The sequence below is a fragment of the Hemitrygon akajei genome, chromosome 16, assembly GCF_048418815.1.
Source record: "Hemitrygon akajei chromosome 16, sHemAka1.3, whole genome shotgun sequence".
NCBI classification, from domain to species: Eukaryota; Metazoa; Chordata; class Chondrichthyes; order Myliobatiformes; family Dasyatidae; genus Hemitrygon; species Hemitrygon akajei.
The window spans coordinates 78,997,104-79,141,282 of NC_133139.1; positions in this window are offsets into that span (position 1 = coordinate 78,997,104).

Sequence of the window (144,179 nt, forward strand, 5' to 3'; positions counted from 1 at the left end):
CAGGAAAGCAGCATCCATCATCAGGGTCCCACACCACTGGGATCATGCTCTCTGCCTTCAGGAAGAAGGTACAGGACTCTCAGAGCTCACACCACCAGGTTCAGAAGTAGTTATAACTTCACTGAACCTTACTTGCCCCATCACTGACCTGTTCCCACAACCCATGGACTCGCTTTCAAGGACTCCTTATCTCATGTTCTTGATATTTATTTCTTATTTCTTATTACTATCTCTTTATTCCCTTTCTTTTTGGATTTATACAGCTCGTTGTCTTTTATATGCTGGTTTTCCATCCTGTTAGTACGGTCCTTCATTGGTTCTATTATGGTTATTAGATTTATTGAGTGTACCTACAAGAAAATGAATCTCAGGGCACATATGGAGACATATGTGTACTTCGATAATAAATTTACTTTGAACTTTGAAGTATCAGCCCTTTGATCAAAGCCATTTCTAACGAAGACCCACAAGCAATGGGGATTGTATACAATCCAACACTTGCCGGAGATGCGTTCATATCCACCTCAAAGATAAGATCTGACTTAATGCAGCCCCACGAATAGGTAGAATCAAGAAGGTTTAAATGTTTAGTAGGACAAGATCTTTTGAGAAACTGGTTATATAGAACTAACAAGCTGGAGAGTGTGAGAATCCAGCTCAAATGATTGGAGATAATATTAGAAGCATTTAAAAGAGGAGGCTTGACGTGAGAGAGCTATATTAGCATCAGTTGAGATATAGTCAGTAAGTCTGAGCCTGACACACCAGTCATGTGTGTAACCAGGTAGAAAGAGAAATTCTAATTTTCCGCAATATAAATACCTCAGAACACTGTTCAATTTCCAGTGGCGATAGAGAACCAGGCCTGAGGCAAAGGAAACATTAGCTCATTAACTATGCTTGCAAGAAAAATAAGAAGATTTGTGGTATGTGCTAACTTACTAAAATGGACTGTAGGTGTGTAATTGGTACAATGTGCTTGTGTTTGGAATATATTGGGAAATTATAAGGAGAGAAACAAACGTGTCTTGGAAAATGGATCAACTTTCAACCATCTATCATGCATAAACTGGGCATAGAAGCCATTTTGGGTACTTCACCATAGTACTAGACTTCATTTCCAAAGGTGTTAGCAACCATTTGGGAAATTGGTCTCAGGACTTCCCTTTCTCCTATTGTCCACTCTCCTCTCCTATCAGATTCTTTCTTCTCCAGCCCCTGACCTTTTCCATCCACCTGGCTTCACCTATCGCCTTCCAGCTAGCCTCCTCCCCCCCCACCCCCGCCACCATTTCATTCAGGCATCTCCGCCCTTCCCTCTCGGTCTTGAAGAAGGGTCTTTTGACCAGCTGACCTCCTCCAGCATCTTGTGCGTTGCTTAGGATTTCCAGCGTCCACAGATTCTCTTACTGCCTGCTTTAGCTGCCCTCCATTTCTCGATCACTCAGCCTGTTTCAGACAGCATTGCGGAAACTCCCATTACGTGTGGCACCTTTCCTCAGCAATGTACTGCAAAGGTCCATCCAGCATTGGCCACCAGCAGGGAGATCCTGGCATGGAGGTCACATGACCTCCATATGGTTATATGACAAAGGACTGGATCATGGGGCAGGTGGACGGAGCTGACTCAACTCATTCTCCCTCATCCTCACCACCGCTGCAGACTTCGTTGAAGCTGTTCTGCGGCCACCTCTGAGCCTAGTTCTTTTGACCCGTTTGTGCCTTCTCACAGTTGACATTGTTCATCGAAAACAATGCAGTTAAACTCTTTGTGCACGAGTAAAAGTGATAGTCACACTTGTGGTTTTGTTAATCTGTTTCCCTGAGCTCACAATTTATACGCATCCTAAATGATCGGATTGTTTTCACAACTTGCAGCACAGGTAATTAAAGTTGAACTCCAGTTTAGAGGCAAAGGTTTATCAACAGAAAGGGGAATAACTGTAATCAGTCAATATAATTGCTTTGCAATAGGAGGATTTAATTAAATAAATGTAAACACTGACCCTGAGGTAAGGTTTGTTTGTTATATGCCATGTTGTATCATTTTGGTGTCATGGTCTATCCATGACCATGGTTGTCCTTGGCAAATTTTGCCATTGCCTTCTTTTACTTTACTAAAGGCAGGTGAACCAAACAATTACCAATACACTTCAGAGGTTGCCTGCTTGCCTTCCGTGTTCACATAACAGGACTTGTGATATGCACCAGCTGTTCATACGACCATCCACCACCTGTTCCCATGGCTTCACATGACCCCGATCGGGGGGCTGAGCAGGTGCTACACCTTTCCCAGGGGTGACCTGCAGGCTAGTGGAGGGAAGGAGTGCCTTACATCTCCTTTGCTAGAGATGTATCTCCACCCCACTGCCCTATGCTGACCATTGGAATCCTTTACCAAAGCAGAAGTAGGGAGATGCTTTAGCTAGCTAGGTACCTAGAACCAGGAATAAGTCTCAGAGTAAAGGGCCAGCTATTCAGAACACAGATGAGAAGAAGTTTCTTTGTCCAGAGGATTTTGGTTTATTATTCGCACATGTACCAAGATACAATGAAAAGTTAGTCTTGCATACTGTTCATACAGATCAAATCATTACACAGTACATTGACGTGGGGCAAGGGAAAACGATAACAATGTAAACACTACAGACAAAGTGCAGTGCAGGTAAATAATGAAGCGCAAAATCATAATCAGGTGGACCGTGAGGTCAGAGTCCAACATCATTTTTATTTATTTATTAATGCAGAATAGGGCCTTCTGGATCTTTGAGCCATACAGCCCAACAATCCCACAATTTAATCCTAGTCTTAACATGGACAATTTACAATGACCAATTAACCTATCTTTGGCTGTGGGAGGAAACTGGAGCACCAGGAGGAAACCCAAGTGGTCACGGGAAGAACGTACAAACTCCTTACAAGCAACGGTGAGCATTGAACCTGGGTCGCTGGTACTGTAAAGCATTGTGCTAACCACTATGCTACTGTAAACACAAAGTACACTGCAGATGCTGTGGTCAAATCAACATGTACAAACAAGCTGGAGGAACTCAGCAGGTCGGACAGCATCTGTGGAAACGTTGACTGCTCATTTCCACGGATGCTGTCCGACCTGCTGAGTTCCACTATGCTACTGTGCTGTCCCAAACACAAGAGGTCCATTCAAGAGCCTGATAACAGTAGGATGGAAGCTGCCCTTGAGACTGGTGGCATGAGCTTTCAGACTTCTGTATCTTCTGTCCGATGGGAGAAGACAGGAGTTCTATAGTGGGTCGGGTCTTTGAACACACAGGTTGCTTAGGAGGGGAGTCTGGATCCTGCGATGTGCTGAGCTGTGTTTCAGCTATCAGCATTTTCTTGTGGTCATGAGTGGAATACGGTAATGAAATTCTCTGCCCGAGTGTGTTCGTTATTTAAGGCAGGAACTACCAGATCATTAGATGTTAAGGATCTGGGGTTAAGTGCAGCAAAATAACTCTGGGGTAAAAGATGGCAGAGCAGGTAGGAGGGGCTGCTTCCTTTTCTAATACTTTGATGTTATTGTATCCAGTCTGCTTGAGGCTACTGCAGTCAAGACAACACCCTTGGATCTGCCTGAGGAGACCTTGCATGATTATAATGCTCTGCCTCTCATACACTGCATGAGAGGGATTTTATTTTATCATCTCATTGAATCATCTTAACTAAATGTTTCTTCACTGTATCTGGACCTCAACTCTCAGAGTAAAGAAAATGAGGCAATATCATATCATCACTCCACAAGGGCAAAAAAGATTATAAGCCTAACGTGACAAATTGAGTAAGGCACGTCTGTGAATACAAATGTCTGCAGTAACACAGAGTGGGTAGTTTTGACGAGGGGGTGGGGGTTGCACTGAAAACCTGTAGTGATACAAGCATAAAACAGGATGCTTCAATAAGTAATTTCTCCAAGACAATAAAATGTTCGCAGGCAACAATTAGCAATTAAGGCCTGTGCTAGCCGCTGTTGATGTGGATTTCGGAAAGCTCGAACAAAGAAATACATTTTGATGGCCATAATTTTAAGATGAAAGTTAGATGGAGAAGTGTAAAAGTTCTGGAAGGGAATTTTTCAGCTTTGGGATTTTGTTTTTCTTACCGAGGACACAGAGATCTTCTGAAACTTTAGAACTGGAAATATTTACAGGGTTAGGGAAGTGCGTCTGTTAGAGACATTACTCAATGGAAGAGAGGAGAAAGATAGAGATACAGTTAGCAGCACAGGCTGCGTGAGAATGGTAATTAAGTCCCACTGGCTGGTAATCGTGGTTGAGATAGGGGGATGTTTGTTGAGCTTCCAATCTTACAGTATTGGCCAGCTTATGTCTGGGGTCAAAAGTGACTGAGTAGGAATTCAAAAGCATTACTTGACATCAGTGGTCTCAGACAGCTGATGGATGTTCTGGGCTGCTTATCGATTTAATGTAGACTCACAGCTTCCTGGGGAACAGAAAGTATTCAAGCAATGAGCAGACCACTTGTGCAGCCACTATTTATTTCAGTGCGAGGATGGTTCACACTCCACAGAGTGCCAGCAATATTGGTTAATAAAGTCTCGTTCACACTTCTGTGGTCACTGGCCATGTTCCCAGCAGTGGCTGATATTTCAATTGCCCTGACGGATAGTGATGTACACTGTCAGCTGTGTTCCTCTCTGGTACATCAAACTAACAGGCACAATGAGCAGTTAATAAACGGGTCTTTTCATTCACGCAAAGTCTTAGCGCAGTGCTCAGTCTAGGATGCATACAGAACAAAGGAAAAATACATCTAACTCGGCAAGGTGGTTAAAATCGGAGAGAGGGGGAAGGAGGGAATGATAAGGATAACAGAATTATGCAGGAACTATCAAAGACAGGACTCCAGGAGGGAAATAAGAGATTAAAAATGGCGTCAGTGGTTTTTGCAGACTCAGGCAACTTCTTGCAGTTTGTCAACCAAACAGCTTATTCTTCTTCTCTAATGTCTTTCCTTTCTTTTCAAGGTGGTTGGGGTTCTGTTGGAGACCGTGATCTACAGTTCAAACTGTAGTTCTTTGCATGCGTGGGTTTTCTGCCTGGCTATGTGGCTTAGCGCTTCGCTGTCTCCAGGAATGGCCTCGAAGAGGTGCGCCATCGGGGAGTGGTCCCGGGGCAGACCCAGTTCCTCACTGATCACTGAAGCATTGCGGGAGACAGAGATATTGAGATGACAGGCGGTGTGTTTGCTCATCGCTGGCCGCTGCGGGAAGCTGGTCCCTGTACTCGCGCGATCCCTTTCCCTCGCTCTCTTTTGATGGAGACTGAGGGCCTATTGGTTCTCAGGACAGAGAAGCTAAGTGGAAGATTTCAACATCGGAACAACGAGTTGCTGTTTTCTGCTTTCGTTGTTGCAGGAGCTACCTCGCTCTTCCTCGATGAAAAGAGAGAGCCTCTCTGAGATACCGAAGTGCTGGTTTGTGGACTGTCATTCTGATGGACTCTAGATTGGGGTATCTTTGGAGGGCTTTTTCTCCTGCTCATGCAAAGGGAGAGGGGAAGGGTCTTGGGGTTTTGATGTTTCTATCATTCATTCTATGGAGTTCTTGTTTTGGGGATTTCTGTGAAGAGTAAGAATTTCAGGTTGTACACTGTATAGATTCTCTGATACGAAAATGAATCTTTGAACCTTTTTAAGGAAAGACTTTTGTTTCCATTTGTGTTCCACAGCCTGAGGAAATCCCAAACATTTTGTAGCAATGAAATGTAGGCACTCACTCAAGACATTCTGCAGATGCTGGAAATCTTGATCAACACTCACAAAATGTTGGAGGAACTCTACAGATCAGGCAGCACCTATGGAGGGAAATGAATAGTCAATATTTCAGGCCTCCATCAGGGCTTAGATTAGGACCTGTCTGCTTGTGTAGCCATTGCTGTAAGTTGTAGGTTGTGAGTCTAACTTGATGCATTCTTTTAATAAGTTATCTGCATAAATTTTATTGTTCTGGATATTTAATGTCCAAGCCATCAGAGTGAATTGAACAAAAACAGAAAATGCTAGAAACATTCAGCAAGTCAGGCAACATTCTTCTGAGAAAGTAAACTTCATTTTTCAGACTGATACTCTTTCATCTGCTTAACCTGAGGTCTCTAGTGTTTATTGTTTAATGTCAGGTTTTCACCCCCAAGATGACCACAACCTTGTCATTGAGTTGGAGACTTGTATGCCTCAATGATCCAGAGAACTATATTAGCTGGAGTTAGAGCTTGTGCTTTGGCTCTTGGTAGGGTCACCCATGCCAAACAGGTCAAAGGGTAGAGGACAGACTAACCTTCTTCCAGTTGACATCAGAATCTCTCACATGCCTTCTGGCAAATTCTAGGAGAGATTTCATGTTTTTCTTTCCACAGTAGCTTTTTCTTTATTGCTCTCACATAAAGCTATCACTGGTGAAGCACCTGGGCAACAGTTGTTGTATGTGCATTCTCTCCCATCTCAGTTACTGAAGCTTGTAACTCTTCCAGAGTTGTCATAGGTCCCTTACTGGTCTCTTTGTGGTCTTTCTCACTAGTCCCCTTCTTGCATGGTCACTCATTTTTTGAGGATGGCCTGCTCTTGGCAGATTTACAGCCATGCCATATTCTTTCTCCAAGGGATATTCAGTGACCTGGAAATTTTCTTGTATCCACCTCCGGACTTGTGCTTTTCAATAACCTTTTGCAGAGTTGCTTGGAGTGTTCTTTTATCTTCATGGTGTAGTTTTTGCCAGGATACTGACTCACCAGCAGTCGAACCTTTCAGATACAGGTGTATTTTTACTACAATTAATTGAACTGCCTTGACTGCACACAGGCCTCCAAAAACAGATCTCCGTTTAACTAATTATGTGACTTCTAAAACCAATTGGCTGCACCAGTTGGTGTGTCATATTGGGGGGGGGGGGGTGAATACTTATGCTCTCAATTATTTTGTGTTTTATATTTGTAATTAATTTGGATCACTTTGTAGAGATTTGTTTCCACCATGACATGAAAGTCTTTATCTGTTGATCTGTGTTAAATCCACCCAAATTAAATCCACTGTGATTCAATGCCGTAAAACAATAAAACAGTGAAAATTCCAAGGGGGTGGGGGCGAATACATTTTTAAAGGCACTGTATGCGTTACCATCTACCACCATGAGTTTAATTTTCTTGTGAGAATTTACAGGAAAAAAGAAATAGCACAGAATTTTATGAAAAACTATATATAAACAAACTCTGGCTAGCAACCAATGTGCAAAAGTAGACAAACTGTAAATAAGGCAACACTGAGAATATGAGTTTTCAAGAGTCTTTGAAAGTGTGCCTGTCAGTCCTGGTGTAGGGGAGTGTCATGGGTGGCAGATGACCCATATTGTTCATAACAGAAACTGTTCCACATAATTCACAAACACCGGCATTGAGGTGTTGCGTTCACTTTAAGAGACGGTGTCTGACGTAATGACGTCAGTGTAAGGCGACTGTTTCTGGTTTGGGCGCAATGGATGTAAAGGGCTGTGACTTTTTTTTAAGCACATAAAACAATTCTCACATGTTTTATTCATAGAAAATCCATCAATAGAATTAGTTCAGTGTAGTGGTGAATGAAGTTATCCGCAACATTTAGAACCCGGAAGGCTGTAGAGAGAGAAAATTGTCCTCTTTTCTTCAACATAGGTTGCTCGTGTCCATAAGAAGAGGAAAGGGACTTTGCAGTGTGTCACCTGCAGGACCTCACCGTCAGCAGTGCTGGACACCATTGGTGTTCCTCTGGGGAACATGGTCCCCGATGACGGGATCTATCTCCACAGCAGGTCTGAATTGAGGTATGTGTTCCCTGAGAACCAGGTCTCAATCCAAAATTAGCAGAGCCTACTGGAAATACAACCCAACAATTAGAGGGAAGAGTGTGCAGGAGAGGTTTCAAATGCAGAGTCCTATTGTAACATTTAAGAGCAGTTTGGTAGGTGCACGTTTGGGAGGGAGTTGGAGGGATAAGGTCTAGGTGCAGTTAGATGGGACTAGGCAGAAGATCAGGTTGGCATGGACTAGATGGGCTGGAGGGCTTGGTTCTATGCTGTAGTACTCCATGACTCTATGATCCCTGAGTTGAATAATCACTGGTTATACTCACCGGTGAAGTAGATGACTCGAGTCATGCCCAGTATGGACTTGATGTGACACCGATTCAATCACATAAATAAGACTGTAAGACTATAAGATATAAGAGTAGAATTTGACCATCTGGCCATGAAGTCTGCTTCACCTTCTCATCACGGCTGATCAATTTTCCCTCCCACCCACAATCTCCTGCCTTCTCCTTGTATCTTTCCATGCCCTGACTAATCAAGAATTTATCAGCCTCTGCCATGATATAGATGCAATCACTTGGCCTCCAGAGCCGCCTGCGGATTTGAATTCCACAGATTCACAATTCTCTGGCTAAAGAAATTCCTCCTCATCTCGTTCTAAAAAGTTGCCCCTCTATTTTGAGGCTGTGTCCTTTGCTTTTAGATTCCTCCACATCCACAACTATCGGGGCCTTTCAACATTCAATGGGTTTCATTGAGGTCACCTCCCATTCTTCTGAATTCCAGCAAGTGGAGGCCCTCAGCCATTATACGCTCACCATGTGACAAACCTTTCCATCCAGGATCCATTTTCGTGAATCTCCTTTGAACACTCTCCTATGTCAACCCATCCTTTCTTAGTTAAGGGGCACAAAACTGCTCATAATAAGAGGAATCTTTATATTCCCCTCAAAGCCCAAATGTCCTTCCTCCCCTGTCTTTGAGCCCTCGACCAAGCGGTGAATACATTTACCCTGCCATCTGTACCGCTGATGGTCTGGTCATTGTTCTGTGACAAATTGCTGTGCACCTGTTTGATGTTGCATCAAGAACCATATTTCAGCACTTCTTCACAGGTGTAAGACACCTCTGGAAGCCTGAAGACCATCAGAGGCTACAGATCTGTGAGAAACGAATTAACCCCAGCTTGCTTCCCATTGGAGCATTTTGATCACATAAAATGGGGATCTGTACCTGTTTTAATACTCATTCCAAATGTATTCCATTGCTTTCTGATGCAATGAGAGATTGACCGGAACAAAACCAAATTGTCAAGCGAAACACAAGCAAGTCGCAACCCAAGCAGACAGTTTGGACGTTGAGCAGCAAGCCAATGATCTGGACTGTGCACTGAATTAACTCAACCCATCACACTGATGTTGTACTGTCAGAGTGCACAAGAGAACTGCCAGACAATGGTGACGAATCACTGCCCACGACAACCTGGTGCAGTCTTACTCTTAAAGTTCATCACTGGGCAGACGTGTTCAGTGCACAAGAAAGGGGGCAGAGTCATTTGTCTCTGTCTAGTGTGCGTGGGTGGTGAATTGTCGGAATTATTCATCATCCTCCAAGACTTATAGAGTTACTCCAGGGTGTCACTGCTGCAGTACTGAGGCTACTATGTCCAACCCTCAGGGGAACAGTTACGAGACAAATGAGAGGTGATCTCATTGAAACATACAAATTTCTTGCAGTGTAGGTGTAGGAGGATGTTTTCACAGACTGAAGAGTTGGGAATGCAGTTTACTGTCCCAGAATAAAAGATAACTCACTCAGGAATGAACTGAGGGAAATTTCTTCACTTAGAGGGTGATGGATGTTTAGAACAGTGCACTGTAGAGGGCTGCGGAGGATCAGCCATAGATCAACGGAGAGATTCGACACACAGTTTCTATCCTGGATCCATACAGGATCTATCTTGGACTCAATACATTGATGCAATCATGAAGAAGGTACACCAGTGGCTATACTTCACTCGGATTGTGGAAATATATCTGTAATCCTGAAGTCTTTATGAATTTGTAACTTTTATAAAATGTAATGTGACAAAATGGAGGCTAAGAAATCTCAAGGTACTTTACTGATTTGCAGGGTAAACTTATACAAGTCTATGTGTTTTATAGGAGTAAGTTGTTTTTTTTTATGACATGCGATCTGTTTTATGGCCAGAAGAAGATGTTTTGACAACAGGAGGAAACAGGATGGAGTTTCAAAAGATCATATGTCAGAACAAGATACAATAAAGATAATGGTAGAATGTAATGGAGCAACCTACAGTAATTACTGTTCTCTTGTAAAAAAAAACATATAAAAGTACTTTGGTTGAAACATAAGATCGGAGCTATTTTTCCAGACAAAACTTGGCTGGAAGTATACCTCCCTTTGCAAGTAAAGTAATGAATGCATTAATAATGTGATCCACTCTGAATTTGTTGCAGTTTCTTTCTGTATATTAGAAGAGCTAGCCGGATGGTACATGACAGGAGCTTGAAGAGACTTGGTATGTTACCAAAGCCTAGCTTATTTCTACAGATGTTCAATGTAGAGCATTCTGACTGGCTGCATCAGCTTGAGGTATGGAAGCTCCAGTGCACAGGATTGCAAAAGTCTTCAGGGGGTTGTAGACTCAGCCAGTTGTATCGCAAGTACACGCCTCTTCACCGCCATGGATATCTTCAAAATGTGGTACCTGAAGGAGAAATATTCATCATTTCAGGACCCTCACCACCCATGAGAATCCCCTATCTCATTACCACCTTCACGGAAAAGGTACAGGGGCCTGAAGATCTACACTCAGTGCTTTAGGAACAGTTTTTCTTTCCCCTCAGGTGTAAGATTTCTGTATGGTCCATGAACACTACCTTGCTATTCCTCAAGTGGACAACAATTTATTTATTGTCGTTATAGCATGTTTTTGTGTCTTGCACTATACTGCCGGCAGAAGCAACAGATCTTGCATCAACACAAGAAGATGTGCAGACATTGGAAACCCAAGGCAATGCAAACAACTTGCTGGAGGAGCTCAGCATGCCAGGCAGCATCCATGGAAACGAGTAAACAGACAGGCCAACATTTCAGGCTGAGACCCTTCATCAGGACTGGAAATAAAGATGAGAAGTCAGTGCAAGAAGGTGAAGGGAGGGAAGGAAGAAGTGCAAGGTGGTAGGTGATGAAACTGGAAGAGGGGGAGTGGTGAAGTAAAGAGTAAGGAAGTTGATTGTGAAAGAGATAATGGACTGGCAAAGGGGGAATTTGATAGACAGAAGAGCATAAAAGAAAAAGCATGAAGGTTGACAAAGGAAGTCAGAGATTGCATAGCATTAAAAAAAAGGAAATATGACAGAACTAAGGTGAGTGGGAGGACAGATGATTGGGAAATTTTTAAGGAACGACAGAACTTAACTAAAAAGGCAATACGGGGAGAAAAAATGAGGTACGAACGCAAGCTAGTCAGGAATATAAAGGAGGATAGCAAAAGCTTTTTTAGGTATGTGAAGAGAAAGAAGATAGTTAAGAACAATGTTGGGCCCTTGAAGAATGAATTGGGTGAAATTGTTATGGGAAACAGAGAAATGGCAGAAGAATTTAATAAGTACTTTAGATCTGTCTTCACTAGGGAAGACACAAGCAATCTCCCAGATGTATGGATGGGCCAAGGACATAGGGTAACAGAGGAAATGAAACAGATTGACATTAGGAAGGAAACGGTGATGAGTAGACTGATGGGAGCTGACAAATCCCCAGGTCCAGATGGTCTGCATCCTAGGGTACTAAAGGAGGTGGCCCTGGAAACTGTGGATGCATTGGTAATCATTTTCCAATGTTCCTTAGATTCAGGATCAGTTCCTGAGGATTGGAGAATGGCTAATGTTATCCCACTTTTTAAGAAAGGAGGGAGGGAGAAAACAGAACTATCGTCCTGTCAGCCTAACATCTGTAGTGGGGAAGATGCTAGAGTCCATTATTAAAGATGAAATAGTGGCATATCTAGATAGCAGTGATAGGATTGGGCCGAGCCAGCATGGATTTACCAAGGGCAAATCATGCTTGACTAACCTATTGGAGTTTTTTGAGGATGTAACCAGGAAGTTAGACAAGGGAGATCCAGTGGATGTAGTGTACCTCAATTTTCAGAAGGCATTTGATAAGGTCCTACATAAGAGATTGGTGGGTAAAATCAGAGCTCATGGCATTGGGTGGAAGATATTGACATGGATAGAAAACTGGTTGGCAGATAGAAAGCAAAGGGTCATGGTGAATGGGTGTTTCTCGGAATGGCAGGTGGTGACTAGTGGGGTGCCACAGGGCTCGGTATTGGGACCACAGCTGTTTACAATTTATGTCAACAATTTAGATGAAGGCATCGAGAATAACATCAGCAAGTTTGCTGATGATACTAAGCTGGGTGGCAGTGTGACTTGTGATGAGGATGTTAGGAGAATTCAGGGTGACTTGGATAGGTTGAGTGAGTGGGCAGATACTTGGCAGATGACGTTTAATGTGAATAAGTGTGAGGTTATCCACTTTGGGAGTAAGAACAGGAAGGCAGATTATTATCTGAACTGTGTAGAGTTAGGTAAGAGAGAAATACAAAGAGATCTAGGAGTCCTTGTTCATCAGTCACTGAAGGTGAATGAGCAAGTGCAGGAGGCAGTGAAGAAGGCTAATGGAATGTTGGCCTTTATTACAAAGGGAATTGAGTACAAGAGCAAGGAAATCCTTCTGCATTTGTACAGGGCCCTGGTGAGACCACACCTGGAGTATTGTGTAGAGTTTTGGTCTCCAGGGTTAAGGAAGGACATCCTGGCTGTAGAGGAAGTGCAGCGTAGATTCACGAGGTTAATTCCTGGGATGTCCGGACTGTCTTACGATGAGAGGTTAGAGAGACTGGGCTTGTACACGCTGGAATTAAGGAGATTGAGAGGGGATCTGATTGCAACATATAAGATTATTAAGGGATTGGACAAGATAGAGGCAGGAAATATGTTCCAGATGCTGGGAGGGTCCAGTACCAGAGGGCATGGTTTGAGAATAAGGGGTAGGTCATTTAGGACAGAGTTAAGGAAAAACTTCTTCTCCCAGAGAGTTGTGGGGGTCTGGAATGCACAGCCTCAGAAGGCAGTGGAGGCCAATTCTCTGGATGCTTTCAAGAAGGAGCTAGATAGGTATCTTATGGATAGGGGAATCAAGGGATATGGGGACAAGGCAGGAACCGGGTATTGATAGTAGATGATCAGCCATGATCTCAGAATGGCGGTGCAGGCTCGAAGGGCCGAATGGTCTACTTCTGCACCTATTGTCTATTGTCTATAAAAGGAAGGGGGAGGAACAGCAGAGGGAGGTGATGAGCAGGTAAGGAGATAAGATAAGAGAGGGAAATGGTGAAGGTTGGATGTTTATTACCGGAAGTTCAAGAAATCAATATTCATGTCATCAGCTAGGAGGCTACCCAGACGAATATACGATGTTACTCCTCCATTCTGAGTGTGGCCTTATTGTGGTAGTAGAGGAGGCCATGGACTGATATGTTGGAATGGGAATAGGAAGTAGAATTGAAATGGGTGGCCACTAGGAGATCCCACTTTTCCTGGCAGATGGAGCATAAGTGCTCAGTGAAGTGGTCTCCCAATCTGTGTTGGGTCTCACCAATATACAGGAGGCCACACCGGGAGCACCGGATACAGTAGATGACCCCAGCAGACTCACAGGTGAAGTGTTGCCTCACCTGGAAGGAATGTTTGGCACCATGAATGGTAGTGAGGGAGGAGGAGTAGGGGCCGGTGTGGCACTTGTTTTGATTGCACCGATAAGTGCCAGGAGAGAGATCAATGGGGAGGGACGAATGGACAAGGAATTGCATCGGGAGCAATTCCTGCGGAAAGAAGAAATGAAAGGGGGGGGGGGGGAAGATGTGCTTGGTGAGGGGATCTTGTTGGAGATGGCGGAAGATATGGAAAATTATGTGCTGGACACTAAGGCTAGTGGGGTGGTAGGTGAGATTTTGCATCATATGTCATGGAAAATAAACTGGATTCTCGTTCTGCCAAATGGGCACTTCGGCCCAAGGAGTCCATGCAGGCCATAAACCGTCCATTTACACTAATCCTTCCCTGTCCCATCTTCTTGTCCCCACATTCCTGTCAGCTGCTTCAAATTCCACCACTCACCTACACACAATAAGGAAAGTTTACAGCATCCAATAAGACATAGGAGCAGAACTAGACCATTTGACCCATAAAGTCTGCTCCATCATTCCGTCATGGCTTCTCAACCACATTTTCTGGCTTTCTCCCCATAACTTCTGACACACAGACTAATTAAGAACCTATCAACATTCGCTTTAAACATTCCCAGTGACTTGGCCTCCACAACCGTCTGTGGCGATGGATTTGACAGACTCGTCCCCTTCCCCCTAAATAAGTTCCTCCTCATCGCTGTTCTAAAGCGACATCCTTCTAATCTGAGGCTGTGCTCTCTGGTCCTAGACTCCCCCACCACAGAAAACATCCTCTCCATGTCCACTCTATCGAGGCCTTTCAGTGTTCGATAGCTCCAATGAGATCCTCCCCTCATTTTCGGCAAGTGCAGGCCCAGAGCCATCAAACACTCCTCAGATGTTAGTGCTTTCATTCCCAGGATCATTCCTGTGACCTCCTCACTATCCTCTTCAATGGCAGCACATCATATTTTGGATAAGGAGCCCAAAATTCCTCACAATACTCCAACTGTGGTCTGACCAATGCCTTATAATTCCTCAGCACCACATTCTTGTGTTTATGTTCTTGCTCTCTTGAAATGAGAGCCAACATTGCATTGTCTTCCTCACCACTGACTTGACCTGCAAGTTAATCTTCAGGGACTCCCACATGAGGATCCTCAAATCCTTTTGCAGCTCTTATTTCTGAATTTTCTCCCCAATCAGAAAACAGTTTACAGTTTTAATCCTTCTTCCAAAGTTTATGACCATACACTTCCCTCCACTGTATTCCATCTGCCATTTCTTTGCTCATTCCCCAAATCTGTCCAAGTCCATCTGCAGACTCCCAGCTTCCTCAACACTACCTGCCTCTCCAGCTATCTTTGCATTGTCTGCAAACTTGGCCACAAAGCCATCAATGCTGTCCTTCATATCATTGATATATAATGTGAAAAGAAGCAGTCACAAAACCCAGGAACACTTCTAGTCACCGGAAGTCAACCAGAAACGCTTCCCTTTATTCACCCTTTGTGTCCTGCCAGTCAGCAATTTTTCCATCTTTCCGGTGATACCATGGCCTTAGGTGTGGCACCTCATCAAATGCCTTCTGTAAAATCCAAGTAAACAACATTTGCTGACTCGCTTTTGTCTATCCCACCTGTTATTTCCTCAAGGATATGTTGGTCAAGATTTCCTCTTAAGGAAACCATGGTGACCTTGGCCTATTTGACTATGTGCCTCCAAGTACTCTGAAACTTCATCCTTAATAATGGATTCCAACATCTTACCAAACACTGAAGTCTGGCTACCTGGCCTAAAGATTCCTGTCCTTTGCCTCCCTCTCCCTTAAGGAGAGGGTTAAACCAACCCACCCACACATCGTCGGGATATGGAAGGAAGCCAGAGCCCCTAAAGCAAACCCATTCAAACATGGAGAACATGGAAACTCCACCCTGGGTCAGGATTGAACACCAATCTCCAGTATGCTGAGGCAGAACCTCTACCAGCTACATCACTTTGCTGCCCTCTATAGAACTATTTCAAGAAATGGCTGAAAAGGTACAAAAATGCTTGTAGCATCTGAACAACAGCAGGGGCCGTAAGGTGAAAGTAAACTCAGAAGAGAGCTGGGATTCAAACCATGACTCAGGAGCGGTTCAGTGATGCTTCAGCAGCCTTACCAACCTCTCCCTAGCAACAACGCGGCACCAGATGAGAGTGATTCATCAGGCACAGGCGATCTCCTATGGTATATCCTCCCAAACTCCAACCTTTCTGCTTTATAAGGGCTGCACAGCCCAGGGAGGAAACTCCCAGAAAGTGAGAGACTGGTCTACCTTCTTGGCAACCTGTAAGCCCCACTCCCAGGGTAAATCACTGCCTCACACAAGGGTGGCATAGTGCCATAGCTGGTAGGGTCTGCCGCCTTACAGTGCCAGAGGAATGGGTTCAATCCTAACCTGAGCTGCGTTGCCTGTGTAGAGTCTAAACATCCTCCTATATCTCAAAGACCTGTGGGTTGGTGGGTTAATCGGTCACTGTAGGTTGCCCAACTACCCATAGTGCTTTCCCCTTAGATCCCTCCTTCACCTCTCCTGCCTATCTCTTCCCTGCTTCCCCTCCCCCATCTTGATCTTTCCTCTGATTGGTTTTTCATCTGGAACATTCCACCCTTCCCCCACCTTCTTTATAGGGCCCCTCCCCCCTCCTTCTTTAGTCGTGACGAAGGGTCTCCTTTCAACAGATGCTGCCCGACCTGCTGAGTTCATCCAGCCTTTTTGTACGTCTTGATTTGACCACAGCATCTGCAGCGTACTTTGTGTTTACTGTAGGTTGCCCCTTATGTGTGGGTGGATGTTAGAATTAAAGGGCAGTTGATTGGAATGAGGGAAGAATAAACTGGGAGCATGTCCAACGACATACTCACTAATTCACTGTGGGGAAACCAAGTCACTGTTATTGAACAAAGGTGTTTGAAGATCAAGACCTTACATTCAGCACAAAGCTCCTGTTTCACCAGGAGCCCTGATTCCCGGTCTTCTGCAATAAGACCATAAACCCAAAAGTCATAGGAGGAGAATTAGACCATTTGGCCCATCATGTCTGCTTCTCCTATGCTCTATGAAGACTTGGTATATCAATAGTGGCCTTCTCAAGGCACCGGAGAGATACTGACAGTATCTGTGCAAGATCCTACAAATCCACTGGAAGGAGAAGTGTGCTCAGCCAGTCCAATGGTATTGTGGCTCCATTTTCACGTCGCTCGATGGTCAACATCAGCCTTGGTGTCCAAGCTTTGTCACAGCAAGAGATTATGAGGCAATCAAAGGATGTCCTCAACGCTTCTTTGGGAAAATGCAGCATTCCCGTTGATGCCTGGGAAACTCTAGTCCATGTCAGAGCATTCACGGAGCCACTGAGAATCAGAGCCCATCAAGAGCACACAGAAACTTTAGGGGTGCTAGTTGCTTCCCATGTCCAGAAGCTTTTCTGGTTGGGGGCGGGTGAGTGGTACAGTAGGGAACAGCAGAAGCTGAGAATAATGCAGGATTAATGTAAATGTGTGGTAGACGGCTGGTGTGGGCTCTTCATTACTGGTGGAAGGGGTGCGACCACCTATCCCACCTGGGTCAGAATGGGTGGGTGGTAATTGGCCTCATCTGCTGCCTGAGAACCCACAGGCACTGAACAGAAGCACATCATCCTTGATCACCAGAGACCGCTTAAGAAGAAGAATCGGATTGTTATGCACTCTTTACTGTTGGCATGCTGGCAAGAGCGGTGTAAGCTCTTTGTTCACTTGGTATGCATGCAGGATTGCTGTAGGAAATGACAAGGAATCTGCTCATCGCTAAGGCTTCCTCCAGTGGGACGTATGACCTGAAACTTCTTAGTAGAGTAAGCAGTGGTTGAAAGATTTTAGATTGGCCAAGGCTTGAAGGGATATGGGGAGAAGGCAGGAGATGGGGGCTAAGAGGAAAAATGGATCAACCATGATGAAATGGCGGAACAGACTCGATGGGCCAAAAGACCTAATTCTGCTCCTATATCTTATGATCTTATAGAATATAAGCTATTCTCAATTATAATCAGCACCATAATGCATAATTGAATGGAATTGATTTGAAGGTATAAATCTGTGGTTTGGTAAAAGTTAGTGAAAGAAATCTGCCTCCCACATTCCAGTAGTCACATTGGTGTTGCCTTGGTCTCTAATAGTGGGGTCTGTACTGCTCCCTGTCTGTAATGTGAAGAATTAGTTTACTTGTTAGTTGAAAGCTGCTTCTACCATGCTGGTCATTGATTGGCCAGTTGGAAGGGTGCAGCAGCTCTTTCCCATTGGTTGCCTTGTGTGCCACATCACCGGTGTGCAATTTTAGGTACCTTGGGGACTTTACTTTGCCCACAGGTTCTCATCTTCACACTGTGGTTGCGACCAGTGCTGAAGAACCATTGGGAGAGTATGCTGCAGATATAGGGAGGTCCACGTGCACTCTGAGCTAAGTATCTGTTGAATGTCGAGTTTTGTGGTTGGGTAACTTAGGGAGACTTAATGAAGTACCTGTTGAGTCTAAAGTGTTACTGAGTGTTTGGTGTCGTCGTTTGTGTCACTTAGGGTGGCTTAGATGTTTGGTTGAATGTTTTCCTGTTTGTCTGTAAATAAATGATCTATGTGCTTATTCAGCATCAATATCTTCTGTCTCACTTACCAAGCCTGTGAACCTGCCTCCCCGTAACACCATCTCCCTACACCCATGAGATTCCACTGGACCATGGAGCTAGATGGACAACTCAGCATTGCTTTGGAAGCTCAATCGATGGTCAGTGATGGGGATGGGTGCAGGGCCCATTATTTTCCAAGCAGGAGCAATGGCAGAAGTTAAGGCTGATGCCACTGAATTTTGCCACACTGTTTCTTGTCTTCAGTGGCCAGCTAACCCCAGACCCTCACACATGCAAGGTGAAGCAGATAGTCCAGGGACTCTCAGCAGAGTCAGAAGGGGGAGTTTGGCTTTGTTGTTCCTGCAGATTCCAGCTTTGTCTACTCGAAAACCCGATGGCCAGCAGCTACTCATGGAGAGAGCTCCTCTGTTCTAGCAGTGACGTGTGTTTCTACACCCACTCTATGCCCTTGAAGGATTTTCCAAGTATCCAAAACTCTTTGGGTGAAAGCTAACTTTCCTTCCTTCCGGCACATTAAATCCATGTCTGTTTTGCTTTTTAAAAATCCTGTCTGGGCCTCTCATACTTTGTGCACCTTAGTTATCAAGAGCTCTCTGTCTCAACCCAGCACAGGTAATCTTCAGTCACCCAGCCAACATCCTTGCAACTCTTCTCTAATACCTTCTCTAGTGTAATGATGTGTAGTCCAGCTGTGAAAGCAAAAATAGTATCTATAGCTGTTGTAAATCTGAAGGTGTAACAGAAGCGTGGTCAAGGTAACTTAGCAGGCAGGGCAGAATCTGTAGAGACAGAAATAGAGTCAAAAACTTAGGCTGATAAGCTTTTGTCAGAACTAGCAAAAGTTAGAGAAAAGAATGTTCAGGGTTAAGGAGATGGGGGTATGGAGATCTGTTCAGAGGCTGGAGGGCTGATGTCTGTGAGTCCACAATGTCTATGCCAGGAATAACCTGTCAGGTCAGTAAGAGTCAGGGTAAGAAACCCATATGTCCAGAGGTTCTGTGGACCTGTGATTGTCCTGTGAAAGTCCTGTGATTGGTAAGCCCTGGAATCGATACTGAAGGTCAAAGACAGAAGGTCCAAAACTCAAATCAGTGAGTCAGAAGTCAAGGGGTCTGGAAGTCAAAGGCCTGATGTCTGTGAGTCTGGGAGTCTGGTAGAGGCTGGAGTCTGTCTGTCCATCCGTCTGTGTGCCCGTGGGTGAGAGGAGGACAAGGGGCTTGCTCTGCCGTTGCTTTATTTTCTTGCTGTTGTCACATTGTTGTTATCGTTGCTTACGTTGTTCTGCTGAGAATTGCGTCCACATTATTTTGGTGCTGGAATGAGTGGCAACACTTGCGGGCTGCCCCCAGCACAATCTTAGGGTGTATTGGTTGTCAGTGCAAATGATGCACTGCATTGTATATTTTGTCTGCATTTTAAACAGCTCCAGCAATCGGAGGTCATTCCTTGTACCTTGTCAAGTGAAGACAAAAAGCCCATGAGCCTTCAAAACCACTGTATTAGTCTGTCTGCTCCCTTTGGACACTGTGGATAACCGATCTATATCACCCTGTTTCCCTTTACTCTTTGGTGTGCTGCCACTTGCTGAACTTGCCATTGCTTACCCTTCTTAAATGCCCTCACCACAAACTTCCGGATCGAATTCTTGCCACTCCTCAATGCATCTCCATGCAGCCAACACATCCCTCCAATACAATCAATCGACTTTCCAACTTTTCCCACTCCTGCAGTCTTCTCCATCAAGGTTCAGGCCTGTAAACCTGAACTGCTGAATGGTAAATGTAATACAGACGGGAAGAGACATAGAACTAAGCCTTTACTCGCAGTGCTCCAGTTGTAGGTTTTCACAAATAAAACACCGGAGCTGTTTCATAACAACTCATTTATTGAACACCAAAAACTGAACACGAAGTGTACTATAAGTCCTTTACATAATTACAGTACCTCATCACATCAGACCCACCTCTTAAAGTGAACCCCAACTCAAAATCGGTGGTCGTGAATTCTGTACATTTCCACCAACTACATTACCCTACATGGTCATTAAAACCCACATCACCCATTACCCGCTTCCCTTCCCCCTTTTGCCCCCTTCACTTGCAATCCTGATGAGGGATCTCAGCCTGAAATGTTGACTGCTCATGTCCCTCCAAAGGAGCTGTCTTACCTTCTGAGTTCTTCCACGTGTTACTCAAGGTTTTCAGCATCTGTAGAATCTCTTCTCACTCTCGGATTCCTACCATTTCTGCGCAACTTGACGCATCGCCTTGGATCCCCCACAGAAATTCCCTTTTCTAGTTAGTCAGCCTTGTCAGATGCCTTGCTAAAGTACACAAGACAAGTACAAAAGTTTTTTTGAAAAGTTATATGGAACATGAAGAAAAGATTTCCAGCGAACAATGCATAGCTTGGATATGAGATCATTCTGTATCAAAGGAATGCACAATCTCACAATACCTTGGGTTATTTTAAAAAGTAAAAGCATTTCTAAACAAAGTGTGTCCACATATTGGACCACCTGGGAATGTTGAACTCTGTCTTTTATAAGATATTATGAGAATATTGTATTATCACTGAAGTTTTTCCAGGACTCATGAATGCGATTAAATGGTAATTACTGGGTAAAATTGAACGAGGGGAAGTAATTCAGGAAATAAGATAAGAACAAGAAAATTGCACCATCAAATGGGATTTTTGCCAAAATCATTTTCTTAGGTGAATTGAAATAAATCATTTGGGAACTATTCCAAGAAAGATATCAATCTGCTATTAATGTATATTCTCGAGAAAGTAGGTAAAGTGTAATTAAGAACAGGTAATTGGTAGCTTTCTCCTGGAGATATCTCAGTTCTTACCTATACTGAATAATAAGTTAACACTATTCCATACCTGAGACAATGGGAACAATGAGATGTTGCAGTGGAGTAGACTGGAGGAGCTGGTGGCCTGCCCTTTGGAATGTAATTACAACTTTGATGTGGAGAATGTTGTGTTGAGAGTAAGCTAAATTTCATTTTCTTGACCTGGTTAGAGTGTTTTACAGAGACCGTGTTAATGGTCGGGTTGAATTGTTCTCTGGTCTTTGCAAATGTTTCGCCACCGTGCGAGGAGACATCATCAGCGCGCTGCTTATTTTGGCGTGTCCTCTGAATGCTTGGCCTGTCAATCAGCTCATTGGCCATCATTTCAGAAAGCAAATTGTGTCGTAGGAGGAAATCTCATCGCTGATTGGTTGTGTGGCAAAATTTGTGTGTTGTGTACATTGCTTCATATGTAGGGTCAAGGTCCACATGTCTGTTTACAGTATTGTTTGTGGAAAACCATGCTTCTAGGAATTCTCTTGCATGCTGCATTATTTGCCTGTGCCATGACCTTCAGTGATGCCTCCTGAACTTGTGCCCCTCTCGATCTTCAGGGGCACAGACCAGGGAGAGTTGGTCATGCCGCTTTACACCCCATTGATGTTCATGGATCCTTGTGGATCGTTTTCTCCCAGTCTGGCCAAAGTAACATTTGCTGTAGTGTCGGTGGTACATCTCCAGTGCCTTGAGAGTCCATGTTTCAGAAGAAAGGCTAGAAAGCCACAATCACCTTGCAGACCATTGACTTTGTGCTGGGCTTGTTAACCAGTTCCATAAACAGTTTTTTCCTCATTCAGCCAAAGCCTCTGTTGTTCTATTGAGTGCAGGGCTGGCCTTCATCATTGATGCTAATAGAGAATGGGAAGTCGTTCATGCTTTTCACAGTGGCACCATGGACCTTTGTTGTCTGTGTTGTATGTAAGAGGAATCTGGTAGTAGAATTCAGATGCTGTGAGTATTTAGAGTGAGGCCCATTGTTTTATTTATGTATTGAGATAAAACACGGAAAAGGCCCTTTCAGCCCTTCAAATCATGCTATCCAGCAATCCCCCAATTTAACCCTAGCCTAGTCACAGGCCAATCTACAATGACCAGTCAGTATGTCTTTGGACTGTGGGAGGAAAACGGAGCATGCAGAGGAAACCCACGCGGTCACGGTGAGAACGTACAAACTCCTTACAGGCAGCGGCAGGAACTGAACCCGTGTCACCGGTACTGTAAAGCATTATGCTAACGTGATTCTGTAAGTGTATCAATGGTGCCCGACACTAGACTCCCAAATCAGATATTCTATTCTGAACTGGGCCTCAGGATGGGTAACCAGGTGTACAGAGAGAAATGTTCGAGAATATTCTCAAAATCTTCATGAAAAATATGACGTAACTCCTCTGACACTGGGGTATTCCTTGTCCAAGGTAATTTAAAACAATATTCAGGATCCTGTTGAGAACCTCTAGTCCATTTACAGACAGAGCCCTACATACATGGCAGAAGTAGTGGATCACGTCCCCAAATACCCATCTGCTCACCCACCTCCTACTTCATCAGTGGAAGAATCTGTGAATCTTAAACTGGCCCAATCAGCCACCTCAGAAACTATTGAACTAGAGCAGAAGGAATGTGTAAAATTGGCAGTTGGTTAATGACTACGTTGTTGTCAGAAGTACCAAGGCACAGTGAAAAACTTTGTCTTACATGCTATTCGTGCAGGTTATTTCACCACATCCTTACATTGAGGTAGTACAAGGGAAAAACACTAACAGAAAGCTGGATGAAGTGTTGCAGTTACAGAGAAAGTGCAGTGCAGGTAGACAATGAGGTGCAAAGGCCATAACAAGGTAGACTGCAAAATCAAGTCCAACTTACCATACACAAGGTCTTTTCAAAAGTCTTATAACACTGGGATAGAAACTGTCCTTGACCCTGGTGGTATGAAGTTTTAGGTGTCCATCATTAAGGACTCCCACCACCCAGGGCACCCCTCCTCTTATTGCTACCATCAAGAAAGAGGTACAGAAGCCTGAAGGCACACACTCAGTGATTCAGGAACAGCTTCTTCCCCTCTGGATGGACATTGAACCAATGTCCACTACCTCACTATTTTTTTATTTCCTATTTTTATTGCTCTACTTATTTAAATTCTCTCTCTCTCTCTTTCTCTCTCTCTCTCTCTCTCTCCCTCTCTCTCTCTCTCTCTCTCTCTCTCTCTATATATATATATACACACACTGTAATTCACAGTTTTTCTCTATTATTTCTTCATTGTACTGCTGCCACAATGTTAACAAATTTCATGACACCCACCAGTGGATATTAAACCCGATTCTGATTCTTTTTTTATCTTCTGCTATACGTGTGTGTGTGAGTGTGAGTGTGCGTGTGTGTGAGTGTGTGTGTGTGTGTGTGTGTGTGTGTGTGTCTGAGAGTGTATGTGTGGGTGTGAGTGTGTGTGTGAGTCTATGTGTGGGTGTGAGTGTGTGTGTGAGTCTATGTGTGGGTGTGAGTCTATGTGTGTGTCTGTGAGTGTGTGTGTGTGTGAGTATGGGTGTGAGTCTATGTGTGTGTGTGAGTGTGTGTGTGGGTGTGAGTGTGGGTGCGAGTCTATGTGTGTGTGAGTGTGTGTGTGAGTGTGTGTGTGAGTGTGTGTGGGTGTGAGTGTGTGTGTGTGTGAGTGTGGGTGTGAGTCTATGTGTGTGTGTGAGTGTGTGTGTGTGGGTGTGAGTGTAGGTGTGAGTCTATGTGTGGGTGTGAGTGTGTGTGTGTGAGTGTGTGTGTGAGTGTATGTGTGGGTGTGAGTGGGTGTGAGTGTGGGTGTGTGTGTGGGTGTGAGTGTGTGTGTGTGGGTGTGAGTGTAGGTGTGAGTCTATGTGTGGGTGTGAGTGTGTGTGTGTGAGTGTGTGTGTGAGTGTATGTGTGGGTGTGAGTGTGGGTGTGAGTGGGTGTGAGTGTGGGTGTGTGTGGGTGTGTGTGTGTGGGTGTGTGTGGGTGTGAGTGGGTGTGAGTGTGTGTGTGAGTGTATGTGTGGGTGTGAGTGTGTGCACAAGAGAGAGGGAGAAGGTATAGATATGCAAATATGCTCAGACATATGTGAAACATCTAGTCTGTTAGATTTTCTTTTTTTTGTAATTTATTTTTTTATTGAAGTTCATCAAACAAACATTTCCATAAGATGTATTTCAGACATTGTACATATATATCATATAGATTTTCAATGAAGAACTGGTTCTGTATTTATGTGCCTTAAACTTCAGCAGCCCCACACTCTTGTTTCACAGTTCAGGGCAAGGGACACAACTTTATACATTGTCCATGCACTGACTTGTTCCCTGCTTTAATGAATAGTTAAACACACATTTGTTTATCAAATAGAGATAAATAAAGATAAAAGATGAATAAATTGGATGCCAAAGTTCAAACTTCAAAGTATGTTTATTATCAAAATATGCATACATTATTCAACCTTGAGATTCGACTCCTTACAGGCAGCCACCAAAAAGAACTCATTAAAAACAGACCATAGGAGCAGCAGAAAAATGATGGGGGTAGATTTAGTCAGAATATTGACACTGGAGGGTTAAGTTGCTTGATATCTTAACAAAATGGTATTTGTGCCTGTCTTGAATGTAAGATTAGAACACCTGGTCAGCCGTCCAATAGCTAAAGGCAAGTCCGTATCGACCATCAAGCCCCCATTTATATGAACCCTACTTAGAGGCTGCAAACTGAGTGAGATGGTCCATGTCCCATTTAAACCAGGATGGTGTAAAAGAGTAGTTCCAACAACTAGGCTTGAAATAATTAAATATTTGTCTGTAAGTGAAAGCAAACAATTGTCCAGCCTTCTAATCAACTGGTGCCATGTTGAGGATGTTTGATTCAGTTACAAATATTGTCAAAGTGCAAAGAAAGGGAAGAATAGTGAAAGATGTGCAGCCACGTGAACTCTTACTTTTTATCACTGTTTGATGTAGTCTTGCAAACTAACTTAAATATTTCTCTCAATCTCTTTCATTATTTCCAGTACTAGAGCTTGACTGTGTTGTAGTTTAATAAAAAGTTTGCTAGACAGTTTTACTTCTGTTTTATCAGGAGCAGAACTGAGAATGTCATTTCTCCTAAGCGTATGAATGATATAAATGTTTGTCTCAAGGGCTTTGTTCTCCACATCAGCCAGTCGATTTGTAATTCACAGATACACTAGATGCAACAGTAATCTCAGTTCAACTTGTACTTAACTGTGTTTTAAGAAGACGTTATAACAGGCGAGGGAATGGGTGGAGTTAGTGTTCAGAGGGACCTGGGCAACAGAATTTTGGAATGTGAAACACTGAAAGCAAATATTCAAGCATAGCTGAGAATCAGAAGGCAACAACACATTGGCCTCCAATGCAAGAGGACATGAATGTAAGAATAAAGACTTCCAATTGTACAGAGTCCTGGTTAGACCACAACAGAACTCTGTACAATTGGAGCATTGTAAATTTCTAGACAATATTGTCTTCAGCTACACATCCATACAGGCCTGGTCTCACTCGATAAATAAATCCCTCAACTTTAGAATCATACAGTCAAGAAAGCTACAGCACAGAAACAGGCCCTTTGGCCCCTGTAGTTCAACTGAATCATTTAAACTGCCTGTCTCTGTTGACCTGCACCGGGACCACAGCCCTCCATGCCCCTACTATCCATTTACCTATCCAAACTTCACTTAATCATCAAAATTGTTCATTCATCACACAAACCAACCTTCTATGCTTGGACTCACTTTACACCACACGCTGTCGGAGCAGTGCTGCCAGGATAATCAAGGACACGACCCACCCAGCCAACACACTTTTTGTCCCTCTTCTCTCCGGGAGAAGGTTCAGGAGCTTGAAGATTCATACGGCCAGATTTGGGAACAGCTTCTTTCCAACTGTGATAAGACCGCTGAACAGATCCTGACCCAGATCTGGGCCGTACCTTCCAAATATCCGGACCTGACTTGCACTACCGTACTTTCCCTTTTCTATTTTCTAATTATGATTTATAATTTAAATTTTTGTTATATTTACTTGGATTTGTACTTCAGGGAGCGTGAAGCGCAGAATCAAATATCACTGTGACGATTGTACGCTCTAGTATCAATTGTTTGGTGACAATAAAGCAAAGTAAAGCAAATTGAGACTGCATGCACCACTTGTGCTGACAGCTCATTCCACACTCCCATGACCCTCTGAGTGAAGAAGCTTTTCCTCATGTTCCCCCTTCAACTTAGCTTTATTTATTCTCCCCTTAAAAGTGCTGTGGAGGCTCAGTAACTCAGTATAGTCAGGACTGAGATCAATAGAATTATTGATATTAAAGGAAGCCAGGGGTAATGAGGGCAGTGCAGGATGATTAACAATGATCTTATTGAATGGCAGAACAAGTAAGAGGGGCTGAATGGCCGACTTCTGGTTCTGTTACTTGCACTCTGATAAGAACAAGAACGGGCTTCACAGAAGAACGTAGAACATCACAGCACAGTGGAAACCCTTCAGCCCTGTAGGAAACAACCTGACCAAGAGTTTAAAGGCTCCAATCCCATCTCTAAAACGGAACCTCGCAAGTTCGAGTTGCATACATTCAAGGCATAAATGTCATGGAAATCAGTAGCACAATGCATGACAAACATAAGTTAGAAAAATCTTAAAATTAACATAAATTGCAAGCTTGATAGAAAAAGGATTTTCCCCTTTTTTTTGTAATTATATCCTCAAATGGACTGCCCAGTCTTCTATTTTTTGTTTTAAGGTTAGTTTAGTGGGGTTTTTTTTCTTCTCAATAATAGAAATTTTAAGTCTTTTTTTATGAATTGTTAAGAGGAGTTGTGGTTCCTTTTATCTATTAGCTCAATGTTATACTATACATGATTTTGACAGTGTATATTCCTTTCTTTGTTCTTTTATTGAAATATGTATTTGATATAACTTCTCCTCTGATTTGTATTTATCCTTTTTTTAAAAATCAATAAAAAAAGATTAAAAATGAGAAAAATCGTCAAGATTGTGCAAGCATCTCTGGCAATTAAATGAACTTGGGACTCAGGTTTAATATCACCAACATATGCCGTGAAATTTGTTGTCTGTGGCAGCAGCACAATGTGATACATAGTATTAGAGAAAGCAATGTGAATTACAGTAAGTATATATATTAAATAGTTAAATAAGTAGTGCAAAAACAAAAATAAAAAAGTTGTGAGGTAAAATTCATGGATTTAATATCTATTCAGAAATAAGATGATAGAGGGGAAGAAGTTCGTGAGCATTGAATAAACTAAGGAAAGGGTCCAATGGAAAAAGATGTGGGTGATGGGTGGATAGATGGAGAAGGTGGGGGTCCGTATTACCCTCTGCATGAAGATGTTGCCCTTTAAATCTTTCACCTCTCACCTTTAATTTATGCCTTCTTATTTTAGATCCCCATCCCTGACAAAACACTGCATGCACTCATGATTTTATACACTATAACAATACCGGAATTCTCAATAGTATCTTACACTGAAGGAGCTTAAACACAGGGTCAGCGACATTAAAGAACAAGCTGAAGAGCAGGAAAAGTAATGGACATTATTTATCAGATGAAGACAGCTGGTAACCTAGCCAGTAACTTAAGTTACTACCTGTGAGCTGAAGCAGATATTTATCCTCCCATAACAAACAGGAGCACAGCATGTACAGTGAGGTCACCACTCTAAGCCTACTGTGCAGGGAAATAAAAGCACTCAGCAGGCCAGGAGGCAACTGTGTGGGGCAAAACGGTGCCAACATTACAGATCAATGACCTTTGCACCAAACCGAGAGAAGTTAAAAATCAATTAAGTTTTAAGTTACAGAGACGGGGGAGAAGTGGAGCGAACAAAGATGTAAAGAACTAAGGCCACTGTAGGAGCCAGTTAACTGATGGATACAAGCAGGAACACAAAAGGCATGATAGAGCAGCTGTTACCTAATGTTATTACAGTGCCGGTGATGCAGGTTCAGTTCTGCCGTTGTAAATAAGGAGCTTGTACGTTCTCCCTGCGACTGCGCGGGTTTCTTGCGAGTGCTCCGATTTCCTTGCACATTCCAAAGATGTATAGGATGGTAGATTAATTGGGTGTAACTGGGTGGTACTGGCTCATTCGGTCGGAAGGGCCTGCTGCTGTGTTGAATCTCTAAATTTAAAAAATTTATTTCTGCTGCACAGCAGACAGGGAGTAAGAGGTTCCGGTCAATTGCAAGTGTTTATCCAAAGGTTCAAACTTAAAGTAATCTTCACCACGGCCTGCTGGGCCCAAATCTGGTCCTATGATTCTTCTGCGTGTTTAAAGGTTCAGTACAAGTAATCTTTGAGCAGTAACCATCCGCCTATCAAAGTAGATTTGCCTCCACGAGCTCCCTTCTAAGATCAGCTGCAGGAAGTGTGAAGGTTATAAATAATTCCTACCGAGTCAGGGATCACTGCCCGCTGTTCTGGTCAAAACACTCCTCAGCCAACATCATGGGAAGCAGATGGTTTGGTCATTTATTACAGTGGGGTTTCTGGGGGATAGCTGTGCACAAATTGGTACCCTGTTTCCAAATGTAACCACCGAGGTTGCATTTGAAGGGAATCTAATTGCCTGTAAGCACCTCAGGGATGTCCGTCTTAGAATAGAAACTCAGTAAATTAGGCTCACGTCCAATTTATAACCTCATACTTGTGGGGCGCGGAGAAGCTTCTGAAGTTAATGAAAGCAGTAGATTAAAGGGTGTAGTGGGCAGACTGAGTGAATGAGTTTGCCTCACTCTTGTTCCTCTGACTTCTTGCCCATCCTACATCAATTACGTAACAAAACTGGTCCCTCCTCTTTCCTCGGCGAATGTCCCATTTTGACCCATTTCACATGGATTCTCTGTACCATTCCAATCTGACCTTAGTCCCACGTACTCCTGTGCCGTTCCAGTGAAGCCCGATGTAAGCTCAGGGAACAGCGTATCATCTGAACTGGCCACAGTGCATTTTCTGACCACTATACCCTGTTGAGGCTCAGATAATTAGTAAATATACCTCTCCTTCCCTCGCCTACACCTCCTTCATTAGAACCTCTCACACTTTGCTTTTTTTCCCATTTAATGTTCCCAAACCTCCTGCCCTGTCACAGACCCAACCCTTTTTGTTGTACCTATAACCGTTGCCAATTCTAATTAAACCTTCCTTGGGATATCAGCAGGTTCTCCTCTCTGCTGTTACCCAAACCACTGAGTACCTTCAGCAATCTCTGTGTTTAGAAGCATCACAAAATGCTAGTTCATTCACTTGAGTTCCTCTCCAGTCTCTTGAACAAGAAAAGGATTCTCAGATCTGCTAGCTGGATTTTTGTTAAACAAAATGTACTTTATTCAAAAATAAAATTATGTACAATAAACCATTCAATTACTCTCAATCCTTTACAAATGTTTCCAATGCGGTCTTTACATTTCCACACTTTTTGCCACCCAGGTGGCACTCTGTTATTCCATATTTACATACCCTTGTTGAGGGGTATATGCCCCTATCCCTACCCCTCAACTCCCACGGGGGAAGAACCCTAGACTGTGGTCCTTCCCCACCGGGCCCTTGCGGTGGCTGCTCCGAGTTTCAGTGTGTCCCTCAGCACGTACTCCTGCAGCCGAGAGTGTGCCAGTCGGCAGCATTCCCCCACGGACATCTCCACGTGCTGGTAGACCATCAAGTTTCGGGCCGACCAAAGAGCGTCTTTGACCGAGTTGATGATCTGCCAGCAGCACCGGATGTTGGTCTCCGTGAGCGTCCCCAAGAGCAGCCCGTAGATCAGAGAGTCCTCTGTTACGCGGCTGCTGGGGATGAATCTCGACACTGTCCCTTCAATCCTCCTCCACACCAGGCTCTGCTACCTGGATAAACCGGGTCAACAGTTGTGCTGAGGTGGGTAACTGGGACAAGTAATACCATCTGGAGTTCAAGGGCAAATCATTCCCCTACCCTGGGAAAAAGACTGTGGACAGTTCTTACTTAGAACAAACAAATAATTTTACTTACAATTTTAACAAAGACAAAGGTCTTGCTCTAAGTAAGAACTGGAATTCAATTGTAAACTAAGTGGGAGAGCGGAAACCTGATTGGATGAGGACTAACCAATCAGGAGGGACGGACTGCTGGGCTATAAATACCACTGGAGCACACGTGTCCAGGCATCATCCCTGATGAAGATGGCAGAGTTGGTCATCGAAACGTCGGTTAAAATCGATACCTGTACTCGGCTGTAAGCCCGAGGAAAGTTTATGGTGCTAAAAGAGGTTTATAAAATTATGAGAGGCATAGATAGACAGCCTGAATCTTTTTCTCCAGATCAAAATGTCAAAGACCAGAGGACAAGCATTTAAGGTGAAAGGAGGAACATGAAAGGAGAAGTGCGGGGCAAATTGTTTACTTGGAGAATGGTGGGTGTCTGAAATGTGCTGTCAGGGCTGGTGCTAGAAGCAGATGCGATAGTGGTGTTTAAGAGGCTGATGGAGGCACAGGGATCATGCGCAGGCAGAAGAGATCATATTTAATCCAGCATTTTGATTGTCAGAGACATGGTGGGCTGTAAAGCCTGCTTATGCTGGACTGTTTTGTGTTCTCCATTTGTCCCTGAACAGAGGAGACAGTTAAGATTGAACTGCACTGGTGGGTCTGAAGTCACATTTCGGCTGGAGTGGATATGGACAGCAAGTTTCCTTCTGTGAAGGACATACATAAACCAGAAGAGATTTTATAATCATTGACACTTTTTTCCATAAATTAGGTATATTTAGTTTTTTTAAAATTTAAATTCAACACTGTTCATTGAGGGTCACAAACTCAATTAAGAATAAAGTCACACGGAAGGATCTTCAGCCCATTGTTTCTGTACTGACCTTCAGCATTCGGTCACGGCAATCCCCTTCCATTCTCCCCACACCCCCATCAACTCTCCCAGGTTCACGACAAGAGTAATTTACTGCACTCAGGGGAAGTGCACACGGTCGCAGAGAGAATCGGAGGCTCACCGGAGAATTGGAGCTCATAGTTAGTGCTGGAGGTCAGGATTGAGTTTACGTCTCTGGCACTCTGAGGTAGCGGGTCTACCAGCAGCGCCACCGTGCTGTCCTATCATAGCCTGGGTTCTGAAGTTAGACTTTCTTGGCTTTTGCTGGAATTTCCCTGAAAAGTGCCGGGGAAGTCATCTCCAATTTTTGATTTTGACTTGCCGCATTAGAGAAGTAATTAATTGATTTTAATTGAATATCTTTAATATTCCTAAAGTGCTTTAATGTGTTTTTAATGACCTTTTAAGAAATAATATGTATCGTGTTGAGTGCGTCTGATGAGGGCAGCCTGCTGCCCATCTCCGGCTGTGTGTGGTGAAGGCATTATCCTTGAATTGCCCAAAAATGCAGATGCTCTCCCTGCCTATGCGAGTAATCCACTTAATTCACATTTCCACAGCAGCTCCACAATGACCCATCGCTGTGAATTACCAGCTTGCCTTCCTTCTGGTCTACCAAGCTGGCTCACAGACGGCAGCTCCTTGCAGGCTTATCTTCATTTTTATTTCAAGATACAGCGCAGAATTGTCCCTTCTGGCCCTCGGATCCTAACCCTAATGCAACCCACCGGTCTAATCACGGGACAATTTACAATGACCAATTAACCTACTAACCCGGTACGTCTTTAGACTGCAGGAGAAATCAGAGCACCCGGAGGAGGCCCACGTACACACAGGAAGGAGCACACTAACTTCTTTCGGAGACAAAAACACAAGTCGTCCTCAATGTTAGGCACCAATACAGTTGGCAGGTGGCAGACCCACCACCAATGGAGCAGTAATTTAAAGAGGAGGTGCTCCAAATCTATCTGGCTTTGAAGGATAGACTGAAGGATAACAAACCCATTCACTCAAATAGAGTTGTTGACATTGTAGGAAAGGGAAAAAAGCTTCATAGAGTCACATATAGGTACAGCTCAGAAACAGGCCATTCGGCCCATCTAGTCCATGCTGAAACCATTTAAACTGCCTACTCACATCGATCTTCACCGGGACCATTGCCCTCCATGCACCTAGTATGCATATACCTATCCAAACTTCTCTTAAATGTTGAAATGGAGTTCACATGCACCATTTGCGCTGGCGAAATTCCAGACCACAGCGCTCAAAATTTGGTACACAGCCAACCAGCAACGAGATTCCCTCTCCGCGCCATTAGTGAGTTTCCAAACTCAGAATCAGAATCAGCCACAGGCTTATTATCACCGGCCTGCGACGTGAAATTGAAATGGTGGCCAGCTGACTGATAAGCATATAAAGGCCAAGCATTCGGGGTACACCCCACAATTAATAGCGCATTGATGACGTCTCCTTGTATGGTGATGAAATTTTTTCAAGTAAAATGCCGTGAGTTGTTCATGACCAGTTCCTGTGGGAAATAAACCCAATCTAATCGTAGATACGGTGGCACTAAATAAGCTGTTTTCGACACCCATCCTAGCATATTCCATTTGTTGTTTTGCTGTCTGTAAACAGTGGACAGTGCTGGGAATGTTGGTAACCACAATTATTTCAAACAGCTCCAGCAGTTTCTAAGCAATGGTGCCTGGATTATGTAAAACTACAAACAACTAACATATACAGTATACAACATGACAATGTCATTATGTTCCACAGTTATGTAAACATTATAAAAGTTAGTGGCTGTGGCACTCCAGGTATCCCAGTCCAAACAACAATCTGTAGAAGAAAATCAGTGGGTTGAGCAGCATCTGAGGCAGGAAAGGAACTGCTGTTGTTTCAGGTAAAAGACCCCCATCAGGGCTCCATCACAGGAAAGGAGCTTTCAATGGACGGAGGAAAAGATTTAACAATGCTCTCAAAGCCTCCTCCCCCATGGAAGGTGTCACGGAAGAAACATTCCATTCCGCACCGATCGCTGAGACTCCCTGGTGCACGACAGCTCAAGGTGGGGAAGGAGAATTCAGGATGGAGCGGAGAATCCCCATGCCATGAGTCATGGAGCTGGATGTAAGCACCATGTTGTACGTCAAATTGCCCTCCTGTCCATCCCATCGGTCCCTAGTCAGCAGTTCCTTGTCTTCACCTTGGAATCCACAGATCTAAAATCATCCTCTATCCCTGTGGTGGGCGGATGGCGGAAAGGCTTGAGTCTCAACAAGCTGGAACCTGTGCAGCAGATCCTGATTGCCCTGCACAATCAGATGGAATAACTGTGCTCGAAACCTCACGGATCACTTATAAAGGCATGCTGCTCTTTCAGTGCTGGAAAGAAGAATCCTCCCACACGTGCCCTGCTCTGAGGACAGACCTCAGAAACCATGGATGGGAGACCTCAACGCCAAGGGAAGGCCTGTGGAATTGGACTGAGTTCCAAACTCCGCTGCTCGCTCCTCTCTGAGAGAGCAACTGTTGTGTTGTAGCATGGCTCCACATGGGGCCTCCTGACGCAAGTCAGTTCAATAGAATCTAAAATCGTGCGGGGGGGGGGGGGGTCGAATGATCAGCCGCAGTTGCCGTCAATGCCCTACTGAGTTAATTAAACTAAATTCATTATGGATGTTTACATCGATTCAAATGTGTGTGTTACAACAGTAATCCAGGGTATAATCTAGGGCAGTTGTACATAGAGGATAGAGCCAGAGGAACATTCATCATCCCACCCTGTAATGACTAATTTTGTTGAGAACATTGGCATTCATGTACATAAGTTTCTTTCACACCCTCCTGCCCTGCTCTGTTTATACAGTAGCTGCAGGTTGATTTTCTAGCCGTGGCCTTGGGGACGTTGGACTTTCATGGAATAAGCTAATGACCCCAACTTTACCTCCACATAGAAATGTAAGGTGTTCCATGCCATATTTGGAAATATACTAGCGTGCTGGTAAATGTTTATCCTGCTTTGTCAGCACAGAGATAGGCCATTCAGCCCATCAAGTCCATACTGAGCACCCACCACCCATTTAAACTAATTGCACTCGAATGGATAGTGTCTGTTGCTGGCATGGTTAGACTCATTTCGTCGAATACTCTCCACATTTCCATCAGCTCCCTCCAGGTCACAACGCTCACCTATGCACTGGGGGGAATTTACAGTGATCAATTAACCTACCAATTTGTACTTCTTCAAGGGACGGGGGCGAAGACTCAGCTGGTCCCTGCAAACTCCGCACAGAGTTAGCACCCAAGGTCAGGATTGAACCCGGGTCGCTGGAGTTGAGAGGCAGCAGCACCACCAGCAGTGCTGGCGTGCTGCTCTTCTTTACGGACTCAATATTCACTCCCGTTCCCACATAATGTCTTCTCAGTAGTCATGTCACTTCTGCCCACAACGTCATTTAGGGCAGCAGTCAGGGTCGTCTGTCTCTGGCAGTGTTCAGGGCTTCCTTTATCACGTCAACAGCTTCTTTTCGGTTTTCACCACCATCAGTCATTGGGGGTGGAGACTCGGGATTCTTCATTGCGGTCTCCATAAAAGTTTTGTTTTAGTCAGGGTTGTTAGTCCTGAGCTGAAGCCTAAACCTGGAGGGACGGTGGACCACCCTTAGTCTGCCCTCTACCCTTTGATCTGTTTAGTTTGGTTGACCTTACCAACAGCCAAAGCTTTAAAGCCTGACTCAAGCCAATGTAGCTCTCCAGGTCATTGAGGATCTCAAGTCTCTGGTCCTCTTGGAGGACCCTAATTTTACTGCTATTGATCTGGCACAGTTTATTTTATTTTATTTACTGAGATGCAGTGCGAATAGGCCCTTCCAGCCTTTGAGCTGCTCTACCCAGTAACTTCCCAATTTAATCCAAACCGAATCATGGGACAATTTACAATGACCAAGTAACCTACCAACCGGTACGTCTTTGGACCGTGGTGGGAAACTGGAGCATCATGGAAGAAACCTGCGTGGTCACGGGGAGAACGTACAAACTCCTTACAGGCAGTGGTGGGGATCGAACCTGGGGCGCCGCTGCCATAAATCATTGTGCTAACCGCTATGCTGCCATGCCGCCCCAGTTGAACACCTTACTCGCTCTCCTCACTTGTGTAACAGGAGCAGCAGATGAATCGGAGCATGGCATATCTGTGGAAACTAGAGTGCCAGAAAGGAAACCAACACGGTCACAGGGAGAACATGCAAACTCCGCATGGACAGCACCCAAGGTGAGGATTGAGCCCGGGTATCTGCCGCTCTGAACCGGGGCATTATCACTCTGCCCATCTATTGGGTTACTCTCTGTCTCTTACATTGATCACACTCCTATAGCAGGCACGGTGAGAGCTTGAGAGAGTCAAACTTACTCTGTATTTAACCCTTGTTATATACTACTTGAAACACTGTCATAGGAAAGCATCATCTACCATCAGAGATCCCCACCATCCACATCATGCTCTCCTCTCACTGCTACTGTCAGGTAAAAGGTACAAGAGCCTCAGGACTTGCACCGCCAGGTACAAGAACAGTTAATACCCCTCAGCCATCAGGCCATTGAACAAAAGGCATTGACTACACTCATTCTACTTCTGGTGTTCCCACAACCGATGGTCTCACTTTAGGGACTCTTTGTCTCATTATCTCATGTTCTCATTATTTATTGTTATTTATTTATATTTGTACAGTTTGTTGTCTTCTGCACTCTGGTTGATCTTTCATCAATCCTGTTATAATCATTATTCTATAGATCTGCTGAGTACGCCCGCAGGAAAATGAATCTCAGGGTTGTATATGGTGACGTATATGTACTTTGATAATAAAATTTACTTTGAACTTTGTTACCTGTATTTAATCGTAGAGTAACAAAGGATCATTACTCTGTATCTAACCAAAGATGTCTTAACCTGCAAGTGTTTGATAAGACAGCACAGAAGAAACTTATTATTTGCGTCTAACCCATACCGTATCTGCTTCAGAAGAGTTTAGTGGGACAATATATTGGGAGCTGATCTCTGTATTGAGAGGGCTCAGTTTTAAGGTGGTTGGAAGTAGATACAGAGAAGATGTCAGGGGTAAGATTTTTCCGCAGAGAGTAGCGAGTGCGTGGAATAGGTTGCCTGCGACAGTAGTAGAGGTAGATACGATAGGGTCTTTTAAGGGACTCCTGGATAGATACATGGAGCTTAGTGAAATAGAGGGCTATGAGCAACCGTAAAGTAAGTACATGTTCGGCACAGCATTGTGGGCTGAAGGACCTGTATTGTGCTGTAGGTTTTCTATGTTTCTATGTATCCAAACCATACTGCTCTGAATGCATTCCTTGGGAGAGTGTTTAACTCTGTAATAGCAACAGATGCTAGAAACACTCCGCAGGTCAGGAGGCACCTCTGCAGAGAGAGACAGGCTTGAAGTGTCAGGGCTGAAGGCCCATCATCAGAGCTGTGTAAAAGAGAGTAAAAAAAAATTAGTCACTTGAAGTTGCAGAGTGGGTACAACAAATGGACTATCTCCAATGGGGCACAGACAGGATTGTCACGGGGGTAATCTCGAACTGAAACCATCTGGTTGATAGGTTGATGAGAGCAAGAGAACAAGCAAAGGTTAATTGGTAAATTGGTTTATTACTGTCACATGTACTGAGGTTCAACGAAAAATATTGTATTGCACGTCATCCAGACAGATCATTGAGGTTGTACAAGGGGAACAAATAAAGTGTTAGTGTTACAGAGAAAGAGCAGAGCAGTCAGGCAATATAGAGCAAGACTGTGGTGAGGTGAAATATGGAGTCAAGACTTTATCTCGGAGTAGGCCCTTCCAGCCACACTGCCTGGCAACCACTAATTTAATCCGAGCCTAATCACGGGACAATTTACAATGACCAATTAACCTACCGACTGGCACGTCTTTGGACTGTGGGAGGAAACCAGAGCACCCGGAGGAAACCCACACGGTCACGGGGAGAACGTACAATCTCCTACAGACAGTGGCTGGAACCGAACCCGGGTCACTGGTACTGTAAAGCGATGTGCTAACCACTACACTACCGTGCTACCCTGCTGGAGGACCATTGAAAGGTTTTATTTTCTTTGGTTTCCAGATGTAGTGTAGAAACAGGCCTTTTCAGCCCATCGAGCTGCACAGCCCAGCAACCCATCTACAGAATCCTAGCCCAATCACAGGACAATGACCAACTCACCTACTAACTGATATGCCTTTAGACTGTGGGAGGAAACCAGAGCACCCGGAGGAAACCCAAGCGCTAACTACTACGCTGCCATGGCAACCTGTACAATACTTAAGAGTGGGCTAGAAGCTGATAGAAGGGACGTAAAGACTACAAAACGTGGAGCTATAGGGCTCTCCCAGCATACAAGAATGTGCATACAAGATGGAAGGGAACTGAGCTAACATCGCAGATGAATGGCTTTCAACAGAAGTGACTTGTTCTGATGCAGGCAGACAGTCACCTGAATTTATAGATTTCAGAATCAAGCTCAGAAATCTATAATGTTCTCAAACAGAAGATGTAGTGATGTTCATTAGGTTTTCTGGGGCAGGAATTTACTCTGTACTTATCTCTATATTTGACCCGAGAATGTGTAATAGGAGAAAGTTAAGAGAGTTTTACTCTGGCTCTGGTCCATGTTTTCCTTGCCCTGGGAGTGAGTGGGACGGTGTGGAGGGAGCTATACTCTGCACCTCACCTGTGGCACGCTCAGTGGGGTCAGTGTACCCAGGATATTATTTTGCTTTTAACTCCTGAATTGAGGTTATTTGCTCGACAGCTTTCAGGGAGCGTTACTTATTGCTTAACCAGACGCGACAATGATTTCCCTGCGCGACCACAATTCACCTTCATCTGTAAAATCCACTTCATGGCCAAACAAAGAAAATCTCATCAGCAGAGATGCATTGTGGACATTGCACTGAGGATAAATCATGAGCTATGAGATAATATCGATGGAGGTAGATTGCTTACCTGTCACCGTTAGACAATAAGATAAAGTGTCATCAAGTCCGTTTAATGCTTGATGATCCAATGTCCAAAGCTTCACATTCCCCTTCATCACACCTCGTCCCGCTCTTCCTGATAACTAGCTATAGAGCTGCTCTCCTCTTCTGCTATGGAGCACCCAGACAGCCATAACACACATGTCAGGCTGCTGTTCATCGATTACAGCTTGGCATTCAGTGACATCATTTCAACAGCATTAATAACCGAGCTTCAAAACCTGAGCTTCTGCAACTGGATCCTCAACTTCCTCACTGGGAGACCACAGTTAAGGTGGATCATTAATAACGTCCCCTCCTCGCTGACTATCACCTCAAGGATGCGCGCTCAGCCTGTCGGCAATGAGATTATCGTGCTGAGGGGGGGCATAGCGGAGGGAACAATAATTCATTTAAGTCTTGGAATTAATCACGGCAGGCACTGCGGTGAACAGATGGGATCCTTGTGACTGAGAGAATTCACGCGGTCACTCAGATAGAGTGAGATCTGAAGGAAGGGACGGATTCCATTCTTACAGGCGTCCGGAAGCTGATATTTTTTTTTAAATTTATTGAGATAGAGCGTGGAACAGGCCCTTCTGGGCTTTCGAGCCACACCGCCCAGCGATTCCCCCAATTTAATCTTAGCCCAATCACAGGACAATTTACAATGATTAATTAACCAAGCAACCGGTATGTCTTTGGACTGTGAGAAGAAACCTCAGCACCTGGAGGAAACCCATGCGGTCACGGGGAGAATGTGCAAGCTCCTTACAGGCAGCGGTGGGAATCTGGGATTGTGTCCATAGTTTAGCAAATCACCTGATTCGGTAATTATATCTCCATAGTATTGTAATGAATGATGTTGTTGAAGAATAACTGACGTGAGCATTGATTGTCTTCCCATATCCAATGCTGGTTTCGATAGGCTTAAGGTGTTAGTGGATGTTACGTTGCCCAATTGAATATCATAGCACAAGCATCAATAGAAGTGATTGTTTGCCAATCTCCACAGAAAATCTCCTGTGGCTTCCCATGATGCAACTGGCTGCCCGTGTTCTTCAAACTCAGTGATGCCTGATTACAACAGGACGACTACGTGGACTTTATCAAGATTCACAAAGGATGCAGAAATGATTCACAAAGAGGTTACCAGAACTGAAGGCCTAAAGCGAGGCTCATTCAGCTGGGGTGGTTTTCGCGGGACCGTAGGAGGCTGGCGGGTGATCTCATATATAAATCATGAAGCGTGTAGGCGAAATGGATGATCACAGTCTGTTTCCCAGCCTAGGAGAATCTAAACTAGAGGGCTTGGGTTTAAGACATGTATAAGGAGAAAGATTTAAAAGGGAGTTGAGGATGAAAGTTTCATACAGAGGGTGCTGGATGTATGTGTCAGGGAAAATGCAACAGGAAAGCACAATTGCAATGCCTAAAAGGCATTTTGATGGGTACATGGATAGGAAAGGGATAAGGGACAAATGAAAGTAAATAGGACCAGCATAGAAAGATAGTTTGGCTGGACAAGTTGGGCTGAAGGGCCAGTTCTAATTCTATGATTCTAACGACTCTGTGACTGGTTTTCATTTGAATTTAATAACATACACTCAGTGGCCACTTTACGACGTACATCCTGTACCTATTAAAAAAGTAGCCACTGAGTTCATGTTTGTGGTCTCCTGCTGCTGTAGCCCATCCACCTCAGGGTTCGACCTGTTGTGCACTCTGCACACCACTGTTGGAATGTGTGGTTATTTGAGTTACTGTCACCTTCACGTCAGCTTGAGCCAGTCTCCCGTGACCTCTCTCATTAACAAGACTCTGTCACCCACAGAACTACCGCTTACTTAGATGTTTTAATTTGTTTTGCACTCTTCTCTGTGCCTGCTGCATGTGAAAATCCCAGGAGATAGCAATTTCTGAAATACTCAAACCACCCCATCTGGCACCAAGAAACATTCTATGGTCAAAGTCAACTAGATTACATTTCTTCCCCACTCTGATGTTTGGTTTAAACAACAACTGAATACAGACATACAGCATACAGACTTGACCTTGTCTGTATGGTTTTATGCATTGAATTGCTGCCACATGATTGGCTGATTAACAAGCAGGTGTCCAGGTGTACCTAATAAAGTGGCCATGGGAACTCATTCATGTAAATAGGTGTAAATAACCACTCGTGTGTTTTGGGGTTCTGCATCCTTTCCTTAAAGATTATCTTGCATTTAAAATTAGTGATAAAATTGCCCTGATTTATAAATCACCTTCAGATGCCTCAGGAATTAAGAGGTATAGCTATGAAAGAATTTTGAAATTTAATACATCTATTAACCAGAAGTCAAAACATGGCAAATGCTGGGAATATAAAATTCATAGCATCAAATTCTAGTAATTTTCAGCAGGTCAGGCAGCATCTGAGGAGAAAGAAAGAGTAAACGTTTCTGATCAATGACCCTTCATTGTGGCTTTATGAAAGATTCATTAGCATTAATTAATAAATCATTAATTCTGTTATCCCTATACAAGTGTTGTCAGATATGTTGAGTAACATCATAACTTGTATCACTCTGGTAATGTGCACAGAGAAGGAGTTGATACCTCTGGCACGCCTGCCATTCTGTAATGTAGAAGTTCAGCTAATTTGCCGATTGGGCATTGTTCCGAACATTGTTTCCACCGGGCTGGTCACTGATGGGTCTGCTCGAGGTACATAACCGCCTTTCCATTGGTTAGCTCCTGTGTCCTAAGGCACCAGTTTCTGGTCCCAGACCACGTATTGTGATACCTATGACTAGTTTCCGCTGTTCCGGTGTACAAAGGTGAGAACACGTGTGCTAGTCGCTCTCTTGATCCCAAACCACTCTGGGCTGTGAGCTGTGGGCAGTGCTGGAGAAACCATTAGGAAGGTGTGTTATAGTTGGCAGAGGGGCTTGAGTTTTGTAGTGCAGTTGTTTATCACTTGTTTAATCTTGTTGTGTAACTTGGACAGATATAACAAGTCTATTGAATTAGTGTTGTAGTTTCTATAGTTTGAATGACTTGGATAAGTGCTTGTTTGACTTAAATGTGAGTGAATTGTTTTTTTTCGCTTGCTTATGGATAAACAGTTGCTGTACATACCCACAATCAGTATCTGCTATTTCACTTACCGAAACCACAGATCTGCTTCTATACAACACATGAAGAAGAAGAAGAAGAAAGCCCTTGACTCTGAGTGGAGTCATCAGGACGCCATCGTGATGATGTTGTTTTTAGCAGGCTTTCTTGTTTTTACGGGGCTGTGTTGCTAGCTCGATGCTCAACCCGGCACGGATGGAAAGCGTGCAAGGGAGCCGGATGGATTCGAACTCGGGAGCCTTCGCTCCAAAGTCCGGCACTGATGCCACTACGCCACCAGCCGGCCATACAACGCATGGTCTTGTTGAGATGTTGGAATGGGCTTGAGGGGCCGAGTGGACTACTCCTGCTCCTTTGATCTTGAGGTATGGCTAATTGCACAAAGAGTGGTAAAACAGGAGTGTGAATAATCAGATATTCTGCTTCTGTAAACGCTAACAGAGGGATGTGTCTGAAGCTAAAATAAACTCCTGAAGAATCAATGGGTCGAGCAGCGTCTCTGGAGGCAAAGGGATGGTTGATGTTCTTGCATCAGGAACAATGTGCATTGTCTGGGATTTCTTTTACTCACTCAAGGGATGTGGAGCCAGCATTACCTGTTCCTAGTTGTTGTGGAGAAGGTGGTGGTAAACCACCTTCTAGAAGAGGTGTGGTCCTTCAGGTATAGGTGTGTACACAATGCTGTTAAGGAGGGTAATCCTGGATTTTGACCTGATGTTAATGAAGGAACAGCAATGTACTTCCCAGTCAGGAGGTGGGTGATGATGGTTTTCCCTCACTTTCACAGCCTCTTGCAATTGCAAGATGTTATCAGAGTGTGGTGACTCATTGCTCACTGCTCTGACAGATCTTCTCATTGCTTCTATTGTAATCACTTTGTATTGTATTTAAATCTGAATTCTATGACTCTAGGCACTTTCTCTGTAACTGCAATAGAGCTTAAATGCCAACTATAAATATGCCGATGACACAACTGTTGTTGGCAGAATCTCAGATCATGACAAGGAGATGAACAGGAGTGAGATAGATTGGCTGGTTGAGTGGTGTCGTAACAACAGCCTTGCACGCCGCATCAGTTGGATCAAGGAATTGATTGTGGACTTCAGGCAGGGAAAGTCGAGGGAACACACCAGTCCTCATCGAGGGATCGACAATGGAAAGGGTGAGCAGTTTGGAGTTCCTGGGTGTCAACATCTCCAAAGATTCTAACTCGGGTCCAATATATTGATGCAATTACAAAGAGGCATGTCAGCAGCTATATTTTATGATGAATTTTATTAGGAGTACATCACCAAAGACTAGTAAGTTTCTACACATGTACCACAGAGAGCATTCTAACTGGTTGCCTCACTGTCTGGTACGGAGGGGCTGCTGTACATATTAGAAAAAAAGCTGCAAGGGGTGCAGTCTTAGCCAGCTCCATCATGGGCACTAGCCTCCCCAGCACTGAGGCTACCTTCAAAAGGTAGTGCCTCAAAAAGTCATCATCCCACATTGAAGATCCCCATCACCCAGGACATGCTTTCATTATTATTATCAGAGAGGAGGTACAGGAGCCTGAAGACACACACTCAACATTTTAGGAACAGCTTCTTCCCCTTAACCATCAGATTTCTAAACAGACAATGAACCAACCCATGAATGTCACCTCACTATTTTGCTCTACTTAGTTAATTTATTTTTATACTTTGTTAATTTAATTTTAAGTATATTTCTCACTGTAATTTCTTGTTTTTTTTAATGTATTACATTGTACTGCTGCCACAAAGCAACAAATGTCATGACATACTGTATGTCAGTTCAGTGATATTCAACCTGATTCTGATTGTACTACCTCAAAGAGTGATGTGCTGTAATGATCTGCTTGGATTTTATGAAAAAAAAATAAGTTTTTTGGCTGAAGAGAAGATTTAACTTTATCTTCCACCTCACTACTTGTGTCAATATTAAACCAATTTCCTTTTGCCCTTCTAATTGTGAATGTGTTTTGAAGGGACCGACCAAGTCGTCTTGGTGATTTTTTGCAGAGCCTCCTACAGATAGCACCCAGTGAGTGAATGGCTAGGGATTGGGTGCCTGTGAAACAGACTAGTTCAAAGGTTCATTTGTTATCAAAGTATGTATGCAGTATACGTCTCTGAGATTTGTCTTCTCTAGATAGCCACAGAACAAAGAAAATTATGGAGTCATTCAAAAAAAACATCACCCCCCCACAAAAAGCACTTAAAAATCACCCTAAATTACATTGTGCAACGGCAACAAGAGCATCAACGCGCCCCCCCCACCCTCACATACCCCCAAAGTAGAACAACAAATCAAGGCTTCTGTGAGAACATCAAACCCCTCCCCTCCCCTCCCTCAGCCACACAAAAAAAACCCTACAAATCACGCCAACATTAAATCGCTCAGATGGCACCAAGAAAGAACAGGCAACGACACGCAATATAAAAGACATAGAACTGAAAAGAGTCCAATGCAGTCCATAAATCGTGGAACTTCAGTAGCATCCTCTGACAGCCTCGGGGTGGGGGGGGGGGGGGGAACCATTCAAACACAGAGGCAGAGCAGCGAGAGAGAGAGGCTGTCACTCACGGATATTTTATCTGGCAGCACCTTATCCAGCAGCAGCAGGAGGCAGGTAGTCGGCTTTGAACTTTCGTTCATCTCCCGCATTCACTTTGACATTTCAATCTTCCTCAATGTTTGAATCGATAATTAATAGGTACCTTAATCGGTGAAATGGAGTTGATCATCGGCACATGCACTGCCTCTAAGCTTCTTCACCTGGAGGCAGCTCATCTCCTGGAAGGCTCCTGCAGACGGCACAACGCCAGATCACTCAATTGATCTTCAAACTGTAAATCGCAGGCTCCAATAGTTCTAGAAACACATTTAAGATAAAAAGAAGACATACGAGAAGGGAAATAAGTGAAATAAACAGTTTTGTGGACTATCTGAAAGATCTGAAAGCCATCTTGACCAGAAGTCTTGAAGCATTTCGTGTGTGGTGTCAAGCTTCTTGACCACATACAGGACTTTTTTGGAGAGAGATCCTTAACATTTATTCAATGAAGTAAAGAGAGCACTTAAATGGAAGGATTCTAATCCACCTACTGCTCTTTATTGGCTTAATTCCATTAGGTCCTATTTAAGTTTAGAGAAAATTTAGTTTAGTGGACATTTGACACATCCTTTAAACTTAAGGAAACTTGGCGACCTCTTATTCAATATTTTCATGTGCTCTGATTTATGGCTCTTCCAGTTACCTCCTCGAAATGTTGGATTTGATCAGAAGATTTTTCTTTTTTCTTGCTTTCACTCTCAGTTTGAGCTGCCCAGTTCCCTTTTTTTCTCTCTTTTTTTTGTTTTGTTGTGTTTAGTGGGGTTTTTTATGTATATTAAAATTATAAAAGTTTCTTTATCTTTTTTCTTCTTTTTATGGATAAAAAGAGAATCAATTATCTCTTTCTTTATTACATACTATTAGATTAATACTATGTATGATTTTGATAATGTTTATTTTCCCTTTTATATGAATTGCTATTGATATATATATTTGAGATAATTCTCCTCTTGTTTATATATATATGTACTCTTTTATTTAATTAATAAAAAGATTGATAAAGAAAGAGAGAAAGAGCACAAAGTCCCAGGACTGAATAGAAGGTGACAGTCTGACCAGATTGGGATTACCAACCCACTTTTGATAAAAGTCTGAAGAGGGAGAACCCTGAATCTTCCAGGCCAGCAAAGAAAGAGCTACTTACAGAGCCAGGTACAGCTGGATTGTGGCGAAGAATAGTGTTTCATTTCCCTCTCAACTGTGTTCATGTCCACCCTCATACACTAATGCTTGGTTGGTCAACAACTGAACATCAATCATATGGAGTAAGAGCAGTCTGTAAACAGAAAAACTCACTGTATGCAAACAGGTTGGATTCCCGTCCTCCTGTTACATTCTGGTCACCGTCGGCACTTCCCTGTCAGAACAGAATGACAGACCTCAGCGGACGGAAAAAAAAAATCCAATCTGTTGCTTTGCTTCACTTTTAGTTCATCTCTACGTCAGCTGTCTATCAATCATCCCCACATAACTGGTTCTCTGAAACTGTGTGAAGCCAATGTATCATTTGTAACAATTATTGCCTCTCTAAGGCTATAGCTCTTTAAGGATTGTACTGCATAATTGCCCGCTATTACTTCAGGGACTGAGTCATGTGGCTATCTGTTGCAACATTGTATAGTGCAGAATTTCATGAGATGTCCGCCTCTGGGGAAGAGAGCCGCGGTAAAAAAAATTATATTCTGAGATACTTTTATTGAATGAATTCTCCTTGCCGTTAGCTCTTTGTCCTCTGTGCTCCGTATGGGATAGAGAAGAGGGATGAACCTCTACTCCCACCAGCCCTGAACATCTCCAGCAAGGTTAACATTGAACATAAAGCACTTCATCACAGGAAAGGCTATTTAGCTCATCATGTTGTGCCAGACTTGATGCCGATTTATACCGTGCCTTTCTCTGTATTGATACCTTTGTGGGCAAGTTTGCATATGATACAAAGGTAGGTGGAGGATCAAGTAGTTTCGAGGATGTTGAGAGGTAACAGAAGGGCTTAGACAGATTAGGAGAATGGGCAAAGAAGTGGCAAATGGAATACAGTGTCGGGAAGTGTATGGTCATGCACGTTGGTAGAAGAAATAAAAGTGTAGGCTATTTTATAAATGGAGAGAAAGTTCAAGTTATCAGAGGTGCAAGGGACTTGGGAGTCCTCATTCAGGATTTCCCAAAGGTTAATTTGGAAGTTGAACCAGTGGTGAGGGAGGCCAATGCGATGTTAGTATTCATTTTGAGACAACTAGAATTATAAAAGCAAAGATGTAATGTTGAAGCTTTATAAAGCACTGGTGAGGCCTCAGTTCAAATATTGTGAGAAGTTTTGGGCCCTTTATCTAAGAAAGGATATGCTGACTTTACAGAAAGTTCAAAGGAGGCTTACGGAAATAATTCCAGGATTGAAAGGCTTGTCATACGAGTAGCGTTTGAAAACTGGGCCTCTACTCACTGGAATTCAGAAAAATGAGGGGTGACCTCATTGAAACCCATTGAATGTTGAAAGGCTTTGTTAGAGTAGATGAGGACAGAATGTTTTCAATGATGAGGACACAGGCTCAGAATAGAGGGGTGTCCTTTTAGAACAGAGATGAGGAGGAATTTCTTGAGCCAGAGCGTCAGGTGAATCAGTGGAGTTCGTTGTGACAGGAGGCTGTAGAGGCCTCATCATTGGGAATATTCAAGGTAGAGGTTGATAGGTTCTTGAGTGGTCGGGGCATGAAAGGATACAAGGAGAAGGCAGGAGACTGAAGCTGAGAGGGAAAATCAATCTCAATAGGTCAATTGTCTTAGTTCTGCTCTTTTAGTAAAATTGTCTTATTATTATTCATGCGTCTCTTACCCCCTTCATATTCTTGTGTTTGTCTAAAGACCTCAAACTCCACTGAACTGCCTCCATACACAACTAGCCCTGGTCACCCGTTCTAGGCACTCATTCCCTTTCCAGTTATGTCAACAATTGGTTAAGGATCGAATGCAATGGGAAACAATTGTCTCACGTGATGCCCTACCCCTGACTGGGCTCGGGTCTTGATCAGTTCTGAAGCACCCACAACATCCCAAAACGTGGGGCGCAAGGAATTGCAGAGAGAGCACAGAACGGTACAACACAGTGTCAGCCCTTCGATCCATGATGCTGTGCTGACTTATACGAACCTACTCAACAGTCAATCTAACCTTTTCCCCCCTACACAGCATGTAGCTCTCCAGTTTTTTGCCTATCTAAGGGTCTTTTAAATGCTATTTATCAGCCTCTACAATCACCCTTGGCAATGCATTCTAGATACCTAATACTGTCTGTGTAAAACATTACCTTAACAAATTTCACGACACATGCTGGTGATAATAAACCTGACTCTGACTTACCTTTGACAGCACCCCCAAACTTTCCTCCACGTATCTTAAATGGAAGTTTTCCGATATTAGTCATTGCCATTCTGGAAAAGGCCGCTGACTGTCCAGTCTGTCTGTGCCTCTCATAATCTTATTGACCTCTATGAAGTTGCTCCTAAGAATAAAACCCAAGCTTGCTCCTGCCTTCCTTAATCCAGGCAACATCCTGGTAAATCTCCTCTGCATCCTTTCTAAAGCTCCCACATCTATCTTATAAAGAGGGGACCAGGATTAAATGCAATACTCCAAGTGTGGTCTAACCAGGGTTTTATAGAGCTCTAACATAACCTCACAGTCCTCAACTAATGAAGGCCAACGCACTAGATAGCTTCTTAACCATCCAGTCAACTTGTGTGACATATTTGATGGGTCAATGGACGTTGATCCCAAAATACTTCTGCTTCTACACACCGCTAAGAGTTCTGCTATTACACTTGTACTCTGCCTTTGCTCAGTCTTCCAAAGTGCATCACTTAACACTTTCCTGGATGCTGGAATCTGAAACAACAAACAAGTGCTGGAGGAGCTCAATGGGTCAGGCAGAATCAGTGTAGGGAAATGAATAGTTAAGTTCCCTGGGCCAGTTGTCCAGTCCCTATACAGTTTTGTCCCCCATCTGAAGGGCCTTAAAGCTCACCACTTCTTTCTGGACAGCAGACCGAATCAATCAGCACTCTTTTCCATCTGGCAGAACCAGTCCTCACCCTTAACAATTTCTCCTTCAACTCCTCCTACTTCCTTCAAACCAAAGGTATAGCCATGGGCACTCACATGGGACCCCCAGCTATGTCTGGCCTTTTCATTGCCTACATGGAACAACCCATGTTCCAAGCCTACACTGGCATCACTCCCCAACTCTCCCTACTCTACATTGACAATTGCAATTGTTCTGCTTCCTGCAGCCATGCTAAGCTCATCAATTTCATCAACTTTGCCTCTAACTCCCACCCTGCCCTCAAATTTACTTGGCCCATTTCTGGTACCTCTCTCCTCTTTGGCACGAGCATTGACTTCTCAAACTTCTGGTAATTTCCTGCCCTTCTCCATTCCCCATGCCTGTCTTCCTCACTTACCTTATCTCCTTACCGGCTATCACCTTCCTCTGGAGTTCCTCCTCCTTCCCTAGCTTCTATGGTCTTCTAACATCTCCTATCAGATTCACCCTCTTCCAGCCCTTTATCTCTGTCACCAATTAACTTCCCAGCTCTTTACTTTGTCCCCTCACCCACTCCCAGTATCACCTATCACCTGCCCCCTAGTTTCAATAGGTACAGTTAATGTTAGAGAAATGTATACACTATACATTCTGAAATACGTTTTCTTCACAAACATCCACAAAAACAGAGGAGTGCCCCAAAGAATGAATGGCAGTTAAATGTTAGAATCCTAAAGCTCCCCCCCAACTCCCCCCTCCCACGACAAGGCAACAAACCCCTGTCCCCCACCAGCAAAAAAAGCATCAGCACCCTCTACTGAGCACTCAAGTGTGCAGCAAAGCATCAATAAAGACACAGACTTGAATTACCCCAAAGACATTCACCTGGTGTTCGACGTACCTGAGGCTCTTTCTCTCTCTCCCTAATAAGGGATAAAGAGGTGTCCCCGTTTCACAGCGAGAGGGGAGACATAACAAACAACTCGTTGATTTATGATGTTATAAGACTGTTGCGTTGCTTTTTCTCAGCTCTATGCCTCTGGGCACATGGCCAACAGATTGGCCCAATGCTTCCAGTTTTCCTTGTTCTCCCGCGATGCATCAGTGGGCAGCGGCAGTACCAGCCTTGAGTCAGAGCCACAGAAATCCAGCACCCTGAAGGCATGCTAGACTTCTAGGCCGAGTGCTTAGCATATCGAAAAGCGGCCAGTCGTGAGGCCCGACTGTCGGTCCCATTCCCGTAAAGGACCAAAGTCAGAGTGGAACTCCAGGTCAGGGTCTTCAAACGAACCTTGAAAAGGGAAAAAAAGAGATGTCAAAGATAGCAATAGAGCTGTTTCCAAAGGTGCAAGCAAAGAAGTCGCCAACAATGTTGGAAAGTGTATAAAACATAGAACATAGAACATAGAATAGTACAGCACAGTACAGGCCCTTTGGCCCACAATGTTGTGCCGACCCTCAAACCCTGTCTCCCATATAACCCCCCACTCCATATACCTGTCTAGTAGTCTCTTAAACTTCACTAGTGTATCTGCTTCCACCACTGACTCAGGCAGTGCATTCCACACACCAACCACTCTCTGAGTGAAAACCCTTCCTCTAATATCCCCCTTGAACTTCCCACTCCTTACCTTAAAGCCATGTCCTCTTGTACTGAGCAGTGGTGCCCTGGGGAAGAGGCGCTGGCTATCCATTCTGTCTATTCCTCTTAATATCTTGTACATCTCTATCATGTCTCCTCTCATCCTCCTTCTCTCCAAAGAGTAAAGCCCTAGCTCCCATAATCTCTGATCATAATCCATACTCTCTAAACCAGGCAGCATCCTGGTAAATCTCCTCTGTACCCTTAATAATCATGCACTTTGGTGGAAGAAGTAAACAGGCAGACTATTATTTAGATAAGAAGAGAATTCAAAATGCAGAGATGCAAAGGGACTTGGAAGTCCTTGTGCAAGATACCCTGAAGGTTCACCTCCAGGTTGAGTCAGCTGTGAAGAAGGCAAATGCAATGTTGGCATTCATTTTTAGAGGTATAGAATATAAGAGCAGGGATGTGATGTTGAGGCTCTATAAGGCACTCGTGAGACCACACTTGGAGCATTGTGTGCAGTTTTGGGCTCCTTATTTTAGAAAGGATATACTGACATTGGAGAGGGTTCAGAGAAGATTCACAAGAATGATTCCAGAAATGAAAGGGTTACTGTATGAGGAACGTCTGGCAGCTCTTCGGCTGTATTCCCTGGAGTTCAGGAGAATGAAGGGAGATCTCATGGAAATATTCCATATGTTAAAAGGCCTGAATAGGTTAGATATGGCAAAGTTATTTCCCATGGTAGAGGATTCTAGGACAAGAGGGTACAACTTCAGGATTGAAGGACGTCCATTTAGAACAGAGATGCAGAGAAATTACTTTAGTCAGGGGGTGGTAAATCTGTGGAATCTGTTGCCACGAGTGGCTGTGGAGGCCAATACATTGGGTGTATTTAAGGCAGAGGTAGATAGGTTCTTGATTAGCTAGGGCATCAAAGGGTGTGGGGAGAAGACAGGGAGTGGGGATGACTGGAAGAACTGGATCAGCCCATGATTGAATGGCGGAGCAGACTTGATGGGCCAAATGGTCTACTTCTGCTCCTATATCTTATGCTCTTATGTTTGCCTCTTCCTTGTACTCCCTCCCTCCCCCACCTTCTTACTCTGACTCCATTCCCGTTCCTTTCCAGTCCTGAAGAAGGTCCTTGGTCTGAATCATTGACTGTTTGCTCTTTTCCACGGATGCTTCCATGGCTCCTCCAGCATTCTGTGTGCGTTACTTTAGATCTCCAGCATCTGCAGACTTTCCCCGTGGGTACGTGTTCTCATGTCTCCCTTTTCCTTTTCAAGGTGGCCGAGATTCTGCTGGAGTCTGGGATCTACAGCTGCACCCAAACTACATCCTTCAGAGGCAGTGGGCTCTCGCCGTCTGCAACTTGCCAAGTGGTCTGCTTTTCATGATCTCCAGGAGTGAGTTGGGAGATGTGAGGGAGATTGAAACATTGGGGCAACAGGCACAACTGTTCGAGGCCTCTGCACTCGAGCGCTATCCCTCTCTTTCAATGGTGGGTGAGAGCTTTTTGGCTCCAGCTTGAGGGAACTCGCGGATTATAACTTCAAAACAGCAAGCTGTTAGCCTCCCCCTCTCATTGGGGCAGGAGTGATATCTCTCTCTCCCTTGTTAGTGAGAGAGAGGGCCTGTTGGGATGTCGAAGGGTTGGGATGGACAGTAGTTTTTGATGGACTCTAGATCATTGTCTCTGGGAGTTTGTACTGCTTGCATAGCGGGTGTGGGGGGCAGATGCTTTTGCTGAAGCAAGGGGGTGGGGGGAGTGTTTGTGCATGAGAGGTGGGGGGCTTTGGGGTTCCAACGTTTTTCTATCAGTCATTCTTTGGATCTTCTTTCTTCCTGTTTCGTGGATGTCTGCGGAATAAGAAACTCAGGTTGTATACTGTACACGTGCTCTGACATTAAATTGATCCATTGACATCCAGCGTAAAGAGGTGGAGGGAAGGGATAGGGCAAGATCTGGTCTCAGAGTAGAACCTTGCCACTGACTCTCTGAGAGACAGAGCAGCTTGTTGGAAGCTAACCAGAGACACAAGGCGTTCTACAGACACTAGCAATCTTGAGCAACACACACAAAATACTGGAGCAGTAATGCCCCATTCCGTGCCATGATCTGATGAAGGGTCTCAGCCTGAAATATCGACTGTTTATTTCTCTCCTCAGCCTTCCACTCTCCCCTGTTTGCTTGTTCTCGCAGCTGTTTCCGACGGAAACACGTGCGCCAGCACTCTTTTGTCAGTTAGTCACCTTCCAGCTTTCAAGGACTCAGTACTGGCCTCAATAATTTCCAGTCACGGCCAAGGATCCTGATATTTTGGGCAGCTCCTGTTGGCAGTGAGAGTGTTGTAGTCACCTTTAGCTGCTGTATATCCTCCTTCAGTTTCTCCCCCTCATCCCACCTAATGCTGCCAGCCCAGCTGAAATCTACTCCCTCTTGCCATCATCCCTCTCACAGATAGTCTTGTTCTTTCTCTCCCTCTCCTCTGCTCACCCTCCATGCTCTTCATTGCTCCATCCTATCCTGGCGTCAATCAAAAATTGATTCAGTCAATCTGCCAGAAATGAGATTGACTGACATATGTATTCCTGAGCATCAGACACAGGTCACCTGAGTTCAAAGTTCCAATTTAATTTTATTATCAAAGTACATATACATCCCTGTGATTCTTCTTGTGGGCATACTCAGCAAATCTATAGAATAGTAACTTTAGGACAGTGGTGAATATTGGTAGTTCAGGTTGAGGCGTTTGATATTGTGGTGTTCGCTGAGCTTTGTAACTACCTTCATCATCAGTGGAGGAGACAGCCTCTGTACACAGCTGTTAGTGTTTCTCTCTGGGAGTGCTCTTGTTTATCTGGGCCCCCATTCACTTGCCTTGGTCCTGATTGGCTACCCCTTGAGTTGACCTTTGAGTTCTATTGGCCAGCGTTTCTTTGACTCTTAGGGCTTTGTAGATGGTGTCTATTTCAAATTAATAACTATAATAGGACCAATGAAATATCAGCCAGAGCGCCGAAGACATCAAACTGCAAATGCACAGTTCCCACTTTTATGTTACATTATTGAACCTTGAAGTTTCAGGTGTTTAATAGTGTTATTGGTCTTTGATTTTCACTCCCCAAAAACTGTGGAGCAGAGATGTGAATGACAGAGCGAGGACCCAGTGTAACACAGCTGCATCACGCTCTCTCTCCATTTGCCCTAACTTTCAGTGTTGAATGAGCCCACAGAAACATCACTACCATGTCACCATCACACTCCCATTTTCTGCATCTTGTTGCAAGAACTGGGGGTGCCCACGAGACTGATCAGCCTGCACCTCGCAACGTCCAACGTCTGTGAATCCATGAGCTCTCTGGTGGCTGGAGGCCAAAGAAGATGTGTGTGTGTGTGTGTGTGTGTGTGTGTGTGTGTGTGTGTGTGTGTGTGTGTGTGTGTGTGTGTGTGTGTGTGTGTGTGTGTGTGTGTGTGTGTGTGTGTGTGTGTGTGTGTGTGTGTGTGTGTGTGTGTGTGTGTGTGTGTGTGTGTGAGCGTGAGTGTGAGTGTGTGTGTGTGAGTGAGAGAGATGAGGCTTGTTTTGCTTGTTGCTCTGCTGGGCACGATGGGCAGGTTACGTTGGCGCTGAGACGTGTGGCAATGCTTGTGGGCTGCCCCGCACAAATTTATCACATGTACATCGAAAGATACAGTGAAATGTGTTACTTAAGTTAACAACCAACACAGTTAAGCCTGTGCTGGGGGCAGTACCCAAGAGCTAAATGCATGGCTGATTAGATATTTGCATTACCGAGCCAAAGGCATGCCGACTGTGAGGGAGCAGCACTGCTACTTCAGAGCCACCTGAATTACAAGGTACAATTCCGGTCAGATGTCCAAGGCTGCAGGAAGTGATAAACCTGTGGTAAACTATGTGTATACCCGTCTGGACACGCCCCTCTGCTGGCTGCTCCTGTGGCTCCTCCCACAGACCCCCCCCCCGCTGACAGCTCCTGTGGCTCCTCCCACAGACCCCCCCCGCTGACAGCTCCTGTGGCTCCTCCCACAGACCCCCTGCTGACTGTTCCTGTGGCTCCTCCCACAGACCCCCTGCTGACTGTTCCTGTGGCTCCTCCCACAGACCCCCTGCTGACTGTTCCTGTGGCTCCTCCCACAGACCCCCTGCTGACTGCTCCTGTGGCCCCTCCCACAGACCCCCGCTGACTGCTCCTGTGGCTCCTCCCACAGACTCCCCCCCTGCTGACTGCTCCTGTGGCTCCTCCCACAAACCCCTGTATAAAGGCGATTGGAGGCACTGCTCCTCCCTCAGTCTCCGAGATGTCGTGCTCCCTTTTTGCTGCTAATAAAAGCCTATCGTTCACTTCTGGTCTCCGAGAGTCATTGATGGTGCATCAAAACCACTGGCAGATAAGGGAGTCAGGGGTCACGAGGAGTAGGCAGTTAAGTGGCGTTCAGACCAAGACTGGATCAGACATGGTCTTACTGCATGGCAGACTCAAGGAGACGACAGTGCAGTCCTTCCCCCTTTTGCTAAGTGCAGAAAAAGATCAAACAAAGCACCAGTGACTGAGGGACAAAAGAGATTTCACAGATGCTGGAACTCCAGAGCAACACACGCACACACAATCCTGGAGGAGCTCACCAAATTAGGCAGCATCTGTCGAATAAGCAGTTGACGTTTTGGGTCATCAGGACAGAGGAAAGAGCTTAGAGCTGGGAATGCTTACCGTCAGGAAAATTGTTACTGTATTTGAACTTCTTGAATCAGACGTGCTTGAGAGCTTCTACAATGTCTGAAGCAGGGGAAAATGTTTAGAGAGGGGAAAGCGGGTGATTTTCTATGATCAGCTTCCTGGGTTGCCTAGGGAGATAAGGAACACAATCAGGACAATTTTTGGAATAGGATTAAGATGACCCAAGTTCTGCCTAAAAGCATAATGGTGAGTTGTAGTCAATTCTCTGACAAAAAGTTCACATTTCCGGGCAATGTCTCACAAGCATGGCTTGCCAAGTACACAAAGCAGGCCCTCTCAGTGATACTGCTTAGTACCAGGTCCCCAAGCTAGGCTAGAACTGTTCTAGATTCTACAACAGAATGAACAAAGCTGCTGGAACAGTAGGAAGAATAAAAGAGATATGGGTCCTTGATTTTTGTCACAGACTCGGTGGCTGAATAGTCTATGATATCACCCAACCCAATGAATGAATGCCCTGCGGATAATCTTCACTCCATTCTTCGGAGGTTTTATCTACTGGTCCTTTTCTCCTTTAGTTCATTTCTCCTTTCAGGCGCTTATTCTGGTGTCTCTAAGCTTGTCTCAGGTTGGCGGAGTGGAGGTGTTTAGGATTCAACGGTGTGATCAAAGTTTCTTTGCCAAAACTTAGCATCCCTGGGGGATTTTGACCCACGACTGTTCATTACAATCAGAATCAGGTTTAATATCATCGACTTACGTTGTGCAATTTGTTGTCTTTGTGGCAGCAGTACAATGGAATACATAATAACAGAGAAAAAATCCTGTGAATTGCATTAAATATGTATTTAGCTACATTAAATAAGTAGTGCAAACATAAAAAGGCAGTGAGATTGTGTTCATGGGTTCGATGTCCATTCATAAATCAAATGGCAGAGGGGAAGAAGCTGTTCCTGAATCATTCAGTGTGTGCCTGAATGTTTCTGTAGTTCCTTCCTGATGCTAGCAATGAAAACAGGGCATGACCTAGGTGATGGGGGTCTTGAATAATGGATGCCACCTTTTTGAGGCAATGCTCCTTGAAGATGTCCTGGATACTACAGAGGCTAGTGCCCATGCTGGAGCTAACTAAGCTTACAACTCTCTGCTGTTTATTTCGATCCTATGCAGTAATCCCCACACCAGACAGTGATGCGGTCAGTTAGAATGCTCCCCATGGTATATCTGTAGAAATTTGTGAGTGTCTTTGGCGACAAACCAAATCTCTTCAAACTCCTAACAATCATGGCAATGGATCATCGGGAATGGTCAAATTAACCTGCAGGAAGTAGAGTGAGCCTTCACGCAAGCAATATCATCTGACAAACCACCCCGTCACTCACATCCTGCCACATCCATGGAAGCTCAACGTGGTCTCCATGTTGGCTTCATCAGTCACCTCAAAACCCCCAAAAATGGAATGGAATCAAGTCATCCTTGATCCTGAGGAATTGCCGAAGAAGAAAATGATTGAGGACTTAAGTTGGATCAACAACGATTCTTATATTTTTAAGGTATCTGAAATGATCTCATATTATTGTAACTAGAAACAACTCACCGCACAAACCCTGTCAAATACCTTCATAATAAAAAGTCTATGAGATCGCCCTAATCTTCTCTTCCTTTTAGCAATGGACTGACAGTTCACTGAAGGAAATTAGGTCTCAGATGTGCTATTGAAAAATGCTTTGAAGGTGTAACGAGCAAAGGACATTAAAAATGTATCAGTTATAATTACATTATGCAGTTAGACAGGAGGAGTGGGAAGAGTGTTTGCTCCTTGCAAATACAGCTGCCACTCATAGACCCCTTCAGAGATTGTGCACAGCTATCTCCCGTTACCTGAGTGAGGTTTCAGGATAACTAAATTTAATAGGATGACTCCAAAGCAGATAGGTGCCAGGAAATGCTTCCTCAGAATAATGCCTTTGAAATGACCTTTTGCAGAGCAGACAACACTGTGTGCCTTCTGCAGCTTGAGCAAGCGGCGAACTGTAACTCACTTTTAAAGTGACTGTCAGACTCCAGGAACCACATATTCAATTACAAGGCTCTAATGATTACTAGAAATGTCACCAAAGATCTTGATCCATTATTTTTGGAGAGGCTTCACCAATTCCACAATCTCCCTTGCATTTTCTCATCCAGTCTCTAACGAAAGGTAGTGCTAGATTCCTGACAATGTCTTTTTTTGAGCGCTAGTTGTGTTCTCCGACTTTGAACTGTTTCAATTGGTCCAATGACACGGTGAAGGGTGTTAATTACGCCGATGGCACTTAGGGCAGTAGGGAAGGTCCTCCATCTCTGGCAGTGTTCAGGGCTCCCTTCATTGCTTTGGTAGCTCGGTTTTCACTACTGTCAGTCATGGACGTTACGGATGGAGACTCAGGAATACTGTCGCACTCAGATGTAGAAGGATTCTTCATTGCTGATTCCGTAACAATTTTGATTTACCCTGAGAAGAACTCCAAAACCTCGAGGGCCAGTGGACCACTCTTCGTCTGACCTCCAGCCTTTGACCTGTTCAGCATGGGGCGACCCTACCAAAAAGCCGTAGTATAAAGCTCTGACTCCAGCCAACTTAGCTGTCTGGGTAATTGAGGCAAGCAAGCCTCCAAACCATGACAAGGTGGTGGCCCTCTTGGAGGCAATATAATCTCAGGATTACATAAATTTGAGGAGCTATTTCACCTTTCCCTAGCTATCCATCCAGAAAGATCTCAATCACATCATCTACTCAATGAGTCCAAAGTTTTTTGACCCAATAGATACAACCAGAAAATGGTTTCAAGTACCAATGACTGATGTCATGGATTTCCTGCAAACATTAGGAGAAACTCACAGCAGCCAATCAGCCTTCCACTCTACATGGCTTTGAGATGTCAGAGGAAAGTTGATTACCCAGGGGAGCTCTACGCACTGATAGATACATTTCTTGACATTCACTGCTCCTAATATGGTACTGCCATGAAGTCACAGAAAGAAAGACATACAGAATATAGTCAATAATGACATAGGGATATCCAGTTTAGTCTTTGTGGTATGGTTTCTATTGTAAAATGTGAAAGAGGAGAGTCCTACACATATGTGAGAATTACCAAGGTTTCTGTCTTCACACAGGGATAAATTCTGGCCACAGGAATAGCTCTGTGCTTTCTTTATATTATAGCACATGATCTGTTACAACCACCTGAAAGAGAGTCACTATTAAACATGTCCAAATGAAGACAGCATTGGTAGATCATAGACTGCAGATGCTGGACATCTAGGGCAATACAAGCAATGTGCTGGAGGAGCTCAGCAGGTCAGGCAGCATCTATGGATGGGAATAAACAGTCAATGTTTTGGTCCAGGACCCTCCATCAAGACTGGAAAGAACTTCTTCCCCTTCCTTTCCTGTTCTGATGGATGGTGGTCCAGAGTACCAGGGAACAGTTGGTGGGCATATGAAAGAAAATACTTTACAGGGAGGTAACTGGGGGAAGGATTTGATTGAAACACACAAAAAGTGCTAAAGGAACTCAGCAAGCCAGGCAGCATCTAAGGAAAAGAGTGTAGTCAATGTTTCTGGCCAAGACCCTTCAGCAGGACTGAAGAAAAAAAGATGAGGTTCAGCACCTGCTAACTCTGACTTCTCACCTTTTTTCTCCGGTCCTGCTGAAGGGTCTCGGCCCAAAACATTAACTATCCTCTTTTCCATAGATGCTACCTGGTCTGCTGAGTTCCTTCAGCATTTTGTGTGTGTTTCTTGGATTTCCAGTCCTCATCTTTTTTTCTCCAGTCCTACTGAAGGGTTTCAGCCCAAAACGTCAACTGTACTCTTTTCCATAGATGTTGCCTGGTCTGCTAAGTCCCTCCAGCATTTTGTGTGTGTCCTGCAGATTTTCTCTGGTTTGTGAGGAATTGACTGGATGAGATGAAAACCTCCTTCTCTGTTAAAAGGAAATATCAGTCTAAATATGAAGAAACCCACGTCTGGATTGGGCACAGCTCCGAGGTATGAGCAGGTTTTGGGCTAGGTAGCTGTGTGTAGCATCCTCACTGCAGATAACATGAGATGCTGGAGTTAATAATGCAGACTGGCACTCACATTGTCGGTGGCACTGCCTGGAAGTGCCCGTCTCCCCTCACAACGGATGTGGAAATATGGTGAGATGGGAGTGAGGGAAGTCCCCAGTGTCCTGGGGAAGAGTCCAAGCACAGGACGTGGAGTTGCATTCCTAGTGAACTATTGAGCAGGTTCTTGAAAACACAAGGAGACTGGAAAAGGTGTAGGCCAGCATGGCTCCTCAAGCCTATCCCATAAAATCATGGCTGAACTATGTTGTCCTCAACTCCTCTTCTGTACCAGTTTCCGTAACCTTCAGTTCCTTGATCATTCCAATATTCATCTAACTTCATCTTACATACTTCCTATAATCCAGTTTCCACAACCTTCTGGTTTGGAGAATTCCACAACCCTCTGCGAGAAGAAATTTCTTCATAACTTGGTTTTAAGTAAGACCATAAGACATGGGAGCAGAATGAGGCCATCCGACCCATCGAGTCTGCTCCACCATTCAATCATGGCTGATCCTTTTTTTTATCTCCTCCTCAACCCCAGTTCCCGGCCTTCTCCCCGTAGCGTTTGCTACCTGTCCAATCAAGAACCAATGAAATAACCAGCCACTTACCTTTGTCCTCCCATTCAAAACTTCCCCGCTCGGGCAGCACAGTAGCACAGTGCTTAGCACAATGCTTTACAGTACAGGTGACCTGGGTTCAATTCCCACCGTTGCTTTTACCTCCGGGTGCTTTGGTTTCCTCCCACAGCCCAAAGTCGTACCAGTTGGTAGGTTAATTGGTCATTGTAAATTGTCCCATGATTAGTCTAGGGTTAAATTGGGGTTGCTGGGCTGTGTGGCTCATAGGGCCAGAGGAGCCTATTCAATAGTTCCGTTTAACATCAGAGAATGAATACAATATACAACCTGAAATTCTCACAGACATCCACAAAGACAGAAAAGTACCCCAAAGAATGAATGACAGTAAAAACCACCCTGAAGCCCCCTTCTCCCCCTCCCATCCACAAGCAGCAGCAAAGAATCAACTCTCCCCCCCGCTTAGTTCAGTCAAAAGCACCACCCCCAAGCAAGCAACAGTAAAGCCTCCAAGAGAGATCATGATCTGCAGTAAAGAAAAACCAGTCGTTCACCCGACCGATTTGACATACAACCGGCTCTCTCTCTCTCCCTAATAAAGGGCCAGAGAGGTGTCAGACAGTGAGGGGAAGAGCAACAAAAACAGCACAACTTGCTGATTTACTCTGGTATTGTTGGCCACATCACTTTTTTCGATCTCTATCTTGAGAATTGGCAGTAAGCGCTCCCCCAACCAACAAAAGAAAGAGGGAGAGGAGAGAGGGGGGGGGGGGGGGAGAGAGAGAGAGAGAGAGGGGAGAGAGCGAGGGGGGAGAGAGAGGGGGAGAGAGAGAGGGAGAGAGAGAGAGAGAGAGACAGAGAGAGAGAGAGAGAGACAGAGAGAGAGACAGAGGGAGAGAGAGAGGGGGGGAGAGAGAGGGGGAGAGAGAGAGGGAGAGAGGAGAGAGAGAGAGACAGAGAGAGAGAGACAGAGGGAGAGAGAGAGAGAGAGACAGAGAGAGACAGACACAGAGAGAGAGACAGACAGACAGAGAGAGACAGAGACAGAGAGAGACAGAGAGAGACAGACAGAGACAGAGAGAGACAGACAGACAGTGAGAGAGAGAGAGAGAGAGAGAGAGAGAGAGAGAGAGAGAGAGAGAGAGAGAGAGAGAGAGCAGTTCACCAAGTACAGAGACCACTGACAACTGACCCACTGTTCCCAATATTCCGCTTTCTCCCCCAATGCTTCAGTCGGTGCCACCACCATAAAATCGGCTCTTCCACAGGGCCACAGAGCCTCAGAACCTCAAAGATGCACTCATCTTCTAGGCTGTTCCCTTGGGAGATCAAAAAAACTGCCAGTCGGTGAGCCTCAGAAAAGGGGACCATCATGGTAAAGAACTGCAGCTTGAGTGCCGGTGAAGGGCACTGACATCCACCTCGAAAAGGGAAAAAAAGAGACAGTAAAGGAGGAAATTAAGCAGTTTTCACAGGTGAGCTCAAAGAAACTGTTCTCCTGTAGCTTCACCCTATTCAGTGCTGTTTCTCAATAAATTAATAATAGTTAAAGAATCACCACATAGACCATATCAAAGGACATTATATGTTTGAATATGCACCTCTTATTCCATTCAGTAAGACCTAGCCTCCCCTGACGGGTCACCCTCCCAGGAATTTGCCAGGTGAGCCTGACAGATGAAGGTCATGGGGAGACTGCTTCCCCATGGAAACCGAGGGAGACGAGCACAGGGTTTGGGAGAGGGGAGGAAAAAAAGAACGAGAAAAGGGGAGCTTGGAAAAAGGTTCTGAAGGTTTGGGGATGTTCAAGGTTCAAAGTAAATCTTATTATCAGTATACATGTATACATACAACCCCGAGATTCCTTTTTCCCTGCGGGCATACTGAGCAAATCTATAGAATAGTCACTATAAACAGGATCAATGAAAGATCATGTAGAGCGTAGAAGGCAATAAACTCTGCAAATGCAAATATAAATAAATAGCAATAAATAACGAGAGAATGAATAACAAGATAAAGACTCCTGAAAGTAGTTATCCCCTTTTGCTCAAGAGCCTGACGGTGGAGGGGTAATAACTGCTCCAGACCCTGCTAATATGAGCCCTGAGGCTCACGCCTCATGAGGATGTGGAGAAAGATGAAAATAAATGGGGTGTATGAAGAAAGTAGCTGAGGATAAAACCCAATTGCTAAGCATCTTTTGTCCGTTTGAACGTATGCAGCAGCTTATCGCAGCAGTACAAATTCTGCATTCCCAGCAGAGCCAAAGTGACAAACAAACAGAGATTTGCATGATTTTACTGTGTAAACAGCATCTGTTCTGCTGCTTCCCTGCTATCTCAAACAGGCACCAGGGCTCCCTGGAAGTGAACGTGGCCTTTTCCATTCCACCGCTGTTACATCTGCTGCGCGAGCTGAACTCTGCTGCAGTCGGTGTCAACACTTCCTCTCTTCTGTCTGAACAGAAGTCAGTCCCAGCTCGAAGGGAGGAGGGAGAGGAGAGCCCGGGCTGTACTCGCCCACGCTCCCATAGATTTGTGTCCCCCCTCAGGAAGAAATGTGGCACAGTGCCAGGGACCCCGGTTCGATCCTGGCCTCGGGTCTGTCTGTGTGAAGTTTACACATTCTCACCGTGTGGGTATCACCTGACCCCTCCTACCCCACTGCACCACCCGCGTGCTCCAGTTTCCTTCCACATCCCAAAGGCATGCAGGTTATCGTCCTCATAGAGGGATCAGAAGTGGAAAGAGGGAGTAATATCAAGTTCCTGAGTGTCAATATCTCTGAGGACCTAACCTGGTCCCAACGTATTGATGCAGCTACAAAGAAGGCAAGACATCAGCTATATTTCATTAGGAGCTCAAGGAGTTTTGGTTTGTCACCAAATTTCTGCCTGTGCAGTGCGGAGAGCATTCTAACTGTCTGCATCACCGTCTGGTATCGGGGGTGGGCACTGCACAGGATCAGAGTAAGCTGCGGAGAGTTGTAAACTCAGTCAGCTCCATCATGGGCACCAGCCTCTGTAGTATCCAGGACATTTTCAAGGAGTGATGCCTCAGAAAGGAGGCATCCATCATTAATGACTCCCCGCACCCCCCCATCACCCAGGACATGCCTTGTTTTCATTGCCGCTATCAGGGAGGAGCCTGAAGACACACACTCAGTGATTCAGGAACAGCTTCTTCCCCTCTGTCATCCGATTTCCGAATGGACGTCGAACCCATGAACACTACCTCACTACTTTTTTATTTCCATTTTTGCACTTCTTATTTAATTTAACTATTTAATATATATACTTACTGCACTTAATTACTTACTATAATTACTATAGTAATATAATTACTTACTGTAATTCAGTTTTTTCCCTCTATTATTATGTACTGCATTATACTCCTGCCGCAGAATTTACAAGTTTCATGACATATGCCGGTGATATTAAACCTGATTCTGATTAAACAGGCCCCTAGAGTGTGGGTGAGTGGTCGAGCCTGGGCAAAGTTGATGGGAATGTGAAGAGAATAAAAATGGATGAAGGTGGGAGGAGTGTGAATGGGTGTGTAATGGTCGCCATGGACGTTATCTTCTATGGACACCATTGATTGGTTTAGTACTGTCATATGTACAAAGATAAAATGGAAAGCATGCCGTCTGGATAGATCATTCCTTACGCTGAGGTATTGCAGAAGGAGAAGAAATATAATGAAGAAAATAATGTCACAGTTGCAGAGAAAATGCAAAGCAGGTTGACAAGTGAAGTGCAAGGGTCACGCTGGACTGAGAGATCAGGAGTTCATCTTTAGTACACAAGAGGGTTGTTTAGCAGTGGGATTGAAGCCATTCTTTAGCCTGGTGGTACGTACTTCCAAGATTTTTTTTATCTTCTGCTCGATAGGAAGAGGAAGGAGGGAGAATGACCAGGGTGGGAGGGATCTCGAGGCAGCAGGAAGCGTGGACAGAGTCCGTGGATAGGAGGCTGGTGTTCGTGGTGGACGGAGCAGCAGTCCGGGGCGGAGCAGTTGCCATATAAAGCATCCAGTCGCATGCTTTCTGTGGTGCGTTCATTGGAGGAGAGTTATCGGCAACATTCCACGTTTCCTTGGCCTTCTTCACTCTTTCCCTCTCATAACTTAGGTTCAGCAAGCTCCATCAATATCAGATTCAAGGTTCTCAGCTGAGCCAGCGCCAATTGCTACTTGCAGATGGAAGTTCAAAATCCATGCAGAAGTATCCGACCAGCATTCCTGAAAGGTCTGGTTCTAATTTCTGCTCATCGTCTCCTGGTTTCACACAGTCTAACCTGTCAGCTCTTCTTAACACTTTCAAGTCTTCATTCGGATTAGTTTAAACCTTACAGAATATGATCCCAGTTTGTGTAGTATTACCTAGTTGCTTAACCCAGGATCCAAGTAGCTTTTTAGTAAATCCATAATGAATGCTGTCATAGATGTAGAATTAATTCCCAGGGCTGTGCCCTCTACTCCAGGTCTAGCCAGCAATTAGTATAGCTTCCTCTTCTTGCATTCTTGACATAAAGGCAGACTTAATTAAATCCAAATGTGCCATTCTAACCCCTGTCAAAAGTGTTGAACCAGTGCTTGATAATGCCAGGTCCAGGCTAATCATGTGTGTCTTCAACTTTAACCAAAAGTAAATTAATGAGGAAAGATGTTTCCCGTTCTATCAGAAGCACCCAAAAGTAATGATTCCTTGACCATTGTAAATAACCTCTATGCTAACATCTAAAACATTTCTTTGGTAGGTCACTAAATTTGGCTCTTTCTCTCAGATATGCTCGTCTGAGCGATTTAAGTCATTTCTGGTCTCCTGCAGAAAATTGCTGCACAAATTTTCAGTTTTTCTTTCAGCTAGATCAAAAATTACCTCGAAAATAGCTCTGAGAGAAATCAATTTTCAATGTGGAGGATTGAAACTAGGTCTGCTTTCGTCCACGGAAGGTCTCCTATGGGGGTTTCAGAAAAGCGAAGTACATACTACATTGAGGACCTCCATTGCTCGAGGTCAACAATGGATATTGCATCGGAGCTGTCTACATGAATAGTAAGCCAGGACACTGTGATGTAGCAAGCAAGCTGTTGCCCATGCAGCAGGCTTCTTCTATCCATGCAGCTGGTGAATCAAAAAAGATTCAACTGAGTTTCTGTAATGACAACCAGTTGACTGATTAATGAGTATTTAAAAGCCAAGCACTTGGAGAACACCCACCAGCGAACAGCACACTGACAACATCTGCTCGCATGGTGATGAAACTTTTGCAAGTAAATTGCCAAGATCGGAGAACAACTCAACCCAACCATTAAACACCCAGGCCACACATTTACCATCCAAAGGGACGGCAGAGAACGACACAGTTTGGCATCAACAGAGTTGCAGGAGTTGACAGTCAGTGTTGAACTCAATGTAAGACTGTCTTAAGGACTCCAGCTCTGGATTTTTCCTTATGGTTCACTCCTGAGGCCTTCTCCATCAGTGCGTATAGCCGGAGGTAGTGGACGTTTGAGGACATAGTTTTCCTCCTCCTAGATGAGTGGCCAATCACAGCTGGCGAGCCTCACCTGTCCTTCTTTTCTTTCTTTTAACGATATTTTTATTCAGAAGAAAAAACAAGATTTACAGTGTGCAACACATAAATACACCTCAACATAAATTGTGTACATTCATTTACTGTAATAAAATTGATCAAAATGTTATAGCATATCACATAAAGGTATACCTCTCTGTAATCAAAAATTTAAAGATAGGTCATACATCATAAAAGAAATTTTTTATATAATAAAAGAAGTCAACCCCCTACCAACTACCCCCTAAGCGAGTGGTTTTAAGGCACCAGTAAACCACCTTTACCTCTTCTCCTGTCAGTAGAAATGGTTCCGCTGGGCCTAGCAGCTAAGCCACACATGAAGGCCAGAAGTTGGACTTGGTTGTCAGAGGCTATTCGAGGTGCACACTATTGGGAGCATTTAAAAGGCAGTGGGAGCTTATCACCACTATTCCCCCCTCCCCCCCCCCCCGGCTATAACAACTTTAAGGAACAATGTAAGACACACTACAGTCTGATGTAATAGATATTTTTTATGTCAAACCTTATTTACATGCAGCATTTCAGATTCAATGTGTGAGACACACAGACATTCAGAATCAGAATCAGAACAGGTTTAATATCACCGGCCGAAGTCCAGGTCCTTACTGAGGCAGGAGTTGATTCAAGCCAGACACAACCTCTCAAAACACTTCATCACCATTGCTTGAGCAGTGTGGCAGCAGTCCTATTAGATGAGGACCCAGAGGGAACCCACTCAATCACGGGAAGTATCTACAAACTCCGCAAGGGAAATGAATCCCGATCTTTCCATCGCTGGTGCTGTAAGGCATTATGATAACTGCTATGGTGCCATCACACCCTCAATCTGGACAATTTTGTTTCCTTTGTCTCAAACAAGAGGAAATCTGCGGATGCTGGAAATCCAAGCAACACGCACAAAATGCTGGAGGAACTCAGCAGGCCAGGCAGCTCCTATGGAAAAGGGTACAGTCGGCATTTCGAGCCAGCATTTTGTGTGTGTTGCTCTGTTCTTCTTTGCTACTATTTCTCCACCAAATGACAGTTAAATAACTGGATTTAAGGTCCACGTTCATATGAACTCAGTTCCCTGGGCCCAAGTCCTGGCATCTGAGTTTCTGGTCTGGGAGCTTAAACCATTGTTCCTCCAACCTACCTTAATCTTGAGCTCAATGTCTATCTCAGCACTACCTGCAAGTATCTGCTTCTCCATGCCCTCTGCGGCTTCTTGGCATTGGTTTATTGTTGTCACGTATACTGAGATACAGTAAGAAGCTTTTCGTTTGTGTGTGTCTTCCAGGTAGATCATTCCACATACAAGTACATCCAGGTAGATAAATTCATGTACAAGCGCACCCAGGTTGATCAATCCACATACAAGTGCATCCAGGTAGATCAATCTACGTACAAGTACAGGCTGTTCTTGAGCCTGGTGGTAGATGCCCTCAAACTTCTGTAACTTCTGCCTGAAGAGCGAGGGGAGAAGAGACTGGGGTGGAAAGTGCCCTTGATTATGTTGGCTGCTTGTCTGGGGCAATGGGAAGTGTAGACAGTGTCAACGGAAGAGGAGACTGGTTTGCACGATGGGCTGATTATTGTGTGTTCACTAGCTTATTTCCCCAGTTTGAGTCACCTCACAGTTCTCCAGACAGAATTTCATTTGCCAGCTTCTTGCAGCTGAGGCTTTCCGACCATTAATTCCAGCACAGTCTTCTTTGTGCATTATCTCCAACTTCCTGACCATGGCTGCTGCACCAGAGGAGGGAAGCATTAGATCGATCACAGAGTAAGTTAAAAGACTGTGCAACATGTTGGGCTGAAGGGCCCATTCTGTGCGATCCTCTTCTATGTTCTATGCTCAGAGGCCATTTTATTAGGTTCCTATTGTAACTAATAAAGTGGCCAATGAGTGCATATAAAGATTCGAGATTCAAGATTCAAAAACTTTATTGTCATTCCAACCATCCATCAGCTCTGCAGGGCAGAATGACACAACGTTTCCAAGGGGCAAATGCAATCATAACATAACAAATGCAACAAATAGTAAACACAACAATAAATAGTGAAACACAACAGCCACATGTCGGTTAAAATCAAGTTATAAGTGTCCAGTGCAAGTTAAAAGTGTCCAAAGCAGAGTCAGGTAGAGCAGCTATTTAGCAGTCTGACTGCCTGTGGGAGGAAGCTGTTTAGATAGATAGATAGATAGATAGATAGATAGATACTTTATTCATCCCCATGGGAAAATTCAACATTTTTTCCAATGTCCCATACACTTGTTGTAGCAAAACTAATTACATATAATACTTGACTCAGTAAAAATATGATATGCATCTAAATCACTCTCTCAAAAAGCATTAATAATAGCTTTTAAAAAGTTCTTAAGTAGTTTACTTAAATACATTAAATACAATCAACCCCGGCACTTTAACATATCTTACTCCTGGCGGTTGAATTGTAAAGCCTAATGGCATTGGGGAGTATTGACCTCTTCATCCTGTCTGAGGAGCATGCAAGGTTTAGTAACCTTGTGGTTTTTGTTTTGATGCTCCTGTAACGTTTGCCTGATGGCAGAAGAACAAACAGTTTATGGAGAGGGTGTGAGGGGTCTTTAATGATGTACCGTGTCGTCTGGAGGCATCATCTCTGAAAGAGGTCCTGGACAGAAGGTAGGGAGACCCCAATAACCTTCTCTGCTCCCCTAACCACCCTCTGCAAGGCTTTTTTGTCGGCAGCACTGCAGCTGGAGTACCAGGTTGTGATGCAAAAGGTCAGCACACTCTCAACCACGCCTCTGTAGAATGTAGTTAAGATGTTAGTGGGGAGTGATGCTTGTTTAAGCTTCCTCAGAAAGTGCAATCTCTGCTGGGCCCATTTCACAATCCCAGTGGTGTTCCTGGACCAGGTGAGATTGTCCAAGATCTGCACCCCAAGGAACTTGATGTTTTCCACTCTCTCCACTGTGGAGCCGCTGATGCTGAGGGGTGTGTGCTCAGGCTGAGACCGTCTAAAATCGACGATCATCTCCTTGGTTAAAGCCATAAGACCATAAGAAATAAGAGCTGAATTAGGCCATTTGGCCCATCGAGTCTGCTCTGCCATTCCATCACGGCTGATCCATTTTCCCTCTCAGCACCAATCTCTTGCCTGCTCCCTGTATACCTTCATACCCTGACTAATCAAGAATCTTTCAACTTCTGCCCATGGAAACGAACTCCACAGATTCACCACTCTCTGGCTAAAGAAATTCCTCCTCATCTCCATTCTAAAAAGATGTCCCTCTACTTTGAGGCTGTGTCCTCAGGCCTTAGACTCCCCCACTATTGGAAACATCCTCCCCATATCCACTCTGTTGAGGCCTTTCAATATTCAATAGTTTTCAATGAGGTCACCTCTCATTCTTCTGAATTCTATTGAGTAGAGGCCCAAATGTTCCTTGTAGCATAAGCCTTTAAACCCCAGATTCATTTTTATCAACCTCCTTTGAAGCTTCTCCAATGTCAGCACATTCTTTCTTAGATAAAGGGCCCAAAATTGCTTACAGTACTCCAAGTGGGACCTGTCAGTTGAAGCAGCCTGGGCATTCTGATGTTTGTTCTGAACAACAACTGAACCTCTTGAGCGTATCTGCATGCTTTTATGCGGTGGGTTGCTGCCTCATCCTTGGCCAATTAGATATTGAGTACCTACTGAGTGGCCGTTGAATACATACACACCTTGAGAAGCAGGGAACTTCAGTATGAGTCCTTTGGAACCTACAGCAAACAACCACCTTTGTTTTGTGCTGGTGAAGGCAATGTAGGATTCTATGTGTTTCTTTCCCTTGAGGTCCCATGGGCTTTACTCCCTATCCTGCCATGCAGGACCTTGCCAAAAATCTTAACAGAATCCATGCAAATTACATTAAACAGCCCGAGCTCATTGACTCTCCTTGTTACCTCATCAAAAAATTAATTTCATTTAGTCAGACAATCTACCTTTAATAAGTCCACACTGACTTTCTTTAATTAACCTGAACTTTCTAAATGATGATTAATATTGTCCCTCACGATTCTTTCCAGTAATTTGCTCATCACTAATGCAGGGTTAACTGGCCTGGAGTCACGTGCTCTTCACAAGACACTGTGCTGTTGAGCTTTCTCCCAACTCGCCAGCCAGGGAGAGCTGTAAAACGATAGCTAAAGCCATAAAATGTCTTCACTTTCTTCTTTCAGCAGCCTTGGATGCACTAAATCTGTCCCTACAGAGGCGCAAGAGACCACAGATACTGAAGTCTAAAGCAGAAACAATCAGCCAGATGAACTCAAATGGTTGTGCAGCACCTGAAGGGGGAGAGGATGTCTTCCATCTCGTCTTCCTTCCCAAGATTCTAGACCCTTTATTGTTTTCTGGTTCCAGCTTTCTAGGTGGTACAGTTGTACAACTCGTAGAGCTAGCGGTTCACAGCCCCGGTGGCCTGAGTTTGATCCTGACCTTCGGTGCAGTCTTGGTGAACTTCGTACATTCTCCCTGAGGCTGTGGGGTTTTCCCTAGGTGCTCCGGTTTCCTCCCACATCCCAAAGACACATTGGGACGAATAACCTCCGTAAATTGCCACCGCTGTGCAGGTGAGTTGTGGAAATCGGGGTAGTTGATGGAAATGTTGGCGGCATGAAAATGCGTAGAGAAGGAGTGATTTGGGAATGATTGCTTGCAGGTTAGCGCAGGCCCTGTGGACCAAGGAGATTTCACGTTTCCCAGCACCACAATGATTCCTTTTGAGAAGGAAGTTGCAATATTTTCATTCAGGACCATGCCCCTGACGTTTATGTCCATTCACAGCCTTTACACTCCCGATAACTCTTGGTTATCCTTTCACTCTCTATCTATAAACACGTTCTTGTTCTCTCTGTTTCACTTGTTTTTGTATATTCATGTCCAGTGTTTACTTCCCAATATCTTTTCTTTGTGCGTTCGTGAGAGGACGTGTATGTGTGAGTGTGAGTATGGGTGTGACGTGTGCATTTGTATACAAGTAGGTGTGCACATATTGTGTGCAGGGCACAACTGTGAAATGGCCTGGAGAAGTGTGTGGGACAGAAGTATAATCCCACCTAACTGTCAATCTCAACCTACCACAAAATAGATCTTTATATCATATTTGTGCGAGAGTTGCCACCAGGCCATCATACGCAGAAGATGAATATGTGGTTGTACAGAAGCTGACCGTGGCTGTCCCAAACAAACTGTGCGGCATTTGTCAACACAATAACTTCACTAGGATGAAATTATTCTTCTCAAAACCTCTACATTAGTTAATTAATCTCAGATTGGACACATGCTTGTTTGTTATTCTGACTCAAAAAATGAAAGAGGAAAAATCATTGTGTGTGTGTGTGTGTGTGTGTGTGTGTGTGTGTGTGTGTGTGTGTGTGTGTGTGTGTGTGTGTGTGTGTGTGTGTGTGTGTGTGTGTGTGTGTGTGTGTGTGTGTGTGTGTGTGTGTGTATATATAAGAGGTTCTGTGGTGCTGGAGATTTTGAACAAACCAAAGAGAACACTGCAGGATCTCAGCAGGTCAAGCAGCATCTAAGGAGGGGAATGAACAATTGAGGTTTTGGGGTGAGACCTTTCATCAGGGCTGGAAAGGGAGGGGAAGAAGCAAGAATAAGAGGGTGGAGGGGAAAAGGTGCACAAGCTGGCAGGTGATGGGTGAGGGGGAAGTGGATGGGTGGAGAGGGGGTATGAAAGGGAATGAAGTGAGAATCTGGAGGGTGATGGGTAGAAGCAGTAGAAGGCTGAAGAAGGAGGAATCCGATAAGAGGGGAGAGTCGATATTGGAATGAAGGGAAATCGGTGGGGAACCAGGGGAAGGTAATGGACAGCAGAGAGGAAGAGATGAGATGAGAGGGCCACCAGAATGAGGTAAAACAAAGAGCAAGAGTGGGAAATAGAGGGGACTGGTAACTAGAAGTTAGAGAAATCGATGCTCATGCCGTCAGGTTGGGGAATACCAAGATGAAAGATGAAGTGTTGTTCCTCCAACCTAACAGTGGAGAAGCAGTTGTTCCTGGATAAGTCCTTATGTGGCATGAGTGAGCAATCAAAGAAGAAAAATCTTTGAGCTGAAACGTTAACTCTGTTTCTCTTCCCACAGATGCTGCCTGACACGCTGAGTGTTTCCAGCATTTTTTATTTGTTTTTATTTTAGCATTCCAGAAACCTGTCCAGATAAGACCATAAGATATAGGAGCAGAATTAGGCCATTTGACCCATCGAATCTGCTCCAATATTTCATAATGGCTGATCCAATTTTCGTCTCAGCCCGAATCTCTCTGCCTTCTCCCCATATCCCTTCATGCCCTGAACAATCAAGAATCTATCAACCCCTGCCTTAAATACACATAAAGACTTGGCCACCACAGCTGCCCATGCAAAGAATTTCATAGATACATCACCTTTTGTCTGAAGAAATTCTGCCTCATCGTCGTTCTAAAAGGACGCCCCTTTATTCTGAGGTTGTGTCCTCTGGTCTTAGACTCCCCCACCACTGGAAATTTCCTCTCTACATCCATTCTATCAAGGACTTTCACCATTTGATAGGTTTCAATGAGGTCACCCCTCATTCTTCTGAATTCCAGTGAATACAGGCCCAGAGCCATCAAATGCTCTTCATATGACAAGCCTTTCAATCCTGGAATCCTTTTCGAGAACCTCCTTTGAGCCCTCTCTAGATTCAGCACATCCTTTCTAAGATAAGGGGCCCAAACCTGCTCACAATACTCCAAGAGAGGCCTCACCAGTGCTTTATAAAGTCTCAACATTACATCCTTGCTTTTATATTCTAGTCCTCTTGAAATGAATGCTAACATTGCATTTGCCTTCCTCACCACCGACTCAACCTGCAAATTAACCTTTAGAGAATCCTACACAAGGACTCCCAAATCCTTCTGCACCTCAGTTTTTTTTTGTATTTTCACTCCATTTGGAAAATAGTCTTTTTCTTCCACAAAAGTGTGATCTCACTGCGGGCAGTGGGGCGTCACAGCAAGTAGGGCTGCTGACTCACAGCTCACTGACGTGGGTTCAATCCTGACCTCTGGTGCTGTCAGCCTGGAGTTTTCACCGTCTCCCTATTTCCCCTCGCATCCCAAAGACGTGTGGGTCTGTAGGTTTACTGGCTGCTTTGAGTTACCCCTCAGCATGGGCTGATCACTGGAGAGTTGATGGCTACTAGATTATACAAGGGATTAGAACAACACGGTGCTAATGGGAACGCTTTGAGGGGCAGCAGTCTCAATGATCCGTGGCTTTCTGCTCTGTCTTGAGAAATATCAGAAATAACCCTCTTGCTTTCATTTACCACACATAGAGTAATTCCAACCTGTGTCAGAATTAGGATCAGAATCAGATTTAATGTCACTGGCATACGTCGTGAAAGTTGTTGTTTTGCAGCAGCAGTTGTTACAAATGTGCCACAGCTCTGAGCGGCCGGAGGGTGCGGGGTATCCCCCTCCTTTGTGAGAATCGCAAGATCACTATTAAGTCAGTTCAGGAGACCCAGGAAATGAGAGAAAGACATGCAGAATCCACAAAGAGTTGGAATGTGTCCTGGCCTCCGAAAGGCGGACCCATTGATACTGGCTATTGTCTCTTGGAGACGGACTTGTGTATTGCGTCCTGTACTATGCATCGAAGCCCCAGGCAATGAACTGAGGGGGAGGTTGGTGGAGGGATTGCATCATCCCAACCTGATTGACACCTGAGACCCTGTGAGTCAGGATAAAAAGAGGGTCTGGGGGAACAGCCCCTCAGACGCACCAGAAGAAATGCTAACGATCCCGTAATAGCAAAAACCAGTGGAAGGCCACGTGCGTCCTTTTCCATTTGCCCCGGAATCGGTGGGCCCTTTACCACGGCAGAACGGTTTTTAGCTAACAACGGGGAAATCAACTCCCAATGACTCTCGAAGGATTGACATCATAAAAGGAATGGGCAAGTTTTAACCCGTCTTTCTCTCCAACCCAAAAGCTGCAGCTCGAATGAACTGAGTGACTTTTATATTTCCATTGGACAATACATTATCCCCCTTGACAATGATAGAGCTATTTCTTATTGATTACTATTAGACCCGCGCTTTTAGATTTAGTATTGACGACGTATATTATCTGTAAGTTTGCCTTGATATTATTTTGTGTATTTTTATCAATAAATACTGTTAAAAATAGTACCATCAGACTTCAACGGACCTCTCTATCTTTGCTGGTAAGTGACCCAGTTACGGGGTACGTAACACAGTATAATGCAATACATAATAATAAAAGCTATAAACTACATTAAGAAATGCCTCTCAAAGTCCTCATCGTCAGAGGTAGAAATGAGGGAGTCCACCCATCAAAGCTGTGTACGCCAATCCCCTGTACAGAGGGTTAAATGGATTGCAGAACCGTTGATAAACTCCAACCATACCATCGACTCCAGATGATGGAGACGAGAGGTCATCAGCGGCCAGTCTTCTACAAGGAGCTAAGGGCCCAAGTAAACAAATAAGTACATTAATAAACATATTTTTAAACTTAATTTAAATAAGTGGAGCAAAAGAGACCAAAATAGAAAAATAAATAGTGAGAAAGTGTTCATGGTGATGGCAGACGGGAAGAAGCTACTCATGAAACCTTGGGTGTGTGCCTTCAGGCTCCGTGCCTCCTCCCTGATGGTAGTAATGAGAAGAGGGCATGGGGGCCCTCAATGATGCCGCCTTTTTGAGGCATTGCCTTTTGCAGATGTTATTGCTGGGGAGGACAGTGTCCGTGCTGGAAATGACTGAGTTTGCAACTCTCTGCAGCTTTTTTTCTGACCCTGCGCAGTAGCCCCTCCATACCAGACGGTGATGCTACCAGTTTAATCACATGACCGACACTGGAATTATTCCCATAAGTACCCTCCAGGAGACCCTCAAAGACCTGTGCACCTGCTGAATCCAGAGATGGGCACTATTCTCCAGCTGTGGCCAGGCCAGTGCTTGATTTAGAGAGGCTTCTGCTGTCCCTAAAGCAGCTCAAGTAGCCCAAGGGCTGCTGAGGTTTGGAGGAGCACAGCAGAGATCCAAAACTTCCCTGTCCCTACTGCATCCTTCCTCTCAACCATCACTGATGAAGGAAGAGCAGTAGATGTAGTGTATATGGATTTCAGCAAGGCATTTGACAAGGTACCCCATGCAAGGCTTATTGAGAAAGTAAGGAGGCATGGGATCCAAGGAGACATTGCTTTGTGGATCCAGAACTGGCTTGCCCACAAAAGGCAAAGAGTGGTTGTAGACGGGTCATATTCTGCATGGAGGTCGGTGACCAGTGGTGTGCCTCAAGGATCTGTTCTGGAACCACTTCTCTTTGTGATTTTTATAAATGACCTGGATGAGGAAGTGGAGGGATGGGTTAGTAAGTTTGCTGATGACACAAAGGTTGGTGGTGTTGTGGATAGAGTGGAGGGCTGTCAGAGGTTACAGCGGGACATTGATAGGATGCAAAACTGGGCTGAGAAGTGGCAGATGGAGTTCAACCCAGATAAGTGTGAAGTGGTTCATTTTGGTAGGTCAAATATGATGGCAGAATATAGTATTATTTGTAAGACTCTTGGCAGTGTGGAGGATCAGAGGGATCTTGGGGTCCAAGTCCATAGGACACTCAAATCAGCTGCGCAGGTTGTCTCTGTGGTTAAGAAGGTATATGGTGTATTGGCCTTCATCAATCATGTGATTGAGTTTAGGAGCCGAGAGGTAATGTTGCAGCTATATAGGACCCTGGTCAGACCCCACTTGGAGTACTGTGCTCAGTTCTTGTCGCCTCACTACAGGAAGGATGTGGAAGCCATAGAAAGGGTGCAGAGGAGATTTATAAGGATGTTGCCTGGACTGGGGAGCATGCCTTATGAGAATAGGTTGAGTGAATTCGGCCTTTTCTCCTTGGAGCAAAGGAAGATGAGAGGTGACCTGATAGAGGTGTGTATGATGATGAGGCATTGATCGTGTGGATAACCAGGGCTGAAATGATTGCCACAGGAAGACACAGTTTTAAGGTGCTGGAGAGTAGGTACAGAGGAGATGTCAGGGGTATGTTTTTTACTCAGAGAGAGGTGAGTGCATGGAATGGGCTGCCAACAATAGTGGTGGAGGCGGATACGATAGGGTCTTTTAAGAGACTTTTAAATAAGTACACAGAACTTAGTAAAATAGAAGGCTATAGGTAAGCCTAGTAATTTCTAAGGTAGGGACATGTTGGGCACAACTTTGTGGGCTGAAAGGCCTGTATTGTGCTGTAGGTTTTCTATGTTTCTATGTCCCCCCACCCCTGTTTTAACCAGTTCTCCATTCCCTGAGGCTCCCTGAAACCCTGTGTGTTAATTCCGATGCTAAGCTTGCTGTTTACCATACAAGCACCAGGCTCAGTCAGCGAGAAAGGGCATCATATGGATTGCAAGGGAAGTGAAAGAGAGGGAACATATCAATCATATGGAGCTGCAGGAGTGAAAGTGTTCACCTTTATTTCATTTACAGCTGTCACAAGTACACTTACGTTCTTTTACATACATTTACTCAGTCCCTTCAGATGCTGCAGTACCTTCATTCTAATTCCATTGACTGGGTTGCCAGGTCAAGTTCAATCTAGCCGCAGGATTTACTGTGGAGCCAGCTCGGTACATTATTGACTCCTTTTCTCTTGCACTGCTTCATGATGGAACTGAATTAATTTCCCCACATTATAGATCCAGCCTCAGAAACAGGGCATTGCAAAGACAGTCTCCCCCACATCAAATTGTGTACCTGTAGTGGGGTAAGGTGACCCCTGATTAACAGCAGATCCAAGACAGATGTTCCACTCGCAAAAACCTTCATTTTCTACTGAAGTATTTGTTTAAATAATGACAGCAAAACCTTTCTTTGTGATCTCTTGGAGGTGTGTCAGGACTCCAGGGAATCTTAAGGATTTGACGATAGAATCATAGAACACAACAAAGCAGAGACAGGTTCTTTGGCCCATCTAGTCCGCACTGAAGCATATATCTGCCTAGTCCCATCAACTTGCACCCAGACCAAAGCCCTCTATACCTCCCTCATCCACGTACCTAGCCAAATTTCTCTCAAATGTTGACATCAACCTCACATCCACCACTTGGACTGACAGCTTCTTCCACATTCTCACCACCCTCTGCGTGAAAGAGTTCCCCTTCGTGTTCCTCTAAACATTTCACCTTTCAGCCTTAACCCATGTTCTCTAGTCCTACTCTATCCAATTTCAGTGGACAAAACCTGCTAGCATTTACCATATCTATACTCCTCATAATTTTGTATACCTCTATCAAATCTCTCTTCAATCTTCTACATTCTAGCGAATAAAGTCCTAACCAATTCAATCTTTCTCTATAACTCAGGTTCTCAAGTCCTGGCAGCAGCCTTGTAAATTTTCTCAGCACCCTTTTAATCTTCTTTACTGGTGGTAAGCGACCAAAACTGGACGCAATAATCTAACACAAGGAAATCTGCAGATGCTGGAAATTCAAGCAAAACACACAAAATGCTGGTGGAACACAGCAGGCCAGGCAGCATCTATAGGAAGAAGTACAGTTGATGTTTCGGGCCGAGACCCTTCGTCAGGACTAACTGAAAGGCAAATTAGGTTTCAGTAGGATCTTGTACAATTGCACTGCAACTCCTGTACTCAATGCATTGATTTATGAAGGTCAATGTGCCAAAAGCTCTCTATGACCCTATCTACTTTTGACACCACTTTCAATAAATTATGCATCTGTATTCTTAGATCTCTCTGTTCTACTGCACTCCTCAGTGCCCTACCACTCACTGTGTAAGACCTACACTGGTTGATCCTCCCAAAGTACAAAACCTTGCTCGTGTCTGCATTAAGTCCCATCTGCCATTTTTCAGTTCAGTTTTCCAGCTGGTCCAGATCCTGCTGCAAGCTTTGCCATTCTTCCTTGATAGCCACTACACCCTAACCCTAGTGCCATCTGCAACTTGCTGATCCAGTTTACTACATTATTATCCAGATCATTGATATAGATGAGAAACAACAATGGATCCAGCACCAATCCCTGTGGCATACTACAAGTCACAGGCAACCACCAACCACCACTCTCTGGCTTCTCCCACAAAGCCAATGTCTAATCCATCATCTTGAATTCCAAGCGAATGAACCTTCTTGACCAACCTTCCATGCAGGACCTTCTCACATGCCTTGCTAAAGCCCATGTAGACAACACCCACAGCCTTGCCTTCATCAATGTTCCTGACAACTTCCTCAAAATACTCTATAAAGTTGATTAGACATGACTTCCCATGCACAAAGACAAGATGACTCTCCCTAATCAGTCCTTGTCTACCTAAACATTTATATATCTGGTCCCTTAGAATACCCTCCAATAACTTACCCATAGCTGATTTCAGACTCACCAGCCAATAGTTTCCTGTCTTATTCTTAGAGCCTTACTTAAACAGCAGAACAATATTGACTATTCTCCAGTTGTCTGGTACCTCACCTGTCACTAAGGATGATTTAAGTACCTTTGCTAGGGCTCTTGCAGTTTCTGTACTTAGTCTCCACAGGGTCCGGTGGAACACCTTGTCAAGCCCTGATGATTTATCCACCTTAATTTTCTTTTAGCCAGCAAACATCACCTCCTCTGTAATTGTTATGGGGGTTCTGTGCCCTCACTGCTTCAAATCAAGAGATTCTGTGTCCGTCTCCCAAGTAAATACTGATGCAAAAAATCCATTTAAGACCTCCCCCATCTCTTTCGGCCCCATGCATAGATTACCACTCTGATCTTCCAGACGACCAATTATTTTCCTTGGCTATCATTTGCTCTTAGCATATCTCTAGAAGCCCTTGGGATTCTCCTTCACTTGTCTGCTGGGGCAACTGCATGCCATCTTTTAGCCGTCCTGAAGTGTTCTCTTGCACTTATACTCCTCAAGGTTTGTTCCTATCTGCCTAATATGTTTTATGCACCTCCTTTTTCTTAACAGGAGCCTCAATATCTCTCAGAAGTCAAGGTTCCCTAAACCTGTTATCCTTGCTTTTTATTCTGACATGAATATACAAACTCTCTACTCTCAAAATTTCACTTTTTAAGGCTTCTCACTTACCAAGTACATCTTTGTCAGAAAGCGAACTATTCCAATCTACTCTTGCCAGATCCTCCCTGATATCATCAAAATTGGCCCTTCTCCAATTTAGAATCTGACCTGGAACTATTCTTTTCCATACTTACCTTATAACTAATGGCATTATGACCACTAGATGTAAAATGTTCCCATACATGAACTTCTGTCACATGCCCTGTTTCATTCCCTATTAGTAGATTTAGTATTGCACTCTCTCTAATGGAACTTCGACATACTGATTAAGGAAACTTTCCCAAACACATTTGACAAACTCTATCCCACCCAGCCCTTTCACTGTATGGGAGTCCCAGTCAATATGTGGAAAATTAAAATCACCTACTATTACAACCTTATGTTTCTTGCAACAGTCTTTGATCTCTCTACAAATTTGCACCTCTATATCCTGCAGAATGTTGGGAGGTCTATAATATAATCTCATTAATGTGGTGATACCTTTCTTATTCTTCAGTTGTATCACTAAAGACCAACAAGATGAACTCTTCAGTCTGTCCTGACTGAGCACTGCCATGATATCTTATTTCCTTTGGTTGCAAAATCAAAGAGCATAATCTTTTAAATTAGAGAAGGGGAATTGAGGGGCAATGCCTGGTGAAACTTTTTCATGCAAAGATGATTAGAACTTTGATCTCTCTCTCCCTTAGAGTGCTGTTGGGGCTAGGAATCAAACCGAAAATATACAGATTTCATGGGCAAAGATGAAAAAGCAAACAAAACATAGATCTGTGAAACTCTTCCCTTGTGGAACTGAATGCTGAAAGATTGGAATCATATTCAAACATTCAGGGGTTGGCTTGCTGAATGAAATATTCCATTGACCTTATCATTAGCTCTTTCAGGCTCCTCTCCCTGTCTAAACTGCAACAGCTACTGCCGGGACTGGATTCAGTTAATTGGGAGACTGGCGCTATTGAAGGATCAGAACATCAGTCTCTCCTGACTGCGAAGACACCAGCCAGTTCTGATGTTGGTTCGTCCCCATAAAACGCGTCCAATTTTATTTTCTCCAGAGGAGCCACCTGATCTGGAGGATTTTTTAAAAAAATCTTAGACTTCCCAAAACTTCTGTACTCTGCATTATTTAGCACCTGCGTTGTTTTGGTTCGCTTTTTATTCCAGCTGCTCTCATTCCACTGTCTTCATCTACAAAGATTGGAAGATTGGTCAGTTATAGTTAGTGTTTAATTCCCCCTCTTTGAGGGCATTGGGCAACCTTACATATTTATTATCAAGGCACATATTCTCTATGTCACCATTTACTGCTCTGGAATTCTTTTTTTTTGCCGGCACTCTCAGTAGAACAAAGAAATACAGGAGAGCCGATGAAAAACTACTCACAAAGACTGAGAATCAATGTGCAAGTACACAGATAAACAAACGTCAACAATAAATAAATAAATAAATACTCAAACAAACATTGAGAACATGAGTTGGAAGATTCTTGAAAGTGAGTCCATAGGCTGGGTTCAGTGATCATTCCAGTGTTGGGGCAAGTGAAGTTATCCACACTAGTCCAGAAGCCTGATGGTTGAAGGTTCCTGAACCTGGAAGTGCGGAGCCTAAGGCTCCTGTTCCTCCTTTCCACTGGCAGGAGTGAGAAGAGAGCATGGTCTGGATGGTGAGGGTCCTCCTTGTGATGGACGCTGCTTTCTTGTGAAAGTGCTCCTCATAAGTATGCTCAATGTTAAGCAGGGCTTTTCCTGTGATGAACCTTGGCTCCCCCCTCTATCACAGAAAGTCCCTCTGCTCTTTCTATCCTCCCTCCTCTCTGCAATTTAAAACACTGTTTAGTCATCCTTTCTGCCTGTGCATGATATCCCTCCCCTCTCCTCATGTTCATGTTGATCTAAAGTTTCTTAAACCCTGCTATTGCTCTTCTTCCACCACTAACCCTGGCAGCCCATTACATGCACCTCTCCTCTCTGTGTAAAAATTTTGCCCCCTACACCCCCCACCTTAAAACAATGCCCTCTGGTATTTTATATTTCTGTCCTGTGGGAAAAACTATCTATCTTATCTCTGTCTCACATAATTTTATAAGTTTCTATCAGGTCTCCTCTAGAGAACACTCCAGAGGAAACAATCTGAGTTTGTCCAATCTCTCCTTATAGTTAACTCAGGCAGCATACTGGTGAGCCTCTTCTGGACCTTCCTCAAAGCCTCCACATACTTCCTGTAACGTGGTGACCAGAATTACAAGCAATTCTCCATGTGTGACCTAACCAATGTTTTCTACAGCTGCAATATGACTCCCATATAGATAGATAGATAGATAGATAGATAGATAGATAGATAGATAGATAGATAGATAGATAGATAGATACTTTATTCATCCCCATGGGGAAATTCAACATTTTTTCCAATGTCCCATACACTTGTTGTAGCAAAAACTCATTACATACAATACTTAACTCAGTAATAATATGATATGCATCTAAATCACTAACTCAAAAAGCATTAATAATAGCTTTAAAAAAAGTTCTTAAGTCCTGGCAGTTGAATTGTAAAGCCTAATGGCATTGGGGAGTATTGACCTCTTCATCCTGTCTGAGGAGCATTGCATCGATAGTAACCTGTCGCTGAAACTGCTTCTCTGTCTCTGGATGGTGCTATGTAGAGGATGTTCAGGGTTTTCCATAATTGACCGTAGCCTACTCAGCGCCCTTCGCTCAGCTACCTAATTCATATTCATACCTAATGTCCTGACTGATAGAGAAGTATACATAATGCCTTCTTTGCCACTCTGTATACCTGCGTTTCAGCGAGCTACGTATTTGGATCATGGGGTCCATCCGTGCATCAATCTCAGGCAAGATTCCATAAAGAGATGCTCAGTTCTTGTACAATGAACAGTTGTACAGTTCTTGAACATTGTGAAGGAAATCAACAGAGCCCTAACCAAACCTTCTGATGGCCAATACGGAATGAGGGAAAGGGGAGTGTTTCAGCACGTTCCAAAGAGACTCGTCGCCCATGGCATTCTTGCATTATTGAGTTACCTTGTGAATCCTTGCCCAGGGTAACTTAACAGGTGGAGAAACGACAGTAGGTAGATAAAGACACTTGGGATGCATGAACATGATAGACTCAAAATTGGCATGGCCATAAACTTCAGAGGGTGGTGTGGAGTGGTGTTATTCTGACTGGGAGCCTGCGACCAGTGGTGTTCTGGAAGAGTCGTTGCTGGCAGCTCGGTTGTTTTGTGTTACATACAGTAAATTATTTGGATGAAAATGCAGGTCAGCTGATTAGCAAGTTTGCAAGTAACACAGAAATCGGTGGAGTTTTGTAAAGTGAGGAAGGCTGTCAAAGGATACAGCAGGATGCAGACCAGTTGGAAATGAGAGTAGGGAAAAAGGCAGATGGAGCTTAATCCAGACAAATGCCCCATTTTGCACTTTTGGAGGTCAAATGCAAGAAGAAAGTATAGAGCATATGGCAAGGTCTTTAGAAGCTTTGATTTACAGAGATTTTTTTGGTCTCCTTGGCCATAGCTGTCTGGTAGTTACAGTACAAGTAGATGAGGCAGTAAAGAAGCTGTACAGTACACTTGCCTTCATCATTTGGGGTGTTGTGTAGAAATGTCTTGTTGCAGCTGTATAAAACTTTGGTTTAGCCACATTTTGAGTATTGTGGGCAGTTCTGGTCACGGCAAGGTTGTCGAGGATTATGAGAAGGTGCAGAAGAGATTGACCAAGATACTGCCTGGATTAAAGGGTACTCACTCTAAGGAGAAGTTGGACTAATTCATTTTCTCTGGAGCGTCTGAAGTTGAGGGGCAACCTGAGAAAAGTAGATAAAAATACAAGAGGTTCTGCAGATGATAGAGATCTTGGGGAACACGCAGAAAGTGCTGGAGGAACTCAGCAGGTCAGGCAGCCTCTATGGACAGTTGACCTTTTAGGTTGAGACCCTTCATCAGGACTGCAGAGGAATGATGAGAGGTGCAGATAAGGTAGATAGATAGTGTTTTTCCCCAGGATGGAAATGTCAAATACTGGAGGACATACAGTAACTTCAATCAAGAAAAAAATTTAAGGAAATTTAGGGGGCAAGCTTTTTACACAGAGAGTGGTAGGTGTGTGGAACGTACTGTCAAAGGAGGCGGTGGAAGCAGGTACAGTAACAACTTTTAACATACTTTTGGGCAGGCAGTGAGGAATATGAACCCCGTGCAGAAAGATGGGATTAGATAGATTGGCTTGGTCAGCACAGGAGGCAGACAGCAGATAGTTCCCCAAAAATTACTATAATGATGAATGAGCCCCTGGGTTTTGGTACAGCCAAGAGAATGGCTCCAACAGAATTCATGCTCTGAACCTTATGTCGTATTAGAGAGGTGTTGTATGCATATGCATCTTGGGTTCCAACATGTATCAAAAATATCAATGAATATGTACATATCATTTAGGTTCAGGTAAAGCTCATGCCCTCTCAAGACTAATTCACCCTGCATCGGTACGGTAGCATAATGGTTAGCATGACACTTTACAATATAGGCAACCCAAGTTCAATTCCCACCACGGCCTGTAAGGAGCTTGTATGCTCTTTCCCTGACCACTCAGTTCCCTCCCACAGTCCAAGATGTACTGATTGGCAGGTTAATTGTCGTTGTAAATTGTCCTGTGATTAGGCTCGGGTTAAAATTGGGGAACAGCAGGGGCTCTCTGGCTCAAGGGCCAGAGTGGTCGATTCTGCGCCATTTCTCAATAAATAAATAAAGTTGGTCTGATTGTGACCTCCACCTTGTGAATGAGTCAACCATTCACAGTCAGCTGCCTTTGAACTGACCTCAGGATGCTCCTGCTGTTTTAAAGCTATTCACTCATAAGTCACGGACATCCCTGAAATGAACATATTTAATATCCATTTTGGACATTTTTGGTTGAGCCACATTTTAGAGTCTGGTCACTGCATTACAGTGCATGTAGTGGGGGTTTATGAGAAGGTGCAGAAGAGATTCACCAGGATATTGCCTGGATTAAAGAGTATTAGCTCAACCACATCGGTTTGGTTGAAGCCATATATTTTATTGAGATACAGCACAGAATAGCCCCTCCCAGACCCTTCAAGCCACACTGCTGGGCAATCCCCCGATTTTAATCTGAGCCTATCATAGGACGATTTACGATGACCAATTGATATACCAACTGGTACATCTTTGGACTGTGGGAGGAAACCCACGCGGTCATGGGGAGAACATACAAACTTCTTACAGGCAGTGGCGGGATTTGAACCCATGTTGCACGCGCTGTAAAGTGTTGAACCCATGTTGCCTGTGCTGTAAAGCCTTGTGCTAACCACTATGCAACCGTGCCGCCCCACATACACTGTAGATCCGACCAGGTAAAGTATGACAAATGTCCTCTACTGCAACAACCAGATGGAATTACAGTGCAATCCAATAGTTTTGTGTTTACCACTGTAGATACAAGATTTTTGGTCCTAGATCCTCTGGAATTAAATTCTCCAGCTGCATTGATAGGGATTTTCAGCTCAGCCCACCGTATCAGTTATCTAGGCCTCTGGATGCCAGTTCAGGAAATGAACTATTATGTCACCATTTCTACTTTGCCCATTTTGCCACAGGCAGTTAGGGCAGGAGTAAAGGTCCCACGTTGCTGGTGGGTTTTATGGCTGCCTTCTTTATGTCAGTAGCTTCCTCTCGGTTTTCACTACTGTCGGTCATGCAAGGCCCGATGGAGACTCAGGAATCGTGTCGCACTCAGATTTAGAAGGATTCTTCATTGCTCTTTCTGTAACAAGTTTGTTTTACCAATCAGGGTTGTTAGCCCAGAGCTGAACCCATGAACCTGGAGGACTGGCAGACTTCCCTTAGTCTGGCCTTTACCCTTTGACCTCCTTAGAATGGATGACCCTAACAAGAGCCAAAGCATAAAGCCCTGCCTCCAGCCAACATAGATTTCCAGGTCACTGAGGCATGCAACCCTGCAAACCATGACAAGGTTGTGGTCCTCTTGAAGGATTATGTCACTGTATCCCAGCACAATAACGGCATCCCGAACTGTGATAATAAAGAGGAGGCAAGTTAAACAAAGTCTCTTTTTAGCAAGCAACTGGCCACAATCCCTTTCTGACCCAACAACAATGCCACTAGAGGCCAGGTTGTTCTGCTCTTACCTCCTTTCATTTGCAAGCATGAGCTCAGGAGCCCAAAGGCAGAAGCTTCTAGAATTAGGTCTATTCTTGGCTTAGCGTAAATGGTGGTGGATCATGCACGGTGTCAACTGGATGCTGCATCACAGCAGGTACTACGCTAACAGATTTACAAATCATTCTCTTCTACTGAATGAAATTAGCATCCATTTCTATTTAACAATTAGCAATGATACAATTGTCTAGTAATTGGTTACTGATTGTATGGTAGTATCAACACCTCAGGTAGCACAAAGAAACACAACGAAACTTTAGAAAAGTTCCAAGCTCCAAGGTGAGAAGGCAGGGGAGTGGGACCAAATGGGAGAATGGATCAGCTCATGATAAAATGGCGGCGCAGACACGATGGGCCGAATGGCTGACTTCTGCTCCTTTGTCTTATGGTCTTATTAATACATATCCCAAGCACTTCCTTGCTTGTCAGATAATCACCAGTCTTGTAGCTGAGAGGGGGAATACCTAGGACTCCCTACCTTAGTGGGTTTGAGGATGGGGAGGGCAGATGCACAAACAAAAGGGGAAGGGTAATAAATCTCAAACAAAAGAAAATCGGCAGACGCTGGAAACCCAAAGCTGTACACACTAACTGCTGGAGGAACTCAGCAGACTAGGCAGCATCCATGGAAAAGAGTAAACAGTTGACACTTTGGGCTGGGACTCTTAAATCAGTTCAGAAGAAATGCCAACTGTTTATTCTTTTCCATAGATGCTGCCTGACCTGCCAAGTTCCTTCAGCATTTTGTGCGTGTAAGAGTAATGAAGCCTTGAAAGTTATTTTGCTGGCTCTGGGAGATCTCGTGAAGGGTGCAAAAAAAATATGCAACAGAAATACAAGAATTTCTTTAATGCTGCAGGATCAAAGATTTGCTCGCAAAAGAGCAAATGGTAAGTGGTACTTATATTGCATATTTAGCGCAGTAAGACATCAAAAAGTGCTTCACAGAGTGCTTTAATATCCAGCATTTAATATCAAGGTGATCAAAGGTTTAGTCACAGAATCATGGAATCATTCAGCACAGAAAAAGGCTCTTCGGCCCACAATAAGCATGCTTACCATTCTGTCGATTGGCATTAGTGCCATTTCTCACATTGTGACCACATCATGTAAATATCTCTTAAACATAGTAATTGCGTCTGATTCCACTACTTCTTTTGGCAATGAATTACAAATATCTATTTACCACTTTCTGGTAAAGTCTTACTCCTCAGATTCCCTTTAAAACTCCTTCTTTTCCTGTTAACTTGTGTTTCCCCCTCCCCAACATGGGTGAAAGACTTTGTCATATAGCTATGCATGCCTCTCACAGTTTAATAAACCTCCATCGGGTCACTGGTCTGTCTCATCGCTCCGTGGAAAACAAACCTGGCCTATCCATTCTATCCTCATAATGAATATCATCTGCTCCAAGCAACATCTGGACGAATCTCTTCTGCACTGTCCACCACAACCAAATCCAAGTGTGGTCTAAACTGTCTTTTGTGAAGATGTAACATGACATCCTAATTCTTGTATTCTGCACCCTGACCTGTGCATGCATGAATACATATTGTATGTCCTACAGCATTTGACTTCCCAAAGTAGATTGTCAGTTCTGGTTTCAAGATTCAATTCCATCTGTAACCACTGCCCAAAAAGCTTTTCATCTGATCTATCTCCTATTGAATCCCTGGACAACATTCCTTATTATCCACAACATGCCACCGATATTTTTGCCAACAGCAAACTTACCAATCTGCTTCCTACGTTCACAAGAGATGCTGGAAATTCAGAACAGCACACAAAAAATGCTTCAGGACCTCAGCAAGTCAGGTAGCATCTACAACATAGAACAGGCCCATCGGCCCACAGTGCTGTGCTGAATCAGCTAGAAATTAAATCAACACCCCCAAAAATGAATCCTTCCTATCTATACAATGTTCATATCCCTCCATCTTCCTCATTTTCATGTGCCTATCTAAATATCATTTAAAAGCTTCTAACATATTTGCCTTTACCACCGTAACAGACAGTGCATTCTGCATTAAAAAAAACACCCCTCACATCTGCTTTGAATCTACCCCTGCTCACCATCAACACATGCCTTCTGGGATAAAGATACACCCTGTCTACTCTATCTATGCCTCTCATAGTCTTATAAACCTCCATCAGATCTCCCCTCATCCTCCGCCACTTCAGAGAAAGCAAACCCAAGTTTATCCAGCCTCTCATGTTAGCACATGCTCTCCAAACCAGGCAGCGTACTGGTAATCCCCACGGATCTCCCACCTGGCACTTACCCCTGCAAGTGTAAGTGCTATACCTGTCCCTACACCTCCTCTCTTACCACCACTCAGGGCCCCAAACAGTCCTTCCAGGTGAGGCAACACTTCATTTGTGAGTCTGTTGGGGTAATCTATTGCATCCGGTGCTCCCGGTGCGGCCTCCTCTACATCGGTGAGACCCGACGCAGATTGGGGGACCGCTTTGTCGAGCACCTCCGCTCCGTCCGCCACAACAGACAGGACCTCCCGGTTGCCACTCACTTCAACTCTGCTTCACATTCCCATTCGGATATGTCCATACATGGCCTCCTCTACTGCCATGATAAGGCCAAACTCAGGTTGGAGGAGCAACACCTCATATACCGTCTGGGTAGTCTCCAGCCCTTGGCATGAACATTGAATTCTCCAACTTCTGGTAATTCCCTCCCTCTCCCTTCACCCAACTCAGTTTCACTCTGCCTCCTCCTCCAGCTGCCTATCACCTCACTCATGGTTCCACCTCCTTCTACTACCCATAGTGCTTTCCCCTTACATTCCTTCTTCACCTTTCTTGCCTATCCCTTCTCTGCTTCCCCTCACCCACCCCTTGATCTTTCCTCTTACTGGTTTTTCACATGGCACCTACCAGCCTTCTCCTTCCCACCCTCCCCCCACCTTCTTTATAGGGCCCCTGCCCCCTCCCACTTCAGTCCTGACGAAGGGTCACGGCCCGAAACGTTGACTGCTCGTTTCCACGGATGCTGCCTGACCTGCTCAGTTCCTCCAGCTTGTTGTGCATACTGGTAAACCACTTCAGCACCCTCTTCAAAGCCTCAACATCCTTCCTATAGTGGGGTAACTAAAACTGTATGCATTACTCCAGATGTGACTTAACCAGAGTTTTACAAATTTGCAACATCTATGGAGAGAAGTAAATAGTCGATGTTTCGGGCTGAGACCCTTCATCAAGACAGTGCAAAATTATTAGCATATATTAACTGCAACAGGGGTCTATGCTTGGAGATTGTATGGTGTAAGGATGCCTTGTAATGGAGCCTTGTAATGGATGTAATGCCTTGTAATGGATGTCTTGTAATGGAGAAGCAGTGAGGCACAGGGAAGTTTTTCCCCTGCTCAGACCCCTGACACAAACCTGTGGTGGGAGCTGTGAATTGGATGGGGGGTGGTGGGAGAAACACAGGAGAGCAGAGCTGATGGATTGTGGGCCAGGAGAAGTTGCATTGGAAAATCCTTCAAGGTGACTGTGATGGAGAAAGTCAGGATTACAGATCAAATGAGACACGCGGCAGCACGGTGGTACAGTGAATAGGGTTCCCACCTCAAAGCTTCAGCGACGTGGCTTCGATACTGAACATGGGTGCTGTAGGTGGAGCTTACATTTTCTCTCCGTGACCGTGCAAATTTCTCCCGTGTGATTCAGTTTCCTCCCACATCCCAAAAGAGCCATTTGGTAGGTTAATTGGTTGCTGTAGAGTACAGGCGAGTGGAAGAACATAAGGGGGGTTGATATAAATGTGGGGAGAGCAAAATGAGGTCAATGTAGGATTAGTGTAACTGGGTGCTAATTGGCTCGATGGACACAAAGGCTTGTTTAGATGATGTGTGAACTTATGGCAAGGACATGAGCGTGAGATTTGAGACACTGTGATCCAGTTATGACCAGTGAACATATTGGCAACGGAAGATTGTGATGGTGTGAATTAAGTCATGCCAAATTTGATTGAACTGGAATGGAAACAGCTGAACCAGCTCGAGAGGACTAGAATATAAAACAAGGATGTGATGTTGAGGCTTTATAAAGTACTGAGGAGACCTCACTTGAAGTATTGTGAGCAGTTTTGCCCCTGTTATCGAAGAAAGGATGTGCTGATGTTGGGGTGGGTTCAAAGGTAGTTCACGAAAATGATTCCAGAATTGTAAGGCTTGTCACATGAGGAGTGTTTGATGGCTCTGGTCCTGTAGTCACTAGAATTCAGAAAAATAAGCGGTGAACTCATTGAAGCCTATTGATGGTGAAATGCCTCAATAGATGTGCAGAGGGTGTTTCCTATGGTGGGAGAGTCTAAGGCCAGAAGACACAACCTCAAACTAGAGTGATGTCCTTTTAGAACGGAGATGAGGAGGAATTTCTTTAGCCAGGGTGTGGTGAATCTGTGGAATTCATTGCCACAGGCAGTTGTGAAGCCAAAGACCTTGGGTATACTAAAGGCAGAGGCTGATAGATTCTTGATGTCAGCGCATGAAGGGATACGGGAAAAATGCAGGAGACTGGGACTGAGAGGGAAAATGGATCAGCCATGATGAAATGACGGAGCAGACTGGATGGGCCAAATGGCCTAATTCTGCTCCAATATCTTATGGTCTTATGATCTATGACAGAGTTATGAGGGATAATAAATCAGCCATGATGGAGTGATTGAGCAGATTTACTAGGCCAAATGACCTAATTCTGCTTCTATGTTTTGTTTACGGTCTAACAGGAAGCTTTTGCAGAGCCACAACGAAGTCGAACAGCAAAGGGATACATAGTAGACAGGACTGGAGCACAATGTGGGAAAATAAGAGCTCATCCACTCTGCAATGGAAGATTGAAAAGTCATATTATTTATGTAGGGAGATGATTAAAAAGTTGCATTGTTAGGGGATTTGGAGTCCTAGTTCATGTAACAGAGAGTGGACAAGCCAGTAGAACAGGTAATTAGCGTTAATGGCAAAGAAGACTCATTGGGCCAAATGGCCTAATTCGACTTCTATCTCTTATGGTTTTATGGTCTTTTGAAAACACATCTCAGCTGAGGAAGCATCTGTGGTAAGTGAAACAGTTAACACTTAAGGTCGTGAATCTTCATCAGAATGGAGAAAGAGAGAAATCGAGTTAGTTTTAGCTTACAGTGAAGGTGGGGTGAGGGATGGGGAGAACAAAAGAAATATCTCTTCTAGCGTGGGGCCAGATAATTCCATTCCATTACGATCACCTTAAGCTTCTTTATCTGTGTAATATATTACTCATGGTAATGTCGTGGGACTTGCCCATGGTCAAACTATGTATCAAAAAACACAAGGGTCAAAATTATGTTAAGCAGATAAGTGTAAAGTATTGCACTTTTGGAGGACAAAGCAAGAAAAGACCATTTAGATAAAGTTCAAAGTAAGTGTTGTTATCAAAGTATAGATACAGTATGTCATCATATACAGCCTTGAGATTCATTTTCCTGTTTGCATGTTCAGCAAATCTATGGGTCAGGATCAATGAAAGGCCAACCAGAGTGCAGCAGACAACAAATTGTAAGTACAAATATAAATAAATAGCAATAAATAATGCGAACATGAGATAATGAGATAAAGAGTCCTTAAAGTGAGATCATTGGTTGTTAGAACATGTCAGTGATCGGGCAGGTGAATGTAGTTATTCCCTTTTATACACGACCCTGAGAGTTGAGGGGTAGTAACTGTTCTTGAACCTGGTGGTGCAAGTCCTGAACCTCTTGTGCCTTCTACTTGATGGCAACAGAGAGAAGAGAGCATGGCCTGGGTGGTGGGGATCTCTGATGATGGATGCTGCTTTCCTGTGACAATGTCTCATGCAGATGTGCTCATTAGTTGCATGGACGAGAGAGCTTTTGGAGACTATGGTCCATATGTACTACAGGTAAATGGGAGTAAGTAGAAAACCAGGCCGGCATGAACTAGGTGAGCTGGTGTGTGTTTCTGTGCTGTGGTGCTCTATGATTCTATGATTCGATAAATCTGCTTTTTCAGCATTTTCTGTTTCTTTTTACAAATTACTGTTCTCACTGCAGGAGCAGTCACAATGCCCTTGACAAGGCATTTTTTTTCAGGTGATAAACAAACAGAGGATAGTTCCTTAGATCAACAGACTTAACCATAGCTGCTAATCCTCATGGAGAAAATCCCCACTGGCAGAGAAGAGTCCTGAACTGGAATCCTGCCCGCTCAGCAATGTCATCCATTATAAGGATGAGAGCAGGGAAACAGTCGCAGCTTAGGTCTGGACCATGCTTAATGAAAACAAGAACTAGAACAAGCCAGTCTGATCTCTCAACTTCCAACAACCCTCTGGCCCACTGGCCACCTGGCAATCCATTTCCTGTGAGGGCTGCTACAGATCTGAGACTGTGACACTAAGCTCTTTCTTTCATTTCTGTCATTCTAATTTAACGTTGTGGGCAGATTAAGATGGAGAGTTTCAGGGAAGAGAAGCGGTGACATGTTGCAGTTAGGCTAATCTCTCTCTCTACTGTATAGAACTGGAGTTAAGATTAGAAGCATGGTATAACCTAAGGTGAAAATTACCGCAGATGCTGGAATTCTGAGATAAAAGAAGAAACCCCTAGGGGGTCAGAACTTGACATTAGAAGCACAGTAACCCTAAAATGCAAATTACTGCAGATGCTGTAATTCTGAGATAAAAGAAGAAACCCCTAGGGGGTCAGAACTTGATATTAGAAGCACAGTAACCCTAAAATGCAAATTACTGCAGATGCTGTAATTCTGAGATAAAAGAAGAAACCCCTAGGGTGTCAGGTAGCAACCAAAGAACGAAAAGCACTTAAGGACTCAGGGCAGAGATCTTTCATCAGAAATCAAATGCAGAAACATATTCAGAATTCCAGTGAGAGATTTCTGGAACATTGCTACTGGTTCCATCTCCACAGATGCTTCCTGACCTGGTGAGTGATTCCACTGCTCTGAAGTGAGCTTGAGGTTTTTGGACTCTTGATGTAAAGTTTGATCACTGAAATGACCAAGAGGTTCCTTCCCCCTTAAATAACTCTTAGGTATGAATAAATTACTTCAAATAAGAGCCACATAGACCAGGCAGAGCATCATTTCGTTGTTGATTAAATGGGAAATATAGTTAGTTCTAACAGTCTGCCAAAGGATATAAACAACTCAGATTCCTCATCTGGCTGTTGTCCAATAACTACTGGACAATGTATTTTGGTACTCATAGATCAGGCTTAATTGTGTAATGGAATGAGTTGTCGATGTCTTGTATCCAAGGAACCCTTTATAATGGAGCACATCGATCCACAAAATCCTACTGGAGATGGGTCATAGTGTTGAGAAAAAAAAGAAAGTGAGGAATTGCGAACTCTCTCTTGCCAAGTTTTGCTATTGAGAGATTATTCATCATAATTAAACTCAGAGGACTGGTGATTTGTCTTTCTTAGAACACCTGGTTATCTGCCAGGTTCATGCTTTTTTCCAAATTATTTTGTTTTCTTGTCCGTTGCCAGAGAAGTCAGTTGTACTTACACTGTACATAAGCAGATAATGCTAGAAATAATCAGCTGGTCAGGCAGCATCTGAAGAGACAGAAGAGAGATTACAGGGAAAACATAAACTGCACCAATGTAATTCAATATAGCAATTGCATGTGAAGATGTTTCTCATTGATTGGACTTTCTCTGGTTACATCTGCTGTGGAAACAATTCCCTAGGCTCAGGAAGTCTTGACTCAGAATACCTACACTAGGCTAACCAACAGATAAAAGAGCTATTGATTAGAACAATGCAATTTCAGAATCAGAATCAAGTTTATTATCACTGACATATGTCATCAAAGTTGTTGTTTGGTGGCAGCAGTCCAGTGCAATACATAAAATATAAGATAAAGTAAGAAATATATAAATATAAATAAATAATACAAAAAGAGCACAACATAGTAAGATGGTCTTCATGGGATCATGGACTACTCAGAACTCTGATGGCAGCGTGGAAAAAGATCTTCCTAAAAGGTTGAGTGAGTGTCCTGAGGGTGCTGTAGCTCTTCAATAATGGTAGTAATGAGAAGAGGGCATGTCCTGGATGGTGATGGTCCTTAATGATGGATGAGCCTTTTGAAGATATCCTCGATCCTTGATGGTGGGGAGGGTGGTGCCCGTGTTGGAGATGGCCAAGTCTACAATGCTCTGTGGCTTTTATAATTGATTCTGTGGATTGGAATCTGCACAGCAGGCAGAGATGCAACCAGTCGGAATGCTCTCCATGGTACACCTGCAGAAATATTGCTATGTTCTTTGAGAACATACCAAATCTCCTCAAACTCCTAATGAAATATAGCTGCTGGCATGCCTTCTTCATGATTGCATCAATGTCTTGGGCCCAGGTTAAATCTTCTGAGATGTTGATACCCAGGAGCTTCATGAAGCTCACCCTCTGTTGACATTGTTGATTCCTTGACAAAGAGTGATGTGTGTTCTCCTGACTTCCCCTTTCTGAAATCTGCAATCAATTCCAAAGACATTTTGAAACAAAGTTTAAAGTTATGAGGAGCATAGACTGAGTGAATGTTCATCAGCTCTCCCTGATCCTTCCTCTATCCGTCAATTCTCAAGACACGCTAATAATTGTTTAACCTGTCTGTGGGGTGTGGGAGGAAACTGGAGAACGCAGGGGAAAACAATGCAAGGAGAATACACGGACTCTACACTCATTGCCCAAAGTCAGGATTGAACCACAGTCTCCAGATCTGGGAGGGAGCAGCACTACTCACTGTGCCACTCTGCTGCCCTATGGATGTAGCTGGATTCCATTCTATGGGCTTTCTCCTTGAAATCACTTCCTGTGCACTTTCTATTCACCCCAAGACACAGGATGAAGTAAAGTCTCAGTTCCTGCTGCTGACTGGCTTCTAGTCATAGCATTAGCTCGAGATGGAATCAATTTGAGTCCATCCTTGCTTGATCTTCACTAGGTTCAGGGCTACTGGTGAAGAAGATTAAGGCTTGTTTCTGGCACCTTTCTTATAATGGTTTAGCACTCTTTGAGGTCCACAGAACTGAGGACATCTCCTAAAGCCAAGCCCACAGAACTGATTCAGGAAAAGGGCCTCAAAGTGCAAAAAGAAATAAAGTTGTAAAAATAGCATCACACAGAAAATAAGGATGTAATTGCACCTTAAATCTAAATTTGGATCCACATCTCTGCCAGCTTTCACAGGGAAATTTTTGTATTCAATATTTGTGTTTTTTTAATATTAAACTGTCTACACTTGACAGGGTGAGCTCTGGCTGTCTTCCAACTCTTTCCTTCCTTGTATTTTACAAGGATATCGTGCGTGAGTAATAAAGAACACATTAGCATCAATCAGAGAGATGGGAGACTCATGTGTGGAAGGAATATTAATCTTCTTGATTTGTCTTTTTCTGCAATCTATTTTGCCTTCTCTCTATTGCATTTTCTCCTTGGATCAATGGGAGAATGGCATACACCTTTATCCTCCATTCCGTGACTTCCATCTTTCTACCTGCCTGTGAGCCCTGTCTCACAATGTGTAAGTGTCTCGGACACATTCACCACAGTAGGGAAATTTGGTTGAAGACAAACTGCCCAATCTATTGTGGAGATGTTTGGTCAGATCACCAAATAGGTGCATGTGCAATTTCTCCTCAGGTGGCTTTTCAGATTACAACCGCTACTTTTATCTTTTTTTTTCATCTTGGAGATCTCGGAACCTCTGGCAAAACCAGGATTCATTGTCTCCAACTGTGCTTGAGAAGGTTTTGTTGGTTTGTTTTCATGAACTGCTGCAATGCTTCAAATGAAGGTGCTTTCACAATAGTGATGGGTAGGGACTTCCAGGATTTAGATCCAACAATGATGAAGACAGGGTTTTATATTCAACTTGCAGAGGAACCTTTGGTCATGCTTTTTTTATGAATCTGCTGCCCTTATCCATCTTGGTGGTAGATGTTACAGGTTTGGGACTTTTCATAAAAACATAGAAATATAGAAAACCTACAGCACAATACAGGCCCTTCGGCCCACAAAGCTGTGCCAAACATGTTCCTACCTTAGAACTACCTAGGCTTTACTTATAGCCCTCTATCTTTCTAAGCTCCATGTAGCCATCCATGAGTCTCTTAAAAGACCCTATCGTTTCCACCTCCACCACCGCCGCCGGCAGCCCATTCCACGCACTCACCACACATTACATAAAAACCTACTCCTGACATCTCCTCTGTACCTACTTCCAAGCACCTTAAAACTATGCCCTCTCATGCTAGCCATTTCAGCCCTGGGGAAAAGCCTCTGACTATCCACAGGATCAATGCCTCTCATTATCTTGTACACCTCTATCAGGTCACCTCTCATCCTCCAACGCTTCAAGGAGAAAAGGCCGAGTTCACTCAACCTATTCTCATAAGGCATGCTCCCCAATCCAGGCAACATCCTTGTAAATCTCCTCTGCACCCCTTCTATGGTTTCCATGTCCTTCCTGTAGTGAGGCGACCAGAACTGAGCACAGTACACCAAGTGGGGTCTGACCAGGGTCCTATGTAGCTGCAACATTACCCCTCGGCTCTTAAACTCAATCCCATGGTTGATGAAGGCCAATGCACAGTATGTCTTCTTAACCACAGAGTAAACCTACGTAGCAGCTTTGAGTGTCCTATGGACTCAGACCCCAAGATCCCTCTGATCCTCCACACTGCTAAGAATCTTAGTGAAGTTATCCCATTTGGTTCAAGAGTCTGATGGCTGAAGAGTAATAACTGTTCTTGAAGCTGGTGGTGCGAGTCCTAAGGCTCCTGTACCTTCTTCCTGGTGGCTGCAGAGAGAAGAGGGTATGTCCTGGGTGGTGGGGGTCACTGATGATGGATGCTGCTTTCTTGCAACAATGCTTCTTGCAGATGTGCTCAATGGTGGGGAAAATTTTGCCTGTGTTGGTCTGGGCCGTATCCACTACTTTTTGTGGGATTTTCTATTCAAGCGATGCAGCCAGTCAGTCAGTCTGAGGGGCTGAGAATGGAATTAAACTCTGTGTAATGACCAATGAGCACCCCCATTTCGACTGCTTCATTGAGGAGGGTCACTTCTAGCCACTACTTCATGGTGAATACTCCTTACGTTAAACAACTGGGGGTTCAAATCCCACTCCAGATACATTAGCACTTTGCCTGATCTAACAGGGGGGTGCTGCCCTGTAGAACCATGGCCGTTCAAGCTAGGTCAACCTACCCTCTCAAGTAGATATAGACGCTCTGCCCACACTATTCAAGTAAACTAGAGAAGTTCTGGCCAATCAAAAAAGCAGAGAATGCTGGCACCACAGGGCAGATTAAGCAGCCTCTGCGGGAAGCAAATTGTTAACACCAGAAGAGCCGTTGCCTTAGAGAACCGGAGACCCAGGTTTAATCCTGACCTCCAGGGCTGTTTCTGTAAGTTTGTACTGTCTCCCAGTGGGTGGTTTCCTCCAGTGCTGCCCCTGATGGATACTGGCAGTTTAATCAGCCCTTATCGTGCAGGTGGGCGGCAGGATCTGGGGTAGAGCTGGAGGGAATGTGTGGAAATAAAAGCTATGTTAATGTTGGATCAGTGTGCATGGCTGCTTGATGGTTGTCATGGATTCAATGGGCTGAAGGCCTGTTTCCATGCTTTCTATGACTTGGAGAGAGTGAATTGGTAATGGTGGTTGTCCGATGTGTCCAAGGATAACTGGAAGTCGTGCAAGAGTTTTTAAAGTGGGAAAGCAATGCACTGCGGCAGTTCCAGTCTCTCAACTTCAGAAGTCCGGGCACAGTGGTATGAACAAACATCACAAGCTGGGGTCTTCCTCGGTTACAGTGGGTGACCATAACATCTTCTGCCCCTTTGCTTTCCTCTCAGCATTGCAGTACCATTAAATCTCATCCGCCCAGTCTGCCGGAGCCGACTTCACGTGTCATGATAGGCCTGTCCCTGTCTCAGTGGGATACGAAGCTGCCGGCTACCCAGCTCGGCCCGCCTGTGGGGTGGCAGCCGCTGTCGCTTGCAAACAGGTTCTTGGAGCCACAGGTGAGAGCTGAGTGTCTGGGTGGGGATAAGCAAACATGAGTGAGCTGCCCCAGAATGGACGTGACAACCCCCCCCCCCCCCCCTCACCAGAGGTGCTCCCCCTCCCTGAACACCCCACAATACTTGGTGATTGGTTTATAATTGATCTGTGTAATGAGGTAGAGTTGAAATAAACCTTCAGTTTGTATGCCATACGGACAGATCATCCCACACATTAGTCCATCGACATAGTACAGAAAAGGAAAAGCAAAATGCAGAGTTTAGCTTTGCAGTTAACAGGGAGAGCGTAGGGTGGAGAAGCAAATAACGCGCACAGATTACCATGAGGCAGATTGTGATCTTCAGCACTTCGAGTCAGATAAAGTTGAACCAAAGCGAGTTTGCGCTGTGTGGGTCTAGTCATGTCCTATGCACAAGGGCTTCTGCAGATGCCAGAAGCCTTGAGCAACACACTCAAAATGTTGGAGGAAATCACCATGCCCCTCCATAGACCCTGAATTCCTCCACAATTTTGAGTTGTTGCTCCAGTATTTTAAGCTTTGCTTCAGATTCTGCGTGTCTCTGCTTTTCAATATTCCGACCAACATCTACTTGAGAGCCAACGTCACTGCAGTGGACGCAGATGTTCATGGGCAGCGTGTGAATTATCTGTTGCATTTCCTGTGTTCTCACAGCGACCGGTCTTCAGAAGTAATTCATTAGCCATCCTGCGAAAGCTTCCTTCATTTCATTGAGGCCGTCCAAGAATCAGCAGAATGAGTGTGTGCAGAGCTGATGGGATTCTGTCTCACACAAGCTAAATGCCAGAGGAAGGGGAACAGCTGGAAGCAGTAAGGGAAACCGGTTTAATTGGACAATGCCACAGGAATGACAGATGTTCCCTGCAAATCCTGTCCAGCTAGACATATGGATTCACACAAGCTTTCCGTTACCTTTCCCAGGAGCTGCCTTCAAAGTTTTAATTTCAGCTGCTGAGCTCTGCTGGTGGCTGCAGTCGGTTTTTGTACCTAAGCTCTCCATCTGCACAGGAGGCTCAGAGAGTGGCGGAGAAGGTGGCTGCCATTCTCAGGCTTCAGCCAACTGCTTGTTCGGTAGGGCAGCGGTTAGCACAATGCTTTACAGTACTGGGAAGCCAGGTTCAATTCCCACTGCTGCCTATAAGGATTTTTTACATTCTCCCTGTGACCATGTGGGTTTCCTCTCACAGTCCGAAGACCTACCGGTTGGTAGGTTAAATTGTCTCATGATTAGGCTTGGATTAACTCAGGGGACTGCTGAGTGGCGTGGCTCGTAGTTCATGCAGTATCCAAACAAATAAATAAATAAAAACTCTGTCAGATTAACCACTTGCCCTTCAAGACAGCCCGTCATCAAAGAGAGCACCAGAGTCCGAAGAGTAAAGATGCAGGAAGTCTGAAACAAGATCAGAAAATGCTGGGGACACTCATCAGGTCAGGCAGCTTCTGTAGAAAGTAAAAGAGAATCGACGTTCAGCTGACTGGCTGAGTTCCTCCAGCATTTTCTATGCATTGCTCTTGATTCCCAGCGTCCACAGAATCTTTGGTGCGTCTGAAATTACTAGAACCACTAAGCACAAACTCCACTTGGTTGAACTTTATTTAACTTGAAATGCTGAAGGTCATAATCTGATTCATCGTAGCCCTGGTGCTTTATTTGTTTAAGGCGAAAGCGTTAACTCTCTTTTTCTGGGGATGCTACCTGACCTGCTGAGGGTCCCAGCAGCTTCCATTTAAGATCTCTGTTTGCAGTGTGGATTGTCTGAAACAGCTTCATGTTGTCCCAGAGAGCAGAGCACGTCAGCTTCAGAATGATCACATCGCCCTTGCCGTTCAGGGCTATTAATTGATTTGTGTTGCATTCTACACTCAGATGTTGTTGTATTCTATAACCAGATGCTATGCCCTGAAGTTTAATTCAGATAAATGGGAGATGTTGCTTTTTGGTATGACAGTCTAAAGCAGGACTCACATAGCAAATGGCATGGCCCTGGAGAACGAGAGAACTGGGGATACATGTATATAGTTCTTTGAAAGTGGTGACACAGGTAGTCAAGGCAGTGAGGATTTTTATTTAATCTCGTGATGTCATGATTCAAGAGTTCAGGGTACATTGATTATTGAAGTATGTGCATAGTATACAACCCTGAAATTTGTCTACCCCACAGACAGTCACAAAACAAAGCAAACCGTGAAACCAACCCACTCAAAGAATAATAAACATCAAACTCCCCTTCCTTTCCAGTCCTGAAAAAAGGTCTCGGCCCCAAAAGTTGCCCACTTACTCTTTCTTTGCCTGACCTGCTGAGTCCCTCCAGCATTTTGTGTGCTTTGCTTTGGATTTCCAGCATCTTGTTTTTATCAGGCTCCCGCCTCCCCGGCGTGCAAAACAATTGCGCAAACAGCAGCAACAAAAGAAAGAGGAAGAAACACAGAATACAAAACACAAAATCAAAAAGGCATATTTCAGTTCAGTTCAGCTCAGCGTTTGTTATCTGCAGGCCACCCCGGTTCAAAAATCGCCCGAAAGTGGTAACAGAAAAGAGCAACCAGACTAGAACCAGAACTCGAACACACATCGCAAACCAGAATCTACAATCAGCATCAATTAAACCTTGCTCCAGCCACATCTGCCAACAGCACTGAGGGAGACAGAGATCACTCAAATGTAAGGACCTTCCCTTGGGAGCAGTGAGCAAGTGAGAACGAGAGAGCGCTGCGTGCAGACAACTTCTCCGGCAGCAGTGAGCAAGAGGCTGGCAGATGGCACTCAGCACTCGCTCGCCTTCAACACACTCACCCCGACGATTTCAATCTTCCTCGGCGAGAGGTGGGGCCCGCGCTTCCTGGTCTCTACGCCACACACTTTGGCTGCAGCCTCATGGAACCCCCTCAGAGACAAAGCACCAGGTCGGCCAGTTGTCCCAACGTCACTCTGCCATTTTGTAGACTGCATGCTCTAACAGTGGTAGAATGATATAAAAGAACGGAAAGCAATCGCTCTGTGACCTGTCTTGAGGACATTGCCTTCGGTAGTGTTGTTGTTGTTGCTGTTGCCTTCGGGAAGCCTTTTAGGACCGAGATGAGAAAAATCTTCTTCACACAGAGAGTGGTGAATCTGTGGAATTCTCTGCCACAGGAAACAGTTGAGGCCGGTTCATTGGCTATATTTAAGAGGAAGTTAGATATGGCCCTTGTGGCTAAAGGGATCAGGGGGTATGGAGAGAAAGCAGGTACAGGGTTCTGAGTTGGATGATCAGCGATGATCATACTGAATGGCGGTGCAGGCTCGAAAGGCCAAATGGCCTACTCCTGCACCTTTTTTCTATGTTTCTATGTTGTTCGTGGGCACCATCTTTGTACGGTCATGTAGGAGACTTCACAGGGTCAACTCTTCTGGGATTCAAGCTTACGTGTCCCACTCCAGTGCTCCAGTGAGCGCCAGCTGGTCTGTCCAGCTTTACTCTTGCAGCTCGGTATTTCCTCGCAACATAGAGCAAAACCATTTTGTCCCATCAAAGCTATGCTGAACAATTCCATCATTTTTTTGTTTTTATTTCAGGTTTCCAGCGTCTTTATTTTTAATAAAATCCTGAAAACATCGACTCCTCCTTACAACAGCCCATATACCCCATTACAATCGGTTTCCAAACACTGAGAGGGTGATGAATGGCAGTAAATTAACAGCTCTTCATATCGCTTTCAATAACCAGATTCACAATCAGCATAATATATTTTTATTGACGGGACGTTAGTGTAGAAAATGATGAACGACATCCATTCCGCACAGTTTTAATTTTTGTATAAACAGCTCATAACTTGCGAAATCTTGATTGATTTGCAAAGAAGATGCTTAAGTGTTCTGAAGGCTCTTCGACTGGACCTTAGAGCTTTCTGGCTTCATTGTCACAGTATGGGCTCTACCCCACTATCCGGATTTAACCGTTTGTTGCCCAGAGAAGGTGATGTTTGAGTCGCTGGTTGGAACTGTTGCTGCGTGTCGTATGATTCATTTGGATCACATCAAAGTATCAATCAGATTATGTAAGCAATGGAGCCTCAGAGAATGTAAACCAACCCAAATGGTTTCTATCAATTTGATATTTGCATGATTGGTTTCACAATTGCATTATCTGAAGTAACCTCAGATTATCAAAATACCCTGATGAGATTTGAACTCACAAACTTAGTGCTCCAGTTCTTCTGTTCCACCTCAGCCTTCTATCCATCAACACCATGATAAATGTGGCTGGCTTTCATCTGTGTCAATGAACATGCTGTTCTATTCCTTGTCTGGTGAATCAATCCAGCCCTCTCTTGTTGATCCTTTACTCTGCTTGCACTGTCTCTCTCAGAATTGGTCTTAAGACTCCTCTCTTAACTCCTCAACATGTTCAAAGTTCAAAGTAAATTTTTATATGTATGTCACCATATACAACCTCGAGATTCTTCTTCTTGTGGGCATAGTCAGTAAATATAAAAGAAGCAACACTGCACACAACCGGACAGACGAACAACCAGTGCGCAAAAGACGACAAACTGTGCAAATACAAAAATTAAAAAAAGCAATAAATGTCAAAAATATGTGATGAAGAGTCCTCAAAAGTGAGTCCATAAACTGTAGGAACAGTTCAGTATTGGGGTGGGTGAAGTCGAGTGGAGTTATCCTCTCTGTTTCAAAAGCCTGATGCCTGAGCAGTAATAACCGTTCCGGAAGCTGGTGATGTGATGCCCGAGGCTCCTGTACCTCCTTTCTGAAGGTAGCAGTGAGAAGAAAGCATGGCCTGGTTGATGTGGGCCCTTGATGATGGATGCTGCTTTCCTGAGATAGTGCTCCATGTAAGTGGGCTCACTGGTGGGGAGGGCTTTACCCGTGATGGGCTTGGCCATATCCACTACTCTTTATAGGATTGTCCTTCAAGGATATTAGTATTTCTACACCAGGCTGTGATGCAGCCAGTCAACATACTCTCATCTGCAAGCTCCTAAGAAAGCAGAGGAACTGCCGGGCTTTCTTTGTAATGGCACCTATGTGCTATGACCCAGGGCAAATCCTCTGAAATGATAACACCCAGTAATTTAACATTGCTGACTCTTTCCACCTCTGATTCCCCTGATGGGGACTGGCTCACGGACCTCTGATTTCCTCCTCCTGTAATCAATAATCAGCTCCTCGGTCCTGCCGACGTTGGATGTGAAGTTGTGGCGACAACACACTCAGCTAAATTTCCAGTCTCTCTCTAATATGCTGGTTCATCACCACCTTTGATTCGGCCAATGACAGTGGTGTCATCAGCAAAGTTAAATATTGCATTGGAGCAAAGCCTTGTCGCACAGTCATAGGTGCAAAGCGAGAAGAGCAGGAGGCAAAGCACACACCCCTGTAGTGCACCTGTGCTGACGGAAATTGTGGAGGAAGTATTGTTGCCAATCCAAACTGACTGGAGTCTGCAAGTGAGGAATTCAAGGAGATATTGAGACCTTAATTAACTCTGAGGGGATGATAATATTGAAGTGATCAGTATAGTATTGGGAAGAGGGCAGTGAAGGGATTCATGAGGTGGAGGGCTGGACTCACTCGTAAATGTCCATGTGCTCATACATCTGCTGGTGCCTCATGATGACAACCAAGCCTCCGGTAGGTTTCCCATGCCTGAGTTGAGCTGGTGCCTGGTTCTACAGGCTCTCCTATATCTGGACAGGTACATGGACAGAATTATTTTGGGCGGATATAAACCAAACCCAATCAAGTGTGATTAGACATCTTGGTTAGCATGGTCAAGATGGGCCAAAGGGCCTCTTCCTATTCTGTGCAACTCTACAAGTCTTTGAGATGCCTGCGAGTCTTCATCTTGTAGTAGGGTACCTCCGAGAAATAGGCCAGGATTTTTGGAAAAGGTTTGCAGCTTCCATGTTGGTGGGGGCGGGGGGGTATCGGGAAATAAGGGACTGTTTTCTTGAAAGAAAGCCCTCACTTGCCGATGGAAGGGTGTCATGTGGAGTCACTCGATGTGGAAAACTATCTCCCATATCCACAGTCGGCAGCACGTTTACTGCTGTCTCTGCTAACTCCTGGCCAACTCCTCTGCTAACCTGCCTGTGGTATGCATTATGCAGAGCAGCACGCAGAAGGCTATGACACTCTCTGATAAGTACAGCACATTATCATAGACAAGCCATGCATTTTGTCACAATGAATTTAATGGTACATGGATTCCAGAGGCAGCCAGTTAGATGACAAGCTGCATTCAAAGATCATTCCACCTTGCTGTTAACTCCCTCACTTCATGCCACATGAACTGTCCGAGACTCCCACACAGGGACAGGGCCCTGGAGATAAAGTGCAGGGCAGAGGTTGTTGAGCTCGGGGCTCTGGTGGTGTAGAGGTTAAGGTGCTGGGTGAGTTATCCGAAAGGTCTGTGGTGCTATGACAAGAGGACGTTTAACTTATTAACTCGTGGACTGATGCAAGGAGAGGGAAATGATTGTGGAGCCTTTTGTTCAGTGGCTCTAATCAGTCCAGCCATGCTGATGAGACTCCGAGCATGCAGTGAGACTGACTGAATGTTGCTTTCTGAGGTCATTCAGATATCTGTATTAGGAGCCCCACAACCAACTCCTCAGGGCATTCAAAGTCCCACTTCCTGAAAGCTAACATAAATCAGCTCCTTCCTTCTTCTGTTATTTTTTTTACTTTCTCGCTCTCTCTCTTCTCACACTTTTCTTTTACAGGTTAGCATGGTTAGCCATCCTCTACGCTTCCCTCTTTAGCAATATTTCATACTGTCCCACCAAACAAAATAGATTAGAAGCCCCCTCAGACACTACTAGGACAGAGACAAACATGGGTTAGATAACAGAGTAAAGCATTTTTCAATTCTGCATCAATACTGTCTCTGAAATATTCTGAGCACTACAAACCCCAGAGATTCTGCAGGCGCTGGAAATCCACACCAAATGCTGGGGGACGTCAGCAGGTCAGGCAGCATCTATGGAGGGGAATGAGTCCTGTTGAAGAGCCTCAACATCAACTGTTCATTCCTCTCCATAGATGCTGTCTGACTGTCCGAGTTCCCCCAGCACTCTGTGTTTTGTCCTGAAGACTATGTTAGGTTGCGATTCCTTATCTCTGCAGGATGACAGTGTGTTGGCTCGGTCTACTCTCCTACCTCTTGCCCACCTCACTTCACCTTGAACGAGAACGTCTAAGTTCCTCTAACACCCCTCCCGATCTGCAGTATGTACTCAAAACCTCTGCCTTGTAATCGCTTCCATTCGCTAATGAGGCCTGTGCCTTTCACTGTGACTTGTGATCTCCCCTCTCTGTTGATTCTGCATCACTCCTCGCTCATCGCCTGCCCTGTTAACTTGTACCATGTTAGACGCCCGCTCCTGGCACCTGGCAACCGTCAGCTCCGTCGGGTAGATGGAAGTGGTGAACATTCCACGCAGCAGGATTCCACGTCTTCAGGAGAGCGAAGCGGACTCAGCCACAGCACTGATTGATTAACAGATCTCTTAAGGAATGCAAAGCTGTTTTCAACTGGCTGTCACTGTGTTATTATCCATAGACAGATGGTTTTCTAAACACTTGATTAATGAAGCTCCCACCGCAGCTACAAACTGAGAATTCAGCAGCCGAAACAGAACCGGATATTCTCACAACTACCTGGGAGAATCGGAGTCAGAAGATGATCCTACTCATTTCTCCCAAGTGCTCTGCTCCTTTCATGTCATTCCAAAGGCTTCTGCAGATCATCGCCACACCATTATTGAGCTGTTAACATCAAGGTTAACATCTCTCCTCTCCTATCAGATTCCTTCTTCTCCAGCCCTTTACCTTTCCCACCCACCTGGTTTCACCTATCACCCTCCAGCCTACCTCCTTCTCCTCCCTCCCCCCCCATCTTTTTATTCTGGCGTCTCCCCCCTTCCTTTTCAGTCCTGATGAAGGGTCCGGGCCCAAAACATAGCCTGTTTATTCACTTCCATAGATGCTGCCTGACCTGCTGATTTCCTCCAGCATTTTGTGTGTGTTGCTTAACATCAAACTAGCTGGGTGAAAAAAATAATTCTCTACATCTTTCAAACCAGTTAAACGCACTTGGTCATCAGTGTGGAAACAGAGATGGCTTCTCTCTCCTAGTCATGGAGTAATATAAGGCCAGCATGGTAGCATAGCTGTTAGCACAAAACTTTAAAATGCCAGTGACTAGCGTTCAATTCTGACTGCTTTCTGTAAGGATCTCCTGCCACTATCTGTAAGGAATTTGTGCGTTCTCCCTGTTATCGTGTCTGGGTTTCTTCCAGGTGCTCCGGTTTTCTCCATACACTCCAGAGATGCACAGGTCGCAAGTTGTGAGCATGTTATGTTGGTGCCAGAAGCATAGCAACACTTGCAGGCTGCCCTCAGTGCATTCACAGACTGTGCTGGTCATTGACACACAAATGACGCATTTCACTGTATCTAAATGTTTTGATGTAAATACGACAACTAAAGCTAACATTCAAATAAAGCACAAGAACAGGTCTTCCAACATGTCTGTGCCAACTGAGGTTTCCAATGAAGCTAGGCCCATTTGCCCACTTTTGGCCCATGTCCCTCTAGTGTTTGGGTCTCACTGTCTGAGTTAGGCTCTTTATCAGAGAAACAAGACCAGACTCTTAGGCTGACGTCAAGGGTACCACAGCAACAGTGTGTACAATAACAGAGAAGCTCTCCTTTTGTCCTGCCTGATCAATTATCCCTCAGCTGTGAATGAACAAAATAGTAACGACAGCCCTGAACTTCTGCTTTGCTCTCCATGGACACTGTCTGACCTACTGAGTGTTTCCAGAAGGTTCTGTTACTATAGCGAGTCACAGTTGTTTTCCCTTTCGACAGGGCCCATGGTGCTGCACGTCACATCAGGAAGATGGCAGAATTGAATGTCCTCAGCTCTGTACTCAGAATGGTAGTTGACTTTCTGCACTGCCACTCAAACTCAGAATTTTCTGGAAGTGGCAGTGGCAGGACTACCTGCTGAGAGAGGTTTCTCGCATCACAATCGCTGCTCAGCGGAGCACTCAAAAACCAGAAACCAAAGAGTTGAAGTCATTGGCGAATGAATTAGAGAAGAGATAAGGGTTTGTTCATTAGCTAGAGAGTCCCAAACGAGATTCAGGGCATCCAACCAATCGAATCCACACCGTCAATCATCCATTTGCACTAATCCTATATTATTCTGCCCAGATCAGCTTGCCCCAAATTCTACACCTCACCCACACACTAGGGGCAATTTACAGTGGCAAGTTAACCTAGTAGCATGTCCTTGGGATGTGGGAGGACACCAGATCACTCAGAGTATCCCACACAGCCACAAGGCAAGCTTACCACTTGCCTACAGACAACAGCCGAGGACAGAAGTGCTCAGGGTCTCTGGCTCTGTGAAGTAGTGGCTCTCCCACTGTGCCACTGTGCCACTGTGCTACGGAATAGAGTCCACTCTCTGAGAAAGATGATGAAGGCAGAATCTTTAATCACTTTGCAAGCTTAGAGATCCAAGACCCTAGAGGGCTCCTAACCCATTGTCAGAATTTATCATTAGACTGGGTTATCTAACACATTATCCTCCGCAACTTCTGGCATCTCCAAAAGGACCCGACCACTAAACTTATCTTTACCATCCTCCCCTCATCTACTTTCCCCGGGGATCTCTCCCTCTGTGATTCCCTTGTGCATTCATCATTCCCCACTAATCTCTCTCCAGACACTACACCTCCTCCCTCACCTCCAATCAGGCCCCAGAAAGTCCATCCAGGTGAGGCATCATTTCACCTGCAAATCTGCTGGGGTTGTCTGCTACGTCCACTGCTTTTGATGCTGCCTCCTGTACACCGGTGAAGCAAGTTGTAAATTGTGGGACCGCTTCATCGAGCACCAGCCACAGTCGACTGTACTTCCTTAGAAGGTTGGCGTCATTCAATGTCTGTAGTGAGATGCTGAAGATGTTCTATAGGTCAGTTGTGGAGAGCGCCCTCTTCTTTGTGGTGGCGTGTTGGGGAGGCAGCATTAAGAAGAGGGACGCCTCACATCTTAATAAGCTGGTAAGGAAGGCGGGCTCTGTCGTGGGCAAAGTACTGGAGGGTATAACATCGGTAGCTGAGCGAAGGGCGCTGAGTAGGCTACGGTCAATTATGGATAACTCTGAACATCCTCTACATAGCACCATCCAGAGACAGAGAAGCAGTTTCAGCGACAGGTTACTATCGATGCAATGCTCCTCAGACAGGATGAAGAGGTCAATACTCCCCAATGCCATTAGGCTTTACAATTCAACCGCCAGGAGTAAGATATGTTAAAGTGCTGGGGTTGATTGTATTTAATGTATTTAAGTAAACTACTTAAGAACTTTTTAAAAGCTATTATTAATGCTTTTTGAGAGAGTGATTTAGATGCATGTCATATTTTTACTGAGTTAAGTATTGTATGTAATTAGTTTTGCTACAACAAGTGTATGGGACATTGGAAAAAATGTTGAATTTCCCCATGGGGATGAATAAAGTATCTATCTATCTATCTACAAGTGGGATTTCCTGTTGGCCAAACATTTTAATTCTGATTCCCATTCCCATTCTGATGTGTCAGGCCATGGCCTCCTCATGTGCCAAGATGAAATTGCCCTCAGGGTGGAGAAGCAACACCTTATATACCACCTGGATAACCTCCAACCTGATGCCATGAATAACGATTTCTTCTTTCGGTAAACAAAATTCTGCCCCTCCCCTTCCCTCTATTCCACAATCTGACCCTTTGCTTCTTCTCACCTGCCTATTACTGCTCCCTGGGTTCCCTTCTCTTCCCCTTTCTCCTACTGCCAACTGTTCTCTCCTCTCAGATTCTTTCCTCACCATCCCTTGATCTTTCCTGCCCACTTGACTTCACCTATCATCTCCCAGCTAACCTCTTTCCCCTCGCCCCCACCTTTTTATTCAGGCTTCTTTGCCCTTCCTTCCCGGTCCTGGCCTCGCCCAAAACATCAACGGTTTAGTCTTTTCCATAGATGTTGCGGTATCTGCTGAGTTCCTCCAGCACTTTTTGTGTGTTCCATTAGATTGGGTTGTGGTTTTCTCGACTGGCATGAGCAGGATGAGGCCAATACCTTCACGTGGTCAACCTTCTACCTGTTGCTAATTCCCTGTGGTTGTCACCTCTAGGGGAATATGAAACACTCCAACCTACACAGCCGCACGCTAAGCTCGGAGTAATTCCAGCCCCACACCATATTTAAGGAGTGATATTCAATCAGTTTGTACAGGTCAATGGGAAATCAATACTAAATGATTCTTGTTCTCATGAAGGGACTGAAACAATCCTATCATCCTCATGGCTTAACCTTATCATCTAATGACTGCGCAGAGACAATATATATGCAAAAAGCCATTAAAAGGTCATTGAGGTGTGGAATTTGTATGACATCACATTACCTAGGCAATTCCCCAGCCAATATAAAATAATGTAAATTAGATTAAAGTCTTCACATTAAGGCTATCAATTCTGATTTGTTGATGGGACAGTCTATCATCATGAGCCAAAGTTTGATTCTGGTCATTTAAATCATTAGGTCTGTTCTGTCTTTGGAATCATTTAAACACTCCCCTCTGGCTCCTAACTAGCTTATTTTAAACCCTAGAGGGTCTGACTTCAACGACTGGTGTCCTTACTTCCGCACCAGTTGTCGGGAATCCCTGGACCACAGCTGCTTAAAATGGAGGAATTCTGAAACATGAAGGTGTGATCACAGAGATCAGTATACCTTGGTGAGAATGTTTGTGTTGTAACTGCCAGGCCACATTCAGAAAGTATGGATCATGAACAGGCCACATAAGCAGGGGCTCTCACAGTAGAAGAGTGAGCAAAGCTTCTGGTTGAAGATGAACTGATGAAAGCTAGTAACAATTTACTAGTAAAGCTAGTAAACAAAACTACTAACTATCCTACTAATCACACTTTTTTCTGGAAAATGATCACTGCAATCAATAGCCTTTAACTTCCCTTTTGGAGCTGAGCTTTTGAACTGTCTGTACGACCTGGCACTTTTGCCATGAGAACTAAAATCTTGAGGGTGTTGTGTGACATGTACGGGCCAAACCCAGGCGGTGGGGCCCCGGCCAAAGAGCAAGGAATGAGCCAATGCTTGGCCATTGCGGAAGTGGATCCAGAGCCGAGTAGCAGATCCAAGGTGAGGCAAAGTCGAGGTGGCAGGGCCCAGGCCCGTAGGCCTTTCAGAGCAGCAGGGCCCAGGCCCGAAGGCCTTTCAGAGCAGCAGGGCCCAGGCCCGAAGGCCTTTCAGAGCAGCAGGGCCCAGGTCTGAGAGGGAGGAATGAGATGGTGTTTGGCCAATTTAAGCGCTGTCCCAGATTGAAAAGGTCAGGGTTCAGGACTGGAAGCGAGGGACAGTCTGGTGTTCAGCCCACTGCTCAGAAGGGTTTACTCGTTTCTGCCCTGAACTGAGACTGTCCTGCAACTAACAGGCTCCTGGATTCACTGCCATAATGACTGGCTTTGTGGCTGTGGACTCACTTTCCTGAACTTTAGTTCTGGATGTTATTTGCTGGCTTTATATTATTTGGATAATTTGTTCTTTTCTTAACATTGGCATTCTTCTTTTTAGTGGGCTCTATTGGGCTCCTTGTTTTGTGGCTGCCTGTAAGGAGATGAATCTCAAGCTTGCATATTGTATACATACTTTGATAATAAATGTAGTTTCTACCTTGAACTTTGAGTAACAATAGTCCAGGCATTTACCACTCTTCTGTGCCTCTCCCCATGACCCTGACTTCTCTGATCTTTCAAAATTTTATTAATCATCTTTTCAAATTCTTCCAATGATCTAAATGCCCCAACTCTCAAAAGTAGAGGACTTCAGAGATCTGTGAAAAGTTCCGAAGTTTTAAATGACTGCCCTCTATGTTATAACTTGCGAATTTCAATCAGGGTTTTCTCACTCGTGGAAATATCTCAAGATCTATCCTGTCAAGCCCCTAAGGATCCTGTGTATTTCAATGAGATTATTCCTCATTCTTCTGAACTTCAGAGAATATTGATAAATTGCCTCCACAACTCAAGTTAGGACAAACATTGCATGAATTATCCTGGTGAACCTCTTTTCGTCCGCTTTCAGTCTAGTATAATTTTTAAACTGAGAGTCGTTTTGGAAAGTGTTCCTCATGTCCACGCAGTTTAAGAGTATAGCAATAGGACCAATCAACCTCTTAAAGCAGTTCCTTCATTCAAAGGCGAGTCAGTGGATGTTGTTTACTTGGATTTTCAAAAGGTGTTGAATAAGGTGCTTGCACATGGGGCTGCTAAACAGGATAAGAGCCCATGTTATTACCGGAAAGACACAACTGAATTGACTTTATTACTTACATCCTTCATATACACGAGGAGTAAAAATCTTTACGTTATGTCTCCGCCTAAATGTGCAATGTGCAATTTGTAGTAATTTATAATAGAAAGTATATACGACAGGATAGTCAATATAACATAGAGACACAGTTGTGTCAGCACGAGTTAATCAGTCTGATGGCCTGGTGGAAGAAGCTGTCCCGGAGCCTGTTGGTTCTGGCTTTTATGCTGCGGTACCATTTCCCGGATGGTAGCAGCTGGCACAGTTTGTGGTTGGGGTGACTCGGATCCCCAATGATCCTATGGACCATTTTTAAATGTCCTGAATAGTGGGAAGTTCACATCTACAGATCTGCTGGGCTGTCTGCACCACTCTCTGCAGAGTTCTGCGATTGTGGGAAGTACAGTTCCCATGCCAGGCAGTGACGCAGTCAGTCAGGATGCTCTCAATTGTGCCCCTGTAGAAAGTTCTTAGGATTTGGGGGCTCATACCAAACTTCTTCAACCGTCTGAAGTGAAAGAGGCGCTGTTGTGCCTTTTTCACCGCATAGCCGGTATGTACAGATGACGTGAGATCTTCGGTAATGTTTATGCCAAGGAACTTAAAGATGTTCACCCTTTCAACATCAGATCCATTGATATCAGTAGGGGTTAACCTGTCTCCATTCCTCCTGTAGCCTACAACCAGCTCCTTTGATTTTGCGACATTGAGGGAGAGGTTGTTCTCTTGACACCACTGTGTCAGAGTGAAGACGTCTTTCTGTAGGCTGATAGATAGATAGATAGATAGATAGATAGATAGATAGATACTTTATTCATCCCCATGGGGAAATTCAACTTTTTTTCCAATGTCCCATACACTTGTTGTAGCAAAACTAATTACATACAATACTTAACTCAGTAAAAAAAAATACGATATGCATCTAAATCACCATCTCAAAAAGCATTAATAATAGCTTTTAAAAAGTTCTTAAGTCCTGGCGGTAGAATTGTAAAGCCTAATGGCATTGGGGAGTATTGACCTCTTCATCCTGTCTGAGGAGCATTGCATCGATAGTAACCTGTCGCTGAAACTGCTTCTCTGTCTCTGGATGGTGCTATGTAGAGGATGTTCAGAGTTATCCATAATTGACCGTAGCCTACTCAGCGCCCTTCGCTCAGCTACCGATGTTAAACTCTCCAGTACTTTGCCCACTACAGAGCCCGCCTTCCTTACCAGCTTATTAAGACGTGAGGCGTCCCTCTTCTTAATGCTTCCTCCCCAACACGCCACCACAAAGAAGAGGGCGATCTCATTATTATTTGAGATTAGGCCAATCAGTGTAGTGTCATCAGCAAATTTAATTTGCAGTTTGGAGCTGTGGGTGGCAACGCAGTCATGGGTACACAGAGAGTAAAGGGGGGGGGGGCTTAGGACACAGCCCTGAGAGGCACCTGTGTGAGAGTCAGAGGGATGGAGGTGAGGGAGTCCACTCTTACCACCTGCCGGTGATCTGACAGGATCCAGCTACACAAGGCAGGATGAAGGCCAATGTCTCTGAACTTCTTGTCAAGCCTGGATGGAATTATGGTGTTGAATGCTGAACTGTAGTCCAAGAACAACATTCTCACATAAGCATCCTTCATCTCCAGTGTAAGAACGGTGTGTAGAGCTGTGGCTATTGCGTCATCTGTCGATCGGTTGTGTCGGCAGATGAATTGTAGGGGGTCCAGTTTGGGTGGCAGCAAGCTGCAGATGTAGTCCTTGATCAGCCTCTCGAAGCATTTTCTTATTATTGAGGTGAGTGTGACAGGACGCCAGTCGTTCAGACATGTTACCTTGGTTTTTTTAAACACAGGAACAATGGTGGAAGTTTTGAAGCAGGAGGGCTCTCTACACTGGGAGAGGGAGAGGTTAAAAATGTCTGTTAACACACCTGCCAGTTATGCCGCGCACATCCCGAGTACTCGCCCTGGGATGCCGTCTGGTCTCGCAGCCTCGCGACTGTCCACTCGTTGGAAGCACCTGCGCACTTCGGCCTCAGAGGAAACCAAGCTGCAGGTCGCATCAGCTGCAGGCCACCTCGGAGGCTCAGTGTTGGCTACATCGAACCGAGAGTGAAAAAAACATTTAGCTCGTCTGGGAGAGAGGCAGCGATGTTGGAAACTCCACTGTGTTTAGCTTTGATGGTGTGCAGACCTTGCCATAAGCTGTGTGTGTTGTTGGTGGAGAGTTGTGTCTGAATCCTGTCCCTGTATTGTTGTTTCACTGCCTCGGTGACTTTATGCAGATCGTACCTGCGTTTCCTGAGCTCCTGCTGATTACCGGCAGTGTAAGCTCTCTCAGCTCTGTGATTACCGGCAGTGTAAGTGCTGCTCGCATGGAATTGTTGCTCCAGGGCTCTCGTTTGGGTAGACCGTGACCAATTTCTGAAGGACAACATCCTTGATACACTTCTGGATGAAACTTGTAACCCCTTCCGTGAACTCGGAGGCTTCCTCATCATGAAGACATTGCAGTCTACATTATCAAAGCACTCCTGTAGCATGGAGGCTGATTGGTCGGACCGGACGTGGATGGTTTTAACTATGGCCACCTCTTGTTTCAGCCTCTGCCTGTACTTTGGCAGCAGCAAAATGGAGGAGTGATCTGATTTTCCAAATGGGGGGCGGGGGTGAAGGAGCGCTTTGTAAGCATTGCAGAAGGGAGAGTAGCAGTGGTCGAGTATGCTATCTTCCCATGTGCTCACTTGGATGAATAGAAGATTGGCTGGCTGGCAGGAAACAAAGAATGGAAATAAAGAGGCCCTTTTCAGCTGACAAGTGATGTTTTACAAGGGTCGGCGTTGGGACCACTTCTAGCATTTATACAGTACTGTGCAAAGCTCAGACACATATAAGTATAACTAGGGTGCCGAAGACTTTTTTGCTGAATTGCACTGTACTGCTGCCACGAAAAAAAACTAATATATGTGACTGATGCTAAATCAGATTCTGATTCTGTTGTGGACTGTGAGTGGGAAGGGGGCAGGGAGAGAGGAATCACAGTTCTGAAAAGGGGAAGGGAGTGGGAGGCACCAAAGAGGCATTCTGTAATGGGCAATAAACCAATTGTTAGGAATCAAATAACCTTGCTTAGTGTCTCAGGGCTGAGTGTGGCTAGAACAGTGCCACCCAGCCCCTGGCATTCCACATAACCACATAACAATTACAGCACAGAAACAGGCCATCTCAGCTCTTCTAGTCCGTGCCGAACGCTTACTCTCACCTAGTCCCAGTGACCCGCACTCAGCCCATAACCCTCCATTCCTTTCCTGTCCATATACCTATCCAATTTTGCTTTAAATGACAATACCGAACCTGCCTCTACCACTTCTACTGGAAGCTCATTCCACACAGCTACCACTCTCTGAGTAAAGAAATTCCCCCTCGTGTTACCCCTAAACTTTTGCCCCCTAACTCTCAACTCATGTCCTCTTGTTTGAATCTCCCCTACTCTCAATGGAAAAAGCCTATCCACGTCAACTCTATCTATCCCCCTCATAATTTTAAATACCTCTATCAAGTCCCCCCTCAACCTTCTACACTCCAAAGAATAAAGACCTAACTTGTTCAATCTTTCCCTGTAACTTAGGTGCTGAAACCCAGGTAACATTCTAGTAAATCTCCTCTGTACTCTCTCTCTATTTTGTTGACATCTTTCTTATAATTTGGTGACCAGAACTGTACACAATACTCCAAATTCGACCTTACCAATGCCTTGTACAATTTTAACATTACATCCCAACTCCTATACTCAATGCTCTGATTTATAAAGGCCAACATACCAAAAGCTTTCTTCACCACCCTATCCACATGAGATTCCACCATCAGGGAATTATGCACCATTATTCCTAAATCACTCTGTTCTACTGCATTCTTCAATGCCCTACCATTTATCATGTATGTCCTATTTGGATTATTCCAACCAAAATGTAGCACCTCACACTTATAAGCATTAAACTCCATCTGCCATTGCTCAGCCCACTCTTCTAACTGGCCTAAATCTCTCTGCAAACTTTGAAAACCTACTTCATTATCCACAACGCCACCTACCTTAGTATCATCTGGATACTTACTAATCCAATTTACCACCCCATCATCCAGATCATTAATGTATATGACAAACAACATTGGACCCGGTACAGATCCCCGAGGCACACCACTAGTCACCGGCCTCCAACCTGACAAACAGTTATCCACCACTACTCTCTGGCATTTCCCATCCAGCCACTGGTGAATCCATTTTACTACTTCAATATTAATACCCAACAATTGAACCTTCCTAACTAACCTTCCGTGCGGAACCTTGTCAAAGGCCTTACTGAAGTCCATATAGACAACATCCACTACTTTACCCTCGTCAACTTTCCTTGTAACCTCTTCAAAAAATTCGATAAGATTTGTCAAACATGACCTTCCACGCACAAATCCATGTTGACTGTTCCTAATCAGACCCCGTCTATCCAGATAATTAGATATACCATCTCTAAGAATACTTTCCATTAATTTACCCACCACTGACATCAAACTGAGAGGCCTATAATTGCTTGGTTTACTCTTAGAACCCTTTTTAAACAATGGAACCACATGAACAATATGCCAATCCTCCGGCACCATCCCTGTTTCTAAGGATATTTGAAATATTTCTGTCAGAGCCCCTGCTATTTCTACACTAACCTCCCTCAAGGTCCTAGGGAATATCCTGTCAGGATCTGGAGATTTATCCACTTTTATATTCCTTAAAAACGCTAGTATTTCCTCCTCTTTAATCATCATAGTTTCCATAACTTCCCTACTTGTTTCCCTTACCTTACACAATTCTATGTCCTTCTCCTTAGTGAATACCGAAGAAAAGAAATTGTTCAAAATCTCGCCCATCTCTTTCGGCTCCACACATAGCTGTCCACTCTGATTCTCTAAGGGACCAATTTTATCCCTCACTATCCTTTTGCTATTAATATAACTGTAGAAACTCTTTGGATTTATTTTCACCTTACTTGCCAAAGCAAACTCGTATCTTCTTTTAGCTTTTCTAATTTCTTTCTTAAGATTCTTCTTACATTCTTTATATTCCTCGAGCACCTCATTTACTCCATGCTGCCTATATTTATTGTAGATATTGCTCTTTTTCCTAACCAAGTTTCCAATATCCCTTGAAAACCATGGCTCTCTCAAACTTTTAACCTTTCCTTTCAACCTAACAGGAACATAAAGATTCTGTACCCTCAAAATTTCACCTTTAAATGACCTCTATTTCTCTATTACATCCATCCCATAAAATAAATTGTTCCAATCCACTCCTTCCAAATCCTTTTGCATCTCCTAAAGTTCGCCTTTCTCCAATCAAAAATGTCAACCCTGGGTCCAGTCCTATCCTTCTCCATAATTATATTGAAACTAATGGCAATTGTGATCACTGAACCCGAAGTTCTCCCCAACACATGCCTCTGTCACCTGACCTATTTCATTCCCTAACAGAAGATCCAACATTGCCCCTTCTCTAGTTGGTACCTTTATGTATTGTTGCAAAAACTATCCTGCATACATTTTACAAACTCCAAACCATCTATCCCTTTTACAGTATGGGCTACCCAGTCTATGTGTGGAAAATTAAAATCTCCCATAATCACAACCCTGTGCTTACTACAAGTATCTGCTATCTCCTTGCAAATTTGCTTCTCCAATTCTCGCTCCCCATTAGGTGATCTATAATACACCCCTATAAGTGTTACTACACCTTTCCCATTCCTCAATTCCACCCAAATAGTCTCCCTAGACGAGTCCTCTAATCTATCCTGCCACAGCACCGCTGTAATATTTTCTCTGACAAGCAATGCAACACCTCCCCCTCTTGTCCCTCCAATTCTATCACATCTGAAGCAACGAAATCCAGGAATATTTAGTTGCCAATCACACCCCTCCTGCAACCATGTTTCACTACTAGCTACAACATCATATTTCCAGGTATCAATCCATGCTCTAAGCTCATCCACCTTTCTTTCAATGCTCCTAGCATTAAAATAAATGCATTTAAGAAATTCTCACCTCTTCCTCTCTGTTTATCTCTAACAGTACAAAGAACTTTACTGTCTTCTTTTTCTTTCTTCTCCCATACATCTGTTCCTACACTTTGGTTCCCCTCCCCCTTCATATCCAGTTTAAATCCACTGGAGCCTCTCTAGCAAACTGACCTGCAAGAATATTTGTCCCCCTCCAGTTCAGATGTAAACCGTCCCACCGGAACAGGTCCCACCTTCCCTGGAAAACTGCCCAATTATCTATAAATCTGAAGCCCTCCCTCCTGCACCATGTCTTCAGCCACGTGTTGATCTGCACTATCTTACTATTTCTAAACCCACCTGCACATGGTACTGGTAGCAATCCTGAGATTGCTATCCTGGAGGTCCTGTCCTTTAACTTGGCATCTAGCTCCCTAAACTCACCTTCCAGGACCTCCTCACTCTTCTTACCCACGTCATTGGTCCCTACATGGACCACAACATCCGACTGCTCTTGAGAATACTGAGAACTCGATCCGAGATATCACGGACCCTGGCACCAGAGAGGCAACAGACCATCTGGGATTCTTGATTTCTTCCACAGAACCTCCTATTTGTCCCCCTAACTATCGAATCCCCTATCACTACTGCTCTCCTCTTTTCCCTCCTTCCCTTCTGAGCTGAGGGTCCAGTCTCGGTGCCAGAGACACAACCACTGCAACTTGTCCCTGGTAGGTTGTCCCCACCAACAGTATCCAAAACGGTATACTTATTGTTGATGGGAATGGCCACAGGGGTGCTCTGCTCTTCCTGTCTATTCCCCTTCCCTCTCCTGACAGTCACCCAACTACCTGTCTCCTGACTCCTAGGGGTAACTATCTCCCTGAAACTCCTGTCTATTTCTGCCTCTGCCTCCCGAATGATCCGAAGTTCATCCAGCTCCAGCTCCAGTTCCCTAATGCCGTTTGTCAGGAGCTGCAGCTGGATGCACCTTTTGCAGGTGTAGTCATCAGGGACAACAGTGCTTGCCCTGACTTCCCACTTACTGCAAACGGAGCACTCAACTGCCCTAACTGCTGCCTCCATTACCTACTCCTAAGCTAATTAGATTAATTAAGGGAGCTTACCTGGCCTTACCTCACCTGGAGTGAAGCTCGTACTCAGCCTCTGCTCGCTTTTTAAATTCTTCCGCTGACTTTCACGTGCTTGTGCAGTCGTGCCCCGTTCAAACCTCACTTCTGCCTGTTCTTGCCGAAGCCTGATTGAGCCAAAGCCGACCCACTCTGCCTCAGTCCACTCCGATGATGGCTGCTGTAAATGGCAGTCTTTCTTTTTAAACCTTTGGCGCGCTACGTCATACGCCTGCGCAGTCTAGCCTCTTTGCCGCGATCAGTTAAAAAAAACAGCTTCTCTCCGAGCTTCTTTTACCTCTTCCCTCTCCGCCTCTTGCTGCGATTTAAATAACCGTTGAAAACTTCCTTTCCTTTTTACGCGACGCTCCACCCTTGTCATTCCCAACATCCTTTGCTCCCACCAGATTTACAAACTCGCTGTCTGCTCCACATGGACAAATACAGAACTGTGTAAAAGCCCTTCAGCACCTAACTATATTTATGTGCCTCACAGTTTGGATGGTACCGTATTTGGATGCTGGAATTAATGGCTTTGTGGCTAAGTTTGACAGAAAGATAGGTGGAGGGGTAGGTAGTGTTGAGGAAGTAGGGAGTCTGCTGAGGGGCTAAGACAAATTAGGAAAATGGGCAATTAAGAGGCAGATAGAATATAGTATAGGAAGTGTATGGTCATGCTTTTTGGTAAAAGGAATAAAGCTGTAGACTCTTTAAATGGGGAGAAGATTCAGAAATCAGGATTTGGAAGTCCTTGTGCAGGGTTCGCTATAGGTTAACTTGCAGGCTGAATTGGTGGTGAGGAATGCAAATGGAATGTTAGCGTTCATTTTGAGAAGACTAGATTATAAAAGCAAGGATGTGGCACTGAGCTTTATAAGGCATTGGTCAGACCACACTTGGAGTATTGTGATCAACTTTGGGTCCTTTATCGAAGAAGACATTGGAGAGGATCCAGAGGTGGTACATGAGAACAATTCCAGGAAAGAAAGGGTGAGCATATGAAGAGATCGATGGCTCTAGGCCTGTAATCACTGGAGTTTAGAAGAATGAGGTGGGATCTCATTGAAACCATCGGATATGGAAGAGCTAGATAGTGTGGATGTGGAGAGGATGTTTCCTACAGTGGTCAAGTCTAGGACCACTTTAGAATATAGAGACGTCTATTTTAGAGCCGAGATGAAGAGGAATTTCTTAAGCCAGAGGGTGGTGAGTCTGTGGATTTCAATGCCACAGATAGCTGTGGAGGTTGTTTATTGGGTGCTTTTAATATAGAGGTTAACAGATTTTTGATTAGAAAGGGTGTCAAGGCTTATGGGGAGAAGGCAAGAGAATGGGGTTGAGGGGGATAATAAATCAGCCATGATGGAATGACGGAGGAGACTTGATAGGTCGAATGGCCTAACTTTTCTCAATATCTTATTGTCTTATGGTCTATGGTCAATAAGATCATAACTGATATGATTGTTCATCTTAGCACCATATTTCTGTCCATTAATTATAACTCTTGACTTCCACTGTCAAAAAACGTTCATGACGTTGAATATATTTAATGCCTCCACCTCCCTAGGTTATGTCCTGGGGCAAAGCATTTCAAAATCAGCAGCACAGGAGCGCCACAGGGAACCGTACTCTCTCCGGTCCTGTTCACCCTGTACACATCTGACTTCCAATATAACTCGGAGTCCTGCCATGTGCAGAAGTTCGCTGATGACACGGCCATAGTGGGGTGTGTCAGGAATGGACAGGAGGAGGAGTATAGGAAACTGATACAGGACTTTGTGATATGGTGCAACTCAAACTACCTGTGTCTCAATGTCACCAAGACCAAGGAGATGGTGGTGGACTTTAGGAGATCTAGGACTCATATGGAGCCAGTGATCATTAATGGAGAATGTGTGGAGCAGGTTAAGACCTACAAGTATCTGGGAGTACAGTTGGACGAGAAGCTAGACTGGACTGCCAACACAGATGCCTTGTGCAGGAAGGCACAGAGTCGACTGTACTTCCTTAGAAGGTTGGCGTCATTCAATGTCTGCAGTGAGATGCTGAAGATGTTCTATAGGTCAGTTGTTGAGAGCGCCCTCTTCTTTGTGGTGGCGTGTTGGGGAGGAAGCATTAAGAAGAAGGACGCCTCACGTCTTAATAAGCTGATAAGGAAGGCGGGCTCTGTCGTGGGCAAAGTACTGGAGAGTTTAACATCGGTAGCTGAGCGAAGGGCGCTGAGTAGGCTACGGTCAATTATGGAAAACCCTGAACATCCTCTACATAGCACCATCCAGAGACAGAGAAGCAGTTTCAGCGACAGGTTACTGTCGATGCAATGCTCCTCAGACAGGATGAAGAGGTCAATACTCCCCAATGCCATTAGGCTTTACAATTCAACTGCCAGGACTTAAGAACTTTTTAAAGCTATTATTAATGCTTTTTGAGCTAGTGATTTAGATGCATATCATATTATTACTGAGTTAAGTATTGTATTGTATGTAATGAGTTTTTGCTACAACAAGTGTATGGGACATTGGAAAAAAATGTTGAATTTCCCCATGGGGATGAATAAAGTATCTATCTATCTATCTATCTATCTATCTAAAACTCCATGACCTCTGAGAACAGATTTCTCCCCATTTCAGTCTTGAGTAGGTGATTCCTTATTCAAAGTTCAAAGTGCATTTATTATCAATGTATGCAGATATTATACAACCTTGAGATTCATCTCCATACAGACAGCCACAAAACAAGGAAACCCTAAAGAACCCTTTTCTATGTTTCTATGTTTCTAACCCATAAAAAGGACTGTCAAACACCCAACATGTAGAGAGAAAGAAAATAAACAAATTGTGCAAACATGAATCCCAGAGCAGCCAGAGCAGGCTACAGCCTCATCCTTAGTTCAATGTTGAACGGATCAACAAGCAGAATTGGCCTGACTCTCACCTTTGGTCCCGATACACTGCCTTTTCAATCCATCTAGCCCGGCATTTAAATCGTCCAAACATTAGGTTGTTCCTCACACGAAGACCTGGGCCCTGTGGCATTGATACCATCTGGGCCTGGACCCCACTGCCATATTTTGGCCTGTCCCTGACCTTTCCAAATTGCCCAGGCACTTAGGTCGATCAAACCTCCCTCTGTTCATGTGAACAGACCTCTAATCTGCCTTTCCTATATCCTGCTCATCTTGGCCTTGCCTTGACTTTGCCTCAAGTATGCCTTAACCTCACCTCAATCATCTTGAACACGCCTCAAGGTCACTTCAACTTTGTCTCACACCCGCACAATTTGACCCTTCATTCAGCCTAGCCTTCATTCACCTCTTCATTATCTGAGGTGATTGTTTACATAGAAAAATAGAAAACCTGCAGTACAATACAGGCCCTTCGGCCCACAATGCTGTGCTGAACATGTCCTTACTTTACAAATTACCTAGGGTTACCCATAGCCCTCTATTTTCCTGAGCTCCATGTACCTATCCAGGAGTCTCTTAAAAGACCCTATCGTATCTGCCTCCACCACCGTTGCTGGCAGCCCATTACACGCACTCACCACTCTCTGCATAAAAAACATACCCCTGACATCTTCTCTGTACCTACTTCCAAGCCCCTTAAAACTGTGTAGGCCATAATTTTTTTTTACAGAAAAAGGGTTATTAATAAAGTATTTAGTGTATTCTTTGTTTTGTTAACTGCCAGTAAGTAATTGCTCACCTCAGCAGTACCATCTTAAACCAAAGGTTTCAGGACCCTTAGTTCTAGGTATCTCACCAGGGAAACGTTCTCTCCTCATCCACCTTGTCAATCCCCCTTAGAATATTATTCCTTTCAAGAGAATCATCTCGTTCTTTCATGTTCCATGAAGTCTAGGCCCCAACTGATCAAACTTTCTTCCTGTCAACCACTTCATCCTAGGAAGCAACCAGTAGACCTTCCCTACACCATCTCCAATGCCTCCTTCTTGATATTATCCCCAAACACCCATTCCAATGCTGAGATGACACTCCCACGTTCTGAGACACAGACAGTAGTTCCTCACCATCATTTCATCACATTGGTTTAAAGCTTGAAGTGTCATCCCCATCAGTGGGTTTTTGCCATTTGAACTCCAGGCCTATTGAAGGATGGGTCCAATTGGACTTTAACCGCAGGGATAAACATAAGGATTTGAAGTAAGGATTTAACAAGGAAATAATGCCCTCTGTCAGGTTGGAGTCACAATCAGGCACACTTGGGGATATTAGTTCCCTGCAATTATACTTTGTCGACAGAATTATACAGCACAGGCTATTTAGCCCCTTTAGATAATCGACAGAGTCAACATCACCGGTCAGATTACTTCAGAGCGCGGTTAAGAGTCACGGCCAAAACCTCTGAAGGTCACTGTGGCTGACCCTGACATTTTACTATGGGGGCTCAGGTGGCACGATAGTCAGCCAAGACAGCCACTGCCTCCCTGCTCCAGAGACCAGCATTCAACCTTCCCCTTCAGTGCTGAGCGTGTGGAGTTTGAATATTTTCTTTGTGACAACTTGGGTTTTCTCTGGGTGCTCCTGTGCCCTCCCACATCCATGTGGGTTGGTCAGTCGGTTGGGTGCTGTTTATTGCCCCTCCATGTGTATGTTGGTGGTGGGATTGGGGAAGCTGGTGCAAATGTGCAGAGGATAGGTTATAGGAAATGCAATAACTGTGAGCTGGCAAAAGATGGACTGAATAGCCTTTTTCTATGATGTACGTAAAGAAATATTGAATTTTCAGGGTGAGGGTTCCAGATTGCCCACAAGTCTCTGATGGGCCAAGTTGCCCCCACCTTCTCCCTGATAGTTTCTATGGCAATTACCGTAAATCTGTTTCCTCTGCTAATTTCATTTCTTTCACCAGGCCTCACACCGAGCAGGAGGATTCGATCCAACTCTGCAACAGGCCAAACGAGCTCTGCGATCGCGCCTCCTTCACCCTTGCAGTTTGGCCTTGTTTTCTGCTCAGTGAACCTGCCTCGCATCCCTCTGTCTCTCTCTCTCTTTCCCTTGGCCAGCTGCCAAAGGCCAGGTGAGCAGATGGAGCGAGAAGTCCGAACATCATTACAACCGGGGCAATAGTCCGATGTGTGGCTGAAGGAGGTGGGACTGTGTAGTCCAGGCTCACTATGATCCCTTCGACCGTGCCACTATTGGGCTCTGTAATGAACTGGTTCTGTGCTGGATACCGACCCGATGGAGCAGTGCGAAGATGGGGTTTTCATACCGATGTTTCTTTCTGGTCAGGCTGTTCAGCTACATCCTCAAGAAAAGTAAGCAGCATTATTGAGGGCAGCTTACCATTTCTACACTGTCCACACATGGCAAAAGGATGGATGGCGTGGTGCTGCAGCTGGTAGAGCTGTTGTCTCACAGCTGCGGACCCAGTTTTAATCCTAAACTTCTGACCCAGTCTTTGTGAAGTCTGCACGCTCTCCCTCGTGACTGTGTAGATTTTCCCAGTTTTCTCCCAAGTGCCAGAGCCATGTGGCTGGAGGGCTGATTGGCCGCTGTCCACTGACCTCTGTGGGCAGTAAACCATGGGAGGAGTTGCTGGGCACGTGAGGAGAATGAAGTGGGATTAGTGTGTGGTGTATTAAATCACAAACATGAAAAAATCTGCAGATGCAGGGAACCCAGAGTAACACACACACAAAATGCTGGAGGAACTCAGCAGGTCAGGCAGCATCTGTGGAAATGAATGAAGAATCAACATTTCAGTCTGAGATCCTTCATCAGGGCTGAGAGGGAAGGGAGAAGATGCCAGAATAAGTAGGTGGAAAACCTGGCCTCCTTTTCCTGTTGGAGAACCTGATGAAAAGAAGGAAGGACCCCAGCAGATCATGCACAAGAGAAATTCTGCAGATGGTGGAAATCCAGAGTAACACACACACAAAATGCTGGAGGAACTCAACAGGTCAGGCAGCATCTATAGAAGAGAGCAGTTGATGTTTTGGACCAAGACCCTTCTTCAGGGATGAGAGGGAATGAAGGAGATGCCTGAATTGAAAGGGTGGGGGAGGAGAAAGAGACTAACTGGAAGGTGATAGGTGAAGCCAGGTGGGTGGGAAAGGTCAAGGTCTGGAGAAGAAAGAATCTGACAGGAGAGGAGAGTGGACAATAGGAGAAAGGGAAGGATGAGGGGACCGGGGGGACGGGGAAGTAATAGGCAGGTGAGAAGAAGTAAACGGTCAGAGTGGCGAATAGAGGAAGAATGGTGGGGAAATTTTGTTCACCAGAAGGAGAAATTGATATTCATACCATCAGATTGAAGGGTACCTAGACACAATATAAAGTGCTTTTCCTCCAACCTGGAGCTGGCCGCATCTTTGCACAAGAGAAGGCCATGGAATGACATGTCGGAATGGGAATGCTGCAGCTGGTTAGCCTGGAAGTGTAGTAAGGATCTGTGATATCCTTCAACAATGGGGTGAGTGGAGGGAGAATTGAACCTTTCTCTATGTAACACTGGGGAAGTATAGTGAAGTAGAGGTTAGTGCTTCTGCCTCATGGTTCTAGCCATTTTTGGTGCTCCTTGTGTGCAGTTTGCACCGGGCTGGACACCCAGTGAGCTGTCAATGAGGAGCAACTTCGTCAAGTCTGAGACAGAAGTGCACAACGGTGGAGCTGGTAGACCCAATGCATCACAGAGGCCCCGAGCGGCCCCAGTCGAATCCCGACCTCCGGTGCTGTCTATGTGAACTTTGCACTTTCACCCATGACCACGTGGGCTTCCTCCCTGTTTCCACCTTGTACCCATGTTCCAGAAAAATACGCTGGTAGATAACTTAGCCACTCCAAATTCCCCCTGGTGTAGGTTAATGTAAAAAGAATCGAAGGGAAGTGGATGGCCATCTGTAAGAAAGATGGTAATTTACAGGGATACAGGGAAGTAAGAAAAGGGGAATGAGATTAAGCCAAAGATCAGGTCACTCAACCCATTATGTCCTCACTGACCTCCTAGCCCAAGTACACTGACCTTGTTTGTCTGCATTAGGGTCACATCCATCTATGCCTTGTTTATGTAAGGACCTCTTAGACCTCGTAATTGTATCTGATTCCACCATCTCCTCCAGCGGCACATTCCAGATATCAACCATTCTCTGTGGAAAACACAAACAGGAGATCATCTGCAGATGATGGAAATCCAAGCAACACACACAGAATGCTGGAGGAACTCAGCAGGGAAGGCAGCATCTATGGAAAAGAGTAAACAGTTGAAGTTTCGGGCCGAGACCCTTCATCAGGACGGGTTCTGAAGAAGGGTCTTGAACCGTAACGTCGACTGTTCTCTTTTCCATAGATGCTGCCTGGCCATCTGAGTTCCTCCAGCATTTTGTGTGTGTTACTTGCCTTTCTCTGTGGAAAAAAGGTTATCCTTCAGGCCCACTTGAAGCCCACTCTTAGGCCCACCTGTCCCTCTTGCGTTTTGTACCCCACCCATAGGAAAGAAAGGATTCTGGATCTTACCTGTAGCTCTCATAATCTTAAGCATTTCTTTCAAGTCGCCCCTCAGCCGCCCAGGAGAGAGGCATCAGAGTTATCACGCACCATTGGTGGCGGTGTGGTGTGGCGTCCAAGTGTGAGTTGGTGCTGCTCTCCAGTGCTGGCCCGGTAGAAGACAAGCCAGATTGTGTTTGAACACGGGCTTCTGCAACATTCATGGACTCAGGATCTTCGACTGTATTTTTTGTGTGACTGCATTTTACCGATATATGCGCTTGCTATCTTATTTGTGCTTTGTGCTGTGTGTGACCGCTGGTACTGTGTTTTCCACCTTGGCCCTGGAATAATGCTCTTTCATTTGGTTGTATTCATGGATATCCATGTATGTTTGAATGACAATTAAACTTGAACTATGAACTATGGGCAAACAAGCCCATTGTATCCAATCTCTCTCCATAATGAAAATCTTCCAATATCCGAGTGAAATTCCCTCTGCACCCTCTGCTGTGTAATGCTTGATAGAACTCCCCTCCACTCTGCAACAGAATGGTTTCTTTCTACATTGTTATAAGATATGAAGCAAGAATTTTGACAGCAGTCTCATCTAATAGATTCCAAAATTATTGAGCTTAAAATATTGCAAAACAGAATATTAAACAATGGTACCAACTGAAATGGGTCAAATCATTACTGGAATCTTGCCAAGGAAGGAAAGAAAAAAACGTGGCTGTGACATTTCTTCATGGAAATTGGAAGGATAATCCAGGGATCAATGAAGCTCTGGGCTTTGGAAAATATCATTAAGTATCCTTGACGCATCCAGAACATCGGAGAATGATAAACATGGATTTACAGGTGGTAAGTTACGCCTAACAAAGCTGCTTAATTTTTTCAAGGATGTAACTGAGCAAGCTGATGAGGGAAACAAAGTGGATTTAATGTTGCTAAGCTTTTGATAAATTACCACACAGGTAATCACAAAATAGAAATGCATGCTGCGGAACAGAAACTGTTGAAATGGAAAACTAATGAGTTAGGTATGCAAAAGAGAAGTCAATTAAGGAGTGCATTTACATGTATGGAGATGACTAACGAGAGCCTGATTGGAAGGCAAGGCAAAGACCCGCCTTTCGCACAAGACAGGAGACATCCATTTAGTGTGGCAACGTGTACCAAGTGGCAATACAATCAGATACTGGTGTAAAGTAGAGAGATAATTAGTGGGCACAGGAAGGAGATACCTAGTGAACACTCTGGGTAACTAGTGGACACTAGCTAATTAGTGAACAGTGCAGCGAGATGTTTCATGGAATCTGTTGGCAGCTAGTAGACACTAGCGAAGACTAAATAACTAACAGGAAAATACTAATAGGTAACTAGTGGACATAAAAAGGGATTTAATTAATGGACTCTCTAGGAAACCAGTGGATGCTGTAAGAAACTAATGGACATTGTAGGTAGCTAATGAATATTGCAGATATCTGGTCAGAAAATACAATCACTAGCGGACAGTGTAGGCAGCTAGTGGTCTGTGGCAACCAATAAGAAAATAACCAGTGAACAGGGTAACTAGTGGACACTGTGAAAAATAAGTAGGAAAAAAAACAGTGGACATCGTGGGAACATCTCCCATCAGATTCCTTCTTCTCTAGCCCTTGACTTTTCCCACCCACCTGGCTTCACCTATCACCTTCCAACTATCCTCTTCCCTTCCCCCCACTGTTAAATTCAGACATCTCCCCCCTTTCCTGTCAGTCCTGAAGAAGGGTCTTGGTCCAAAACTTTGACTGTTTATTCTTTTCCATAAATTTTGTCTGACCTGCTGAGTTCCTTCAGAGTTCTGTGTGAGTTATTGTACGGAACTGATGGATACTTTAGATAACTAGTAGGAAAACAACTACTCTACTGTAGGTAACTAGTGGACATTCTAGATAACTAGTAGAGTACTAACTGGTAGGCACTGAAGGTAACAAATGCGTCCTGCAGGGAGATGATATTCAGCCTGAGGTACAGTATTTCATAACTCTTTAATCCATGTCTTAAGTCACATAGAGTTCCACACAATCAGTGTTCACTGTGCTACATTGGCTCATGCTAAAAGCAATATCTCAATATCAAACTTCTAAACTTGCTTTCAAGGCTGTCCTTCAGCTCACTAATTAATAACTTTCTAATCTTCTCCAGACCTCCAATACTTTGAGATATTTCTTTCTCCTGTTCAGGCCTTTAAGGATCCTTGAGATTAATCTCCACGCATTACAAGATTCTAACTCTGGAATTCCTTCTGCAGATCTTTTTGCCTTTCTCTCTCTCTCTCTAAGCTTAGCAGTTTTTGTCTCATTACACAAATATATTTTACTTCTGAAGATGATCCCAGCCATGAGCTGTTATTGATTCTCTTTCCACAGATGCTGCCTGACCTGCTTAGCATTTCCTGCACTTTCCATTTTCAATTCAGAATTCCAACCGCATTTTCTTTTGTTTGAAATTCCAATATTTTTTGGATTCTGCTTAGCGTAAGCATTTTATTGATAATAGTCCAGTGAAATTCATGTAGTGCATGTGTGGTATGTTGGATACCGTTCACATCAGGCCCAATAACTCAGAGGGTAATTATAATCACAAGAGATTCTGCAGATGCTGGAAATCTAGAGCAATACAATCAAAATGCTGGAGGAACTCAGCAGGTTAAGTAACATCTATGGAAATGAATAAATAGTCAATACTTCAGGCCAAGACCTTTTGGAGAGCAGATAGCTGTCTTAAAAGGGTGAAGAGGAGGGACAATCCAAAATCTGTCAAATGATAGGTGGATACAGGTGAGGGGAGGATGACTGGCAGGTGAAGTTATGTAGGGGCCCAAGTGAAGGGTAGAACTTGTCAATATCCCTCCACAAATTCTGCCTGATGTTGAGTTCCTCAGCGCCTTATTCCTTGCCCCAGATTCCAGCATCCATAGTCTCTTGTGCCTCAACTTCCTTGAGTTTAATTGAATGACAGACAAGTGAATAAATAACATATGGTAAAGTTTGTGGTCTCCTCCTCTTACTCACCGTACTCTTTATGTGTGCCTCGTTGAATGATCGGCAGTCACTCCTAACCTCTTTGTTTTTCTATGTGTGCAAGTTGCAAAGTCTCTGGGAAGTAGGGGAAAGCAAGTGGGACAGATGGGATTGTTTTTCTGGGAACGATTAGGGAAGGGCTGCTGAATACATGAGTGGGGTCTCTTCCCCCCCCCCCCCCACCTGCCCCACCTTCTATTCAGGACATCTATCAGAAGTGTTGCCTCCAACATTGTCAAAGACCCCTCCCATCCTCCCCACCATCTCTTCGATCTCCTGCCATGAGGCAGAAGGTATCACAGCGTAAGAACCAGAACCATCAGGCTAGGTAACAGCTTCTTTTCCCAGGCTGTTAGACTTGTTAGCACCCTGCTGACAGCATGGGTGTGCCCTGAATGAACACCCTGTGGCACCCCAGCACCACCTGTCATCCCCAGCTCATAGACACACTGGTCACTTTTCATCTTTTATTGCTGCTGTTTCACAGATTTATACAACTGCTTGTTTTATTGTAACAGTGCCAGGAACATTACACCGTCTTATATAAAGATGCACCTCACACTCTATGTCAGCCTGTCAATCTTCAGGCCGCACCACTCTAGGATTTGCGCTGATATTGTTTTGCGACCGTATGTGCTGGATTGTAACTCTATGTGCTGTGTGTGACTGGCCCCAGAGATATGATGTTTCATTTAGCTGTATACATGTGGATGGTTGACTGATGGTAAACTTGAACTTCATATTGAAGTAGTCACCTTTTTGTGCAATAGCATATTACAGCTCAGTGATGTAATCAATATAAATGCTGCTCACGGCCGTGGTGGGCCAAGCTCAGTCCAGAACTCCTGTGCTGTCTGAGTGGAGTTTGCATGTTTCCCATGCAGGATTTCTCTGGTTGATCAGTTGGCCTCCATAAGTTGCCCCAAATGTGTAGGTGAGTGGTAGAATCTTATTGGGGAATGGGTTGGAGGGGGATAATAGGTATGTGGGGAAAATAAATAGAATAGGACTGGTGTGAAAGTGTCTGGTTGATTGTTGGCACAGACTCAAGTTCAAACTCAAGTTTATTGTCATCTGACTGTACATATATACAACCAAACGAAACAAAGTTCCTCCGGACCACGGTGCATTCACACAACATATACCACAGACAGCATGTAAACCAAAATATTACCATAAATATATAATCACGTGTAATTTTATAATCATGTGCACAGCACGTGTAAACTGTAAACAGTAAGTAGCTCACTGTTCTAGAGACGAGACCTCGGGGCTGGCAGGTTATTCATTAGACTCACAGCCTGAGGGAGGAAGCCGTTACCCAGTCTGGCAGTCCGAGTCCTGATGTTTCTGTACCTCCTTCCTGATGGTAGTGGGTCAAAGAGATTGTGGGATGGGTGGCGGGGATCCTCAACGATGCTTCAGGCCCTTTGTTTGCAACACTCCTGGTAAATATCACAAATAGGGGGTAAGGGAGACCCAAGTGACCCACTTGGTGTTTATTACAATCCTCTGCTGGATCTTGTGGTCCAATGCCTTGCAGTTACCGTAGCTTACAATGACGCACTGTAGCGAGGCAGGGCACTCTTGATGGAGCTCATGTAGAAAGTTGTTAGAATGGGGGGGGGGGGGGGTAGGATTGGGTGGGGAACCTTGCACTTCTCAAACTCCTCAGAAAGTGTACATGCGGCTGTGCATCCTTGACCAGTAAAGAATTGTGGGTTCAGTTAGGTTACCCATTATGTGCACACCGAGGAAGTTCTTCAGTCTCTCCAAGGCAGCAGAGCTGTTGGTGTAAAGTGGTCGACCTGTGCCTTCCTGAAGTCCACAGTCATCTGTTTTGTCTTGTTCACGTTGAGACTCGGTTGTAATATCACACCGTGTGACAAGCCTGTCTGTCCCCTCTCTGCATGCCAAATCATCGTTGTTGCAGATGAGGCCAACCGTCATAGTATCATGAGTGATCTTGATGTGGTTTCAGTTGGTTCTGGCACCAATGACTGAGCCTGAGATGTTGGTATCAACTCGGACTGACTGGGGTCTTCCCATCAAGTCCCAGATTCAGTTGCAGAGATGGGTGTTGAATCCCAATGAGGACTGTCTACACACAGATTCTGAGGGATGATTATGCTAAATGCCAAACTGAAATCAATGAACAACATGCTGGGATATGAGGTATCGTTTGCTAGGTGGGACAGGACGGAGTAGAGGCCTGAGGCTGTGGCATCATCAGTGGACAAACTGGAAAGGGATGTAGGTCCTCATTCTGTGCAGTATCTCCCTCTGATCCTTGAAATTCTGTGATTCTAATGGCGAGCATTTGGTCCATGATAACAGGTGAGAAATGCTGGGTTAACTCAACAGCTCTTTTTATTTCAATAAACACAAAAACAGACAGGGCACTATGACCCAGGGAGAGACCCACTCAGTCACATAGAGATGGGGGAGGTGATTATTACACACCCCATTACAGTCATGAACACACACATGAACTCACAAACACACACATCCAAATAACTGCATAACTCAAGCTAAAACGTAACAAGAAATGAACTTGAACATCCCGCCGAAATGTCTCTAAAGCATTGTAAAACATTAACAATAAATAGTGCTGACCACTAGGAATGCTGGGGCGGGCTGTCTACCATACCCCCCATCCCCCAGAGCATGACAATATTTTAATGGTTCACCAGATTAAAGAGGTTATATACAGTAAATTTCATCATTATCTTTTATGTTCTTCCATATATTTCACTGCTTATCAGAATTATCACAAACTTTTCTGTTTATTGTATGGATTACTGATCTCAAGTCAAGTCAACTTTTATTGTCATTTTGACCATAACTGCTGGTACAGTGCATGGTAAAAATGAGACAACGTTTTTCAGGACCATGGTGTTACATGACACAGTACAAAAAACTACACTGAACTACGTAATAAAAAAAACAGAGAAAGCTACACTAGACTACAGACCTACACTGGACTGCATAAAGTGCACAAAAACAGTGCAGGCATTACAATAAATAATAAACAGGACAGTAGGGCGAGGTGTCAGTCCAGGCTCTGGGTATTGAGGAGTCTGATAGCTTGGGGGAAGAAACTGTTACATAGTCTGGTCGTGAGAGCCCGAATGCTTCGGAGCCTTTTCCCAGATGGCAGGAGGGAGAAGAGATTGTATGAGGGGCGCGTGGGGTCCTTCGTAATGCTGTTTGCTTTTCGGATGCAGCGTGTAGTGTAAATGTCCGTGATCTGGATCTGAATATAGGAGGGATGATTTGTTAAATTGCAGATGACAACAAGACTAATACTTTGTTGATACTGAGGAAGGTAATCTTAGGTGTGATGCCCTGATTAAGATTTCTACTGCTATGCTGTCAGGTATTTTTATTTTAGCAGTTTTCTGCAAGAGCAGTGTGTCCTGTTAGTAAGAGTGTTTTGGCTTCCGCTAAAGAGAAGGAGCCATGTTGTCCAACTTATCAATGTTGTGTCAGCCATTTGGATTTGTCTTGGTACGTGTTGCGACTTTCTGCCCAGAAGGATGCAAAGGAATGTTAGAGAGAGCTGAGGGAGATCAGATTTTTGAAGGACAGTAATCCGGTTTGGGCTCTTTTGGCGGGAGCCGTGGAGCAGAGCACAAGGGAAGATGGTCACAGAATGTTGCTCGAAGGAAAGACCCCGTTGCAAGGAGAGCTTTGTGCAGACAAGTGGTTTCAAGGAGGAAGTGCCAGTTTGCTTGAAATGGTCTTCAAGCAAAGTTCTGAACTGTGGTTGGTGTCTTTCACGCAGAACGTGGTTTCACGTAAAGCAATGCAGCCGACTACTCCAGAGACAAGCTCCAATGTTTATGTGCAAGTTTAGACCGGCTTAAGTGAAATGGACCCTTTTATTTCTCTTTTCTTTTTCTGTTAACTATTTGTTAAAGCTGAAAAATTGGTAAATGTACTTCCATTGTGATTTTATGCCGTTGTATAATCTGTCATTTCCTGGTGAACAATAGTTACACATGGGGCAGTACTTACACAGTATTCACTACTATCAATGTTTCTTAATCAGAACATCAAAACTTTCCTCCTTTACTGAACCCCAAATCATACCAACCCTAGGCATGTGTTATTTATGGAAGGTGGCCTTCTCACCCTGAGTCACTTGGCTGTTAGCAGAGTAGCTAACGTGCCAAGTTTGTATACGATCCCTGGTGAGAGGATTACATAGCCTATAGGAGACCATTGATAAGCTGGTAAAATAGGCAGTGAAATGTCAGATGGGGTTTGCTCTTGGAAAACGTGTGTTGATTCCTTTCGAGAAGAATAGTATGGATGGGATGCACAGAATGACCCCATGAATGGTAAAACTAGTAAGGCTAGGATACACACAGTGAAAGGTAGGACCCCAAAATTCTAGGATACTTGGTGGGTGTGGTGAACTACATATACCTGTCTGGACACGCCCCCCCCTGCTGACTGCTCCTGTGGCTCCTCCCACTGACTGTGGCTCCTTCCACGGACCCCGGTATAAAGGCGATTGGAGACACCGCCCTGGCCTCAGTTTCCAGGATGCAGTGTGGTGGTCAATTGCTGCTTGTTCTTTCTTCCAGCCAATAAAAGCCTATATCTCGACTCACGTCTCCAAGGGTTATTGATGGTGCATCAGTGGGTGTGTCCAATGGATCTTGAAAGTAGCAACATAGACAGTTCATGCAATTTAGTAGGCTGATGGGATACCTGCCTTCATCGTCCAAGGCAGAATACAGTAAAAAGTGTAAGTTAGTAGGGGACACAAGAAACTTCAGATGCTGGAATCTCCTGGAAGAATATTTTAACCATGTCCCATAAGTTACTAGTTTGATCACAGCTACAGCATGGTGTACCGTTCTGGTCCCCACATTCTGGGAAGGATGTAATTACGTTGGAGAATGTGCAGAGAAGATCTGCCAGGATATTGCTTTGATGGAGAGAATGGAGAGGCTGTGTTGTCATCTTTGGAGTGGAGAAGTCTTAGCGACAAAACAGAAACAAAGTTTTGGGAAGTACATGTACGATGTACTGTGTATGTAATCAAAATGGCTTCTTTGGTTTGCTAGAGTAGGAATGCTTTTATGTCTGATAAGTGTTTTTTTTCTCGCAGTTGTTTAGCTTTGGACTTGCTGATATGGGGATTGTATTCATTTGTTAACCAATGCGGAATGTTATTTTGTCTTGTGAGGCTGTGAGCTTGGGGGGTTTCGCGGTCTTTTGAGGGGAGGTGGGAAGGAGACGCCGAGGAAGGTGGACCTGCGCTACACTGCTTGGTTGACCACCGAGGGCGGGTCCCAGGTGCGAGGACGTGGAGGTCGGAGGAAAGTGACGAGGGGTCGAATGGTTCGATGGTTGAGCTCCAACGATTGCACTAAACTGACTGAACTTTGATAAGTTGGCGCCTTTTACTTTATTTTCTTTTCCTTCGTATATACTGTATTGCATATTCCTTTAGTTTTAGTAAAATCTTTAAAGTGTATTCCATAATGGTACTTGGTGTGAGTTTGATATTGTGTGTGTACGCGCGGCATAAACTTGATTCTCACAGCACCTGCGTGTACGGGAGGTGGGGTTGGTGAGTAGCTGGATCTCCTTTTCCCCTGGACATATACCAGCCTGTTGGGTAAGTGTTACATATAAATAGTGCAAAACTTTACCAGCGGTCAGAGGTTTCTACAACTAAATGACCTTAACATCAAAGGTTTAAAGGAAATTTAGGGACGGATTTTTCCATTCATAAGTTTGGAATGCCCTGCCTTAGGGAAGGTGGTTTTGGGTACCTTCACAATAAATATAGATGAGAACTTGAAATCCCCAGCATAAAAGATTGTGGGTCCAGTGTGAGAAAATGGAATTAGTGGAATTGGAACTGGAATTGGTTTATTATTGTCACATGTACCAATGCACAGTGAAAAATGTGTCTTGCGTACTGCTGAAACAGGCCAGATGATTACACAGTGTACTGAGGTAGAATGAGATAAGATAATAACAACACAGGATAAAATACAACCGCACCAAGCACAGTGTAGGTAAACAATAAATTCAAGATTATAATGAAATCAGTTGTGAGGTCACGAGTCCAATTTATCATACCAGGGAGCTATTTAATAGTCATATAACAGTGGGGTTACACTGTCCTTGAGTCTGGTGGTATGTGATTTCAGGCTTTTGTATCTTCTGCCAAATGGGAAAGGAAAGCTTGTAAGGAGTTTGGACGTTCTTCCCGTGACTGTGTGGGTTTCCTCCGGGTGCTCCGGTTTCCTCCCACAGTCCAAGGGTGTACTGGTCATTGTAAATTGTCCTGTGATTAGGCTGGGGTTAAATTGGGGCTTGCTGGGTGGTGCAGCTCGAAGGGTCAGAAAGGCCTATCTTAATAAATTGATTAAATAAGTAAGCAAATAAATCAATCGGGAGATAAATAAACAAATAATGCACAGGATGGGTGGAGCTTTGGTTATGCCGGCTACTTTAATGCTGCAGCAAGAAGTATAGACAGACTATGGAGAGCAGGCTGGTGTTCATGATGTCCACAATCTGCAATTTCTTGTGGTCACATGTAGAGCAGTGGCCATACCAAGCTGTTATGTATTCAGACAGGATGCTAGGTAGTATCTGACAGCCAGCATAGATACGACAGGCCAAAGGTCCTGTATCTGTACTATGTGATCCGACAACTCTATGACCAGTTTGAAATTTCGACCCACTATTGGCCACTTGGTCCAGTACTATTTGTAGTCTTTGACTACAGAATCTTTAATACTGCTTACATTAATCAACGTTCAGTCTCTGCCTCAGGAGCTCTGAACACTGAGTTGTGTTAATGGCTTTAAATTATTAAGTGTCACAGTAAACCTGGCATGCCAAGTTCTCAGTGTCTTCCAGGTGAACTAAGGGTTAATCGGGCAAGCTATTCATGTCTATTCTTGTCCAGACTGTTGCCTGTTATTTCAGTCTGGGCATTTGAGATTTTTAAGCAGAGAAGATTTAAGAGGCAAGGATTACAATTGCACCAAAAATTGACTCTGTTCAGTTTCTATATCCTCATTTTTTCCGAGGGGCAATTCTCTTCTTTTATGTGTTGGCTTGTAGAGCCAAACACCCAATGGGACTTCAAGAGAGCTTAGGCAGAAAAGTCCAAGCGAAGCACATTGATTAATTAACTGGCAGTCTTCAACCCTTACGGGCAGAATCCATATCTATGCGAATGGTGGAAGAGCTCTTACTGTATTAACTATACTTTGTCCCAACTTCCTCAAGGCCTGAGTTCAAATCCACAGCCCAGAGGTCTGAGCGTATGATCGGGGCTGCTACTTACACATTATGGATTTTGGACATTATGTTCAGCAAAGTTGATTCTGTTGGCTATAAGTGATCACACAGACCGATTCCCACAGTACACACCACACTTTGGTTGGAACAGATCAAAGGGTACTGGAGCTTGCCCTTTATGTATATTTAAGGTAGAGGTTGATAGATTATTGATTGGTCAGGGAATGAAGGGATACAGGGAGAAGGCAGGAGATTGGGGCTGAGAGGAAAAATAGATCAGCCATGATGAAATGGCAGATCGGACTCAATCAGTCAAATGGCCTAATTATACTCCTATATCTTCTGGTTTTATATGTTATAGAAGATATGATCCTCCAAGAGCACCACAACTTTGTCAGAGGCTTTAGAGGAATGCGTGCTTCAATGACCCACAGTTATGTTGAATGGAGTCAGGATCTTGTGCTTTGGCTCTTGGGAGGGTCACCCATGCCCAACAGGTCAAAGGGTAGAGGCCAGACCAAGAGTGGTCCACCGGTCCTCCAGGTTCAGGGTTTTCAGCTCAGGGCTAATGACCCTGACTGGTCAAGCAAAATTGTTATGTAAACATCAATGAAGAACCCTTCTACATCTGAGTGCGACGGTATTCCCAAGTCTCCATCGGGGACTTGCAGGAGTTACAGGTGTGAAAACCGAGTGGAAGCTACTGAGATGATGAAGAAAGCCCTAAACACCACCAGAGACAGAGGACCTTCACTGCTGCCCGAAATGCCAGTGGCAGAACGGGAAGTAAGTAAGCTGTAGTGATCTGCCAATTTTGAAAAGCAACTAAGCAATGGCTGAAGAGGTGGGGGGTGGTGGGGTGGGGGCGGTGGGGTGAGGGCAACCTGTTGCTGTTAGATAAGTTTATAAGGCAGATAGAATCTATTTAGGGTCATAGAAAACTACAGCACACAAACAGGTCCTTCTGCCCATCTAGTTCATTTAAACTGTCTAGTCCTATCAACGTGCACCCCGACGACAGCGCTTTCTCATATCCCTATCCAAACATCACTTAAATATTAAAATTGAAATTGCATACTCAATTTGCACTGGCAGCTCATTCCACACTCTCATTACCCTCTGAGTGAAGAGGTTTCCCTTCATATTCCCCTTAACTACTTCACCACTCATCCTTAACCCTTGACCTCTGGTTGTAGTCTCACCCAATCTCAGTGGAAAAAGCTTGCTTGCATTTATTCCATCCCTACCCCTCATATTTTTATACCTCTATCAAATCTCCCCACAATCTTCTAAGTTCTAGAGAATAAAGTTCTAACCTATTTACTCTTTACTTAGAACTCAGCTCCTCCAGTCCTGGCAACATCCTTTTAAATTCTCTCTGTACTCTTTCAATCTTACTGATATCCTTCCTGGAGGTAGGCAACCGAAACTGCACATGATATTCAAAATTAGGCCTCACCAATCTCTTCAAAATTCAGAATCAGGTTTATTATCACCGGCATGTGTTGTGAAATTAGTTAACTTAGCAGCAGCAGTTCAATGCAATACATAATATAGAAGAATAATTAAATAAATACATTACAGTATACATACATTGAATGGATTAAAAATCATGCAAAAAACAGAAATAAGATATATTAAAAAAGTGAGGTAGTGTTCACGGGTTCAATGTCCATTTAGGAATTGGATGGCAGAGGGGATGAAGCTGTTCCGGAATCGCTGAGTGTGTCCCTTCAGGCTTCTGTACCTCCCACCTGATGGTAACAGTGAGAAAAGGACATGCCCTGGGTGCTGGAGGTCCTTAGTAATGGATGCTGACTTTCTGAGACCCCTCCTTGAAGGTGTCCTGAGTACATTGTAGGCTAGTACCCAAGATGGAACCAACTAAATTTACAACCCTCTGCAGCTTCTTTTGATCCCGTGCAGTAGCCCCACCCCCCCATACCAGACAGTGATGCAGTCTGTCAACTTAACATCCCGAGTCTTCAACATTACATCCCAACACCTGTACTCAATAATTTGATTTATGAAGCCCAATGTGCTGAAAGCTCTCTTTATGACCCCATCAACCTGTGATGCCACTTTCAGTGAATTATGGACCTGTATTCCTCGATCCCTTTGTTCTACCACACTCATCAAGCCCTACGGTCGTTTTGTAGGACCCGTCCTGTTTCGTCCTCCCAAAGTGTAACATTTCACACTTGACTGCATTAAATTCCACCTGCCATTTTCGACCCATTTTTCCAGTTGGTGTAGATTGTTCTGCAAGCTTCGATAATCTTCCTCGCTGTCCACTACACCCCCATTCTTGGTGTCATCCACAAATTTACTGATCCACTTAACCACTTTATCATCCAGAACATTGATATATATGCCAAAAGACTATGTAATCAGCACCAGCCCCTGAGGCACTCCATTAGTCATAGACCTTTAGCCAGCGAGGCAACCATCTACTACCACTCTCCACTTCTCACACAAAGTCAATGTCTAATCCAATTCATCTTGAATGCCAAACGACTGAAGCTTCTTGACCAACCCACCATGTGGGACATTGTCAAATGCTTCAGTGAGGCCCACGTAGACCACATCCACTGTCTTGCCCTCTTCAACCTCTTGATAAATTCCTCGAAAAACTATAAGATTGGTTAGACACAACCTACCGCGCACTAAACCATAATGACTATCCCTAATCAGTCCCTGTCTACCGAAATACTCATGTATATGTACCCTCCAATAACTTTCCCACTATTGATGTCAATCTCACTGGCCTATAATTTCCTGGGTATATTCTTAGAGCCTTTCTTAATGACTAGCTATCGTCCAATCATCCAGTACTTCACATATTGCTAAAGATAATTTAAATATCTGTGCTAGGGCCTCTACAACTTCTGCACCTGCCTCCCACAGGGTCCGAGGGAACATCTTGTCAGTCCCTGGGGATTTGTCCACCCTAATTTGCCTCAAGACGGCAAACACCTCCTCCTCTGTAATCTGTATAGTGTCTGAGAGCTCGCTGCTGCTTTGCCTCACTTCTACAGATCCTGTGTCCTTCTCAAATACATATGCAAAAACTCAGTTCAAGATCTCCTCCATCTCTTTTGACTTAATGCATAGGTTACCATTCTGGTCTTCTAGAGGACCAATTTTGTCCCATGAAATCCTTTTGTTCTTAACATATCTGCAGAATCCCTTATGATTCTCCTTCACTTTCTCTGCCACAGCAACCTCATCCCTTCTTTTAGCCCTCCTAATTTTTTCTTAAGCGTTCTCTTGCATTTCTTAGACTCCTGAAGTAACTCATTTGTTCCTCCTTGCCTATACTTGCTATGTACTCCCTCCTTTTCTTAACCAGGGCCTCAATTTCCCTCAAAAACCAAGGTTCCTATACCTTGTTATCTATACCTTTTATTCTGACAGGCACTTACAAGCTTTTGTACTCTCAAAATCTCACTTCTGAATGCCTTCCACTCACCAAGTACACATTTACCAGAAAACAACCTGCCACAACTACACTTGCCAGATCCTTTCTGATACCATCAAAAGTGGCCTTCCTCCAACTTATTATCTCAACCCAAGGACTAGGCCTATTCCTTTCCATAATTACTGTGGAAGTAATGGCCTTATGATCACTCGATGCAAAGCTTTCCCCCTTTCTCAGTCCCTAACAGCAGATCAAGTATCATACGCTCTTGTTGGGACTTTATCTACTGATTAAGGAAACTTTCCTATACACATTTGACAAACTGATATTCCATCTAGGTCTTCTATAATATTGGAGTCCCAGTCAATATGCAGAAAGTTAAAATCAGTCATCACAGCCTTGTGTTTCTTGCAACAATCGACGATCTCTCTACAAATTTGTTCCTCTAAATCCTGCGGACTGTTGGGTGGTCTATAATATATCCCCATTAACATGGTTATACCTTTCTTATTCCTCAGTTCAACCCATAAAGCCTCACTAGACAAGTTCTCCAATCTATCCTGACTGAACACTGCCGTGACATTTTCCCTGACAAGTAACACACGCCTCCCTCTTTAATCCCTCCCGTTCTATCAAGTCTAAAACAAAAGAACCCCGGAATAGTGAGTTATCAGTCCCGGCCGTCCTGTTTTACTAATGGCTACAATATCATGATTCTATGTGTTGATCCATGCTCTCAGCTCATCTGCCTTTCCTCTAACACCTTGTATTGAAGTATTTGCAACTCAGAACATTAGTCCCACTCTGCTCAACCTTTTGATTCTTGACTTTGTCTGAGGTATTAACAATGTCTGTCTCAACAACCACTCTACTATTTGTCCTGGCACTCTGGTTGCCATCCTCCTGCAACACTAGTTTAACCCCACCCCCGACCCTCGTGCAGAAATAGCAGACCTTCCATCTGGGATATTAATCCCCCCACCCCCATACAGTATTAGCAAACCATCTCTTCTGTGCAGGCCCCACCTTCCTGGAAGAGAGCCCAATGATCCAAATATCTGACACCTTCCTTCCTACACCAACTCTTTGGCCACGCATTAAGCTGTGCAATCTTCCTACATCTGGCCGCGCTAGCAGGTGGCATGAGTAGCAATCCTGAGATCGCAATCATGGAGGTCTTGTCTTTTAACTTAACATCTAACTCCCTGAAATCACTTTGAAGAAGCTTGTCGCTTTTCTTACCTACACCATTGGTACCTATATGGACCATGACCTCTTCCTGCTTACCCTTACACTTAAGAATGCTGAGGATTCAATCTAAAATGTCCCAGACCCTGGCACCCAGGAGACAACGTCCCAACCAGGAATGATCATTTTCCTATAGTAGGGGTATCAAAAGCAAGAGGGTGTAGGTCCTTAGATAGGCATATGAGTAGGCAAGGTATAGAACAAGGACCAAGAAAAAATGACAAATGGGGTTAATATATTAATGCATGGATGAGATGAGCTGAAGACCTATAACTTGCTTACAACTGTAAAACTCTGGAACTCAATGACACACCTCACAGTGATACTAAGATCAGCACGAAACAAGCACTAAAAGAAGATTTAGCAACCACTTTTTATAAAAACATTGGTGAACATATACAACTCTTTCCCGTAAGAGAGGAGACTGTGACAGCTCACTCAATAATTTACACACTGAGATCAATTGACTGCTAGTTAGAGGTTATGGAGGATGTGGAGGGGGGGGGGGGGGCATTCAGTGGAGTTAAAGGTACAGGTCAGCCAAGTTCTCAGTGAGTGGTTGAAGAGGCTCGAGGGACTGAGTGGTCTTATCCTAATCAGTTCTAACTCGGGCCAGTGTTTTCACCAAATAAAATAACAAGAGAGGTACATAAGAACTAGAAGAAGGAATAGGCAACCTGGTGTTTTGATCTTTTTGTTCCATTCATCAAGATCATTGTTGATCGATCTCTACACCTTTCTCCTGCACTTTTCAATCATCTCTTAATTTACATACTTACTGCCCATTATGCTGCTGACCTTTTAGGACAGCATTGAAGGTCTTCCATCTCTTTCTGTCCTGGGCCACTCAGGTGTAGAAGGATTCTTCATTGCTGTTCCCTTAACAGTTTTGTTTTACAAGTCAGGATTGTTAATCCTGAGCTGAACCCCTGAACCTGGAGGGCCACTCTTAGTGTGACCTCTACTCTATGACCTGCTTGGCATGGGTGACCTTACCAAGAGCCAAAGCATAAAGCCCTGACTCCAGCCAACATAGCTCTCTGGGTCATTGGGGTACGCAAGCCTCCAAACCCAACAATACGGCTGTGATCCTCTTCTATAATATATCCAATATCCTTTGCAGCTATCTTCTGAATGAACTATGACCTTTCCTGGATATTATACAGCTCCACCTTAATGTATGCATGAAGAAACTGTACCAGTAAAACTTAACTAAAATGAGTTTTTAAAAAGGTGTGGGAGAGATAGATTTTAATGAACAGGGAGATCCAATAAATTAATTCAAGACATGTGCAAGATAATTGAAATGTGAAAAAGTAGTTTGTTTTCTTAATACATGGGCATCTGATCACTGGTCCAGGCTCACAATCAAACATTCTAGCCAAATGAATTATATTTTAATTTATATTTCTCATTTGTGAGTTTGTTCTTTATGGGCCTGAAGGTTTGGGAAGGGTTATGCTCAATTCCATTGCTTCAATGCTTTGATAAATGCCAGTATGTTGAAAGCAACAACTTAAAATATCTATATCAATATATATGGGCCATAAGGCTCAATGTTATTAAACTCTGCAGGCACTAAGAAGAATGGTTCAACAACTCTGTATTAATGGATACATTTGGTAGAAATATGGGGAATCAAAAAAATGACAGCTGTATTAACTTCTCCGTGTCATTTGAAAATTGGACAAAATTAATTTCTGGTAAAGCCTTCAGGAACCTATTTCAGAGTACAAACCTTTGAACGTCACCAAGAAACCCAGGTATGGTGGGTTTCATCTAAGAATTGCGCACAAGAAATGATTGAAGAGCTTGTTTAAGTTGAGAATAATTTGTCCATGAATCAGGAGTTGTAGATGATGAAAGATTCATGGCGCTTGGTCAATACTGAAGGAGTGAAACGTGAGTTTTGCTATAGCAAATCAATTAGTTCAACGTCAGGAAGCAAGAGAGTTCAATAGCATTCTTCAGGGTCAGGTCAATATACATTAAAAGAAGAGGAAGTCGACATAACTCACTTGTACTGACGAATGAGGAATTGTAGACTTGGGAATAAGTACAGGGGGCCAAAATCCAGGTATTCATTACAAAGTTCGTACATTTTGCCCTGACCCTATATAAAGAGTCACCTGTGTTTGCTCAGTATCAACATTGATCTTTCCTCCCTCTAACAATCCTCCAATGTTTTGGATTTTTTTACACAAACAGAGCTTCACTTTTATCATTTTTAACAGTGCAGACCCCTACCTTAAAAATCCCATCCCCAAAGGTCTAACTGGAAACACTTCTATCTCAAACAGGAGCACATTCAGGTAGTTTGGCTTTCACTTGGCTTTCTAAACAAGCTGTAGACAACAGTCCTGGAGAAGGGTCTCAGCACAAAACGCTGACTGTTTATTCATATCTATAGATGCTGCTTGACCTGCTGAGTTCCTCCTGCATTTTTCGTGTGTTGTTGTTGCAGACTGATCCCGCTGGTCACATAGTCTTCAGGTCACTGAGGAAGAATTTGTAGTACTTTTCCTGGGGGGTGTAAACAAGTATGTCAGGGTGTTGGAGCCTTGAACAGTAGAATGGTTGATGAGAAATTAGGGGATTGCCTAGAAAGCAAATTGATCTGTCAGGGTGGATAGGAGCCCAGTAAATGGAGCTTATTTGTTAGTTTTTTTTTGTTAATGAGTCCTTTCTGGTTTCTTGTTTTGTGGCTGCCTGTAAGATGGTTCTCAAGGTGGTATGATTTATAAATGCTTTGATAATAAATATGCTTCAAACTTTTGAACATTGAAGGACTATTGCTTGAAGCTCATTTATTTCAGTGCAAGAAACCTAACAGGTCAGGTGACCATGGATAGTCTCAGGAGATGGGGATCTCATAATCATAACAGAAATATGGCTGAGGGAAGGACAGGACTAGCAGCTCAATGTTTCAGGAAATAGATGCGACAGAGATACAAGAAAGAGGGGAGGGAGAGTTCTGATGATGAAGGAGGATGTGACAATGACTTTAGAGAATATATTCTTAGGGAGTGATTGCAGGTAGTTATAAATTTAATAAGAGTGGTACTATTGAGAGATTTTAATTTCCCTGATATCGACTGAGCCAACAATAGTGTGAAGATAGAGTGGTAATTTGTGAGATATGTCCAAGAAAGCTTCCTTATTCAATCTATAAGAAAGGGTGCAACTCTGAGCCTCTTCTTGGAAAATGAGGTGGGACAGGAGGCAGAAGTGTCTATAAGTGGACACCTTGGGTCCAGTAGCCATAATTCTATTAGTTTTAAAATAGTTATGAAGAAGGATACGGTCAATTCACAGTTTAAGGTCCTGACCTGGGGCACAGCAAATTTTGGAGCCATTACATGGGATCTTGCAGTAGTTTAATGGGCGAGTTTGTTGGCAGGGAAAAGACCATCTGCCAAGTGGAACACCTTTAAATGTGTGACGTCAAGAATTCAGGGCCTGCCGTTCCTGTTAGGTGAAGGACAAAGTGGGAAGGTCTCAGGAACCCTGGTTGATGAAGGATATTGAGGCTCGGTTAAGAAAACAAGGGAGACAACACTGCATATTATCAATTGAAAATTGGAGCTGTGTTGAAGAGACTTTACTAACTGTTACACTGTGCCACCCCTTGTCTGCTGGTAAATGCAGAAGATTCTGGACACACTCAGCAGATCGGGCAGTGTCTGTGGTGTGAGAAACAGTTAATGTTTCAGATCTAGGATCCTTCATCAGAACTGGGATAGGGGAGAAAATGAGTTAGTTTCGGTAGAGGGGAAAGGATTTGAAGAACAAAGGGCAAAGACCAGAAGGGAAAGAGAAACCATTGAGGATAAACAAGGCTAAAAGTACAGAAGAGCAGGGGAGAACTTCCTCAATGTTGCCATTCCCAGAAGAGGTTGCTTGATCAGTGAAAAGATAGAAGTGAAGAAGGCAGATTAAAATGTAAGTGGAAGAGAGTCAGAGAAAAGTATTTACAATAACTTCAATGGAAACGAAGATTCTATTGAAGAAATAATTAAGGTAAATCCTGTGATTGTAATTCCACTTTGTTGTGCTTGTTACTTTTATTCCAGAACTAAATCTGATTTTTGCAGAACGTTAATCAAAAAGCCAACTCTCTGAACAAGAAACGAACAGGAAACAATTACTGGCTTATTCATTCAGCACCTTTCACTCCTCAAGATTGGTTAAATATTTCAGAATCACAGATGAGTTCAGATCTTCTCCTGGCAAACTCAATACAGCTGTATGGGTAAAGAAAGGATGCTCGGCACTGCTGGTTTGTCGAGAAACCCAAATGGTCCTCTTATTTTCTTCAGCAAGGGTGGATCCCTATAGATCAGCCAACTCCTACATTGTCATTGAGTTTAGCATTCAGGTACAGCAAGTAGTGGAAAGATGAATCATGAGAGCTTGTTGCTTATATGGTGCAACTGCAGAAACTGTGGTTACATGAACAGCTATGGAATTTAATGAAGATGAGGTCTTGCAGGCTCTTAAGCCAATTTTGTCTTTCATTTCAATCCTGGCTAATTTGAGTCTCAGTTTCCTCTATTTGTTTTGGTCCTATGCTTTGATACTATTAAGTTATCTCTATCCTATCCCCAAAATAACCTACTGACGTTCAGCTTTAGCAGGAAGGAACTAGAGATTTTCCCTCACTCCTTGAGGCACAGTGATGCAATTACTAGAGCTGCCATCTCACTGTTCCAGTGGCCCAGGTTCTGATAACGTCTGTGTGGAGCTTGCACGTTCTCCCTGTGACAGTGTATGTTCACCCTGGGTGCTCCGCTTTCTACCCACATCCCAAAAGTGTACTGGTTGGTAGCCTAATTGTCCACTGTTAATTCATCTGGTGTGCAGGTTGGAGGACAGCGAGTCAAGTGGACTTGCTGGGCATGCCAGAGAAACTAGCTAACAAGGGATTGGTTTGTTATTATCGCAAGTACTGACACAGAGAAAAACTTTGTTTTTGAATGCCATCTGTACAGATCATTTCAAATTGCAAATACATTTAAGTCATGCAAGCAGAAAATCGATAGCAGAATTCAGAATATAGTGTTACAGTTACAAGGAAAAGCGCTTTGCGGGTAGACAGTAAGATACAAGGACTAGGACAATGTAGATTGAAAGGTAACGAGTTTGTGAAAAATTAGTGGTGGAATGGGAGTAGTGGATCTGTTCTGTGAGCAAGCACAGATTTGACAGGCTGAATAGCCTCCTATGCCATCAGAAACTATAAGAACCTCTCGTTGGCTTCTGTGTTAAATAAGATTTAAACTAAGCAAGGCTTCAATAGAGAGACATGGAAGATGCCTTGCAGTTGTAAGAAAGCTCTGGTGAGGAAGCACCTGGAGTATTGTAGTC